At 44.7% G+C, this 144,179-nt stretch overlaps 2 protein-coding genes and 1 long non-coding RNA gene across 5 annotated transcripts; 1 reads left to right on the top strand and 2 right to left on the bottom strand.

Annotated features, from left to right (window-relative positions):
- Positions 1 to 27,989: 27,989 nt before the first annotated feature.
- DKK3 (dickkopf WNT signaling pathway inhibitor 3) lies at positions 27,990 to 62,610 on the top strand. Of its 2 annotated transcripts, none has more exons than XM_048485760.1 (8): positions 27,990 to 28,168; positions 29,562 to 29,794; positions 43,597 to 43,734; positions 44,363 to 44,446; positions 59,150 to 59,242; positions 60,302 to 60,446; positions 61,048 to 61,204; positions 61,938 to 62,610. In XM_048485760.1, exons 2-8 carry the CDS (start codon positions 29,585 to 29,587, stop codon positions 62,167 to 62,169), a joined length of 1,059 nt encoding a protein of 352 aa, XP_048341717.1. In that variant the 5' UTR covers positions 27,990 to 28,168; positions 29,562 to 29,584; the 3' UTR covers positions 62,170 to 62,610. The 2 variants fall into 2 exon arrangements, with proteins under 2 accessions (XP_048341717.1, XP_048341716.1); XM_048485759.1 differs by having other exon boundaries at positions 27,990 to 28,249.
- A 1,958-nt stretch (positions 62,611 to 64,568) lies between these two features.
- On the bottom strand, positions 64,569 to 66,512 carry LOC125426908. Its single transcript, XR_007243597.1, has 2 exons — positions 66,154 to 66,512; positions 64,569 to 65,973 (listed from the first exon to the last, which is right to left on the bottom strand). It is a non-coding gene; the product is annotated as an uncharacterized LOC125426908 (long non-coding RNA).
- A 674-nt stretch (positions 66,513 to 67,186) lies between these two features.
- Positions 67,187 to 122,855, bottom strand: USP47 (ubiquitin specific peptidase 47). 2 transcript variants are annotated; one of them, XM_048483702.1, is made up of 28 exons: positions 122,800 to 122,855; positions 117,918 to 118,121; positions 116,536 to 116,649; positions 114,446 to 114,584; positions 112,292 to 112,388; positions 111,249 to 111,394; positions 110,294 to 110,373; positions 109,305 to 109,454; positions 100,972 to 101,067; positions 100,732 to 100,884; positions 99,544 to 99,711; positions 93,794 to 93,925; positions 93,418 to 93,494; positions 92,665 to 92,720; positions 92,245 to 92,357; positions 90,227 to 90,331; positions 89,360 to 89,567; positions 89,008 to 89,123; positions 88,712 to 88,831; positions 87,608 to 88,391; positions 79,792 to 79,967; positions 79,131 to 79,211; positions 76,764 to 76,879; positions 75,719 to 75,837; positions 74,556 to 74,686; positions 71,515 to 71,562; positions 71,136 to 71,266; positions 67,187 to 68,695 (listed from the first exon to the last, which is right to left on the bottom strand). In XM_048483702.1, the coding sequence occupies exons 1-28, from the start codon at positions 122,818 to 122,820 to the stop codon at positions 68,521 to 68,523; spliced, it is 4,056 nt and encodes a 1,351-aa protein (XP_048339659.1). In that variant the 5' UTR covers positions 122,821 to 122,855; the 3' UTR covers positions 67,187 to 68,520. The 2 variants fall into 2 exon arrangements, with proteins under 2 accessions (XP_048339659.1, XP_048339660.1); XM_048483703.1 differs by having other exon boundaries at positions 99,544 to 99,708.
- Between the last annotated feature and the right edge of the window lie 21,324 nt (positions 122,856 to 144,179).

Below are 144,179 nucleotides of genomic sequence, written 5' to 3'. Positions count from 1 at the left end.
ATTAGGATTGGAGAACTGCCAAGTAATAAATGTCTCCAATCTGATTCTAGAAAGAAACAAACAAAAAGAGAGAGGACTAGGAAAGACTGAACAGTTAAAAACCCTAATAATAAACACAAGGTAGAATAACTAAGAGCCTGACAAGCCTTCACTTATTTTAACTGTGCAAGAATATAAGGATTTGGATAGGTATGTGACCTAATCACATTGTAATTAAACCATTCAACAATGCACCTTTTTGTTCAGCATGCCGACTCAAAACCAGGATTTTGGCTGGAAGGGGACAGACTGCATGACAAAGAGGGAAACTGTGCTAAATGTAGAAGTTCATGCACTTTGTTTCAGCTTTAAGACCCAGTTTTGTGGATTAGCACTCTAGAGCTGTGTTTCCAAACCTGTGGCTCCTGAACCCAAAAGTGAGTTGTGAAGCCTGTGAAAGTGGGTCCCCAGCCGTTGAATCTTTATTAATGTTCAGGGTTTTTGAAATGTCACCCTGAAGTTAACAGACAGGCCTCCACCCACCCTCACATTAACAACACCGCTACAGCCAAATACTATCAAAATAGATTAGAAACCACACTATCACCTTGGACTACTAAACATTTGTCAGGTTTTGCATATGGACATCAGATTGATAACTGTGGAGACAAGTTTATTGCTCTCAGCCTCCGATCACCCTGTTCTTGGTGTCGTGCTCTGATGTGGTGGGATGAGCCCCCAGGAATGTGCTGCAGTGGCGGTACAGTCCAGCTCCCTGCCCTTAAACCCTACCCTGAACATCTTCACAGCCTTCTCACTCATCAGCATCCAATGGCAGAACACTTCCTTTCTGCATCCTGAAAATACAACAGCTGCTTTTAAATGACATCTTTTGGAGCCCACCAGGTGAAAGAGAGCAATAACACATTGCATTAGAAAAAGACAACTACAGGAAGCTGCTGCAAAATAATGCGAAAATAAACCCATCAGTCCACAGACAGGCTGTGAAAAAATATGCTGCATGTCACTCCAAAGTTCACAAACAGGCTGTAAAGAAGTATGTTGAATGTCACCCAGAGATTCATAGAGAGCCTGTGATGAAGTATGCGTAGCGAAGCACGGGTGTCCTGCTAGTGCATATATAAAACTGATAACTACAAGCCCCCACCCCCAATATAACATTACTGTATATGCTGAACTGCTCAGGTTGGCACTATCAGCTTTGACACAAGCTTTGGACCTGCACCAACTGACTAAATTCCATACCCCACGTAGAGCAAATGCTTATGGGATTCATTTTACCCTCTCTACCATCATTACCATCATCTTAGTACTGGATTTATAGTATTCCAAAGATGAATTACTCCCTTTTAAACATATTGGCTTCATTGGACTTATAACAGTATAACTATATTTAGTATTGCATTGCTAGGATGCATTATGCTGCACATTTTTTGTGTGCACAAGGAAGGCCATCCTAAAATATGTCTGTGGCATGAATATATAGTCTAACAGGTTCACAGCTTACTGCTAATAATATTTACAAATATGATAATTTGTAATACACTTTGTTCTGAGTGGTCATTTAGGAAGGAACTACAGTTAACCAGTGATGAAAATGAAGGTGTTGTCTAGAGTAAAAATATATTGGAATGGAAAATGCAAACTCCAGCATTATTCCACAAGAGGCAAAAATGCTGCAAAGTTTAAAACATGGCTCTTAAATGATAGACCCAAATAATGCCCTGGTTTTGAATAAACCAGGACATAATTAACTGTCAAAATCCAAATAAAATTAAGTAAATTTAGTTTGATTATATTTAACTGTCTTTACTGGGGCCAATACCTTCCTCTCCCATAATGAGCAATAACCAGGATCTTCTTTCTCTAGATACATATTGTCAAAACAGTTTATTTGTTGCTAATAAGAAACCATAACAAAGAGCCTTTGTATAAAAGCACTTATTATTATGAAAGTTAACAAATTGTTCACACCAAGACATTAAGAAGGGATCCTAATATGGATTTGTCTACATGACTGAAGTTAAGAATTGCCAGTCTTGTGTTCTTCTAAGTGTCCTTCTAACCTTGAACAGTTCACTCTAAGAATACAAAAATTAATCAAGATGAAGTGCTACCTTTAACCTTTTTTTGAAAGGAGACTTAGAGAACCTAGTGGGGTTCTCAGACATCATTTCCATCATCTAATGCCCACCATATTGCTTGTTTCCAAGGAGTTGTGGTTTTCTGGTACTTTCCCATTGCTTGTGTAATATTGTTATCTATTTCTGCTATCCCCACCCCCCAAATTCTTACAACTCTTTCTACCTTAAAGTGATGCTACGTCCTTGAATTCTCAACTGTTGCTTTCTTTTCATCACTTTGCTACTTGTGGCTGTAGGGAAGGTAAGACAGACAAAAGACTAGTAGCACATTCTACATATGCTCCCAGGAAAGCCTTACCTATGGAACAGCTTGGGTAACTGCCTGGGCCCCTGTGCTGGGGCAGCCCCAATGGCCTGTGGAAGTGGTAGAAAACATTGGGGGGGGGGGAAATAGAGTGAAATCAAAATGCAAACTGCAGTGCATTTTGGAAGGAGCATTGTGAAAACTGGGTGCCTTATTCTTGTTCAGAGTGAGTTGGGCAGCAATAAAGAGAATGGAGGGGAGCATCCTTGCCAGAATCACTAAAACTGCCCCTGTGCACACCAGGCACTTCTACATAAACTGTGGTGTTGGTGGACACTAGACATAAAAGGTTGGGGTCCCCATGAAGAATCACTGAAGAATGAAGTGTTACAGTCCATTCTTCCACCTCAGCATTCTGTGTCCTTATACATTCTGCTGCATATGTAGACCATATCTCAAACTGGCAGGATCTTTTCATTTTGTACAGTAATTCATACAGAAACATGGGTGGTGGGGGAAACTTGCATAATTCATATAGTCACTATTCATATAGTCACAGATTCAGATCTTCTCTGAAGTCTGTGACAATTAATGATTGGCATTTTCAAGCATAACTTTACAGTATGCTAATACAAATCTGCTGAGTTCATAACACCTGTTGCAAAATAAATCTTCTTATTTTATTCCTTTCATGCACAAACTGCCTCTGTCCAGGCCCTTTAACAACAAAACAACTTATATAATCCTAGTGATATGAAATGCAGATCTTGTGACTTATTAACTGACAGATTATTCAGCAAGCTTTATTTATTTCTCTGAAATGCTGGCAGAAGTGTGAGACTGTAAATTAAGAGATCCTGGCAAACCAAAATCTAATATAAACTTGGATCAGCCTGACATTAAGCATCCACCGAAATTTCTCATCAGATCAGCATTATGTGTTCAAAAGCCATGCACATTTGTATACAGCTACTGATCTGTGCTCTTGAGCAATTGTAATGAGTGTTTTCTGCTGCATTGTGTCCCCAGACCAAAATGCAGAACTAAGATTTCACAGCAGTGGATGTGTCAGATCCATCTCATGTTGAGTCATCAGGGCTTGAAAGATGGGCTCTGGCAAATGTCAGCACAGCAGCAAGCAGTTGAGTTTGTCTGTTGGTTAGAACAAAGAAGGACACACCTTGAAGTTTTCATAAGAAACAGATCTTCTCATATTGACTGCTCTATCCCATAAAATGATACTGAAGCCCTTTTACTGACAAAAAATTACACTTCTTTGGTTGTAGCTAAGAGCCCACCTAGAAGAGAAGAAGAAGAGTTTGGATTTATATCCCCCCTTTCTCTCCTGTAGGAGACTCAAAGGGGCTTACAATCTCCTTGCCCTTCCCCACTCACAACAAACACCCTGTGAGGTAGGTGGGGCTGAGAGAGCTCTGAGAAGCTGTGACTTGCCCAAGGTCACCCAGCTGGCGTGCGTGGGAGTGTACAGGCTAATCTGAATTCCCCAGATAAGCCTCCACAGCTCAAGTGGCAGAGCGGGGAATCAAACCCGGTTCCTCCAGATTAGATACATGAGCTCTTAACCTCCTACGCCATTGCTGCTCCTAGATGTGATGGCCTTCCTGAGTCTGCCCCAGAGAAGTGCAGCCATTTTAAAAAGTGTGTTCCCAGGCAGGAACTTTTAAAAACTTCACCTTAGGGACCCAGTTCTGGCAGGGGCAACCACAGTGTGAAGGGAGAAGGAGAACCTGCCTTCCTCCTGCACTTGTCCACTTTTATTATGTTTTTAAAAACTCTTAAGTTTGTCTTATAATTAAATCATTTAAAATGAATCAGGGGATTGTTTGGTATGTTACATCAAAAATAATTATATAAAAATAACAGAACTACTTGTACTGCTTTTTAAGAAGTAAAATCCTGCTCCTCTGAACAAAAGGACTAGTTATCAGTAGTGAGGTTTTTTTTAAAAATATACATAGTACCTTTTAAATTTACAAATGCAAGCACAGTACATAAGCTACTACATAATTTATTCCACTAAACTTAGAATAGGCTAAAAGAAATCATTTGCTGCATCTCATAGAACCTATAAAAATGGGAGAGTCTAATTTATTCCCCCAAATTCTGTGAAGCTGCAAAGATAGCTCATAAATGTTGCAGAACTAGGCAGCAAGCAATGTGGTGCTTGTAAACCTGAGGTTGTGAAATGTACACTATTTCACAGCAGCAAGTGCTTGCTATCGGAAAGTCGCTTCAGCAGCAAATTCCCATCTTAAAATGTCATCTGGATTTCCATATATTGATTTCACTGCTGCTACATAAGCAAACTTCTTGCTCGTCACAGCATGTCTGTTTAAGCCAAACTTAGCCTCAAGTTATTCCTTGTGGGAAAAGAATTCTACTGATACTGATAAACCAGGGCTAAAATATAGAGTAATAGGAATAATAGAAAAAAACTTTTTGCTATGAAGTTTGTATTTAACTCCTTTCTTGATTGTTAGGTTCTGTACACCTCACTTGCTGTATACATAACAGCTTATTAGTCAAATTTCTTAATGTCACTATTTTCCACAGAAATCAGTGTCAAAAACAGAGTTGCTATGATTTTAGTTAACTAATGTGGCATAACCATATGTTATGCACATTTTTCAATGTGAAATCTGGCACAAACTCTTACAAGTAACATTTTACATCGATCAGTCTGATCAATGTACACTCTTAAGTATTGCTTAAAATACAGAGTCCATTAACCCTCATTTAAACATGATGCTAAGCATGAAAATAAACATACCCACTGGGGGTTATATACGGTCAGCATTCCTTCCAATTCATGCAATGTTAGCATAGCAGACACCTAAGCTTGCTCTCCTAGCATGTTGACTGTGCACATTTAGGGCTGACAACCCAAGTGAATGGTGACATAACACATATCTAATTCTATTTTCTATACTTTTATTCAATTATATTTATAATAAAAGCTTTTAAGCTGGACACATGTGCAGAGAGCCATGCAGCCGGCATGTTATCCAACCAGTTAAGAAACATATTGTCCCAGCCAAGGTGCTGAAGGATGATTTGTTACACAATTCTTTCATTGCACTTATAGCAGCCAACATTTGCCCAGGTGCCTAACAAGTCAAGCTAGCTGGTTTACCTGATGATTAATAGCAACCAGCCTGCCTGCAATAACCTGCACTCAAAGACCAAAATCACACCCCGTTGTAATGCACAGGAAGGGTAAACTGCAATTGTGAATCAATCTTCCTTCATGGCCATCAATCAGCTCAGAAACCCTGTATATGCACACTTAAAACACCGATGTCTCTGTCTTTCATCACATCAGAAACCTGATACACATTTAGAATTGTCTGTTTTTCTAAATGTGCATGCTAGTGGTGATAAAAAGTGCTTTAAGTGGCATGTGTCCAATTTTCTTGTGTCTTCTTCAATTGGTCAAATTTATCTTGGTGAACATCTGGAAGTCCTACAGGGTCCAATCTAAACACTCAAATAGTAAGTTTTGTAATTTGAAGGATTTCCATGAATATTTGAGGATACATGGACAAACTATTCTGTTTTTTCATCTATGTGTGAATGAGTGGGTTTTAGCCCAGTATAAACTGTATGCCCTTGATTAATATTCAGAACTGTGGGGCAGGTACAAACATAACTTGCTTCCTGATCAAGAAGTGGTTCACCAAGAAAGCGTGACACGTCTCTTTCAGTATTGATGGCTGCAACCACTATGGTGCCTCCATCTCTGGGTGGGATGCAAACTTATATAACTGTAAATAGAAGTCACTAGGCAATTAACAAATTAAGTGAATATGCACATCCATAAAAGGTGAATGTAGATATTACATCTCCATGTGGTAACTTATCAAAGTCTGCCTATTACCATTTGATAAGCATATTTGATACATTTGTTTGCTGCCCTAAGGACAGAAGAGGTTTGGCCACCTGGAAGCAGAGCTGGCCGACCACCTCTTGCCATGCATGCTGCTGCAGGGCTTGATCCCAAGTCCCCTTAAAAGGGTACTCATCCAGGGAAGGTGAGCACACAGACATAGTCTCCCCCCAAAATGGATCCAGCCCAATGTCTGTGACAAGAAACAAAGCAGCAAATAACTGGCTGTGCTAATCAGCATGCAAGTGAGGGAGAGAAGGGGTGCTGAAGCTGACTGAGTAGTTGGACCACTCTGAATTTAAAAAGAGGGGAAATGGACCAGAATGAAGCCAGCATTTCTTAGGTCCCCTCCAGACCTTGCCTATGAGAAGAGTTCCAGGCAGCCACCATTTGGCTGGCGCACATAGAAAGTTGCTCCCTGCCCAAAAGTCCTCCCAACTGCTGTGCCACGGTGAAAGGAACTACTTTTTCTTATTGGGTCATCTTGCTTGGATAAGTCTGTGGCTATGATTTGCCTGACAAAATGGTGAATGGGATATCATCGATTCCCTGCTGCTCTAGATTTCTGCTCTTGTACATAAATGTTGTAACATTTGCCTAAATTTTCTAAATGGTTATATTACTACATTTCCACTTGGCAAGTACTCATCCATGTTCACCCATACATGATAATGATCTGCAGCACAGGACTATTTTTGCCTTGGTTTATTTGCTATTATTTTCTGAACAGCAGTGAAATTGAAAACAAAGCAGGCAATATACTGCGAGGGTGAGACAGCATGAAAAGGAGGGAAGGAACCTGATCATGTTGAATTTTTATTGACAAAAAAATAACTCGGTATATTTAAAGTGTTCTAAATAAGCATGTTTTACCAGCTATCTATCTCTTGACCAGTTAATGTTCCAGTACTCTCCCACAAATGCCTGGAAAAGAAACATAGCCATCTTTGAAAAGATAAAGGGTAAAGTAAGTCCTAAGTAAAGCAAGAAAAGCAACTTCATTGAAATTGTTAAAAGATTTTCTGTTTCTTGGCTCAGTCATCAACCAAAAGGAAGACTGCAACCAAGAAATCAGATTGAGACTGGGAAGGGCAGCCAGGAAGGAGCTAGAAAAGACTCTTAAGTGAAAGAATGTGTTGCTGGCAACCAAGATCAAGATAATTCACACCACAGTGTTTCTCGTTACTAAGTAAGGAGGTAAAAGTTGGGCAATGAAGAAAGCTGACAGGAAGTGTAGTCTTTTGGTGATGACTATTTGCCCTTTGACTGTGGCAATAGTTTGTAGAGAGATCACCTGTAACATCCTAGGATAAGCATGTCCAAAAACATGGTAAGAAAGTTTGTGATAGTAATGACAGTAATCAACTTATCTTTCTGCAAATTGTTAGCACTGAATGGGATTGCTTGCCCAGGAAATGGACAAGCCGAATATCCTTCCATCCATTCATTTTACTTACTGTGATCAGATCTTTAATTTATTGGACATTTCCAAGGATTGATGTATTCGAAGGCTCAGCAATATGATTATTAAGGTTTGTGAAAGGAACCTACTCATTATTTAACTCTCTGCTTACTAAAACTCTGATTAAAAGTTGCTATTACTCTCTTTGATGGCCCTCTGTTCACAAGTCAGGCTGTTCTTGATATTAGCTTATTTATCCTGCATGATCAAGTTAGGATATACTCTTCATGTGAGTGTCAGTCTTCGCATTCCAGTGTTAGCCCATTGTGTTTTAAGTGCCATCAAGTTCCTTTCGAATCATGGCGACCCCCAGAAATTAGTCATTGTATGTCTTTTTTCATGCAAACTGAAAAGTCAAAAGAAACCACACCTTATTTTGATGCTCCACCCTAGCCTCTCCATCTGGTTTACTTTTTTGCTATGCTGCAAACACATAATCTCTGTTCCTTCTGACCTCTTTTCATCATCGCAGAGGACAAATGTTGCACAACTTGCAATGTGCTGTAATCATACTGTGGAAAACATGAAGTCAGTGGCCAGCCACTTACCCGGAGAAGGGACTGAAATGACCTTTATAAAATTAGTGCACCTGTGATCAAGCACCGTTTGAAAGACATAACACATTTGTAGAGCCAAAGTTGATCTCCGACAGAGACAGACAGCCCTTGACACCAGTTATAGGCTTGTCCTCTACAAATAACTTTGCTGGAAGTGAGTAGAGGAAAAAGAGCAAAGGCTTTATAATCATATATCAAAAGAGCTCTTACATTTTAGTAACTAAATACAGTCCAGTTGTAAGCAGTGGACTAGTTCACTGAACTTAATGTGTATTGAACACTGACACATGACAGTGCATTTTTCTCTTTCTTCCTTTTTTTCCTCATTTGAAGGACAAACATGTTTTCCCTCAACATGAATACCGCAATTTTCCTGAAATGGAAGTTGCCAAGTGAGTATTCATTAGCCCCAACACTTCGACCGTTTCTGTAAAGTGGCAGAAAATGGCTCTCCGCTGGCATAATTCATGCTGGTGGAGCTTCAGGACCGCTTGCCTGGTAACATGCGGGTGGCCCCGAAGTTGCTGCGATCTACTGAGGTGGCTCCACATGGAGCCACCCATGGGTCATCCAGTTTACTTACCTCTCCTCCCTGTGCAGCTCTGGACAACTGGAGGGAAACACCCACATTGCCTTCCGACCTCCAGGGGTCAGAGGGCAGTGTGGGAGTGTCCTTCCAGCCATCCAGAGCTGCACAGGGAGGAGAGGTAAGTAAACGGGAAACCGGAGGGGCCAAAAGCGGCACTCTCACACCAGTGTGCTTTGCACCGTGCCAGTGGGAAGACGTCACTTTTCAAAAGCGGCGTCTTCGCACTGGTTGGGAGGAGGGGCAAGCACGCCAGCTGTGCGAATAGCGCCCCAAGGACGGTATTTATACCATCCCTAGGGTGCTGTTTTCTGCCCATGTGGAACCAGCCTTCAAGTACAAGTCCCAGGTAGAACATAGATTGTTCCCAGGTAGAACATAGATCAAGAATGCAAAGTAGGCATGTACATATTTTTGCAGTTCCTTGAAAACATGGAAATCAACAATCACAGTGTCTCAAGAACATAAGAAACCACCTTTCTGTAGCATATCCCTAACCAACAGACAGACAGTCTCCTCTGGGTGCTTTAGGAATGAAAACAACCACCACCTCTGGTTATTCCTCAGCAACATCTGTCAGGCTGCTCATAACCTTAGATAACCTAGCCTACAACTATGCTAGCTATCACAGCTCATGTCAGTGAGTTCCATTAGTTACGAAGATGTGTGAATTCATTCCTTTTCCTAGCATTGGCCGAATTCCCACTAAAAATTTAATCTAGATACAACCAAGTATCAAAAGAATCAGCACCTTTTCATCCAGGTTCCAACATCCTCACTGCAGCATGTTTCTAGTGAAGACATCTAGCTTTGCCCCTTGTGAGGGTGCCTGCTGTCAGGGATGCAGCTATTAAGCTAGCAGCACCAAAATTTCAGAGTATCTTTAGGAGACCCTCCTGATGATACCTCCCAGGGTTGGTGAACTTTGGTTCATGAGGGCCAAAGTTATGGACTCTCAAATGTATAGCCCCCATCTCCTATTAACTCCCCTTGGAAACAATGGGGGATAGTGGAACCCCCTTTGGGAGTCCATAGCTTTGGACCCCCTTGACCAAACTTCACAAAACCTGGATGGTATCAGTAGGAGACTCTCCTGATGATACCACCCAGGTTTGGTGAAGTTTGGTTCATGGGAGCCAAAGTTATGGACCCTCAAATGTGTAGCCCCCATCCCCTATTAGCTCCAATTGGAGAGTTTTTTTCAAAAAGGTGCATATACAAGCAGGAAAATCCCATGATAAGGGCGGGGGGGGGGGGAGTGCCAGAAAAAGGACTGATCTGTTTTCCATGGTTCGGCTTTGAGGAGATCTTGAGGGAACCTGGATATTTCGGGTGACTATCCCAGGATTAATCGCCAGTGAGGAAATCACCAGCCTTCAACAAGGGCTTGCCAGTTCTAGTATACTTTTAAATGTATAAACCTCTCATACTACTCCTCAGTCATTTTTTTCAGTTAAGGTTCAGACTCAGTTGTATAAAACTGGAATGATAATATTCATCCAAGTTGTTGAGAAAGCATGGCAAATGAAAATTGTACAGTACTTTAAAGGAACAACAGTCTTATAGCAACAACGTTATTTCACACTTTGTGTCAAGTGCTATACAATATCCAAACATCAGTTGCTGTTCAAATAAAGTGCATTATTACATTGACACAAAGGCAATGTAAAATGTAATGTGCTACATCCATCAAATAAAAGCTGGTAAATGGTTGCAGTTGTACGGGGGAAAAAACAGAATGCAAAATCCACGAATCTATTTCAAAGGCACAAAAATGCCATTTTCCTGTTACTATTTGGCACCACCAACTGGATACTCTGAGAACTAATGCCTAGAATTTTGCTATTTAAAACTTGGAATGATAGCAAAGGGTCCATCTCATGTTTTACAGAGCAGTATGTTGGTATCCTATGGAGTTAGTGTTGAAGTGTCAGCTGTAAACACCAAAAAAGCACATGCATACAGTCAGATTACTTACTCGCAAGTCATTCATTGTGCTGAATTCTATAGTTGAGTGAAATCTTGCAAATTGTTAAGGGGATTATTACCTACATATGTTCCATGTGCCAGATGAGACATCAGTTTTCACTGTAAGCTCTAGTAATATGCAAAATATTTCCTCTGTTGACTCTTTGACATGTAACACTCAGTGGCAACACAGATCACACCGCAGATTATTTCTCGCACCAAAAATGTTTGTGAGACACAATAAAAATTCAGGTTTTGTAGCTTCTATTTCTTAAAAAATATTTTCTTCTTGCTCTCCTGGTAGGAAAGCACACATGCTGCTGAAAAAATCCACTAATTTAACTTTTCCAATACACAATGGCATTGAAATTTGACTGGTATGGTTTCCAAGATCAAAGTTAACTCACATTAGCATGCTATGCAGAGGTGTTCGGCACTGAAGCAGTCCATGGGACATATCTATCTATTGCTAGAGGTGGTAACTCCTACGTACATCACTTTTGTATAGTGCTTTCATGTCTTCAAAGGGTCTAAAGCAGGTCTAAATTTTGATCTGGGCATGACACTGAGACTGTACTGGGGCAAAACTGCAACCTGTGCTTAAAGACGGATGGAAAGAAATTTTACTGTTGATCTTATTACATCCATCAGCTGCATTTGATATCCTTTAATTATGAGCTCTCCATGATATGACTTCAAGACCCAACAGGTGTTTGTGGAAGCATCCTTAGAAAAACATCACTCCAATCTGGCAGGAAGTGTTCCCAAAAGCAATAAGCGGCAGCTCATATACCCTAGAAATGTCTTTTCTTAGAGCTTTAGGAACCCCTTTTATTACACATCATTATAGTCATCTATATGTGGATAAGAGCAAATGAGAAATTTGTGTTCTGAATAATGGCTGTAATGTTGACCAACATTCATACTAAACATGCTCTGTAGAAACCTGATCATTGGCCAATGAGGTGCCAGCAACAGCAATTTACAAAACACATTGTAGTTTTATTTCATTAAATATGACATTTTTGCCATGTGTATGATTGTGTGCCAGGCACAGTTATTCATTCTACCACTGCCTTGTTCAACATGTATTTGGATTATGCACTAATTGATATATGAAAATCCTTAAGAACTTTCATTGATTAAAACCTCATTTATCAAAAATCTAACCAAACAGGTTAGACCTGAAATTGAAACACCATTTGAGCCATTATAATAACAAGAATATTAAATATGATTGAAAATATCAGTCATTTTATTGAAATCCTAAAAATCTGAATCCTATTTGTACACATAAACATGCTAATAATTTGGCATAACAGAGTATAATATTGGATTGGATGGGGAAGCCCCATGCTCAAATCAAACTCACCAGACCGAGAGTTTTGATCATAGGCAAACCTCTCTCAGTTTTTTGAACAGCATTTAGACATTTCTTAGATGTGCTAGCATAATGAATGTTACTTATTTTTTTACTTATCAACACACCGTTTTTGGATATGTTGGCTTTGCTGCAAGCTGCTGCTGATATTGCCATTCAAGTATATATGTATAAAGCACCAGCAGTTGTAGTTACCGGTATTTCTGATCACTCTTAGCAGCATCCTTGAGTACTGGAAGAAACACCATTTAGCACAAGAGGGGCCAAGACAGCAGACAAAGATTGATGTGCTTTGGCAGAACTGAGGGGAGCCATTGGCCCTGCACCTGTGTCTGTCTGCTGTATGTGAATCAGCTGCTTTAGCATATAGCAATTCACAAAATTCTTAAGCAGCAACTTGCAAAGCTTTTCTGTGGAGCTTTACTTGCTCTCTCATGTAGTCTTGGACAAATATATATCACTGATTTATCTGCATGAGAGTGCTAGCTGAGAGTACAAAGGGGCATACTAGATTCCAAGACTTGTGTGGATACAACAGCCAGGCTGTGTTGTATTTCTTAGAACCCTTAAATAACCAGGAATGGAATTTCAATCTGAGGTTAATTTTAAAACCATTAATGAATTAGATATTGCATTTAGGGCCCTCAAATTATTGACTACATAATGACTTAAAGTCAGTTTCCCAAAACTAGCAAACAAAAAAACCCTATTCACCAACATTTCACAGTAATAGTACCTTCTTTCATACAGTCCATATCAAAATAGCATGTTTATATTTTTTAGTCAAATTTTCTCTTGGGGAAAAATCTATTTTAATCTGATGCTGAACTTTAATTGATGATACTCCTGAGACCAACTGTGCTATCTTCTGCTTAAGCAGTAGATTGGTCCAAAAATAATTATGATATGCAATGCTCTGAAATCAATAAACCTTCTCAGGATACTTTAGCATTAGCAATGCAGTGTCTGCTGCAGAAAATAAAACATGAATTTTAAAGAAAAGTCGTGACTTAGCAGTAAAGCATCTGTTTTGTATACAGAAAGTTCCTGGTTTAATCCACGGGTAGTGGGTAATGTGAATGGCCTCTACTTGAGATCATGGAAAGTTGCTGCTTGTCAGAATAAACAATACTGGTCCGACTCCACTGAAGGGTAGCTTCAAGTGTTCAATAGAAGTAATTGTTTTTGTGACCACCAGCTTTGAAAGAAACATTATGAACTGAGTATTCATGAAAGCTGCAAATGCTTAGGAATCCGCACTACTTTTTCTCTTACTTTACCATTCATATTCTCAGTCACGCCGTCCTTAAAAGTAAGAATACTATGGTAAACAGTACTATGGTAAGCATGATAAACAGCAAGTCAGTGTTAAAGTGTGTGTGTGTGTTCCAACTGGTAGCTACAGTCTGAATTAATGAGCTCCAAAAAATCCTTCACTAACTGCCTTGCTCAGGTTTTGCAAATTGAGGATCATGACTTCCTTGACTGAGTCAATCCATCTCACATTGGGTCTTCTTTTCTTGCTGCCTTCAACTTTTCACAAAGTTATTGTCGTTTCTAGTGATTCTTGTCTTTTCATAATGGGACAAAAGTAGCCTCAGCAGTCATTTTGAGTTCATTTAAACCTATCACATTCCTATTCCACCAGATGGCACTGCAGACAGAATGCAGTCTTAAAATAAGAAAAAGCAGCCTATTTTATTTCCTTAGCACGGTATGAACTGATGTCTCCATGATAGCATAGATGGACATGTCTTAGAGCACATTGACTATTCTTCTCTGGAAAAAAAAACTTGATCTTTCTCAATATTTTACCTTGCTGCCAGAGAGGGAAACTGAAAAATTAATTTGTTCTCTGAACTTGTGTGCTGCTCAAGATCAATGGGCAAAAACACAAACCTTATTGTATTAAACAACTTTTGTTTTTAGAATTTTTCCTGGTCACTTACATTTTTTATCAATTTTGGGAAACAGTGAATTTAACCATGAAACAGAATCACACTTCAGTGATAGAAGTACTGGTCTTCAAATGAGACTCTGCTTATGGGTCCTAATTAATCTTATCCAGTAAACTTTCACTGACTCCTTACATAATGAAATGCCCTACATTAATCTCCAATTTGGTTAATATAAAGACTCATCTCTTCATTTTTGTATTTCTGTCCGCCTTACAAGGAACCTGCGGGTCTCATTTAGCACCAAAGAGACATTTGAATAACAGCTACCACTTATTTTCTCTCATTTGCCCCAGCAGTTGGAAACCTGTTTTCCCTCTGTGCCATCTAAATTGTTCCAGTCTAGTCTGCAGCATGTCCTCAAGCCTGCTTTTACAGACCTTGGGCTTTGGCTCAACACTTTGAAGGCAATCATTTTGTCCTCCACTTTTCTTTGCATTTTGAACTGAACATTAAGTTGGATTACGAATTCTAGAGCGCCAAACAGCTTGGATGCTGTTTGTGTGCTACACCCAGTTTCAGATAATTTTATTTCTCTCTCTCTCTCTCTCTCTCTCTCTCAATCTCTCTCTCTCTCTCTCTCCCTCCCTCCCTTTTGTGTACTGACTCTTACAGCTGATGGTCAAGTCTTCCTTCACATGCATGACTTTGGAGAGCTGCCATTTTTCTTTTGTTGATAACAGGGCAGGTTAGATTTGAGAACTCCTTATTCAGGAGGCAAAGGAAGATTCATTTTTACTGTTTTGTAATCTATGAAACTGACTCCTTTATAATTAAACTCCAGGTAACAATAAATTAAATATATACATTTAAGAACAAGCTCCAAAACAAATCTGTAAGTGGATTTTCTCAGTTTTTTGAGAAAGTGGCAGCTATATCGTAAGTAGCCTCCATTTTGCAATCATCGCCCCATAAAGGCATTCACTTTGGCATTCACTTTGGCAATATAGGATCTGTGTGGACATTCTCTGCGCACCATCCACCCTTTACCACCCCCATCAGCCACCAATTTTCTTGCAACCATTTCCCTGCTGTAAAACTGAAGAGCTTTTTTGGATAGGGCAAGATGGTGCTCTGAGCAGTCACCTCAAAACTACTCTCTTGCTTATATCATGTTTTCAGATATTTATTCTATCATGGACAGCAAGCATTCCTGGAACAGATGACCAAACATTCAGAAAGGAGAGAAATAGTAGTAATGAGAAATTTCAATTATTCTGATATTTGTTGGAAGTCAAACTCTACCAAGACTATAAGATCCAACAAATTCCTCACTTGCCTTGCAGACAATTTCATGGTCCAGAAAGTGGAAGAGGCAACAAGGGGATCGTCTATTTTAGATCTGCTCCTAACCAACAATGATTACCTGGTTAATGAGGTGGAAGTGGTAGGATCCTTAGGATCCTTAGGTGGGAGCAATCATGTTGTCCTGGAGTTTGTTAAACAGTGGATAGGAGTGCCAAGCATAGTCAGACACACATTCTAGACTTTAAGAAAACTGAAAACTTTTGAAAGGCTAGTGATGTACCATTTGAAAACCATCACGGATCCACTGTTGGACCCCTTGCAATTTGCATACCGAGCAAATAGATCGACAGATGATGCTGTTAATATGGCTTTGCACTATATCCTACAGCATCTTGAATCGCCAAAGACCTATGCAGGTAAAGGGGTCCCTCTTTGTTGACTTTTCTGAGTCTCGTAGCATTCCAAACACTATTATCAGACTGTGGGACATCTCTTTTTTCCTAACCAAACTAAATTGAAGCTAGCAGTACCTGAGCATATTTGTAAGTGGATCACAAGCTTCCTAACAGATAGGAAACAGCAGGTGAAGCTAGGAAAAATTACATCAGACACCTGTAAAATGAGCACAGGGGCCCCCCAAGGCTGTGTACTTTCACCACTTCTCTTCTCTCTGTATACCAATGACTGCATCTGCAAATGATCCATCTGTTAAAATACTGAAATTCTGCAGATGATACAACAGTGATTGGTCTCATTAGTATTCGAGACAACGATGAAACCGCGATACATGGACGCGGGAGGTTGAACAACTAGCCTCGTGGTGCCACTGGAACAATCTAGGAACTCGAACACACTTAAAACCCATGTGAGAAATGGTGGTAGATTCTCAGGAGAAACCCTCCCATCCTACCTCCTCTCACAATAATACTAAGACAACACAGTGAGAGACCTTTAAATTACCCTCTAGGCTCCATCATATCTCATGACCTAAAAAATGGACACCCTAATATCAAAAAAATGTCATTAAAAAAAAGCACAAGCAAAGAATGTTGCTTTTCTATACCTAACTCAGGAAGTCTCAAACTGCCCAAGGAGCTTTCTCAAGCATGATACAGTCTCCTACAGAGGAATCTCATTTTCGAGTCTGGTTATTCATGCACCTCTATAACTGTGTGTGGTTTGGTTCTGCAACCCAACAAGATCGCATACACAGACTTCAGAAGGGAATAATCAGAACTGCAAGAAAAAAACAATTGCTGCTAACCTGCCTTCCATTGGAGGACCTGTATACTGCACGTGAAGTCAAAAAAAGGGCTGTGTAGAAAATATTTATTTGCACCCCTCAAGCATCCTGGACACATAAACTGTTTCCCTAACTCTTACCCTCAGCTAAACGTCGCTACAGAGCACTTGCACACCAAGACAACTAGACATAAGAACAGTTTTTTTCCCGAGGTATGCCATCACTCTATATAAAATAAAATCAATTCCCTCGATAATGTCATCAAACTATTTATTATATATATTTATAATATATAATTACTGCACTACTTTTTTTCATCATTGCCCTATTTTCACCCATCTCCTCCCAATTATGACTGTATGACTATAGCCTGTGCTGACATTTCATTTTATTTTATGATTTTACATTTTATGTTTTTATTACTATTGATTGTTTCCTGATTGCTTACTAGACCTATATGACAATCATTAAGTGCTGTACCTTATGATTCTTGACAAATGTATTTTCTTTTATGTACACTGAGAGCATATGCACCGGAGACAAATTCCTTGTGTGTCCAATCACACTTGGCCAATAAAGATTCTATTCTATTCTATTCTATTCTATTCTATTCTATTCTATTCTATTCTATTCTATTTCTGTAAACTTAGGAAACTACTGGATGTGATCCCATGGTTATGCATATTAAAAGAGAAGGGAGTTCATGATGTTTCTTTAAATGGCTACTTTAAATGAATTCAGATCTCCAGGGCCTGATAAACTACATCCCTGGGTATTAAAAAGAACTGGTAGAATAATCTCAGAACCACCAGCTAAAATCTTTAAGAATTCCTAGAAAACAGGACAAGTCCCAGCAGATGGACGGAGGGCTAATGTTGTCTGTATCATCGGGGGGGGGGGGGGGGGGTCCAAACAATTACCACCCAGACAGCTTGACATCAATATCAGGAAAAATTCTAGAGTAGATCATTAAACCAACAGTCTGTAAGGACTTAGACGGGAATGCCATGATTACTAAAAGTCAACATGGTTTTCTCAAAAACAACCCATGACAGACTAATCTTATCTCTTTTTTTTTTTATAGAATGAGTAGCTTGGTAGACAAAGGGAACGCTGTGAATGTAGCATACCTTGACTTCAGTAAGGCCTCTGGCCAGGTCCCCCATGATATTCTTGCAAGCAAGTGAGCAAAATGTGAGCTAGACAATGCTGCTGTTAGATAGATTTGTAATTTGTTGACTGACCCAAAAGGAATCCAAAAGGTGCCCCCCCAATGACTCATCTTCATCCTGGAAAGAAGTTGCTCATGGGGTGCCACAGGGTTCTGTCCTTGACTCAGTGCTATTCAATATTTTTATCAATTACTTGGATGATGCAGTAGATGGCATGCTAATCAAATTTGCAGAATGCACCAAATTAGGAGAGGCAGCTAATACCCTAGAGAACAGAATCAGAATTCAAAATGACATAAACAGATTAGAGAGCTGGACCAAAACTAACAAAATGAATTTCAACAGAAATAAATGGAAGATACTACACTTAGGCTGAAAAAAATGAAATGCACAGATATAAGATGGATGACCCCTGGCTTGACAACAGTATGTGTGAAAAGGACAATGGGGGTCTTAGTAGACCACAAACTGAACATGAGTCACCAGTGCGATGCAGCAGCCAAGAAAGCCAATGCAATTCTGGGCTACATCAACAGAAGAATAGTGTTCAGATCAAGGAATGTAACAGTATCTCTCTATTCTGCATTTGTTGGACCCCACCTGGAATACTGTGTCTAGTTCTGGGCACCACAATTCAAGAAGGATATTGACAAGCTGGAATGGGTTCAGAGGAGGGTGACCAAAATGGTCAAAAGTCTGGATTTCATGCCCTATGAGGAGTGGCTTACAGACCTATATATGTTTAGTCTGGAGAAGAGAAGGTTAAGGATGACATGATATCCCTGTTTAAATATTTGAAGGGATGTCATGTTGGAGAGGGAGCAAGCTTGTTTTCTGCTGCTCCAGAGACTTGGACAATGAGTAATGGATTCAAGATGCAGGAAAAGAGATCCCACCAAAACATTAGGAAGAACTTCCTGACAGTAAGGGCTGTTTGCAGAGGGTGGTGGAGTCTTCTTCTTTGGAGGTATTCAGAAACTGGATGATCATCTGTCAGGAGTGCTTTGATTGTATATTCCTGCATGGCAGGGGGTTTGACAATGGCCCTTGTGGTCTCTTCCAGCTCTATGATTCTATGGGCACAGTGCAGCTTGTTTTGAACAATGTTTTTCTTATATTTCTTCTGTTTTGTTTTTTGTTACTTAATCAGACTCAAATTTAAAGATTGCAATACTACAAACTCCTTTTCCAAGACCAAGTTTGGCTAAGAAGTGTCACATTAAGGAACTTGGACTTGACAAACCAGATCTACACACTGAATAAACTTTGTATGAAAGGAAAGTATTGGATGCAGAGATTCAGCAGAGCCTGGTATAATGAGAAGCAGAAATGAGGGAGTACTTAAAAAAATCATTCTGCATTCTTTGTGAGTGAGAAGACCTGGGCCAAGACAGGAGTGAATGACATGAAGCATCTCGATTTTTTTTAAAAAAGGACACCTTTCTGAAGCTGGCAATGTTAAGCTGTGTCAACACTGCTAAGCAAATAGACACAGGCTATTGCATACATGTCAGATCCCATAACCAGGATGTAGAGAGTAATAGGTAAATACATTTACATCAAGGAATAGTGGTATTTAGGTGTAACAATCATTTTGTACTTTGCCCCTTTTTGTGATTTAGGACCCATTTACATGCAAGCTGAAATGTATTCATCACCACCTGCATACTACCAGAAACAAGTACTATGTAAGGGTCTTGTACTCCAGTCAGTAATAAGGCTCAACATAGATTCAAGAGTTTTATTCAGAACTGTGTCAGCCCAACGGCCAGATAGCCGAAACTGAGGTTTCGCTCTCTGGCCCCCAGTATATACCTGTTACAGTTTGACTCATCCCAGAATCCCCCCTCCCTCGCATTCCCCTAATATCAGCATGTGAAAGGACAGTGAGAAAGAGATATTGTTTTTGGGATAGGCAGGCTACTCCTTCAGGATGGCAGATAAGAAGTAGCCATTAAGCACTATTGCTAGTTTCATTGCAAACGAATGAAAGAGGCCCCATGGCCTTGGGCAATGATAATAGTTGGGCCATCTTCTCCAAGGCTGTGTATGTGCGAGCTGCCAGGCCAAGTATGGTGCAGGCCTGACATACTACCAGTCACATTTTGCAATGCACCAAAACACTGAAGGATTGTGTTGCAAAAAGACAATTCATAAAATGGAACAAGGAAGCAAAAAACAGTTGTCATTTCTTTTAACTATCTGTAAGGATTGCCCTATTAGGTCTTCATTTTGGAGATGTCTGTTCTGGACTACAGTGTAATCTGTAAACAATGTTCATTTCTATTTTTGACTTCAAAGATGCCACTGAAAAGAACTGAGATGCCTGGCATAGCCAACCTTCCACGAACTACAGTGAAAAGAGATTAACATAGCTGTTGTCAGACAAGTCTTGGCTGACCAGCTGAATCATTTTCTGATATTGATGTCAGTGACATCGCTTGATTGTCATATTTCTTACCTGGTTAGTTGGTGGTAATCTAGGGAAATTAAGCATGGATTTATAAGTAATACATGTTCTTATCCTTCCACAATGTAATAAAAGGACATAAAGGCTTTGTGAGTCTCTTTCTCCATCTATTAATTCAATTTATTTTATTCATTTTGGATCCACTGACAAACTTCACAGACACCAGTGGTTTCTTAACCATAGGGAAAATGATTTATGAGGTAATAAAACCTTCCAGTATTTCTCTTGGTTCTACCACAATCTGAACCATTTTATGCATATGGACAATTGTCCACTGTTACACTGGGTGGAATTTTTTTTTGTTTAAAGATATGCCTTTCCATAATTTCATTGTAGACCATATAAATTTTGTATGCCATCTATGTTTTGTGTTCATGGTCAAATTAGGCAGGTAAAACAATATACCTCCCAAGGTTCTCTTTGAATTACAGTGGTGTGGGAGTCACTTCACCATATAAAAACCCATATAATTATATGGGAAATATCAGTCACACCAAATCTTTCCACCCTCAGTCTCAAGAAGGATTTTGCTGTTCCATTAGTCACCCCCAGATCTTTAAATATCACAGCAGTTCAATGGAATGCATTTATGGAAAAGAGATCATCATGTTCGTTTTACAAAAATGGGGCCACCTAGTAAATGTGCTTGATTATAGACGTAGACTAATGCAAGAGTTTCCAAGGGCTAGGTAACATAGAGAACTTTTCTCAGCAGCAGTCAGCCAGATGCCTTTGGAATTTCATAAGCAGGCTAAGTTGCTTTTTCAGTATGTTATTGTGGTTACAGTGGTTCGATTTAGCAGACAAGAGATGCTGCAGTTTAGAAATGAACTTATTTGAAGACTTATTTTTCTATTACACTTATTTGTCACTTTTTATAACCTCAGAGTTGCTGAATTGTTATGTTTCTCTCTTCATCTGAATTGTTATGTTTCTCTTTTCATCTTAGTTCCAAACCTGGACGCTGGTCCTTCACAAACTGAGTCTTATGCTCTTGCTCTCTAAGACCCAAATGCAAGGAATTCAGAGCATAGCAACTACACTGGAGTCCATAAAGATGAACACACTCACCTATAATGGAGCAGCATCCCAGCAATATCTTGTCACATAGCAATGCCAAAACATGTTGATGCCAGCATGCCTCCCCAACAGTTGCATAGCTGCCATGGGGTGGGGGGGGAGGCACTGCAACCCAGGTACATGCCATTGGGGTCACGTGGGGAGCAGAAAATCACCTCCACACCCCTCCCCCTTTCCCTCTCGCCCCAGCTTGCCAGGCCTGGCAGAGGCCGCTGCTGGGTGTCCCTGCTGGACCGATCCACCAGCCAGGCCCCGCAAAAAGGAAAACTTACATTTATTTCAAGTAACTTTGGATCATAGGCATTGTTCCAGGTGCAAAGTAGATAGAAACCCTCTAAAGAGATAGCTTCCTTATAACAAGTGGGCATTCTAACATGCTGTCATGTATGTGTGAGTGTGATATGCTTCTGTGGGAAAGCCCCACCAGGAGCAGGTAGCCATTACCATTGTGCTTGGTACAAAGGAACAGAACAAAGAAAATGGCTGCAAGGTGAAGAAGGAGGAGTTGGTGGGCGGAGCCTAGACATGGAAAGTAAATAATAGAACAGCTTAAAGATACATAGCAACCCCCCCCCTTTGTCCAGGCATGCAGAAGTCACTTATTCCAACAGAAATGTTCCCTAAATTCTTGCAGTATTTGATGCTTCTCACCTTCACACTGGTCAGCTTTATTATATATAACCTTTTTTTTTGGGGGGGGGGGTGTATTATTCAACTGTCCCACCCTGTAAAGTGAATGTATAAGCTTGAGGAACTGAGGTGATTCCTCTCCACTCCCTTATCTCTCTGCTGAGTTTGATCTCAGAGATTATCACACTTTTCAAAGTTCAACCCATAAATCATCAGAATTAGGGATGAGAATTCTTCTCCCATATGAAGTTTAAATTTCCCTCCTAGCTAAAAATTGGTCCCTCTCTGACACCATCTCTCTCTCAGCCTGCTCCCTCTGTTTTACAAACCCAGTTTAGGAAATGAACTAGCCCTGCTTTGGCTAGAGTAGGGTAATTCCCTGCCAACACCACTGGTCTATTCACAGACGTCTGAACCCTTGGTTCCAAAAGCTCCAACCTAAATTCCTGTCAGCAGCTCTCACTCAGTTCTAAATTCCACTCACTCCCAGCATGTCACTCACATAACACATACTTTGTGAGAAATTAACCTTCATAGTCAGTCCCCCCTGCTTCTTCATGCTCCTAGCTTTCAAATAGCATTATATGGAATGCGGGGGGGGGGGGTGTTACAGTATTTTCCTTAGTTCTGTCACAGTTGGCTTTTTAAATGATCATATTTTTAAAAAATGTTTTCTTGCTTACACACAGTTTACCTACAGTTATGCAATGAAGAACACTGTGCTGTAGTAGCAACTGCTGCCAAAGCAATATTGTTTTGAATCTGTACAGCCAATCAGATCTCCAATGACCAGTCAGAAGCCCTGGTTGGCAAAAGCCCCACCTGAACCTACCCAATATCTAAAAACACTTGGTGGGCTGGGCAATAGGAAAAGTGCTGGGAGGCACTATGGCACCCATGGGCACTGCACAGGGGAACCCTAATAGACATTGGAGGACCCTCGTAGCCCTTCCTCAGAACATGTCCCATGCCAGAGATAGCTGCAGCTATTAAACATCAGAGAATCTGCATACCAAACATGTGAAACAACTAAAATATTGATTGACTAGCACCAGGAACGGACTTCTTTATACAATGGGTTTGTGAGTTTCCTTGTCTAGCTAGGTTCCTGTGCATTTGCAAGCTGCATTGGCAGATTACAGAACCATGTGTAGAGCTGCCTCAATCAGTGCACCACCCTGTAGGTTCAGCTGTGCTAGTGATACAACTGTCAGTCAGATAGAAATGGTGCAGAAGCCAGGATAAAACAAGGTATTTAGAAATCCCACAAAGAACTGCTAAATGCCAATTGGTAACTGCAGCTGTTGATTGTTTCATTGGTTCAATAGATGGTTAGCACCGCACTGTGCATAGAACCCATGCTTGTCTCTACTCCTGTTGGAGGGTTACCTATGAAAAACAAAGAGACACGAAGACAGGTATGAGTGATGTCCAGCAGCAGCAAATGAAATGTGTATATGCCAAGTTATGCCAGCATGGTGTAGTGGTTAAGAGCAGGTGCATTCTAATCTGGAGAACCAGGTTTGATTCGCCACTCCTCCACATGAGCAGTGAACTCTAATTTGGTGAACTGGATTTGTTTCCCCACTCCTACACATGAAGCCTGCTGGGTGACTTTGGGCTAGACACAGTTCTTTGGAACTCTCTTAGGTCGATTCCCCACTGAGGATTAGATGTGTGCTCGTCACGCAAATATCCAGGTTTCACTTAAACCGTGATCAAAAGATGCCGAATCTTTCCAAACCTGGATGTATCTAGATTCATTTTTTCAGACACCTTAGTCTCATTTACCTCACAAGGTGTCCGCTGTGGAGAGAGGAAGGGAAAAGGAGTTTGTAAGCCCCTTTGAGTCTCCTTACAGGAGAGAAAGGTAGGGTGCCAATCCAAACTCTTCAAACTCTTCTTCTTCAGACATGAAGAAGCAGAACCACCTAGGTGCTTTCCCAGTTGTTGTTTCTTTCCTCACCCCCACAGAGTTCCTTCACTTCAGCATTCAGCTGTTGGACACATGGTCATTTGGTTAATATTTAGTGATTCCTGCCAGGGAACTGGAATTATCTTTGTTTCTCTTTGGGATCTGATCCTACTTGGCAGAAATGTGTGTCCATCAGCAGAATCAGGAGTTGCTGTGTGGTAGGTAGTCATGTGGAAATGTGGCTGTACTCATTTCCCCGCTAGTATGTAGGATTACAGCAACATGATGTACTGTAATGCTGTCTGATCTTACGTCACCTCTTCCTGAGCATGCTAAAGTCAGTCTCCTCCTCTCTTCTCCCCGCTCTGTAATACAGAATAATTAATGATCTGCCTCACATACAGCCATGAAGATGAAGAAATAATTAGTGTATAGTACTCAAAATATGCCAGTTGGAATGTTCTACTTGCAGTTTAGTCTGCATGGGCTCTTTTATACTAACATGATAAAAGTTAGTTAAAAACGATAAAAATTGACTTCTATAGCTCTTTTGGTGGCTCAAAACCAGCCAGTGTCAAATTTCTCCCTATCCAAAATTCACATGTAGAGAGAAATGCTCTATTATGTCTAAACTTGAAATGCCAGATTTCCATGGTCTGGCAGACAGAAAATGATTCAGGGGTTTAATATTTCCTTGTAGTTAACTGCATAGTTCTTGCAGTACATAATAGGTGACTCACTGCCCTGTCTCCCCATTTCGCTTTTATGCATACAAACAAAATTGTGTTTTAAAAGTTTTTTTAAAAAAGTGTTAAGCCATGGAAGTTAAGGAAATCTTCGAGAAAGCTATGGTTCCAGGAAGAATAAGAAAATGATGTTGGACTCCTATGAGGACATGTTGGTCACAATGTGAGACAAAAAAAATGTTGGACTAGATGGATCACTGGTCTGATCCAGATGGCTTCTTCTTATGTTCTTAACTGGAACATTCATTTTTCCAAGCACCTTACAGATGGGATATGGATACATGGTACTTATGACACTTCATATCTTCAGAGACAGAGGGTAGCACCAGGAGAGAGGATGTCACCTTAGCACCCTTTGGTGTGAGGGGACCCACAAGGAGCAATCCTCTGTCCAATGCTATTTAGCATCTACATGTACTCTCTTGCCCAGTTGGTCTAGAGATTTGGCCTGGGTTGTCACCAGTATGCTGACGACACCCAGCTGTATCTGTTGATGAGTGGCCAGCCAGGAACCACCCTGGATACCAGTTTGGAAGTCATAGTGAGATGGATGAAACAGAGTCAATTAAAACTAAATTTGTCAAAGTTACAGGTTCTGTGACTGGGTAGGGAGGATTTGGGTTTAGAATGAAAGCTTCTGGCTCTTGACAGTGTGCAATTGACATCTATGGTGACCATCAGGAACCTGAGTGTTATTCTGGACACCTTTCTTAGTATAGAGACGCAGGTCACACATGAAGCTAGACTGGCATTTTCCCATCTATGACAGGCTAAGTAGCTGATGCCCTATCTGCCTTGCCCTGACCTAGCCACAGTGATCCATGCAATGGTCAGCTCCAGATTAGACTACTGTTACTGAATATACATAGGGCTACCTTTCAGAAACTTCAGCTGGTTCAGAATGCAGCTGCATGGGTCCTCATGGGGGCACAGTGGAAAGTGCATACACAGCCAGTGGTCCATCAGCTGCACTGACTCCAGGTGGCGTACTGAATTAGGTTCAATGTTTTGGTATCAACATTTAAAGCTCCAAACAATCTGGGACCAGTGAACCTGTGACACTCTGCCAGTACGTCCCCCAAAGAACATTGCACTCGGCAGGTAACAACTATTGGTGATCCCTAACCTGAAATCTGTCTGGCTGTCCTCAACCAGAGCCAAAGCCTTTTCAGCTACAGCACCAGTCTGGTAGAACACTCTGTCCTGTGGGATTTATCTCAGTTCTGCAAGGCCTGTAAGAAAGACATATTCTGCCAGGGATATGGTTGAGGGCAGCAAATGGTGTTAATCTAGCTGGCCTCTCTTTTTCCTTTCCTCACTTTGTTTCTTTTCTTTGTTTTCCTTCGCATTCTTTTCTTTCTGTTTTTTGTTTAGTTAAGTTCTGAAATTAGATATTTCCCTCACTGGGTTCATGTACAAGAAAAGGCTACCATGAGATTGAACAAGAAGTGGTGGGATTCAAATAATTTAACAACCGGTTCCGGTGGTGGGATTCAAATAATTTAACAATTGGTTGTTTACAAACACCATTTTAACAACCGGTTCTGCCAAAGTGGTGCGAACCTGATGAATCCCACCACTGTATGTAATGTATGATGTTGTTTTATTGTATATTATATGTATGCAAATTGCTGAGCCCATTTGATGGGGAAGAGTGATCAACAAATCTAACAACAATAACAACAGCAACTATATCTTATTCTTCATTCATAATACACAATAACACCACTACAATTTGTTATTAACTTGTTTCTTCTGAACTGGAAAAAACTGTAAAGAAAGACTGAGTTCAGTTAGTGCAAATAATAAAAAATAACAATAAATTTTAATATGCAAGTTTTTGTATATTCTGAGTTCTTCTGACAGCCATTCTGATGGTTCTGTACAGTGATTATGACAACTCTTGTAAATTCAAATCTGGCTACTTAAACTGAAAGCAGAGCAACAATTCCGTTCACAGCCTTGTTTATAGTATATTGTTTTACCCACTATACTATTATTTGCAAATGTAGGCTTATGCCTTATTTTATTACCAGTGCTGCTCTTTATCACAGAAGGACGGGAGGGCACATGACACAATGAAAGAAATCAAACTTTCTTTTCTTATCAGAAGAGGTGAAGGAGTGAATCTTCTAACGGCCAAAACACAGGGTCAAAGCCAGAAAAAAATAATGATGCCATCAATCTACTCCTCTACCAAGTGAAAAACAGAGTCATTACCAATAACAAATGAACCAGTCTAAAATCATGCCTTATCCCTAGCTATCCAGCAGTTATACTGTACATGCTTAGATCTTCATGAGCTCCATACTTCATCCTCTACATTACACAGAGATCCTAGAACTAATTTACAGTGAAATCCATCCTTACATTCAGCCATGGTTGCCAACCTCAGAATGTGGCCTCCATTTCTCCCCAAATTACAACTGCTCTCTAAATAAGGTTGCCAGTTCTGGTTGGGGAACTATGTGGAGATTTTGGACATAGAGCTGAGGAGGGGAGGGCTTGGGTAAGGGAGGGACTACAATGCAGTATAATGACATAAACTCCCCCTTTCAAAGTGATTATTTTCTCCTGGTGAACTGACTTCTGCCACCTGGAGGACAATTGTAATAGTGGGAGATCTCCAGCCACTGCCTGGAGGTTGGCAACTTGTGGAAGAAATGACAGTTTTGAAGAACAGGGTTGGTCTACAGAATCACATCACCAGTTAGCACTCTTCCTAGACAACACCCTCAAATCTCCAGGAGTTTCTTAAGATGGAGTTGGAAAAGGCAACCCTCATGAGTCAATCAAAATATTGTCGAAGGCTTTCACCGCCGGAATCACTTGGAAACCACACAGCACCCAAGTCAATCAAAACTTCCAACATTCAATCCCATGAACACTTAGTCCCTTTGAAATCCTTCATTCTGAGTACGGACGAACAGCACCGGTTGGACCAGACTGAAACATACATTATAGAGAGCTGCCTTCGCCAGAGATGAATCTGCAAGCATCCCCGCGGTCAATAGGACTTATTTCTGAGTAAACAGGTCAAAAGCATTGACCATCTCGGTTAAAAAAGATGACCCTTATAAGCGCAGACCGCCTATTGTGGGATGCGAAGACGCCTGTTTTCGGTGACACTGCCACCCAGCCTTTACTACACGCTTTGCTGCGCTTTTGTGGTCCAAGCCACCCCCAAATCACGTGACCTCAGGGCAGGCGAAATCTCGACGCCTAATTGTTGCCCCCCCCCCTCTCCATCACCTGGCCCCGCCTCCCTTCCGTAGCTCCCGCAGCGCTTTCAGCCAATAGTGGAACCGGGTCCGCGGGAGCTGCGGCTGCTGCCTGCTTTGGCTGGGCTGGAAGTGCACGGAAGGAAAGGAGGCTCCTTGCCCGGCCATCGGAGGGCGGGTCGTGCCAGCAGCAAAGAGGCGGCGGAGCATCCTTTGCCGGAAAGCCAGCCAGGGAACAGGTACGGTCGGCAGACAAGAGGAGGAAGAGAGGTCCGTTTCTTCTCTGAGCTCCTGGCTTGGAGGAACATAGGAAGACGCAGGTATTTGGGCAACAAACCGGTGGGAGGGTTGGAGGAGGTGCCCGAGGCTTGCATTTTGAGTTGGCTGACACGAGAGTAGGCCACATTCAGCTCTGTAAGGCTTGCTTCCGAACAGGATCCTTGCGGCTGGCACTCTGAGCCTATCAGGCGCTGGTTAGGGGTTGGGGGAAAAGATTTCCCTCTCAGCAGGAGGACTGGGTGGGGAGGCCAGTGGTTCTGTCTGTCCCATCCCCCATCTGCCTGCACAGTTTTAATGTGGGATGGGTGGATGTCTCTCTGTCGACTGCGTGCACACTGGTTTTTTTCTACTCTGGAATGATGTTCCACTGCAATATGTATTTTTTAGTAACCACTTAGCAATTGACTTTTCTGTTCCAGAGGCTAACTTGGGAGGAATCTCTTTCAGGTTCTACTATAGATATTCCAATAGCTACACTTTTTCTCTCACTTGTACTCCTGACTCTATTTCTCTTTGGCTGCTATCCTTACTTGAAGCCATATGTCTTTGACCTCTATAGAGTTTTATGGTTTTATTTTGGGGAGGGGGATACACCAATGCTCAACTGAAAAGTTTTCTGATAGGAAATTCTAATAGGAAAGTTTTCCTTAGCAGATAAGCAGTGAGATTTTATTCCAAATACACACAGTGGTAACCTGGAATTTAACAATCCAGTGCAAATTAAGACCTGTTTTCCCCTCCAAGCAAATGTGTTTTGAATGGTAATGTTGGTTGGTTCACCCATGTGATGATGTCAGATTGCCTAGATGTGAACAGTTTTAAGGGTCCTGCTTGCCCACATTCATGAGGAAATTGTTCATGTATTGGAAGTATCTCTTACATACTACAATTGTTGTAACTAAAACATCTGTGTTGGAAGTTACCACAATTGTATGTAACTTGGGTGCAGTTATGCACCCACATACATACAAATGGAGCCAGGTATGAGTTAAAAATCACTGATGTATAAGTAATCTGCTTATGTTACATATATGGAATTGTCACTTAGGTTTTAAGCTTTTGGGTGCAAACTTAGTATTTCAGACTAATCCTTTTGCTAAATAAAATATAAAACACGAATGCCGTGAACAATAGGGAGTGGTGATAGATACTCTTGATCTGGAGTAAGAGATTGGGCTAGAAGGCATCTAGGAACGCTGAAATTCTACAATTCTTTTCAACTATTTACCTGATTTTCAATAGCAGAATTTCTGGACCAGTAGTAGGGTCATGCCAGTCTTAAGGAAGGGGTGTTTGCATTCCTTTTATAAAAATTTGAATGAGCCTTTCTTTGTGTGTGGCTTATGCTTCCAGGGACTCAGCAGACATCACTAAGAATGCTACTGCTTTGGCCAAGGTTCCTGTTTCTGCCCACTCTTCTGGGAATGGTGTATGCAGCTCCCACCTTAGATGGAGGTAGAACACAGCAGCATGAGGAGATAGTTCTAAGTTTTCCCAGGGATAAAGTCAGCCTGAACGAGATGTTCCGTGAAGTGGAAGACTTGATGGAGGATACTCAGTACAAACTGAGGAATGCAGTTGAAGAGGTAAGACTGGCTTTCCAAACCAGAACATTTGACTTTGGGTGGGAGCTTTGAGAGGAGATATCTACTTTCTACCATTGGCTGGGAAGGAATGCCACTTGGGGTTTCTCAACAGCTGAGCTCAGAGTTGTTCAGAGTTCTCATAGCATGACAAACTGAATAAAATTTTGTGAGACATGTGATTTAGATCTAGCCCAAGCGGGGTTGTTCTTCAGTTGGTTCAGATATTAGAAGCATGACAAAAAGTGAGGGAGAACTCTAATTAGAATTCTGGTAAGAAACATTGATGGAATAGCCAGTGTGGTGTCATGGTTGTTACGGCCTTAACAGGAGTAAGGATTTTATTAAAGGGATTCTCCACCAGCTGCTAAAAGTGTAACAGCACACATATAGTTTTTAAAAGTAGATCAATGGGGAATGAACGCTCACGTTGGCAGCGAGAGGGGCCGAGAGGAGATCTTTTAGACTGTATGATACGGGGAAGGAATTCTGGCAATGGATATTCCACAGAGTAATGCAAGAGTCCAAATTGAATTTAAAAGTTTTATATAAATTTGTTTAAAAATACAAACACACAGTGAGACATAAGAGTACATACATTCAAGTTCCTAAGATATAAAAAAAGGTTTTAAAAGATAGATTGGATGATAGAAATGGAGGGGGGTTTTCAGGGAAATACGTTATTTAAATTCAGCTGAAGAAGATCTTGTAGAAGGCAAGAATTCAAATGACCAGCATCTGAATCCAGGCGAAGGACGATATCGTGTCTCAAACTGACCAGACCAAGGAAGGTACAGGCTAGTAAGAGCACATGTGTTGGGAGTGAACTGAACTTTTATACCCTTTTGCCCGGGTAAGGGAAATGCCGGGAACAAGTGAGTTTTTAAGTTTCATTTTTCTACAAATTCTCTGGAACTTCCCATGCTGCATGTTTAGGGTGCTGAGGTAATTAGTCTAAACTCGTCTACCGCTAAGCCCGGGACAAAGGGGCCAATGAGCTGCTTTGTTAAGCTAAGCGAGGAAATGCTGAAAGACTTCCATCTGCCAGATTAACTCTTGAGAGTCACTGCCCAGGATTGCCTGATTTAGCTGAGAGATGTAGATCAGGATAAGATTGAATGGTTTAGGAGTCATAACAATGGGGAAGAGGGAGATGCAGAGAAGCAACCATCTGTTGATGACTTGGTTTCCAGAAGAGATAGGGAAATGACAGTATCTGATGCTAAAGTGGCTTTCCATATTCTTTGTCTTTAACAGTCTCTATAGCAAGGTGAGGTAATCAAGCATTCTCGTGACTCAAATGAGACCTCCAGGTTATGCTGGAGTAACTCATTATCTTAGCTTTTGTTAAAGTAGTTTTGACCTTTTGGCTGTGGTCAGGTGATCATGCGGCTACCTACACCCATAGGAGTGCTTTTGGCAACTGGCTTTTGCCAATATTATTTTAAAGCAGAAATATATATATCAATAATATTCTGGGGGTCCTTTGGGTCGTTACATGGTTAGAGTATGGGACTAGGGCAGTGATGGGCAACCTTTTGAGCTTGGTGTGTCAAAATTCGCCAAAAAACCAAGCATAACTCAGGTGGTGTGTCACTTCGAGAAAAAAAACTATAATTTCACGATATTTATAGTTTAAATAACAAAAATGTATAATTGTAATATATAACTGTATTTAATAAACCAAAAACTAATTATTTAACACTGCCTCCTTCTCAGCTTGTTCTTTCTCTGCTGCTTTCCCCCAGCTATTTGCCTCCTTCTCTGCTCTTTCCCTCTCTGCTGTCCTTCTCCAGCTCTCTGTCTCCTTCTCTGCTATTTCACTCTCCGCTGCTTTCCTCCGGCTCTGTCTCCTTCTCTGCTCTTTCCCTCTCTGCTGTTGTTCTCCAGCTCTCTGTCTTCTTCTCTGTTTTTTCACTCTCTGCTGCTTTCCTCCAGCTCTCTGTCTCCTTCTCTGCTCTTTACCTCTCTGCTGTTGTTCTTCAGCTCCTTCCCTCCCTTCTGACTCCCCCACATCCTCTCCCACCCTTCTCTTCCCTCGCTCTTTCCACCCTCCACCGTTCCCAGCTCCTCCCCTCTGGCCGCCTCCTCGCTCGCCTGCCACGCCCCTCTTAAAATCCTCCCCTGCAGCCTTCTGGGGCATCCATCTTGCCCCCCTCCAGCCTCACTTCCATGCCACAGCCAGCCAGCTGTGGCGTGTTTTCTCCCCCTTCCCCCATCTCGATGCCCCGCCCCTGTTGCGCCTGGCCTCCTACCAAAGAGGCTGGGACCGAAACGAGCCCTGCCACCGTCAAAGTGGCTTGCTCTGCCCCCCACCCCCACAATGTCCGACCGGCCTCTGCAGAGGTCGGGACCACGATGGGCGCCACTGCCTCCCCCTGAGCTTGCGGCTGTGCTGCTGCTGCCTCCAGGGCCTGCAATGGGGTGGTTGGGCCAGCCCAGGGCCCACAATGGGGTGGTTGGGTGTCTCTTTTCTTTTGCTGCCCAAGGAGGGGGGAGAGAGATTTAGGGCCTACAGTGAGATAGAAAAACTGGCCACAGCCTGTTTATTGGTATTACTGACAAAAAAGTGAAGGCACAGCATAGGAGATGGATCCAATCCCTTGGCAGCACCCTTCCTGTCCTCCAGAGACAACATTCTTCCAGGCCTGAGTGCTGGGGGAACCAGGAACAGCAAGATCAGAGGTGGGATCCAACCAGTTCTCACCACTTCTCTAGAAGTGGTTACTATTTTTTTCTGAGTGCCGAGAAGGGGTTACTAAAGCAACCTCCTTGCCCAATAGGGACTGGAGGTGTGTGTGTGTGGCGCCGCCACTGTTTGAATCCCACCACCATCGGAACCTGTTATTAAAATTTTTGGATCCCACCACTTAGCAAGATGGTTTACAAGTTGCTCTCTTCCCAAGTAAATCTCTGACCATAGTAATTTATAACAGCAGATGTCTGAGTTGTTCCTGATTGATGTCCCCTAGTGCTGATCTGGGGTAACGAGCTTGCTGTGGGCTCACCAGCAGAAGCAGCCACACCATCTCTGATGCTGACCACTTCTCTCAGTGCCGTTCTGGGCTAGTGAGCCTGCTGCAGGCTCAACAGCCAAAGGAGCCACATCCCCCACCCTGGCTTAGCCAAGTCATATTTATGTCATATTCAGTTCTCATAACAAATGAGTTTGATGACCCTGGTATAGAATATGTACACCCTTTCCTGGATGGAGGAATAATTTGATATAATTTTACGGAAAGTGTCATGAAAAGTAAGTCTGTTCTTGAATGCCTTGTGCTGGTGGTCAGCAGCAGTGGAGGACTATTGCCTCTCTGTCCTTGTTGAGCGCTTCTCAGAGGTTTCTGGATGGTTGCTGTGGGAAACAAATGCTGAATTTGATGAATATTCTGTTTTATCCAGCAGCACTGCTCTTATTCCTTTTGCATGGTCAAGTTTGACTATAATTTTCTTCCTCTTCATTCTCACAACACTTCTTGGTACATGGCATACAAGAGAAATGTTAATGTAACATATGGTATGTCTTTGTAGGTATGGCTTGTGGGTTTTAGATCCTGTAATGTTTTACTTTTAATAGTCCAAATCTATGGCAATATTAATTTAATAGTCTAAATCTATATGTCACATTTCCCTAAAAAATGTATCAGAGATGGTACCCTAGGAGAAGGGTGGATCAGTTTCACCAACTTTTCAGCCACTTTAGTGTTTGCCACAGTTATTTGTTTGTTCATTAGATTTATAGCCCACCCTTTCTTGACTACAGTAGGGCTCAAGGTGGGTCACATCATTGTTAAAACAGTGTGTATAGATCAGGAACAGCAAAAACGATAACTAAAATTCTAACTATAAATCCCCATGACATCCTTAATAAAATTTAAACTCTAATAGGAAACAGCCTTGGAAGGAGAGGAAGTAAAAAAGAAGCACAATTTTTAAGATATCCAAAATTAGCAAACAAATTAACAAATAAATGAAAACAACAAGCAAAAGGGGGGCAGGAGGAGGAAGGCTAACAAGATGGAATCATTGCTACCTCAGCTATATACTTGGTGGAACATCTCTGTCTTGCAGGCCCTGTGGAAATGGGCTAGATCCTGAGAGACATGGGACTCAATTGACAGACAGTTCCACCAGGCCAAGGTCAGAGCTGAAAAAGCTCTGGCTCTGGTTGAGGACAGCCAGTTACCTCCAGGGCCAGGGACTACCTGCAGATTATTACCAGCAGAACGTAATATTCGGAGGAGGGGGGATTGTATCAGGAGAGGCAGTCCCACAGTTATAAAAGTATTTAAAGGTTAATACCAAAACACATGGCAGCAGCTGCCTAGCCTGGTGAAGAAACTATTGGCTGGCAGTTGTTAAGACTTCTGGATTTAATTTAGTTTGCTTACATAATGATGCCTGTCTAGAAGCCACTGTTGTATAAACCCTCTGGCTTCTCTACCTAATAGATGCTGTAAAGATTCTGAATAAACATGTTTCAGATCACAATGTAAATAAAAAGTCCTGTGTGTTGGTTGCAGGGCTGCATGAGTTCTGTGCTTGAGTAGAAGAGCAGGGAAGGGAACAGCTCTTGTAATTGTATAAAAAGGTATAAGCCACATGAGCATGGTATCATTTCTCTCTAGTCACTCTTTATCTCTAGTGCAAAAGTATCATTTATGCATGTGCCACATTATCTTGGATATGATTGATGCATTCATTAAAAAGCAGTAAAACATATTTTCCCTATGATAAAATGTGATGTTTGAATGATGGGAAAGATTCAATCATCTTATAATGCCACCACTTTGGTAATGGAAGATACTGGGATCTCCTCAAGACTGACCATTTTGACCAGTCAAAACTTGTTAATTGACTGATTCAATATTGTAAAATATTAATCAAATATTTTTAAATCATAATCTTGTCATCACAAAAGACACAGAGCTGAAAAGCTTAGAGGTGTGATAATGTATTTAAAATAAAGAAATTGACCGTCATGAAGAGTTAACTTTTAAAAGGGTATATTGAAGTTATAAGTGGTAACAATGTTATGAAAGAGTTTTGTAGAAGATAATGACAGGTTCAAGTGAACAGGTTTAGCTTTAGGTTTTGCAAAATTGATGCTAACAGAGTCTACCTAAACAACCAACTAATTGTTTCTTAACTTGGCTTCTAAAAAAAGGAATGTCTGTTCTTCTAATGAAAGAAGTATCCTGTAGTCTGTTTTTTGAACTTGTTAAGGAATAGACTTGCACTGTTCTTTTGTTCTGAATTCAAATAAGTACGCTTGGGCTGTAGTACCTGCTTTTTTGAATTCTAGTAAAGGAAGTCAGCCTACCTGTCTATCACCACCTGGCCTGGCAAAGATGAGAGGAACTGGGTTGAGTCCTGGGATTTGTTTCTCATGTTCAGGCCTGGAATATGGGCAGTGACCATTTGAAGTGTGCACTTCTCCTGGGTGAGCTAATGGCTGCTTATCTATATATATATAAAGCTAACAGTGTTTTTGTTGATGATAGTATAACTCAGTAGTGACTGCTGGAGGCCAGAAGTTCTCTGAGAAACTCCCAACCACTATAATTAAACCAGATTAGGAATTGTTTTGAGATATTTCCTTGCACAAATTTCACACCTGGCCCCGGGAGTAAGCCTTTTTCCTGGCAAGCTCCATGAGAAGGTGAAGGGACATGCAGCTTCCAAACACAATGGCCATGGCTGTCAATGCTTACATGGGAGTGTTTTGTGCAGCTTGGGAATGATTTCAATTCCAGGAATTATTGGCCAGATCCTAGGCAGTGGAAACAGTACATTGGCAGTAACTCGAGTGGAAGTGAAACACATACACACACATACACACGAGGGAGAAGGGAGGGAGGTAGAGGTGGGGTGGCATGCAAGGGAAGAGAGGGAGGGAGAGGAAAGGGACGGAGGGGGAGGCATGCAAGGGAAGAGAAGTGAGAGAGGGGAGAGAGTGAGGGGTGGCATGCAAGGGAGGGGAGGCAGGGGGCCCAGCATCCGATGTGGAAGCCCCACTTACACTATTGGAGGAAAAGAGAAAGGAGGGGGAGGAGGGAATTTGGCATGCAAGGGAAGAGAAGTGAGGGAGGGAAGAGAGTGAAGGCGACATGCTACAGGGGCGAGGGAAGGAGGGGCCAACCCAAGCCTGAATTTACAGAATACTGCAGATTACAGTTAAAAGAAAGAATAACCCCGGCACACATTACTAAGGGGTAAGCTCAAATTACAACAATCACGACATACTAAGATAGGCTGCATTTAAATCCCTCAGAGGTTTCCCCTCAGAAGTGACACCCATTTACCACAAGCCGAGCTTACTCCCAGATGAAGGTCCACAACCAGGCAACCGATATAGATGTGTGGGAGGGGTGCCTTTCCATTCCACCCCCACCCCCCCTGAAGGAATGCGGGCACACACATCAATGACATCGCACAGTAATAAAGCTCGCGTGTTTGCATGCCAGGCACTGCCTGCAACTCTACAGGTGGTTGCTGCTACTATTCCCTTTCCCCGCCTGCCCACCAGCTAAGCCACTGTAGCACCTGAAATGGCCGGGCCCTGCTAGTCTGAGATAAGAGGAGAACAGTTCCAAGTTGCAGGATATGACCTTCAGGCAACCTTGAGCTTTGACATCTCATTTTAGATGTTGAACCTGAGTATGTGCCTAAGGCACAAGATGAATTTTTGAAAATATTTAGTTCTCTAAACTGCCTCTGTGTAACTCTGCTTGGGTACTTGTACACCATTCTTTAATAGTACTATGATGACAAGTCTCCTAAGTGCCCAGTTGTTTCCTGTCACTGGCACTCTTTTCCTAAGCACGCTACTTGGAAATAAACAGCCATGATTTCCTGAGGGGGTTTAGAATTAGATCATCAGCTCTTCATAGGACTTTTGCCTAGTTTAGGGGCTCTATTGCTTTCCCCCTCTTCCCCATCCAAGGTACGTGAGGAAAGGCAAATAATGAGTCTTTCATTGTCCAAGCTCCATTATAAAATAACAGGATTCGCCTGGCGCAAAGTCAAACAATGTTGATTGACATGTTAAAATAGCACTATAAAAGACTACTGGGGTCTTTTTATTTTTCTATAATGCTTCGTGTTTCTATTTTTAAAAATTTCTAGTTAGTGTATATTGATTTGATTACTTCTGTTTCTACATAGCCTTGGATTCATCCCTGTTTAAATTTGCTAGATGAACAAGTACACAGTAATTGTAATGTGTAATCAAATTAGTTTTGGGTATTACAATTGAAATACCCAACTCTTACATTAAAACTATATTTTATTTACTGGTTAGCTAGATTTTACATTTAGTTTTGGTACCGTTTTGTTTTGGCACATTTGTTTTTGATTTGTAAATAACCGTATTTATTTCGAAACTGCGAAATGGTTTTTGCAACACTGAGTTGGCTTCATGGCGCACTCCGCGTGGGCCAAATAGAATTTCCTGGGGACGTAACGCCGTCCCCGGGGCGACTCATTCGCATGGGAAGTGCGACTGCTTAAAGCTGTGGCGCTGTCGCGCTTCTCCAGCGGCGCGAAGCCGCCATTTTCCCACCTCACTCCCTGAGCGAGGTTGTTGGAAAACGGCGGCTTCCAGCCACTGCCGTGCGAATGGCAGCGGCTGGAAGGCGCCATCCCTCCTCCCTTTGCTCGATCGACCTACCTTCTCTGTGACCGTCCAGCGCGTCGCCGAGGCCTGAGGACACCCCCCCTGCCTGCGACTCCAGAGTGATCGCGCAGGGCAGGAGTGGCGTGTCCCCTGGCCTCAGAAACGCACTGGATGGTCGCAGAGAAGGTAGGTTGATCGGACGACGGCGCTCCGCAGCGCTGTCTTCCCGTTCGTTACCGGGACCGTTTGTGCGAACGGTCCCGGGGGGTTCGGTCAGCGTCATGTACGCCGACCCAACCCCCAGTATGGCCGTGCGGAAATGGCCTATGTGTCTTTTAATAATGAGCCAATAAAGAAAAATGTTTTAGAAATAAAGACATGAAAATGTTTTTGCATGGTATAAGCTTAAAAACCATTTGACTTTAATTCAGCCTTGGCTTACAAATGTGGAGAATGAAGCAGCAGAATGCTGAAATGGTACAGAGGATTATACCGTTGTGAATGGAAGACTTCATTTTGTATATTCCCTATGTTAAAAACTCCCTGCAGATAAGAAACTATCACAGCCAGCGAAGAACTTTTCTTTCTGCTATAAAAACTTTTTATATTGTTTATATTGTTTATATTGTTACTATGAGAGATTGTTACTATGAGTACACATTCCTACTGAACAGTCCTTCATTTCCAAGAAAAAAAATGTTTATGCTTTCATAACCAGAGTTCAGGGAAATTTTTTTCTGTAATTGCTAATGTTTGTATAGGGTATTACTACTTTGGAATTTATATCTGTACTAGCAGTAAAGCCCGCTGTATGGTAAGAAATATAGCAGGCCTAGACAAGGTGGAAAGGGGTTAATGGGGGTGGGCGGGGGCGACTGGTCTTGCTTGGCTTATATTTGGAAGGTGGAAGAGGGTGGGCAGGGGATGGGGAGACTGATTAGCACAGGCTCAACAGGGCAGCAAGGTGACCATGTGCCGCTGCTCGCCACCGGAACTGACTCTGCCGCTTCATAGCAACTGGAAGTGGAGGTCCATCCTAATGGTTGAATGTGAATTGTCGACTCATGTTCCATTCCTTAGACAGTTATGTCTAATAACTGTCCTCCCCCTAATTTAAAGACGCTTTTCAAGTTTCAAGCAAATTGGACCATGAGGTTCTACATTACAGACCCACGAAACAGGAGCAGGCACAGTTCTTTCCACTGATTCTTCTTGGGGGGAAAATGGCAGCAGCCATTGGCATTTTTAAAAAGCAAAACTATCTGCAGTCAATTCATTTTTCTAATCTTAAAATTATCTTTCTACTAAAAATTGTGTTTGCCATCCTCTGTTGTTGTGGTCTATTCTTTGAATCCTTTCACAAGTGAGGAAAGAGGGGCTTTTGGGTTGGGCAGGTCCACTGGCAGGGGTGGATCTGCCAGAGAGACATGAGGTGTTGCATGTCCCTGGGCGTCACCCATCTCATCACGTGGGGGCCCCACAAAATCACCCTCACACACCAAAGCCACGGGCTGGGCCAGGAGTCTGCTGTGGGCCCACCAGGCACCCCTCAGCTTGGCACCGCCAGAGGAAGAGACAGGGAGGCGGCCACCTGCCCATGCAGGTTGAGCCGGGGGCGGCAGTAGCCAGCGGGTCATAGCATGCTGCTTCTGAGAGGCCATAAGTGGGGTCAGGCAGGGGGCATGAGGGGGTGCAGAAGCATGCAAAAATAAGATCTTGTAACCGGCACCATTTTCTGCCAGTATGCCTCTGTCTGCTGGCAAGGGTGTTTTTCAACCAAGTGACACCAAAATTGCAGCAGAGCTACATCTATCTGTCCACTAAAGAACCATCAGGTTTCAAGCAAATTAGACCAAGAGTTCCAGTGTAACGAGTAGAATTGAGCAATATTGAAAATATTCGGTAAAATTTGGACTCAACTTTATTTGGGTGTAAAATCATCTGTATACCCGAATATGGTGAATATCATAGTCAGTATACCCGAATATATATGGATTTGCTGAATGATTCAGATCTATTTAATTTATTTTGGTTTTTTTGGTGTATTTTCAGTTTTTGGCCTTAAAGCCAGCTGCACCAAAATTTCAGGGTATCTTCTGGAGAATCTCCTAGTGATAGCACCCATGTTTAGTGAAGTTTGGTTTGAGGGGTGCAAATTTTGTGGGCACCAGCTTCACCTTCAATTGGGTTCCCCTCCCACACAAACTTCAGCAAAGTTGGCTGGTTCCTTTCAGAAGGCTCACCAGCAGCCCTGCAGGAAATAAGTAGTCCTACCCCCAAAAAACCCACCCATTGAAATCTCTACCACAGAGACAGCTGGGCATAACAGCAAGCTTCACCCCATCCCATACCTCCCATTGATTCAAATGGAGGGGGAAAGCGGCATTTTTCCCTCCAGAAGAACAGCAGTAGCACTCTCTCCCTTCCCTAATGCCTTCCACACCCTCAGCAAGACCTCCACCTCTTAAAAGGAAACCACTGTACAACAACAAAACCTAATGAACTGGGCACACCACAGCAACCTCAAACTACCCAGAGACACTGTCCAGCAGAACAGGCAGAACACATCAAGCCAGGGGGAACAGTTCCCAGCCCTGAGTCTTTTACCAAACCATCCACGTCACCATACAACAGCAACTGAAAGTCAACCCTCCAAAACACCCTCTAAACAGCAAGACCTATCAAGCAAACCAACAGAAACCACTTCTAAGGAAAATATACAACTACAATATAAACTCCTACATTCTTGCTGGATGACCTTGTGCTAGTCACAGTTGTCACAGGACTCTCTCAACCCCACCTAGCTCGCAAGGTGTCTGTTGTGGGGAGAGGAAGGGAAGGGAGCTTGTAAGCCACCTCGAGTCTCCTTACAGGAGAGAAAGGTGGGGTATAAAATAAATCCAAACTCCTCTGCTTCTAAACAGCTTGGAGTGAAAACTATTTAACAACATTTACACCAGAAGAAATCAGAAAACCACAGACTTTGTTTAAGTAATGCAGGCATGTGTGGCATTGACATAAGGCCTAAACACAAACCTCACACAGACACACACACGCCCCAAAATCCAGAAACCTGAAGTAAAATACAGAAAATGCTACTAACAGCAAACTCACAAAAGTAAAACAATTCAACAAATCACAGGTTAAACTCCAAGAACCCTGGGTCTTTGGGTCCTTAACCCCACCCCACCCCCAATACCAAACAGCATCAAGAAAGCTATACACTTTCAACTGTTAGTAAAAGTTTTTAGAAGTAAAACTTGGTCAGTTAAACTTAAATCAAACCCTTAAGCGTCTTCTCCTCTCCGGGCAGGTCTCCTCTGCAGGGCTGGTGTGTCCCACAAAGGCAGGTTCTCAATGACCAGTTACCAGATAGAGGCAGGACAAGTTTGCTGCTTGCTACTGAATCCATGGGTGGTGGGATTCTCTGGTTTTTTTTATTTTTTTGTTTAAACAAAGTCGCTTGCTGCCAAATCCGGGGGGGGGGGGGGGGCCTCTGGATTTTTTTTAAAAAAGTGTTGTTTAAACAAAGCTGCTTGCTGCTGCATCCCGAATATATACAACCCAATTCGAATACTTTGCATTCGGCTCGCATTTGGGCATATTGTATTTGGGGCTGAATGTGGTCCGAAGAGGCTGCAATTCGGCCATTTTCAGTGATTTGGGATATCTGAATTACCAAGCCTAGTAACGCCAGTGAACAAGGTGCCCTCAGTGAGCCTACTTATAGGGGGAGAAGTACCACTTCTACAAAGGTGGGAGCAAAGGAGAACAGTATCTCTGCTTGACTTTTGACTTGGAAATGGTGTCATCACACAGAGTCTTAATTTTATGTTTAGTCTATGCTGTTTGTGGCCTTTTGGGTGTTTAATCAATATTATTTAAGTAAGTTGCATTTATTTCCAATTTCAAAGAGAATTTCTATAAAATGATGTCTCATTGGTTTTTGTCACTGGAGAGATTGGCAAAAATGTATTAAAATGTTTTGAACATGTGTTGAAAACATGAACATCATGAAGGATTGTTTTATCATTTAGTGGGGACCTGTAATCAAGCTAAAAATTCTGGATGCAAATACATTCAATAATCTGGAAGATTTTTAAGACTAATATACAAATGAAACCAAAAGTTTACCTTTTGGGTCTTTTGGACAATCATCTTCCACCAATGATGCCTCCTTCCTGGCCAACATTTTAATTGCTGTTTTATGTCTTTGTACTTATTTTAGAGCTATTTTAAATTTGATTTAGTGATGTGTGTTGGGGAGGTTGATTTCAATGTTTCTTAAATTTGATTTGCTCATGTACATTTTAAATGGTTAGCTGCCTTGGTGGCCCTTGAAGGCAGAAAAATGGGATATAAACTTTATTTAATAAGTAAGCATTGTGATTTATATACATTAAGACGGGCCATGTTTTAGATTAAATGACTGAAGGATTGTGATAAAACTAGGCAGTCTCATCAAGCTAGTCTTCAGTTAGCAATATTACCACTTTTCCATAAGCTTTGGCTCACATTGCTAGAGCTTTTTCTTATTGGCAGACAGAACTGAAGGAACTGAGTCTTGGCAGACTGAGTTGTATCTTTTAATATCTGCTTTGCAAGTTAGTTTGTTGTTGATGTTTAGAAGTGTGTCCATTATGGAGACAGTAGTCTGTTGCTGAACAGACTGTAGTGTCCTTTATACTGAAAGAAAAAACATAGAGAGGAGGAGAAAATAGAACTGGGACTGTAAGAGGGACAGAAAGATATCATGTGATTTTAAAAATCCTGCCTTGTTTCATTGGCCATTTTCCCACTGATAAATTAAAAGCAGATACAACCAGGTTTCTAAAGACACAGCACCTTTTCAACATGATTTCTCCCTCCCCACTGCAGCGTGTGTCTAGTGAAGAGACTGTCTAGTGAAGACCTCTATGTCTATCGCGGTTTCAAGCAATACAACAATCCCCATGATTGCGTGATCAAACGCACGATCTGCTCAGCGACTCTGTTCTTCCTCATCCTGATTGGCTGTTGCACTGTGTTGGGATGATAATTTTTTAAAACTTTCTTTTTGCATAGCTACGTCACCATGCACATGTGCAGATAGAACAATAGCGGTTTTTCATGCTAAGCTACGTTTATGTGCGACTTCGACATTTTCGGCACTCTTTAGCTGCGCTGGCACGAAAGTCTAATTTTAGTTTACAGTTGGCACAGAAATCATGTTCCACACAGCCACGTTTCAACGTAGCCACCACTGGCACGAAACAAAAAAACATTGCGCACAGTCCATTGCACTCTGATTGGCTGGAGGGCTCCACATCACTCCCTACGGTGGGAAAATAAACCTAGATTCTGTCCCCTGATCCTCCCTGCCAATCTGGCTTCGGCACATGTTTTTGAAAAAGGTGCACTTCCATGCAGGTTCTTTAAAAACGTGTGATAAGGGGGAGAGGGAGTGCCAGAACCAGGATGAATCTGTGTCCGGCATTTCAGCAGTGGGGAGTTCTTGCTGAAACCTTGATATTTTGCGTGAGTATCACATGATTAATTGACCGTGAGGAATCGACCATTGCCTGTATTGAGCAACAAAAAAGGCTAGTGGGAAAAATGTTCTTAAGCTTGCAGATTCACTGGCTGCATCCTATCTCTTTAATCAGACCTATTTATCAAAGTACAGAGATTGGGGAAGTCATGACAGATAAAGGATAAAAAAGAATGGGAAATTTTGTACCTACAAAGGTATTGTTCATTATACCGTGTTTCCCCGAAAATAAGACAGTGTCTTATATTAATTTTTGCTCCCAAAGATGCGCTATGTCTTATTTTCAGGGGATGTCTTATTTTTCTGTGTTCTGTTTGTCGGGCATGCTTCCAAACAAAAACTTTGCTACGTCTTACTTTCGGGGGATGCCTTATATTTCGCACTTCAGCAAAACCTCTACTATGTCTTATTTTCAGGGGATGTCTTATATTCGGGGAAACAGGGTAGAGGTGTATTTTCCATGTCTATTGTTTGAGGCATCTTGACAGAATTATACCACAGGTGGTGCACCAAGGTAAATGTTTGAATGGGAGCATGAATTTGTGTATTAACTTGATAGCTTTGTACTGGAACTGGTTCTTCCTAATGAATCTAACATTTTATTGGTCAGTACTTTATATAAAGATACTAACTTGTTTTAAATCATGATTTTGCTAGATGGAAGCAGAAGAAGGTGGTTCTAAACAAGTAACAAGAGTTGTTTTTGACCAGCTGCCACCCAACTATCACAATGAATCTTACACAGATACAAAAATTGGAAATAAAACTATGCATATTCACCATGAAATCAATAAGGTAGGAGCTGCAGTTTTTATATCATATGTGATAGATCCAACTAGATTTTTGTAATGCTCTTTACATAAACCTGTTGCCAGAATTGTTCAAAAAGTTACATTAAGGAATTGTGCTATCCATGTCCTGACAGCATATTGAAATCTTCCCAGAAGTGGTCCCTCAGTTAGGAAATACCTGCCCCAACCAAGCTACATTTTCTGTGTACTTTAGAAGGGCAGTGGAGTCCATTGAATTTGCTCAGATACTTTAGGTGCCATGCATCATTTATTTTGCCCAATACAAATTTGTAACACAGACACTACCACTATGATTCCATTCCATATATATAATATCATTTAGGGGGAAAAACTTTCATTTTTGAATAAATGGTAATGGGCTGGCACTGAACTCAGCCCCTGATAGTGTATCCTTTCCTCTTCTGTGCTTCAGTTCTAAGTGTTTTGTGGCTTGTTGGCCTTTAGGAAGTTTATACTCTTGCTGTTTAACTGTTAACTTTTGTTATTTATTTAGTGGGACGGAACTGTATGTAGAATGGTTCAGCTGAAATGTGCAGCCTTTTAATCCCCCTATGAAATTAAAACTCCTATGAGGACTTTCTATAACATACTATATTTCTTTGTACTATTAGGCAACTGATAATAAAACTGGATCTGCTCACTATTCTGAAACTGTTATCACATCAATACAAGAAGGAGAGAGTAAGAGGAATCATGTAAGTAGTCTGCTTTTTGAAATGAGATACTGGCAACTTATTCTGCAAAACTGTTAGTGTACTTATCCTAGATAAAGGTTATCTATTATATTCAAAATATACTCATTTTATGTGATGGTTTATATTATGAACTTCCTGTGCTATTATATACCTTATGCTGGGGGCACTGTTCAGGCCCCCTTTTTTCCAGTAATGTTGATCATGACTGCAAGGCAGCATTTCAGATGATTTCATTCTTCAGGCAGTGATGCTTAACAGTTTGAAAGTTTATAAGTAGTAGAATGTGTCCAAACTCTCAAACTTTATTAAACAGATATTCTTATTGAGATCTATTATGTGGACTATTTCTCTAGTGTGTTCTCTAATGCATCTAATGGCCTGTTTGATGTATGACTTTGTCTTCATAGTACCAGACTTGTTATAGCTTTAGCCCAGTAAAGGGGAAAAACTAGTAAGCAAACTTTGTAAATATTGCTGTTTAAAATAAAGTAGTGGAAACAAAACTTTGTGTCAGCTTAGCGTTGTGAAAGAATATACTTCACACTGCAGTCTTGATGGCAGTTCAAATGATGTCCTGCAAGCCTCTAAATAAAAATATCTGTTTTAAGACCCTAGAACAGGAACTGGGCTTTTTGCCAGTACTGACACTGGAGTCCAGTTCTTGGAAGGTGCTGCATTGTTGAGAGGCGCCATTTACATACTCAGATTAGCTTTTCCTTTCTCAGATTTCAGCTAGGTTGGGAAACTAACATAGATGTCTGGCTTTCATCCAAAAGGTTTGCGTCAGTTCACATCTCAAGTTCAGATCCGGGATAAATGATTCATGTCCAGTTATATATGCCTTGCTTTTTCTCTGACTCCTGGTTGGACTTGTGTTTTATATATATCTATATATATAGACAGAGATAGAAATATAGAGATATATAAAACATTATACATGTATACATTCAAATGACATGGCTTGGTTTCCTGTAGATTCTATCTCTTACCCATTTTTGTATTTTTATTTATGAATGTTTGTTATTTATATATCCTAATCATGTTTCAGATGTAATGATGAACGTTGACTTGCTGCAAACCTGAAGTATTTAGCTGCCTCTGTTGAAGCAGAAAAAGTGGGATTCTTTCACATAATAGCATCCCTTTGCTTGCCATTACTTTTTCCAAATCTTAAAGTTGATTAATTAAAATGTAATACAGCCAGGGTGTGAGGGCGATCTGGCTGTGACATCTGTTAGCCTCACCAGGGTTCATTTGGCTGCTCTAGCTGGCTAGGTCCCCCACAGTTCCATATGTGTCCCTCCTGAAGCTGCACAGTTGGGAGAAGAGAACAACCATCCCAGATAGGGGGAGTGTACTGTTCTTTGTTCATGGGTGTAGCTGTGCTCCTCTGCTAGAACCTCCAAATACGCTCAAGGTCCATTTATAGGAGAACCTTGGGTAGTTAGACTTCTAAGACTCCAGACGCATCCAAGCATGGTATTGCATGTGACAGTATAACGTTCTTTTTTTTAAAAAAAAAAACCCCACCAAATACATTTTTAATTCTGGATTTCATTTTGATTTTAATTTAGAGGCAGGTCCATGTGTTCAGTTTATTGAAATTAACTGTTCAACCATCTAGAACTCTGTGTGTGTGGATGTGTGCATGCATACACTTGAATCCACTGAACCGACACAATTATAGCCATGCAGAATGTTAAGATGTGTCCAAGGACTCTGTTATGGAATAATGGTGTGCATACAACCATCCTGGCAGCTTTCCCACATTCATCAGTGCCCCTCCCTTCCATCTCCCAGAAATATTATTCCTGGGGTTATAGGATCAATGTTGAGGAACTGCCATAGAGGCTGGAGTGACGATAGCCAAGAAGGAGAAATTAGCCTGTTACTTGAGGAAGAGCAAAGAAAAGTGATTTCGCCCCCTTTTCCTTCCTTACTTCAGCCTTCTAACCATTTGGGTCTGATGAACCTGGGGGTGATCTTTTTGTGGGCTGGAATGGGTTTCTGGTACAGAGAAGAATGCAGGAAAGTTCCAAGTTCTCTGCATAGTATGATAGCATATACATCACTGTCTATCAAGATAATGGTGCTTTGTCAGAAATTTATAAATTTGGGTTGGGCTTTGGTATCCAGGCAAAATCTTACCTGTCACAGACCTTCCCAGAGAGCCTGTGTAAGGCTTTGTAAGAGGAGGATTTCCAGCTCATGACTTTCTCATAACTTGTTGTCATTGGCTTGGAAAGCAAAATACAGTACTCCAAGTGGAGTACTCCAAGTACTCCAACCTGGTTCCTGGAAGTAGGGGTGGGTAGCATGGTGGCCAAGTTTGCAGATGATACCAAATTATGTAGGGTGGTGAGAACCACAAAGGATTGCGAAGAGCTCCAAGCAGACCTTGATAAATTAGGTGAATGGGCTAAGAAATGGCAAATGCAGTTCAATGTAGCAAAATGTAAAGTGATGCACATGGGGCAAAAAATTCAAACTTCACATACACGCTACAGGGGTCAGTGCTATCAGTCACAGACCAGGAAAGGGATTTGAGCGTCTTAGTTGATAGTTCCATAGGAATGTCAACTCAATGCATGGCAGCTGTGAAAAAGGAAAACTCTATGCTGGGGATCATTAGAAAAGGAATTGATAATAAAACTGCAAAGATTGTCGTGCCCTTATATAAAAGCAGGTAGATGCGCATCCATACTTGGAGCACTAATATTTCAGTTCTGAATTAAATACATCTCAAAAAGGATATCAAAGCGATAGAAAAAGTGCAGAGAAGGGCAACGAGGATGATTGAGGGATTGGAGCACCTTCCTTATGAGGAGAGGCTGCAGCGTTTAGGACTCTTTACGTCTGAGGGGGGATATGATTAAGTCTATAAAATTATGCATGGGGTAGAAAATGTTGACAGAGAAATTTTTCTCTCTTTCTCACAATACTAGAACCAGGGGGCATACATTGAAAATGCTTGGGGGAAGAATTAGGACTTATAAAAGGAAACATTTCTTCACGCACCGTGTGATTGGTGATTGGAATATGCTGCCACAAGAGGTGGTGATGGCCACTAACCTGGATAGCTTTAAAAAGGGCTTGGACAGATTTATGGAGGAGAAGTCGATCTCTGGCTCCCAATCTTGATCCTCTTTGATCTGAGATTGCAAATGCCTTAGCAGACCAGGTGCTCGGGAGCAACAGCCGCAGAAGGCCATTGCTTTCACATCCTGCATGTGAGCTCCCAAAGGCACCTGGTGGGCCACTGCGAGTAGTACAGTGCTGGACTAGATGGATTCTGGTCTGATCCAGCAGGCTTGTTCTTATGTTCTTAAAAGTATTATATATACATCCTTTCAAATTTGAGGCTCACAGTTGTTAGTTTTTGATTGGACAGAACAAGCAGGAGGGTGCAGTTGAAGAATTTCCGAAAACTGGATCATCCCCAATTGCTACTAGTTGTCTTGGAAGTACCAACTTCCACTGTTGTGTACTAGTGAATATATTAATCAGAAAGATGCAAGTAATATTTTTGTAGCATTCACTTTCTTTCTGTTGAAAGGTAGTTTTTTTGAAGGGAGATTTGATTTTTCTCTCACACTTTTTACAACACTGATTTTGATTTCTCAGTTTTTCGGTTGTATGTTATCACGACCGGGCTGGCTCTCAAAATGCTGTCACCAAAAGTATTATTTTATTTTTCAACCCTTCACTGGTCATTGGTCATTGCCGAGCCTTGGGCCATGAATCTTATGTATTGGTCACTGGCCCACCAAACACCCCCTCTTCTACATCCCCCTTTGACTGAAGGAGTGAAATCAACAGAGCCTCTGACAAAGATGGAGGTAAACTCTGTGAGAGAGAGTTTTGGCTTATATGTAGACAGACACTACCCTTTGTAGGCACACAGAAATTAGACTGGAACTTATGGTAACGTGAAATAGAACTTTAAAGTTTATTTGACTAGAAATGTAGGCTTCTCGGTTATTAAGAGAAGTTTGATCGCTTGTTAGTTACAGAAGGTAAAGAGCTTATTTCTTGACAGATTTATCAAACAGTTTCACTGACACACACTTGGTCACACACAGGTGCCCACTGAGAGTACTCTTCCCTCTCACTAAAGTCTTCAGCTTTTTAGCTTCTAGCACACCCACTGTCCCACACTACCAGCTGGAGCTTGGAGGACTCTTGGCTTCCTAGCCTTCCTCTCTCACTAGTCCCTATTTGGGTTTCACTACCCCTCTGGACTTCATTCCCAGACTGGTTGGAAGTGTGCACTGACAGACACACTCTGTCTGGATGCTAAGCTGCGGGTCACCTTCCACAGACTTAAAGTTACCTCAGCTTAACAAAGCTTTTCACTGCTTAAAGAGCTCTTGCTGACAAAGTCAGACTTCTCTTCAGATCAAGATCCAAACGGTTCAGATTTCAAGTGTGTCTCTCTGACAGGCTTTCTCCTGTTTATATATAACCAGCACTTCTAGCTCCCCCTACCTGAGGCTATAGGCGAACTGCGCCTCTCCCAGCCAATCAGGTGGTATCTCCATATAAGGAGCATGCTTACACATTTCTGGCTGTTGCTAAGGCCAGCTAATCTGCACCTTAACACACACCAACCCTTCAATGTGGGCTAGTCCATCACATATGTAGGTATGATGGCATCTAGATCCCAATCTTCACATTATTCTGAGCAGTATTACTTCTTTTAGTATCTGGGAGACAAGTCACTGTGATCTCTTTTGGAAAACAAAGCTTTTGCATCAACAGAAGTCACTGCTGACAGCAGTAATTGTACCATCTTCCTTCTTCAAATCTGCTGCTACATACTAAGCAAAATAAATATCATAGTTCATGTTCTTGTTCTAAGAGTTAAAATGGATCCTCATGTTATTTAAACAAAACTAATCTACTGCTTATCCATTCATATTGGGATTTATTCTCATTTGGAAATGTGAAGAATTAACACAAAATTGTTGGAAGCCAGAATTCTAGAATTAGCATTCAAGGCCTTGGTGCCAGAAGTCTCTGAAGACAATTCACCTTCTAACAAAGACTTAACTTGGATGTAATTTATGTGAATCTTTATGCAATTTATATGAATAATTTACCTTAATTATGACCAACAGCCAGTGATGTACCTATCCATATAAGTTTGTCCTGTCTAAATCTATTCAACCTGGAAGCTACTGCCACAGTTTATGATAATTGGTTCCTCAAGTTAGCTGCTAGTTGTTGTCACAAATACTTTGGAGGCAGCAGGGGAGGATCAAAGCTGAATGCTCAAACAAGCCCAGTATTCTGCTCTGCAGTTTGGAATGTTTTGAGATCAGGTTAAAAGACCAGTAAAATGTCAACATCCCCCACCCACCCCAGTCCCACACACAAAAAAAGCCAGGAAAAATCCCCATACAGACTTCCTGGTCTTTTAAGCCCAACTTTGAAAAATACCCACAAAAAATGATGCTCAGTTTATTGTGCTCCTCTTTCCTTGTGCCCCAAGTGACTGAAGTGCAAAATGACATTCGAAGTTTTAAAAAGTGGAAATGTTTTCTATGAATGCAGCATGACATTGGCTTCAGGGGCCCTTGAACTGACCCCTAAATTTTCTCTCTCAGTGGCTTTGGACCCCCCCCCCCTCTCCTGGTGACATTTTTCTGGGTCCCTTGTTTCCTAGAAGCAGTATTTTGTGGGAATTAGTAAGCTTTACTTTGAGACAGTAAAGTCACTGGTAAATGTAGACTTGAAACCCTGGTGCCAAATACTTGTTAAATAGGACCTCTGCTGAGCTTTGCCTCTTAACACTGCTGTTAGCATAATGTTAAATTAACCTAAAGTGGATCCTAAGAATTCTAGCAAGAAAGAGTGGTGGGAGGGAGTGAGCATGTGATTGATTTAAAAACTTATAAGTGTCAATGTTTGTATTGTCTCAGTCTCCCAATTCAATTATCAGATGTGGTCCTGTCACACTTGCCGTTCCTGGTGTTGTCAGACTCTTTACTGCTGTATAGTTGCATCATCATTTGCACTGGCCAGTGTGCTAGATGGGAATAAACTGGGCTGAGTTTCTTCTTTTTCTTATCTTCTTGTTTCAGCCAAGTCCCAACAGATTTATGGAAATGAAACATTGCAGAGTTCATCCTCTTGAAAGAGGTTATGGTTTTATATAAACTTTCTGAAACTGTCTTTGTTCCTTTTTCTGCTGAAGGCTTCCAAGAGAGTTTTCAGCATCTTTCGCTAATGAGTATTTTGTTTGATCTTTCTGGGTGGCTGGCTGGCTGTTACTAGGAATGCCATCCAAGAGGATACAGCAGCCATGAAACTAATGTTCCTTGCTGAAATAAGCAACACAGCTCTTAACATTTCCCATATGGCACTGCTGCTATATTTTGCAATTACTGTTTCCAAGACTGTAGTGGCAAGGCTGGTAGATTACAGGCCAGGTGTACAGTAAATTTATCTTGTAATCTTAGCTGAATACAGAAGTTCATGTGCATTGGAGTGCTTTCCCATTCACTGTAGAGGCAGTTCTGTTCATATGCATCTCTGTGTATCAAGATTATTGCCATTGTTTACATCAGAAGTTTGACTGCATAGCAGAACATGCATAGAGCCAATTCTAATTACTTAAGCAATTGTTTGTTTCTCCAAAATCTTTTCTGTAGAATGATGAAATGGGGATGTGCTCCAAACTGGAAATCCCTTGTCCATTTACTGGAACAGAATCAAATGATTGTAAATTCTGATTTTTGTCTCAAAATAGATAAGCTTTTGTTGACCACTGAAAATCAAGTGTGTGTTCTTTTCATTGGGACTGGACTAAAACTTGTTTTAAGTTAGGGAACTTCTCTGAGCTTGTTGTGATAGACTTTGTGATCACACAGTTGTCTTGCTTCTATGGTTTGGGAGCTTTTGTTAGTACACATTGGCCATTTTTCATGGTCAAAATATCCTGGAGTGAGCATGAAAAATATTACTGTGCACCCAGGAATTCCACACGGTTCCCGAAGCTGCACATGGTCTGCCCCAGAGTTGCCTTGCGATATTTACCTTAGCCCAGAATTTTTAAAAATCACCAGTTTGGCGGTTCTTTTAAAAAGTCCTGGTGTGACGCTGCTTGTGCCTATACCTTGCAAAAACCAATCAGGAGCAGGATCGGTTTATTTTTCCCACCCAGCCACCTCATCTCCCCACCTGATGTTCATTCAAACTGCCACTCAAAAATAACAGCCAATCAGAATGTGGGACACTGGGCAAACTCACAAGTGCTTGCAGCTGCCTCTCAAAAGCCAATCATAACAATCACTTGGCCTATTTCCTCAGTACAAGTTTTATTTTAAATCAGTTAGCAGACCTATTCACTAGTTTTCTCCCTCTGATAGCAAAATCTTGTTTTGAACCATTAAAAACACAGATCAATTTCTTCTATTCCCACAGCACATACACAAAAACACTAATTGGGAGTAGACCAAGTTTATTTTTCTGCCCAGCTGCCTGATCTCCCCACCTGATGTGCGTTCAAGCTGCCACTCAAAAACAACAGCCAATCAGAACACAGTACACTGGGCATGCTCAGACATGCTTCCAAAGTAAATACAAAAGTTCGGCTTGTGCGGAGTAAACTGGAGCATTTCCTGCTGGTCCTAGATCTGCTCCTGGAAAAGATAGCCCCTGTATATATAATCCCGGTTCAACCCCTGTGTAATTGTGCCATGCAAAAATGGCCATTGTGGGCCAATATATCAGGGACTGTATAATTCCTTGGAGACTTTTCAGGCTTCTATCTAGTGTTCAGGACTTGGTAAAATATACAAAAATGCGAGGACAGTTGAAAGCAGACTGAACTTGGAAGTGTGTGTGCATCTCCCTCCCCTCCCACCTTAATATACACCAAATGGCGTATGTTGTTCCCTGGTGCCATATACACATAAATTAGATAATAAATGGTGGGCAAGTTTGCTCCTGGTAACAAGAGCAGATGTCAGTGGATATCTTTGTTCCTAAGACTTTGCCTCTTGCTGAGACTTTGTCCCTCTTGCTGAGACTATCCTGAGTGTATCTTTTTGCCCTTAATTCTAACTTGCTCCATCCGCGTGAGTATTGCTGCTGGGCCAAGGGTCTGTCCTGCCTTGCCAGGCAGTTTGTTTCTGGATAGCTTGCCACAGGGAAATAATACAAACAAGACACAAAATGAGCCTGTCTCTGATTCTCTTCTCTTGTTGGTGGCAGAGATGTTGGATTCAACCCTTTCCCCAAATAAAGAATAAAGGTGGTGTGACCAGGCAGAAACCAGGGGTGGCCACAGATCTTTTCTGAGCTTCCTTCAGGTTCTGAGCTGAGCTGGAACCTGAAGGAAAGGGATTTGTGAGTCCATTCCTTCAGTGTCTGTTGCAAAATATATACAACATGGGGAACTGTGTCTTACAGTAATTTCATATAAATAAAACAGGAGCTATTTTGCATAGATAGCTTTCCTGTACAGTCAAAAGCCAACAAGGCAAAGGGTTCATTGTATATTCCATTCTGCTTAATTGCTAACTCTTTGACTGGAATGATGTTGCAATGGACCTTTGATATACAGTAAGATCAAAGCTTTGATTATGGTATGAGGATGAACATGTAGAATATTGGTGGGCTTTATGTGTGTGGGAGAGAGAGAACCATCCTGTATCCAGGAATACTTTGGAAGGTGTTTGACAGATGGAAATAACCATTTGTCTTTGGCTCGCTTTTGATTCCATTCTGCTGGTCAGTTTTTAGAGCAGTTGGAAAAATGGAGGAAACACTCCTCTCAGTGGTCAAAGAAGGACATTCATCTGGTGCTCTTGTCTTCTCCTTTACATACTTTAGGCAGGCAATGGTTTTCACAGATCTCAAAGAGGCATATTATGGTGTGTGTTTTCTTTTGCTCACTATTTCTTGTCTTTCTTTGTGCAGACAAGTTTGCTGCATTTTAAGAGTCTGGATTCTCTGAGATGAGTTTAATTATCACTGGCAATGATTCCTCTATTCTATCAGTCTTCTTTAAGAGGAGATACTAAGTCTTTTATTCCCTTTCCTGATTCAGGAAAAACCAGATTAATTGATGACTACCAGCCATGGTGACTGAAGAGAGCATCCATATCCAGAGGCAGCAAACCTCTGATTACCAGTGGTAGGGGGCAGCAGCAGGCAAAGGCCTCTGCCTCTTTGCCCTCCTGGGCAACTGGTTGGTTGCTGTATAAAACAGGATGCTGGACTAGTTGGATCACTGGCCTGATTCAGCAGGCTGTTATGCTAAACAATTGATATGAAGGCCCAGTAGTTCCTTTTTTGTGTGTGCTTTTTATTTAGGATCAGCTTGTTTTGTTTACTAAAAAATTTGTTCAGATTCTTTAATGAATCAGTATGAATGCTCCTACCTGTAACTTCTGTTTCTCAACCTATTGGGCTGGATTTTAGGGATTGTACCTTTTTAGGGATTGTACCTTTCACCCAAGGAATCCTTCCTTTCCTTTAGGCAAGTAGGAGGAAGTAATCCAATTCTAGAGGTAATTAAAATGAACTCTTGAGGGTTAGTCTGGGAGTAGGAGAATACTTCAAATAGCCAAGCACCCTGTTCAGCAAGAGAAGGGAAGGTTTGTTTCGCCATTCTAAATACTCTGCTTTTGTAAACAAACAAAGCCATTCTTTGCTATCTTGGATTGCTAATTATCTGTCCACGGGTCTATTTTTCTGTTGTGGTGAAAGCTAATGTACAGCAGTAGCTTTTTCAAAGCAATATTCATTTAATGTAACTAATTCAAAGCATAGCTAAAGAAGTTTTTTAAAAAAAACAAAAGAGGAGCTATATTGGAAGATATGAATATTGCAGGTCACTTTAAGTTACTTCTGAGGGTTTAACTTCCATTCTTTTTTCCCCCTTTGGTCATTGAAGCCATCACAGTAGCTGGTCTTTCACAAGATGGCAGGATCACTGTACAGAGTATCTCTTCATGCATCCTATTAATTTTGATTCAGTACAACAGTTTGCATAAACTTGAGCAACCAGTTGGCCACTGTCTGAAACTTGGAACTGGTTCAAATAGACGTGAGACCAGTGGTGGGATTCATCAGGTTTGCACCACTTCGGCAGAGCCGGTTGTTAAAATGGTGCTTGTAAACAACCAGTTGTTAAATTATTTGAATCCCACCACTGGAACTGGTTGTTAAATTACTTGAATCCCACCACTGCGTGAGACCATTTTGTACTGCCCTAATTAAGTGAGCAAGCTGTGGTACTCTAACTGCCATCCAAGTAGGAAAACTACTGGGGGTTTTTTGGGAGATGGAGGAGACAATAAAGGCAACTCCACTGTTTTTGATACAAAGCTGGAAGCATCAGGCAAAGTGAAATCATTCACATATGCGGGACTAGAAGCACTTGTGTGAAATGATCCAGGTTCATACTGAAGCAGTAGAAAGCAATTCTTACCGTATCTGATTGCAATTTATACTTGCACAAGGTAACCAAGCAAGTAGGCAACTTTCTCTAAGGCCACCCAGTGAGCTTTATGGCTGAATGGGTCCCACATTTGGTTGCTTATATTAATATTAACTTTTAAAAATTTGTTTTGTAGAATTAGTTCTGTAAAAGTAGCGCTCCTTTTCAGCAGTTGAGATATATTCATAATTCCACTTACCACAAAACCCTTATTATCTATTTTGACGGTGGTAACTAGGGCTGTATATAGCTATATAGCTGAGCTGACACCCCCCCCCCCTCAACCCCCAAAAATCCATTTTGGCTTTTTGGGAGTTTATTTTGGACCAAACATAAAAACTGGCCATCTGCATTATGCTTATTAGGTAAAGCCAAAAATGGTTTCAGCTTTATTTGGCTATCAGATTTTACTGTAGGCCAGTTCCCACAGCCCAGGGGTCGACAACCCGTGGCTCCGGAGCGCATGTGGCTCTTTCGTTCTTGTACTGAGGCTCCCTTGTCTGGCGCTTGGGAAGGAGGGGAAAGGACACCGGAGGGAGGGAGGGAGGAGGGGGCAGGGAAGGAGCGTGCTCGCAGTGTCCCAAGTGCAACTTGCCATCGTTGTTGTTGCTGCCACTGTCTATCTGATGGCGAGCGCACCTCCTTCCCTGCCCCCTCCTTCCTTCCTCCAGCGTCCGTTCCCCTCCTTCCCTCGTCTGGTGTCTTCTGTCACCTGCCCAGATGGGGGCGTCCTCCATAAGTGCAGCCACCCCTGCAACTTACTCTGTTCATCAGCTTGCATGGCTGGCTTGCAGGCTGAAGGCAGGGCTTGGGGAGGTGGGTGGGGGCGGGGCTTGGGGAGGTGGGGCCACGCACCCATGGCTCTATGTGTGTTAAAGGTTGCTGACCCCTGCCAAAGCCCATAAGAGGACATAGCCAACAGAACTGAGTGCTGGGGGTGGCTCAGCCAATCCCTGCACTCAGCTTTCCCCCACCACCTGTGATGAAGTATGCGTAGCAAAGCACGGGTGCCCTGTTAGTTGAATATAAAACTGAAGATAGTTGGCGAAGGTAACTGGAAACAGAGTTTAATGTTAGTTTTTTATTGAAGTTTTTCTTATTAGTAATGTTGGATAGCAGTATCGTCATGTAATATGTTATATATGTTTCATCATTTGTATTGAAACTGTATGAAAAACGTATTATGTTAATAAAGGAGACATTCAGCCAGTTCTAATATTCAGAGGCTTGATATTCTCCGGATTGTAAAAGTTTTTCATATTACTTAAATGTACATCCTTTTGAGCTAAGTGTGAAATGGTAGTTCTGAAGCTTTTAGATTTCTTTTCTCTAAGATTAAAGGTTTTCTTTCTTTAAAAAAACACTGCACACCTGTCCACTGATGTAAAGAAACTGAGGCAGAACAGCCAGCATTGGATTTGATTAGACCAGTTTGCTTTTTACACATTGTAGTGCTGCTATAAGTTTCAGCGTGCTTCTTTGGATACTGCTTACTATGTGTAATATGTTATTAAATGAGGCCTATGTTTTGTCTCCCATTTCTTACTCTGTTTGACATTTACAGGGGACAAAGCTGTGTGCTACGTTTTATTACTAAAACCATGTGTGAGCTTTTGAGTTCTTTAAATTTTTCAACAGGATGGGAGTTAACCAGAAAGAAATGGGTGGGGAGAGAAAATATTTTTTGCTATGATATGCTTTTGTATGGCTCTTGGATAGAATACGTTCACTGACCGTAGTGGATGCAGAATGGTTAGCTTCTTCCTGAAAACTTAGTTTAAAAATACTTCCTGGTAACAGAGACTGTAGAGATCTACAACATTCTAAGTTCAAGAATTGTCTTATATTCTAACATTTGATAGGGCATTTTCTATTAAGGGGGCAGAGGAATGTCATTTCTCATTTATTTTGTATCCCTTCTTCAGTCTGGTGTTGTGCTAAAAGGATACCTATAAACACGTCAAAAATAGTATTTAACTTTGGATGCTGGTAGTAGTTCTCTACACTACATAGACCTCCATCATCTTGGACACGCTGTTTTATCAAGGGGGCATCAGCAGGGGAAAAGCTGGCAGTTGGCAAGCGGCTATTCCTCCAGGGGCACACCAGACATTAAATTGTCCCCATGGTGCTCAGGAGTAGGGATGTGGGAGGCACCAAGGCAAGGCCAGAGTTTAGAAGAGAAGCTGGGGGGTCCTGATCCTCCCAGTGAGCAATTCCTAAAATATCAGGTGGTGGCAGCAGTTACCCAGCATAGACAGACAGCATTGGGAACCACTAAAAGAGTATAAGATATGGAATAGAGCCTGCAGATGGGAGCAGGTCCTTTCCACCACAACTATGCCACAAATTCACTAAAGGGAAATAAGTTGGGAAGTGTGGAGTAATTTGTTGCTGCAAAGCTAAAGAAGCTGGAGATCATGAAGCATGCCCAAATAATAGTGAGTAATATACCCTAAAAGGCAGGTAGCATACAGGCCCACATACAGTAAAATAGCCTTGAGATCTGAAGAAGCTTAAAAGATCCAGAATAAGTTCCTAGATCAGTGGTGGCGAACCTTTTCGAGACCGAGTGCCCAAACTGTCACCCCAAACCCACTTATTTATTGCAAAGTGCCAACACGGCTATTTAACCTGAATACTGAGGTTTTAGTTTTTAAAAAAGGTTGGATCAGAGGCATGTGTTATTCGGGAGCAAACTTGGTGGTTGTTGGTGGCTTTGCTTTGAAGAAACCGTGCAACTCTCCCAACGGGTGAATCACGACCCTAGGAGGGTTTACTCAGAAGCTAGCCCCATTGCCAGCACCTGAGCTTACTCCCAGGTAAAGGATCGAACTTTAGTTCTTCACATGAAAATCTTTGGGGTTTAACAGCACTTAACAGGGTTACCTACACTGTTTCCCCAAAATTAGGTTTTAGGTTTAATGCTAATAATCGAGCCCAGTGGCCCAGGCCAGCCTAGATATGTGTGAGGTGAGGGTGGGGTGACTCTGTTTGTGCGTACCCACAGAGAGGGCTCTGAGTGCCACCGCTGGCACCGTGCCATAGGTTCGCCACCACTGTCCTAGATATTGTTCAGCATGAAAGTACTTGTTGGAGAAGTCCTCTTGTGTTTAAACACAACTTTCAACTGTTAAAAGCAGTGCTTTGGTTAGATGTTTGGGCAGATACAATCCATAGTGTGAGAAAATACCAGAAAAAAATGCGTGTAAAAATACTAGAACATTCAGTGGAATTTTCAGCCAGCAGTGTTGCTGTAGAATTGATCAGTTCAACCTAAACTTCATGTGCCCAAATTTTAAAAAAGGATGCATTTTTGAATGCAGAATTCACTGCCAAGGTATTTGAATGTTGCTATATCACTTTTGCTTCTAGTCACACTTTGCTTTGTTTATATTAATTCTAGCTTCAAAGTAACTGGGTTATCTTTATATGTCATTTACAAATATGTAGCACTGTGAAAAACCCAGAGCTTTCCACAGGGTACTAGTGAAAGGAATGTGCGAATTTGGCCAGCTGTTGAAGGTTTGGGGAGTATTCTCCTTCTCCTTTCAGGTACTGTGAAAAGTCCAGAGCTTGCCAGAGTATCGGCTTTATTTGGCTGCATTGAAAAGTTCTGGTTTTTTAAAACCTAAACCCAAAATTTTCCAAGTAGAAAAAAAATTGCACACCCCTAGCCAGATGTGGCAAGAGCCATGGCCTTTGCCACATAGCCTGTGGCTCTGTCTGAGTCACTTCCGAAGGAAGAACACTGGACCAACTATATGTGCTCTTCTGGGCTATGTTGTTTGGGATGGTCCTACCAAATAAAGAAGTGATTTCAAGTGATATATAAGAATCTGTCACTATGTTACAAATGGCAGCAGGGAAATCTATATATCCATGGATTTCCTGTGCCATATGTGTTTGCTGAAGAAGTGAGTGAAATAGAAAATGATGCAGGATAGGAAATGGAAATTGGGGACAAGTCCTCCAAGTGCTGGCCTAAAGCCATTTTGATTGCAATAGAATATTGATTTTATAACAAGATATGCAAATAATTTAAAAAGATCTCCACTTTCCAACAATAGGATGACAATGTAGGTTGTATAAAGGGTCAGACTATAGGTGCTTTCTAACAGCTGTTATATATATGTACATCAAATACTTTTATACGAAATGTTCAAGATTTACTGTCAAGAATGAAGCCTTAGTGCCATTGGGAGAAAAGTGAACTGGCAACCTCATATTATTTTAATTTTTTTTATCAGGAGTGCATTATTGATGAGGACTGTGAGACTGGCAAATATTGTGAGTTCTCTGGCTTTGAGTATAAGTGTTATGTTTGCAAAATCCAACACACAGTGAGTATTGAATGCTGTCTTGCTCTCTTTACTGTTATCTAGTGATTATTAACATGATATGCTAAAGTTATTTTATGGCTGACCGTTGAGTTACTTTTTCATCTGAAGGCAGGAAACATTTACACTTGCTTATTTTGTTATCTAAGCAGTATTGGTATTGCGCTGTTAAGAGCTCCTTGCATTCAGGAGCTAAAGGATGCAACATTACAGAATTGTAGTGAAGGGTTGCCCTTGACTGTGTTATATTAGTGTGCACTATAGACAGATGCCCTGTTGTTAGAAATCTATCTTGTAGTTTTGATGTTCAAGACACTTGTACAATAAAGTTAATACAGAAAGCACAATACCAAAACAATTACATCTAAGTCACATCAAAATACAAATCTATAAAATATAATATGAAAGATGAAAGTTGTCAGATATAATAATACTAACTGTCAAGGTAGTAGTCCTTTTTTGGCATCTTTTGTAGCAAAATATATTTTACAATTTTCAGACTTCTATTCTGCATTTTTAAGATTTTTAAATGTAATATTTACATGACATCTTTCTGTAGTTTGAGCCCATAGCAGTCCATGGTGATCTCAGGAACTTGTTTTGAAATCGGAAAGTAGCTTTGACTGTGACACTTCAGAACAGAAATGTGGAGGCAGCATGTGACTGTCGTTTGTGTGCTAAGGCAAACATTAGTGTTAAAGTCTCTGTTTGTGATCTAGATTGAAAATCAAACTGCATTTGGATTAGTGGCAAGACACTCACTGTATCAGCTTTGCCATCTTCAGTCAAACATGCTGCCCCTTCATGCTCTGTGTCAGCTTGCAAGGCAGCATGACACATTTTCTTTTCAGCTGTTATAGCATTCATTTTTGATGTGCAGTGGTGTGAAAGTGTGATGTCACACATGAGGTATACCCTATGGAGTAACAGGATTACATATCCCCAGCTCTTTAGAGGCTCCAGTTATGGATTATTTTCATTGTCTTCACTTATTGTCTTGATAATCAAATGGCAGTTGTACATATGCATTCTTTCTTCTCTCTCTACTCCTGTGTCCCCTAGCGTTGCTCTCGAGATAGTGAGTGCTGTAGAAATCAGCTCTGTGTCTGGGGTGAATGCTTGAAAGCTGCCTCAAAAGGAGCTAATGGAACAATCTGTGAAAACCAGCGTGACTGTAATCCTGGAATGTGCTGTGCCTTTACAAAAGGTCAGTTACTTCACCATTTCTATGTGTGTCCTGCTATCTCTTCTACTCTTTCCTATGGATGAAAGGTCAAACAAGTAACTACATCAATGTGGGTTGTTTATATTTCTGCTCTGTTCTACTGTGTGTATTAATCCAGGACTGAGAAAAATAGTTTTGTACAGGAAGAACATTGCAATGTAAAATACACATCTTGTCCTATGCCAAAGATTGAGCAAACAGGAAAGCAGGGCACTTGGCAATTGAGCATTATTCTGTCAAGCGGAACACTTCTGTTGATTCTTAAGTTACTGCTTGCTGATGAACAGCAATTCCTTCAGCCAGAAATTACCATTTATTGACTTTGAAAATTGTCAATATGGGTGTGTTTGGGTAGGTGAGAACTCTATTGTACAGCAATCAAATAAAATAAAAAAATAAATTAATAAAATTTGCCATGAGATGTTTAATATGTAAACTTGAGGTAGACTTACTTACTTATTTGGGTTTCATCTTAAGAAGTCCTGTAGGGCAAAATTCCACTTGAATTTCATATCCTTACGCGGCCTTGATATGGCATTAGGTATTAGAAACATAACTGAATCCTTCACATTTCTGTTGACAGACCTTCTGTTCCCTGTGTGTACCCCATTATCTGGTGAAGGAGAATCTTGCCATGACCCTTCAAATAGGTTCCTCAACTTAATTACATGGGAGCTGGAACCAGATGGAGCCCTGGATCGCTGCCCCTGTGCACATGGATTGACTTGTAAGATGCCGAGGTAACATTTTAAGAGCTAGCCAAATTGATGACCAAAGACTGTACATGTGACAGTTTACCATTCTGCTTGCTTGTACAGCCCAAATAGATGTACATTACTGGTAGTTCTGTAATTATTTTTACTGACTTGGTTCAGCTATTTCTCACATTTTTATTCCATTGTCATGTCAGTGGATTCCAGTCTACGAAATCTATCCCACAATAAATCTGGGAAGAGACTTGCCCATGTTCAATACATTATACTAGTGTAACTTCTCTGGGTACACAATCCACCAGCTCAGGAACAGGGTTTATATAACTCCAGTAGTGAATCATTCTCTGAAGCTTTCACATACTTATTAATACTATTATTGTGTAGGGTTATTGCTTCCCAGTATGTTTCAACCACAGTCATGCAGTAAAATAGTTAATTATGACTTACTGATTCAGTAAAATATGAGTTGGAGCCATAGTTTGTATGGACTTCTCTTTTAATGCCAAGTTGTATTGACTCACTAAGGGATAGAAGAGATTATAGAGACCGAGGAAAGATTCAAATGTGCATTCTTGGGCACATAATAATAAACTGGAGTGGTTAAGTACATGTGTTAGGATTTTAATACACACAAACTGGATTCCCTGGGGGCTTATGGCCCATTACGTCTACATTCATATGCTTGAGCACAAACTCTTATTCAGTTGACTTATTAGAAATTTATGATTATACTAATAGACAAAACATGATTTTTCAACAGCTACAGCAGCGATTCTCTCTGTGAGCTATCTGTCAATGAGACTGAAATCAAGGACACAGAGAAACGTTTGCTAGTAGATGAAATATCTCTACTGGATTTTATAACACAAGATATTCCTGGTGACTATGAAGAGGCACTGATTGACAAAATGCAGGAAGATTTGGAGAAAGAAGTGTCTGTTACCAAAGAATTGGACATAGCCAGCGATATGTTTTTTGCAGACAAAATGTAATTAATTGGTCACAAATCTTTTTTAGACAATAGTGGCATATATAGTACAATTAAACTATTTTTGCTCAATAGAAGTGCAATAATTAAAAATATAATTTACTTGTATCTTTGCCTTGTACAAACAAGTATTTTCTAAGTCTTAAACAGTCTTCATTGAAACATTTAAATATGGGCAGAAGCTTCATTTAAGGATGGCTCCTCAGAGTTTCAAGCAAGATATGCCTTGTATTTATTATGGGATAACTATTTAACATTGGCGGTTGGCTTGAGTCCATCTTTTCTATATATATTGTTCTTTTTCAAAGAAATCTCTCAGATGATGAATCTGTTTCTTGAGTCAAGACTTATGTATGATTTTTGTGGTAAAAATAATCAGTGTGTTGTAAATTTCAATTATATTCAATAAAAATGTTGCCTAATAGGCCTTAAAGTTTCAAATAAACTGCAGTCAGGTTTTATAAAAAAGTTTCTATACCCAAGCCTGTTAAGGAAGCAATGCTGGTTTGTCTGTGCCTTGTGAACTCAAACATCCCAATGAGTATTTAACCTGGTTTCAAGTTCTGGTTTGCTAAGGAACTCTGGTAGTTGAATATTTGTATTCTGCAGATTGATCAAACGACATAGTGTGTACACTATTTTGTCTACAGTTTTAATGCAGCAGTGGCGTAGGAGGTTAAGAGCTTGTGTATCTAATCTGGAGGAACCAAGTTTGATTCTCCGCTCTGCCGCCTGAGCAGTGGAGGCTTATCTGGGGAATTCAGATTAGCCTGTACACTCCAACACATGCCAGCTGGGTGACCTTGGGCTAGTCACAGCTTCTCGGAGCTCTCTCAGCCCCACCCACCTCACAGGGTGTTTGTTGTGAGGGGGGAAGGGCAAGGAGATTGTAAGCCCCTTTGAGCCTCCTGCAGGAGAGAAAGGGGGGATATAAATCCAAACTCCTCTTCTTCTTACAGTAGCTTATACTGTATTTTACTTGAATTTTAAAAATAAAATCCTTTTGAGTTTGTCCACAGAGGAAGAAACATTGTAGTATTTAATTAGGACTAAAAGCACCCCTGGCTTCTAGTACACTTGTGGTATAACCATAAGAAGAAGAAAAGAGTTTGGATTTATATCCCCACTTTCTCTCCTGCAGGAGACTCATAGGGGCTTACAATCTCCTTGCCCTTCCCCCCTCACAACAAACACCCTGTGAGGTGGGTGGGGCTGAGAGAGCTCCAAAAAGCTGTGACTAGCCCAAGGTCACCCAGCTGGCGGGTGTGGGAGTGCACAGGCTAACACTGAAGAATGGTAATGTAAACATCTATGTATAGTTATATTGTCTTCATTCTTCCTCTTGTGCTTTAAAGAATCTAGTGCCATGGAATAATGGCTGTAACCAAGCACTTACAGTATAGTAATAAAATTTAATCAGCCATGGATCATGTTTTGCCATTTTCTGCCTCCTGCCATTTTTTTTGTTTTGCCATTAAGTCACATCTACCCCCTGGTGGGGGTTTCAAGGCAAGAGACATTCAGAGGTGGTTTGCCATTGCCTGCTTCATGATCCTGGTATTCCTTGGAGGTCTCCTATTCAAATACTTGCCATGGTCAATCTAGTTTAGCTTCTGAGATTGATGAAATCTGGCTAGCATGGGGCTCTCCCGGTCAGGGCTCTCTCCCAAACAGGATATACTAATTCTTCCATCCAATACACAAAGTACTCTAAACTTCAGCAACAAAACAGCTCTTTTTACAGATACATTTAAGCTATGCAGCATGCTCAGTTTTATGCCAAATTTTCAAATTATGTTATGTGAAACATCTAACAATCTGTAATTCTCTGGAATACTGGTTTGGCATCAAACAGGTGTTGTTTCTTTAAAAAGCATATTATTATATCTTTTTGGTAGCATATAACCTTTTTATCATGTAGTTTTGTCAAAGTTTTATCCATATACACATAGCTGGCTACATCCTCTTGCCCTTTCATAGTCACTCTGCCCCTCAAGGCTGGAAAGAACAGGCACCAATCCTTCTAAGATGTCATTTAGGCATATTTGCCTCTAAGATTAAGGGAAAATTTTCTTATGTGACACTGAAAGGAGCTCTACTATCGGCTACCTTTACACATGTAGCCCCAAAGCATTGTTTACAGATATAACCAGCACCCCCTTTCCACTAGAAGCAGTTCCTCTACATATTTTTCAGTCACTTAATGAAGTATTATCCTGAGCCTTAAAGGCTTACACAGCATATCCCCCCCCCCCAAAAAAAGCCCAAACTTCCAACAGTTCAATAACTGTAAATGAGAAATCTTTCATAAATACTAGTTTTGAGCAAGCCAATGACAGGATCACCAAAATAACTGCAAAAAGGAACCTGTGTTAGTCTGCTGTAGTAAATAAAATCCAGTGGAACTTTCAAGATTAACATTTATTTCAATACAAGGTTTTGGAGGCGCAACTTCTTCAGATATGAGATCAAACTGGAAAATTAATTTTCTGCCTTAACCCCTTCCTCAGTAATCTCCCCCATAAAAAGAATCCTGTTTGATGACTACATAATTGATGTGAGCTGTGACTCACAAATGCTGCCATTAAAATGAATGTTAATGTTTAAGGCGCCACTTGGACTTTTATACTAGCCTGTAACTGGAAATTGGATACAGGTTCCCAAATGTGCTGTGTTTTTTTTAAAATAATTCTTTCTAGACTAGTAGAAATGTAAAAGGCAAGATGATAAAATTAACTAACTACAGAAATAGCTGAAAGGAAGCTGCTGTAGCAGTCAACAAAGAACTGAGTAGTAGACTAGTGATTTACATGCGCCCCCTGGCTGGATTGGTCCAGAGTTTTGGGTTGCGGTGTCACCAATATGCAGATGACACCCAGCTTGTGTTCACAATGGCAGGTCACCTGACCTCTGCCCCTGGGGCTCTCCAGCATTGTTTGGAGGCCGTGGCTGGTTGGTTGAGAGCAAGCCGACTGAAGCTGAATCCAGCAAAGATGGAGGTTCTGTGGGTGGTTCGGGGGGAGAGGCAGGTTGACTTCTGCCTGTCTATGCTAGACAGCAAGGTCTTGCATTTGGCCTCATCAGTCAAAAGCCTGGGTTTTTTGGATTCAGCTTGGTCACTAGAAGCCCAGGTTGCCAAGACCACTCAGGTGGCCTTCTACCATCTGTGACAGGCATGGCAACTGGCTCCGTAGCTCTCCCGTTCTGACCTAGTCACAGTAATCCGTGCAACTGTTACCTCCAGATTGGATTATTATAACTTGCTATACGCTTGCTTCCTTTGTCTGTGACCTGGAAATTAAAGCTTATACAATATGTGGAAGCCAGACTCCTTTCTGGAGCATCAAGTGGAGACCGGATCACACCAGTCCTGTACCAACTACATTGGCTGCTGATCGAGTACCAGATCATATTCAAAGTGTTAGGTGTTAACCTTTAAGGCTGTGAGCGCTCTTGGACCAGCATACCTACAGGACCACCTCTCCCCATCAGGTCCCGCCGCTTGTTTGAGGGAAACCTGCTGGAGATCCCTGGCCCAAAGGATGTCTTGGTGGCTTCTATGAGGGCCAGGGACTTCTCAGCCCTGGCCTCTACGTGGTGGAATAAACTCCCCAGTGAGATCAGGGCCCTGCAGGACTTGAATTAGGCTTTTCTGCCAGGCATTCCCATCTAGCCACCTGGCTTGACCATTATCATCATTGGCCTCCCATGGGTGCAGCAGGGGGGTGGGCTTCTTGCCATATGTGGTTGCTTTTTATGGTTTGTTGTTGTTGTCTGATGGTAACTGTGTTGTTCGCCATTCCGAGCCCTGTTGGAGAGGATGGGATACAAATGGAAATATAAAATAAACAGCAGCTCTGCTTATTTATAGCACACCTGGTGAACAAGAACTGGAGGAGGGGGATCTTACACTAGGAATTTTTAACTTTTAGAGGTTCTAGATGGACTGTGTGCATTCAGTGGGGTATACAGACCATGAAGGCCTTACCTAAAAGGAATGAACACCCAAGCATACATCCTTTTCATGCTTCCAAGTCCTATACGTCATTCAAGAAAAAGAAAGACATCTGAATTAATACCTGATATTAAGCACAAGTGGCAATCTTCCAAGTACTTGGGAATAACCACTCTAACAGAAGCTAGGGCCCAGAGATACCAAACATCTGCTCAATATGATAGCACAGGGAGATGTCTCTGCTACTTTGCAAAATCTCAGAAAACCAACCATCAATCTAAGGACCAGATATAGTCTAAGGAAAAACAGTTGCTAGATACAAGATTGCAAAATCTTGGGAACTGTGGAGTTTTCACAAGCAAGCAAAGTAGACCTGCTCAGTCTCATTAGAGTCAAGGTAAAAATCCATTCTTACCATGAAAGTCACCATGAAAGTCACTGAATGAAGTCACTGGGCTAATAATCTTCTCAACACAACCTACATCATGGTCTTTAGTGGCTTTCCCATAACGTGATGAGAAAAAAGAAGGTGTATTTTTTTTAGGCATAGCTCAGCTGTGCTTTGACAAGAAGTATGTTAAACACGCGTGTGATATAAGAACTGGCACTATAGATTCATCTGCAATCTGGATAGCTTTAAAAAGGGCTTGGACAGATTTATGGAGGAGAATTCGATCTCTGGCTACCAATCTTGATCCTCCTTGATCTCAGATTACAAATGCCTTAGCAGACCAGGTGCTCAGGAGAATCAGCATCAGAAGGCCACCGCTTTCACATCCTGCATGTGAGCTCCCAAAGGCACCTGGTGGGCCACTGCGAGTAGCAGAGTGCTGGACTAGATGGACTCTGGTCTGATCCAGCAAGCTAGTTCTTATGTTCTAATTGATACAGACCCTCTATGGTGCCCATACATTGCTGCCTCTGCCCTTCAAGTAGTCTTTTATGCTAATTAGGGTGGCAAAACTTTCCTTTTGGTATGCTACCACAGAGGATAAATTTGCTTCTGTCAAGTTAACTCTCATTAAGACAATGCTGGTAATTTCATGTTAAAATAAGAGAAGTATGATTAAAATAACAACAGAATGAACAAATGTTTTATTGGCATGTTCATTGTTGTAAACAGCATCTGGCATGGAAAAGTTTACCAAAACCTTTTATTGATTGATATAAATTAGATGGTATTTAACCCCCCCCCCCCCCCCGAAAACTTAGATAGAAGTTTGCAGTTGATTTTACAGTGTACCAAACCCAAACCTTATTGTGTCTGGAGCTTTGCAATGAAGTAATGTTTACTTCATCTGTCTTGCACCAAATCCTGAACTACTGGAAAGTTTGCAGTTGGAAGTGTTAAAGGATGTCCACTTAAAAACCAACAACAACCTTACATATAAAACTATGAATCAAACTTCAGGAAAAAAATAATAATAATGATTTGCAATGGTACTAGAAGATGCAAACTTGTAAGAATCCAAAACCAAAATGTACAAAAATAAGTAGCCGAACAAAACCCCCTGAAACTCATTAACAAGGGAGAATTACGAACTAAGTACCCAGCATTGCCAAACATAAAATGAATACAAATTTAAATAGGCAGCTATACTTTTAAATGTACACAGTGAATATTGATATGTGAAGAGAAATACCATAGTAAGCAGCTGAAATGCAGTTCTGCTAACTCAGAAAAACAGAGTTGTATTTACACACTAAATGAAACAGTGGAATTGCTTGTATCCACAACCTAATTAAAAAATTAGTTACCTTACAATACTTCTTGAAGACAAAACAACAACTGCTGGTAATGGTAACTTTTTCTAAAAATACTTTTCAGATGTTCTGTTTTATGGAAGAGGGAAGAGAACCCTAACGAGATTCACTTAAAAAGCTAACTTTATAAGGTTTGGAGTCTGCCAATTCAATCACATTTTCCATTTATTTCCACTCTCCAGCTTCTAAAAAGCCACTGTTGCATTTACTTCAGAAAACTTCAATGAGGTAATGTGTGTATCAGTGAAACAAACAGAAAAAGAATTCATTCATGGCCTTTACACAGCTTTTTATTATCAAGCTATGAATATCCTTTTTGAGGCTAGTTAACTAGCTACTGCTATGTGCACATTGTCCTCAATTTTTGCTCATTACCCACCCCACCCTGTTTTTGTGTTTTTTTATTTGCACATCCCTTTTATCTTTACAGTACATTTGACTATAGTGCACACAACATGATTCCAAGTCAAACAGTGGCCTGATTGGGCACTGTGCTTCTGACTGGTAAAACTGCAGCCCAATCAGTGCTGGTGTCTCTCCTTAACACCCAGAGTCCTGCCATAACAGCACTACACAATAGTAGTGAACCTCTCACTTGAACAAAAGACATTCCCAGGGACGATGATGAAATAAGTATCAGTCTTGAGTCAAATCTTTATTTGGTGCTCCATCCAGATATATTTTTAGTGCTTTTTCTTTACGAGGGGAGTAGGTCACACGATGTCCAGTTTTCTGAAGTCGGCTGCTTTCTTTTTTCATTAATTCGTTTCTCTGTTCTTCAGTCAGTTCTACCATTTCTTCAGTTTTATCCCTTATATATAAAATAACAGTTTCAAATTCCATAGCATTACATTAAACAAAATTATTTAAGGCTAGGTTTGTTTTTATCTGATAGAGACCAAGTTTTAAAGTAGCATTTCTTCTGCAAAATGCTGAGCATATATTCATCATCATCATCAACAACTTTATTGTAGAGCCATAGGCTGTCACAGTATCAAAACATAAAGATCAGCATAATACACAAGCAAAAAGATTTAACAGCTAAAATTCAAATATATGGACACTCAGTCCCTCTCAATTTCCCCTTCCAGTGTATCTAAATTAGAGTCAAACATATCTTGTGCAACTTTTGGTTTGACTATTTACTTCCATGAGTTTTTAGATCAGATCTTTGAGGCTGCCAAAGCAAAGAGGCCAACCCTATAGGATATGTAAGGATTCGAATCTGAAAGGAGAAAGTATATTTTATCTGGATCAGAGTATACCTGGGGCATAGATATAAAACTGTGAAGGAACTTGGACCTAAGCTCAGCATACAGAGGGCAGTTCAATACATAATGCGGTAGATCCTCTACTTCACGTCAGCAAATACAGATTCATTGCTCTGCTGGTATTTGAGCATATCTGCCTTCTAGATAGTTTGTTGGCACTGACTGAAATTGTAGCACAGTCAGAACATTCCTCATATTATACTGGATTATGCCAAAAAGATAGGGGGATCTATAATGGTCCTTTTTTGATGCGGCTATACTAAGGAGCAAACTTGGAATGTAAAATTATATCTCTGCCCATAGAATTATCGCCTTTAAATATCCACTCCCGAAGGTCAAGATTAGAAGATGACGAAAGCAGTAAATCATCTGGTACTGAGAAACTATGCCATATATTGTTTAAAGAGGTGTTATGTAACTTCGAAACCTTTAATAGTATCTGCAGACTTTGGTTACCAAACGAAGTAGGTTTTAAAGAGCTCTTTTTGATATATTTCAGAATTGCCAGTTGAGCGTGGGCTTTAATGAAGGGCAAACTAAGTTCTGCCCTGAAAAGTGCCGCTGGTGTTCCTTTGGGGAGTAACAGAATTTGTCTAAGGAAAGTGTTTTGGATGGTTTCCATTTTATGCAAAACTTGTGCATTCCATCCCCAAATCTCAGTGGCATAGAATAGCATAGATATAACTCTAGTTTTAAAAAATTTTTAGGGCTGGATCTACTACATGACCTCTTCTTGTATGGTAAAATCTCAGAATTGCCCCCACAGATTTTTGAGCGGCTGCTTTGACTTCTGCTATATGGGCATTCCAGTTTAATGAGGGACTAAATGTTACACCTAAATATTTAAAATTACTTCATTGCTCAATGGGAATATTATGAATATTCCATCTGTGTTTTCCTGGTCTTTTCTTAAACACCATTACTTTGGTTTTGGAATAATTTATGGAGAGGGCCTCCTCTCTACAGTACTCACCTAAGCTATAAAAAGTCTCTTTAAACCATTCCTTGTAAGTGGGGTATGTCATCTGCATAAAGGAGAATTTAAATTTTCTGTTTTCCTAACGAGAGGGCAATAAATTCAGGGCCAGACTGAGCATATATTAATGAAGGAGCTACAAGTGCTGGACAAGATAAAAAGTTTTTTTAATATGGTCACCATGTGATCAAAAGACAACCCCCCTATTTTTGATGGCATACCTAGAAAAAAAAATACTGTACTCCACGCAGATGTACATAGAATGCTAAAACAGGAGATGGATTAGTATTATTAAGAATACTTTTGTCCAGCTTTACAGCCATGCTGAGAACTCAAAACTGCTGACAAAATGAAACTGCTGACCTAATTTATAGTTCACCTAGCAACTCTAAGAGATTAACAGGTCAATTCTGATCAGGTGGATAGGCAGGGAAGCCCGAAAACAAAAAGTGAACAAGCAGCCGGCACAAATCCCCTATAGGGGATAATAGAGATACCACATGAAAAATGTGACGTTATCTCCAAGGCTTGCGCTGTCAGTGCATGGGGGCTGGATGGGCAGTGGAAGTCAACTAAGGTCAGTTCCACCTTCTGGACCACCCAGGATTGCTTCCAGCCATGCTAGTGCAGCTTTCTGTGCTGGCGGGCCTAGAGTGCCAGTGCAGGGCTGTGCCAGTTCCAGTGGTGGGTCTGGCCCAGCTCCTCTGGATTTGAGTTATTTTAATGTAAGTCAACATTAGCTTTGTTTTTATGAACGCCCATAATGATACCAAGATCTTCTAATCACAAGTTCAAGTTCACAGCACAGATGAGGTTATTCTAATTAGGATTAGCAATACCACACAAAATATTTTTAAAAATTATGGCCTATGCTACCTCATAACTTTTCTGCCAATCCCCACTTCCCAAGCCAATAGACATTTCCAGCTTCAGCTTTAGTTTCATTCTGAGAACTTGCACTCATGTTTCCTAACAAGACGGCTAAATGCAATAAAAAGGTATACCTGTAAAATATCACTGCTCCGTCATCACATATGTACAGAGGCCATACATTCAGTGTAGAAACTTTAGGATTCCAATCCAAATCCTGATGTATCTCGAGAACTGAAATTTCACAAGGAAATGTTCCTCTGCCCTGAAATGAAGTACCACAACAAAAGATAATATGCACCAAGAACATACAATATTCCCCAAAGTATAGATATAAAAACATAGTCTAGGTAATACCATGAGCAGCATGATGCATCAGACTTTCTTAGTGGTCACCCATGGAAGTACTAACCAGGGCTGACCTGCTTAGTTTCCAAGATGATACGAGGTTGGGTTAGCCTGAACTATCCAGGTCAGGCAATATTACATAGCCTGAAGAAATAAACAACTCACCTTGGCAAACTCAATATTTTCTACAAGGAGTCCACTTATTTCACTAAGCTGTAAAAAAAGAAAGTTTGGAGTTAATTTGATTAAATAAACATCTCCTAGTTTTTCTGAGTTTATGCCAGTTCAAAGGTCTATACAAAACTGGGCTTCCAACCACTGGTACAGAAATCTGAGATCCTCAGTTTTCATTTAAGAAAACTACTAAATTACATTTTTCTATGCAAGGTAGCACAGATATGCTTGGAACCACATAGGCAAAGCCTGTGAGTACAAACTATTCTGATGATCTGTTATCTTGCTGTTCTGTGAGGAAGGAGGGAAGATGTTAAGATGTACTTAAGAATAAGACTGAACCTAGAGCAACTCCCACCTTCCTCCCTAAAGGCAGCCAGGTGTGGAGTGGAGCTTTAGATGGGTGGTGGGGCCTGGAGCCATGGAGGAGGTGGGAGTCTTGTGGCGTCTCACTGATTTCAGACTCGGTTCTCACAATAAAAGGTAGTGGGAGAAGGCAGGGCCTGTTCCAGGGCTGATCTGTCTTTTGAGCGAGGTCTCACTGGGGCCAGAACTAGTGTTGCCAACTGTATGTTGAGCAATTCCTAGTGATTTTGGGGAGTGGCTTCACTCACATTTAATAATCCTCCAAAGCAGCTTTTTTCTCTAGTAGAACAGATCTTTGTTGTTGTATAATTCTGGGAGATCTTCAAGTCCCACCTGGAGGTTGGCAACCCTAGGCTTGGAAATAATCTATGGGGAACTTCATACCACCTGACTTGCATGACTCAACTAAGCCTGGCTGTTTGCTACTGCTCAACAGCAGCCTCCTTATTAAAGCCAGTGCAGTACAGCAGTTAGAGCTTCATGGAAGCTCAGCTAACTGACCTAACAAGGAGGAGATGGGAATAATGTAAGCTACTTTGGTCCCCACTGTGAAAAAAGGTAAGTATAAATGAAGAAAATAAATCATAAGTTCAGAGGAAGATGTTAAAGGAGATAAAATGGGGTGCTAGAAGAAGGAAAAGTGAAAAAATGAGGGGTGGGGATACACAGGAAAATTATGTCCCCTCCCTCCCACTCCCAATCCTTGAGAGCTTTCTATCATGCAAATAAGCCCTGCCCAGTGGCTGGCATCATGCAACTATGCCATTGTTTTCCTAGGTAAGGGCAGCTGGTAGGGAGGGAAAACTGAAGATAGAGGGACAGTTGAAGGTAGGTTTGCTGTTTAGTGGGAAAGGGAGAAGGCAGCAGGAAAAGGGAAGAGGTTATGGGGCTTTTAGGGAAGGAAATGAAGAAACAGTGGGGGAGCGGGAAATAAAATGTCCTTGCAAATCCTTATAGGTTTCCATTTCTCTGTATTTTTTGTATTCGTATCCTAGAGCAATATTTTAAAACAGATACTCATGATTTACACATAAATATTTCTATATAAAAATACAAATTACAGACAGCTACACAGATTCATAATGTGACTTTAGCACAACTTTGTTACATAATACAATTTCTGCTACAAAGCAATCGTATTTTGGATCAGTAAACAAGATCCTATGCAATGTGCAGTGCCAGAGAATGACAGTGGGGCAGGACCAAGTGCTCCCTCCACTGCAGAAAGACAGCGTCCCACTTTCTTTCCAGGCTGTAGCAAGAAAGCACTGCCCAGCCTCCTTGTTCCTCAGGAGTGGGATGAGGTTAGGTGGTAACAGCTTCCTCCTCCCAAACGAACCTAGGGAGGTTAGTTACTGCCCCCGTCTCACTCCTAGGCAGATGAGGAAAGGCAGTGAGTCATGGCAAAGGGAGGGAGAAAGAAGGCCAAGCCTTTCTTGAGAGGAAGCAGAGGAAAAGGAGGAGGGAGAAGGTTCCTGTCCACTTTCTCACTGGGACTGGGATGTCTCATGGGGAAATTCCCGATGCTGCTGGTGGCCAGGCAGGAGATGGAACAGGCTATTTGGTTCCCCTCCACCTCTGCTGGTCTAGGTGATCACATCAGGGCTACCTCTGAGTAGGGGAAATTGATCTTTTCCACATTCCCTTTGTTCAGATGCTGCATATGTCAACAGAAAAGATGATGCTGTGGGGTTAAAAGCTATGGAAGAGGAACAGGAAGAAGTTAAAATTTCCCCTCTTTTTCTCTACTGCTAGCTTTTTGCACCAGAAAGAAGAATACATAGATTCAAACTGAATATAGTCTTGAGATGAACATACCAAACTGTATAACAAGCTTCTCAAATTGTGGAAGGAGATATACATTTATTATGCCTAGCAAATAATTTATTTGAGATAAGCAACAGTTTGCCCCGTTGCACCTAAAGTGACACTTTATTTTTTGCCATTTATTGGTAAATATCTGCATTGTAGACTATTCCGCTGATCCAGTGCCTAGATTTCAGAGTAGCCCACAGGATGCAACCAAGAGCCAAAACAAGAAAGTCAATTCCCTTTCTCTGCCCTGTAATATGTCAAAGCTGGATTTGGTATGGTGAGGAGAAAAGGAAAGAATAAATGCAGCAGCCACCTGCAGACAGAATGGACTGGATTCCATCAGTTTCACAAGTTGAGTCCATCTACCATGAATTGAAATCACACAGCAGACCAACACATCAATGAGCTCACATCAACCAATTACACACAAATGTTTGAGGAAGATTATAAAGAGATTTCTTCAGCCATATTTCACAGCTAATTCAGTTCAATTCAACAACTCCTTTCACAACTGTAAACTAAAACAGCTGCAAAATATCTGAATCAGACAGTGGCTTCCTGAGAAGTATAAGAATTGACACTTCAATCTTGAAGTATCCAGTGAACCCCTAAGGCTTGTTTGTTAAAAAACAACACATTCACTTAAAGCATATACATTTGTTGTGAACTGGTTTGAACTCACTACAGCTTTAAATAATTTAGAATGCTTAGTAAGATGGTGAAATTAATTTAACCTGAGAATGGGTTCTTAGAGTCACTACTTGTGTTGAAATATCCTCTCCCCCCCACCCCTCCGGTTAATCCCTACTGTGTCTCTCTCCAGAAGTAAGGAACAAGTGGAACTTATTCACCTTTTCTTTTAATTCATCAACACTGCTGCTTTCCAAAACTACTTCCTGAAAAGGATCCAGCTTCATTTCTGATGGCCTCCACCGTCTTGACAGAACAGCAAGTTGTGACATAGATTTCATCTTTTCTGCTCCTGCAAAATTGATTGTAGGCACTATAAGCACTTTCAGTAAGGCTTTAAAAGAGCTATACATGCACAGAATTACTCTCTGCTGAAGTAGAAAAGGAGGGATTAAGTTGACTTTAGAAAGAGGTAGAAGGGTTGGAGGGGAATGGAAGTCACCTTTTAGGCAGCTGTCTTTTAACCACTTCTAACCATTTGTTTGACGGATTTACCTTTAACTTTCACTTTTTGAAGGAAGGAAAAAGCAAATATCATACAATGGGAAAGGAGGTTTTTTTAAAAGAAGAGGGTGAAGTGGAAGCAGCCTGAGTGTTCCAGTAATCAGATTTGCATTTTTAGCCACACCTCAATGAACCAAGCCTGCTTAATTACATAATCAGTTACATTAACAAATAAGCATCTTTCTTAATTAAAAAGCTGTAGACCACAAGTCCCCAACATTACTGAGCCTGACCTTTGGAAATCTAACACTGGAAGATGGGTGCAACCATACAATGGCTGTCACAAGAGGTAGAGTCAACCACAACATCTCTGGGAGTGAAGTCATGAATAATACTAATAGTAATAGTTCAACATTTCTGGTAGAAGCTCTTTTAAAATAAACATTGTTCAAAAATATTTTCTTGTATACAGACATCTTCAGTCATACAGTGAAGATGTTTGTGTTGTGGCACAGCAGGTACCAAAGCACAGACCCACTTTATAAAAACACTTGGTGGGAGCTAGGAAAGTTATCTGCAGGTGCCATGGCACCCATAGGTACCATAATGGGGAACCCTACTGTAAACACACACACATACTCTAGACCAGGCTTAATACAATTTTAATAAATTAACTGCATGTCATTTGAGCTTTCAGAAACCATGAAAACTCATATGGATGGGGAAAAACCCGACACTGCAAGTTAGCAGGACATTTTCATAACTTATACAGTTTTTTGTATACAAATTATTTTTGACAATCCAATTTATGACGTTTTTAATAGTGACACTAAAATAATCACTGCACTGCTTGAACATTTTAACTATAAAACGTTATTACCGTTCAGTATTTCTAGGAAGACTTCCCAGTTACTTGAAATACTTATATCTTCTTCATAGACATGATAATCCAGAAACACAGTTCCTGGATTTTTCCAGGTCTTCTTTCTTAGGCGGAATCTATAAAAAACATTTGCAGAATAGGTAATAGTTTAGTAATTAACATCCACTTGTAATGTTAATCTCTCCACTTTTTTAATTTTATAATGAGGTTAAATACAAAAATGTATGTTTATGCTGAAGCTGCTTAATAAGTCTGAGCAGAAAGCAGCAACAAACACATCCATGTTTAGATCCTTTGTTTAGAGCACTAGCGTTGAGCATCATAGAAATAATTTCTGCAGTACTTGGTCTCCATTAATTATGAAATATTTTCCTCTTGTGGCACAATGTAAAATAGCAAAATGTCAAGAACGCTGTGGGCGCTGCCTGGGGCTTCAGCTATTCCACAGGGGTTCTCACTCTTCCCTGGGCCACTGCTCCCTGCAGCCCTTGAAGAAAGGCCCTCTCATTCCTCCCTGGTCTGTTATGGGACTAGGCTTTACATGGGTTGGGTTTGTCCCCTCTTCGTCACCAGTTTTCCCTAATCCCCTGACTTCTGGATGTCCTAGCATGTCAGAGCGGGCCTAGGGCAGTTCCTTCCTCCATGCTCTCCTCATAACAGCCTGCTGGTTCTGCTGGTTCTTCCTCCTCTCCAATGGCTGCCTGCTTCTCCTAGTGAGGCAGTGCTGCCAAGCCCACCACTATCTCCTCTGCTGTTGGTCCAGTCCTTTGGGGCCACTGCAACCTGCAGTGAGTTCAAGGCTCTTGTGGCCCCTGTTGGTTACTTTCCCCTTGGACACAGCTCCAGAGGCTGAGGGTGGCTCAGTGGTAAGTCCAAGGGGCCAGGTCCATCCCCGGAAAGTTATGTCTACAAAAGAACATTTAAAGCTAGAATCAACCAGCAGCAGTCCAAACTGCTGCAGCGCATTCAAGTCCTTGCCACATAACTTCCATGCATCTGTGAACAGCACCAAAGATCCAAACAGTACTACAATGCTCTTTACCTGTCAACAGTCAGATTTAGCCCACATTGCTCCCTGAGCTGGGGCATTAGTTCCTCTTTTGACTGACGTACTGTCATTCCTTTAGCAAACACAGAATCTAGAAGGAACTTGCAGGGCTGTGAATACAACAGATTTAAAATAGTATTCATACCTGGAATCAGATCTTTTTAAAAAACAAAAGGATTATTTCATTTTTCATACACAGAAGAATGAAATCTGCGATCAAGAAACAGAGCTCCAAAACCAGTTCTGTAACATGTAATAAAGTTAATTTACAGTGTAGTCGTGCTAAGACAATTTATACTCTTCTAAGCTACTGACTTCAATACACTTAGAACGGTATCTCTTCTTATTACAGTACTATTACTGCCTCAGCAATTCTAAATCTCTTAAGCTTCAGCAAAAGCATGTGGAATGAGGAAATGCAGAATTTTGGGTTTGTTTTACTATATATTGATACGGAGGGGGGTGGGGAGACTCAACAAAGAGCTTCTTGCATGTCTGTAGCATAATCTGGATTCATTTCTGGATTTTCCTGAGATGCAGCCAGAGATGAATATCTCTGATGAATATCTCAGAGATGAATATCTCTGACTGCCTTTCAGGAAAATCCAGAAATGAATCCAAGACTATGGTGATTTCCTCACTGGCGAGGAAATGTTTCAGAAAAATATTCTTTCATTAATAATTGGAATCAAACATACAGTTCTCATATTCAGCACGGCATTCTACTTTATGTTTAAGATAGCTTGTAGGTGTGATAGTCAATACCACACGGTAAATATATTTCAATTTCCCCCAAATTTCTATTTTGAGTTTTCTTTCTAAAATGAGGAAAAAATCCTGGTCTTTGCCAGAGATCCAAAGATCAGAAATGTTACATTTTTAAAAGTTACACCTCTGGTTTCATTTGTATATTAAAATTGTTTGTATATTTAAAATCTTCAGGATTATTGCATGAATATATATCCAAATTTTTAAAACTTGCTTACAAGTACGTCATAGATTATATAAGCCTTCATAATATTTACATTTCCAATGCTGATTCAAAACATTTACATTTCCAAAGCTGATTCAAAACAATGCTGATTCAAAACAACATCATCAAAGTGATAATTACTATTTGTAAGTCATTCTACAGAAGTTCTCTTTAAGGCTAAAACTTAAAGTAAATTTGAGACTTTTTAACCACACATTCTTCTGCTGTTCCATTTGTACGATATACCAAAAGTTCATAGCCCTTTTTGTTATACATTCTTTCACTTGAAATCTTCTTCTGTTTCATATCTCAAGAAAAGTTTATACAGCTTAACCATAACATGGTCATCTTTTGTATATATAAATCCTGTTCAAATTCAGATTTGTTGTAAAAACCATGAAATCTTTTGCCTGTTTTGTGGGCCTAGAAAAATCAATGACAATTACTTTCTTCTTATTAACTGTTTGCCCAATTTCAATTTAAATTCCTTTTGTGAAAAATCTGATAATTTATCTACATGTTCTCAAGTACCACTTTTGGTCCAAAGTCTTCCTAGTTGGTGAGAGCCACAAAGGCATTTTTTGTCATAGTCCAGGTTTAAGTTTATTCCTTATTCTCAGACTGGCATGTCTAATATAATGATTATTAAAATCCTTGTTTACCTTAACTTTTATCATCATAGGCATGCCATCTATATCTCAAATATGATCCTCCAGTTACAGCAGCCTTCTTTTTTTACAGCATAACCCATTCTTTCTTTTTATGGATGTTTGGGGAAAAAAGTTTTTATTTATGTGACAATCCTATTTAAAGGAATATACATCAAAGTATCAGCAGCGAGACTATTATATGTGCAAAATTGGAAAACTTCATCTATATGAACAATAGAAGATTGGATTGTGAAATTGTTAGAACTGGTGGGGATGGCAAAACATACTTCTTCGGTTAGAGAAAAGACCTTATCTAAATTCACAGATAATTGAAAACCATTGATGAACTCTGTGCAAAACAAAAAAAAATAATTGATGATTTGTGGGTTTGAGACATAAAATATCAAGGAGAAGGATATAAAAGAGAAAAGTGTGAATTGTTTTAATGTGTGACTATATTCAGTGCAGATGAAATAGGCAGCCCTTGTGTGTTTTTCTTTTTTTTGTATTGTGACTTTCTTTTGCTCTTTAGGAAATTGGTTTTTATGTCATTAAATGAGTCTTAATAAAATTATTCTTAAAAAAGAAATATTATATCTCTAAGTGGTCCTCAGGAGTCCTTGGGGGTGGGGGGGGGGAGGTGAACATGACACATAACATGGTATCCAAATAAAGTGTTGAAAATTGACTTATTGGTATTGGGATAAACTATGAATTAATCCTAGGAGCTTTGCTTACCTCTGGATCATTTACCAAGAGCTGATAAACCTTGACTCTGTATTCCCCCTTCTTTAGTGCTCTTCCAAGCCTAATTGTTATCTGTAAAGTAGGAAGAAAGTTTACTAAAAATTATAAAACAAATAAATTCTTATGTCTGTTGTTAGATATGCTTGCAGCACTGACAATCTTAGTTGCTCCATTCTAACACACACACACACACATTTTACCACAAATGAATGAATGGCTTCAGTAGAGGCTAAATACTTTAGAGAAAATAAATATTTTAGGCAAGAAATGTTTCAGAAAAATATCCTTTCGTTAATAACTGGAATCAAACATACAGTTCTCATATTCAGCAAGGCATTCTACTTTATGTTTAAGATAGCTTTTAGGTGTAATAGTCAATAGCCCACGGTAAATGTTTGTCTCAACTTTTTAACAGACTATGTAGATAATATTGCCTATAATTCCTGTATACTGCAGTCTTACATATTTATTTGCATCTTTTGTACATATTTATAAAATAAAATAATTTTTAAATGCATTAATTATTCCAAATGTAGAAGAGAAATGTTTAATAAACACCTTTAATTTGACTACACTGCAGAATCTCTGACTAAATTTCCCTGTACTGGAACTTACAGTGCGTTTTTGGTATCCAGTGGCATGCTTCACAAACCTTATTGTCATCTGAGAAGGACGAAAGTGTCTCGTTGAGCCGCACGCTTTCAAACTCTTGATTGCTGGCATAAACTCGAAAGACCTTGAACTGAGAGGATGGAACACCAACAAATGGCTCCAAGTGTTGTTTGAAGGCAGAGAGTGTAATTCTTTTATCAACATGAATGAACAGCCCTAAGACAGAAAGAAAGGACAAATTGTCAGCATGAAAACTAACAATAAGAACATAAGAACAAGCCAGCTGGATCAGACCAAAGTCCATCTAGTCCAGCTCTCTGCTACTCGCAGTGGCCCACCAGGTGCCTTTGGGAGCTCACATGTAGGATGTGAACGCAATGGCCTTCTGCGGCTGTTGCTCCCGATCACCTGGTCTGTTAAGGCATTTGCAATCTCAGATCAAAGAGGATCAAGATTGGTAGCCATAAATCGACTTCTCCTCCATAAATCTGTCCAAGCCCCTTTTAAAGCTATCCAGGTTAGTGGCCATCACCACCTCCTGTGGCAGCATATTCCAAACACCAATCACACGTTTAGTGAAGAAGTGTTTCCTTTTATTAGTCCTAATTCTTCCCCTCACCATTTTCAATGAATGCCCCTGGTTCTAGTATTGTGAGAAAGAGAGAAAAACTTCTCTCTGTCAACCTTTTCTACCCCATGCATAATTTTTGTAGACTTCAATCATAATATCCCCTTAGCCTCCTCTCCAAACTAAAAGAGTCCCAAACGCTGCAGCCTCCTCCTCATAGGGAAGGTTAAGCTTCAGTCCGTCAATCATCCCTTGTTGCCCTTCTCTTGCACTTTTCTATCTCCCTCAATATCCTTTTTGAGGATGTATGTGACCAGAACTGGACACGAGTACTCCAAGTCGCGGTCAGCACGCTGCTTTATATAAGGGCATGACAATCTTTGCAGTTTTCATTATCAATTCCTTTCCTAATTATCCCCAGCATAGAGTTTGCCTTTTTCACAGCTTTGTCATGCATTGAGTTGACATTCCCATGGAACTATCAACTAAGACAGCTCAAATCCCTTTCCCTGGTTCTGTGACTGATAGCACTGACCCCTGTAGCGGTGTATGTGAAGTTTAGACTTTGCCCCTATGTACATCACTTTACATTTTGCTACATTGAACTGTATTTGCCATTTCTGAGCCCACTCTCACCCTAATTTATCCAAGGTCCGCTTGGAGCTCTTCTATGATCCTTTGTGGTTCCTCACCACCTCTACATAATTTGGTATCATCTGCAAACTTGGCCACCACGCTTACCCACCCCTACTTCCAGGTCATTTATGAATAGGTTAAAGAGCACTGGTCCCAAAACGGATCAGCTTTTGGGGACACCACTCCGACATCTCTCCATTGTGAGAACTTCCCATTTTACACTCCACTCTTTTGTTTCCTGTTTCTCAAACCAGTTTTTAATCCCATAGGAGGACTTCCCCTCTTATTCCTTCATTGCTGAGTTTTTCTCAACAGTCTCTGGTGAGGAACTTTTGTCAAAAGCTCCTTTTTGGAAATCCAAGTAGACAATGTCCACCGGTTCACCCCTGTCCACATGCCTGTTTACACCCTCAAAGAACTCTAGTAAGTTTGTAAGACAGGATTTGCCTCTGCAAAAGCCATGCTGACTCTTTCTCAGCAGGTCTTGCTTTTCTACATGTTTTATAATTTTATCTTTAATGATAGATTCTACTAATTTACCAGGAACAGATGTCAAACTGACTGGCCTGTAATTTCCCGGGTCCCCCCTAGATCCTTCCTTCCTTCCTTCCTTTCTTTCTTTCTTTCTTTCTTTCTTTCTTTCTTTCTTTCTTTCTTTCTTTCTTTCTTTCTTTCTTTCTTTCTTTCTTTCTTTCTTTCTTTCTTTCTTTCTTTCTTTCTTTCTTTCTTTCTTTCTTTCAATACCCAATTCCCAATACCCAATTCTTTCAATACCCAATACCCAATACCCAACAATACCCAATTCCTGTATGTTGAATACATATTTGACAATATTTACGCCACTTGGTCACCTGTTTAGAAACCATCACTGCCACAGATGCATGCAGTCACCACAGTGCCATGCAAGTCTCACTCACTCCTATAGCCTTACAGAGTTTCTGACTAAGGTGATGAATGAATTAAGATCCCTGTCTGTTGGTATACTTTCTTGCTTAACAGAGTTGCCCTATGGAGGCTGTGCATGTTGTTTTTTCGTGACTGCTGGGTAGGAAAAGCTCCACAGCCAAAGAAAAAAGGATCTAATGCACAACTTTTTTAGAACGCTGCAGCATTTTAGAATGCTGCACAACTAGTGAAGAGGTCCATATACTACTTTTCCCAAGATCAATTCAATTTACATAGAAAGGAATATTTAAAATTATATACAAGACGAGTTAGAAAGCGATCGTCTGAGTTTCCTGGAATGCATTTCCACTCCAGCCTTTTCTTCAAGGCACAGACCTTGAAACAGGGGTGGGGGCTTTCCTAACCAAATTATATCAACTGTTGTTGGTAATCTAACTATGTAGGGCACCCTGAAGCACTAAAAAAATCTCATGCAAATATTTGCATAGATACAATAGTAAAATATAAGTATTGGGATGGATTTAAGGTCTTTATGCATATTAGAAAACAAACAATACTGAAAGTCCAGGATTTGTAACACTAACCAATTAGAGAAGGGGGGGAAAGAGAGTTGCTGTATTGTTTCCTTATCCTGAGAGAGAAACCAATCAAGTAGTAAGAAGAATGTAGCAATCCTATTGGTTCCCTTTAGAACACTTTAGTTAGATTTTTCAATTCACCTTCAAACTATAGTTAGGACTGGCGTAGTCAGCACAAGAGACAGAAGAGTTCCAAAGGACTCCAGTAAACAGAGACATAGCTGAAGTCTAGATATTTGCAGCAGAGAATTCTGTTGGGAGGTGGAAGGCACCTGCCAGCTGAGAAAGCATGGCCTGGGACTTACGAAGAGTTGCCAGTGCTGCCCTCGAGTGGGGGAGAGGTTGAGGTTCAGTCTCTGCCCCAGCTGCATGGCGTCTGGAGAGGCAGGGCTGCTAGAGGCCTGGTTGATGTGAGGTAGCTGGGGAACTGTGGCAGCTTGGGCACTTAAGGCTGGGTGAGGCAGACTTCTGCCTCTTCAGCTCTCATGCTGCTCTGCCTCTTTCCACCCACTCCCTCTTTTTTCTGCATGTTATGCATTTTGCTTGTTATGGGTTTACTTGTTTGCTGTTTGTTTAATTTGTCACATATTCGTGGGTTGCACACAGGGACTGATCCATTTCGAGGAGGAGCCTGTGTGCCAGCCCTCCCCAGTAGTGGGGGCCCCCATAAGGGGGCCTGGGGGTGGGGTGAGCCTCAGTGCCACATGCCCAGGCAGGGGCTGCGAGTGGCTTGCACCCCCAGGCAGCAAGGGGAGTCTCATTTAGAGGCCAGCGCCCAGATGGCCCCCACTGTCTTGCTGCTCCTGGTTCCCCCAGCACTCAGACCTGGGAGAAGGGTACCTCTGGGGGACAGCAAGGGTGCTGTCCAAGGGTTGGGTCTGTCCTCTATGCTGTGCCTCTGTTACCTTAGTCCACAAAACCAATATACAGGCTGTGGCCTGATTCCTTTCACAAAACTAGTTGTCCCGTGTCTTACTATGGGCCCTTGGTCACACTCTCCCTTCCTCAGGTGGCAAAACTATAGACCAGAAAGGGTTGAATAGCTGTGGCGAGACTAACCCCCAGCAGCCTGATTACAGTCAGTCTCAAGGCAGTCCACGAAAGGACCTGTTATACTGAAGTTCTGGGAAGAACAGATTCTCCTCCCCATAAGAATGCTGGCAGAAAAGGCCTTAGAATATTGTAAGTTGGAAATGATATGGAATAAGGACGAAGACAATTCTCCTGTACCCAGTTCTGCATTTTTCTATTGTTCTTACCAAGTTGCTATTAAATATTGATTGATTGATTGATTGATTGATTGATTGATTGATTGATTGATTGGGCTTCTATACCGCCCCATCCCCGAAGGGCTCTGGGCGGTGTACAACATGACATATAAATAAACAAATTATAAAATCATTAAAACAGCGATATCAATAACAATAGTAGTAATAATGGAGGCGTCCGACCAACCCCATTTTTAAAATTCTCCCCAAAAGAGAGGGGAGGAGGGCGGCGAGTCACATTTGATGATGGCCAAGATGAAAGAATACATTTGTTTGGATCTGAGAAGAATCGAGTTCTTTTACTTGGGAAGCACGCGCCTAAGGCCTAACTATGTTAACCAACCTTGAGTAACCTGACAGCCACACATTTAGCTTAGTAAGAACCCACAAAAACCTGTGAGGGGTATCTCATTTCCTCCTCTTCTATTTCTTCCTTTCCAGAAAGCCCCCATAGCCTCCCCCTTTTCTGGCTTCCTTCTCTCCTTCTAGGGTTGCCAACCTCCAGGTGGCACCTGGAGAACTACTGGATTCACAAAAGATCCCAACTACAGAGATCAGTTCCCATTAGGGTTGGAGATTCCAAGTCTGGAAATTCCTGGAGATTTGGGGGTACAGCCTTGGAAGAATGAGGTTTGGGGAGAGAAACAAATTCAGCAAAGTATAATGCCTTAGTGTCCACCCTCCAAATGAGCTGTTTTCTCCAGAACCAAACTGTGTTATCTGGAGGTCATCAGGCTCTACCTGGAGGTTGACAACCCTAGTTCTCATGGAAAAATGGCTTCTTTGGTGTGTGGAGTCTGTGGTATTATACCTTTCTGAGATCCTTCCCTTCCTCAAGCCCTACCTTCCCCAGGTTCTATCTCACAAATCTCCAGGAATTTTCTAACCTGAAGTTGACAACCCTGTCTCCGCATCTATCTCCTTTATATGCCTATCTGTCCTAAGCTTTACATCTCCCTGCCCTAGAAGCCTCTACCAAGGAAAACTGACACAGTTGCATGGCCACTGGGCAAGGTCTACTTGCATTATAGGGAATCCTCAAAGACTTGCTGGGTGGCACCTCACTTTCCCTTCTATTCCCTCCCCACACAATCTTTTTCTCCTCCAGACAACTCCCATAGCCTCCCCCATTACCCTGCCTCATTCTTTCCTTCTCAGCTATTCCCAAACCTATTTTTATCTGCCTCTCATCTCCAATTATATTGATTACTAAGTTAGTTCATTTATATTTAACCTTTTCCCATAGTGGAACCAAGGCAGCTTACATTATTTTTCTCTTGTCATTTTTATCCACACAACAACCCTGAGAAGCAGATTAGGCTAAAAGTATATGACTGATCCAATAATCACCCAGTGAGTTTCCACAGCAAATGGGGATATGAGCATGGTCTCCTAGACCCTATTCTGAAGCTCTAACCGTTACATTACACAGGCTTTCATAGGGTGGCTACTGTTGAACAGTAGAGCAAACAGCCAGGCCTAGTTGAGACATGCCACTTGAGAAGCATGGTATCAAGGTCACCCAGTGGTTGCTGACGGACCTAGGGTTGCTAATCTCTAGGTGGGACCTGGAGACCTCCCAGAATTACAATTGAATTTCAGATGCCACAGGTCTGTCCCCAATGGAGAAAATGGCTGCTTTGGAGACTGGACTGTATGACATTATACCCACATAGCCCTTTCCTGTCCTCCTCTGATTCTAGCACACAATCTCCAGGAATTTCCTAAATCAGAGCTGGAAATCCTAGTCAGGCCTGGCCCCAATAAGCTCCCTGTAAAAGCCAATACAACTTGGGAGAAAAGGGACTCCCTGCAGCTCAATACCTCTGATGACAAAGGGAGAGGGAGAGGAGAATCAAACCCAGAATGCTTTCACTGCATTGCAATGGCCACTGAGGGGCTTCTGTTTCTTATAGCAACAGTGCTCTTTTTATCATTTTGGGTTTAAAAAGAAAAAAAAGAAAAAAGTTTTTTTTTCTCTGATTTCAGATTTTTCTGCAAGCCTTGGGAGTTTTTCAGCTTTGTAAAAAGATGTACACTCACAGCTCCAGTCATCAGACTTATGTACCCTCCGAACTGGCAGATTTTATTATTAGAATATACAATTGGGGGCACCAAAGGTTCTTTGTATGGGAAGGGGAACATCCCATTCTCCTGCTTTTCCTTCCTTTCCTCTCCCCACCCTCTTTCACTCATGCCCTTTCATTCTGTCTCCCTCATCCCTTCTGCTCTATCACTCATGTCCCCTTGGTTCAGTCTTCCTCCAACTTCCTGGGCCATCTCCCCATCCTTCCCCCTTCTAATCCAAATTCCGACCAACCATCTAGCTCCTGACCTTCTTTTCTTCTTCTCGCCCTCCCTCACTTGCCTTGAACCAGCATAGGAACATTGTATGCTATGAAGCTACGGGGTGGGAATTTTTTGTTGGATCAATGGAAGGGGGCAGTTGGAGGCAGAAGCATTCTTCTCCACTTGCATGAGCCTGGCAATGACAGAGTGCTACTGTGGTGGGCCTGCTGCAGCTGTGTTGTTGTCACCCGAGGGAAGGCAAGCCTCCAGGCCTGCTCCTCTCCCACTTCCCCAGATGGGCAGGTCAAGACTCTTCTTCTCTGCCTGCCTGAAACTTGACCGAGGAGGTGGGGAAGCAACAGTTGCTGCTGGCGTTTTCCTTCATGTTGTCTGCCGTAGCCTGGCAGTGTCTGATCATCTCTCTACCCATCCTGCCCTACTCTTCACATGGCTGCCTGCATTCAGAGAGTGATTTCTGCACCTATGTAATCAACTGTTCCTCATTTGGGGGTTTTTTTTTGTAAACCTCCCCCTTTTTAGTAGCGTCAAGATTTTTCTGCAAGCCTGGGGGTTACCCCAAGTTTGGAGAAACATTTACAGTGGAACCTCGGTTTTCATTGCCTTCGGTTTTCATCAGTTTTGGTTTTCATCAATTTTTTCAGTGAAAAGTTTGTCTCAGTTTTCATCGATTTGCCTCGGTTTTCATCAATTTGCAGTAAGGTGCAGGGGTTTGTGGAGAAAAATCACCCAGACAAAGGCCGTGTCTGCAACTTGTTTAATGACAATGTCTTGCCCCATTTCAGACAAATCTTAAAGAGGCGTCAGAAACAGACCTCTTTGGACAGCTTTCTGGTATGACACTGGTCCACTGGCTCTGAAGCTGGTCCTAGTGTTATTGTTTGTTACTGTTTTCAGCATTAAACACTATGTTTATTCACCAAAAAATGTGTTTTTGGTATGTTTTTTGGAGTGCCTAGAATGGATTAATTGGATTTACATTGATTCCTATGGAAAAGTTTGCCTCGGTTTTCATCAGTTTCTTTATTCATTGATTCTTTTCAGATGGATTACCAACGAAAACCGAGGTCCCACTGTATTTCTGTTAATGTGGCCCTGATCCACAGATTTAGATACTTGCAGATGGAGGTCCCAATGGGCTATTGATTGTTAACACTAGCTTGGATCTGATGATTGTTAACACTAGCTTGGATCTGATGATTGTTAACACTAGCTTGGATCTGATGGAATGTAGTTATTTCCTACTGTATACCACTTGTGCCAAGATCTGCAAAACACTGATGGTAGAGCTTTTGCAGAAAGTAGATGAACAAAATGTCACACAGTCTGAAGCAAGGAGGAGACACTAGGTGAATTACTCTCACCAGCATGAAGGTCAGTCCAGCAGCCTTCAAAAATTATTTTGGCTGGCAAACAAATCATCCTCTATTGTTATTCAAAGACAACATATATGTTTTGCACATCTAGAAACACCTTTCAAGATTCAGAAACAAATGGTTTCTTTGTATATGCAGATTCTTATGAAAGCAGTAAAGCGTTAGGTAAGTGCAATTCTATGTTTGAAATTATACAACTTTCTTCCTTTATACGCACATTTTTGTCCATCTCCAGAACCTTCTTCTGAAACATGAGGCTCTGCCTTGAAGTACATATACTGTGTTTCGCCTCTGCTCTTGCCACTTTCATCATATTCACTGTCAGTACCAGAATCCTCTTCAGCTGTATCCCATGTTTCTTTTTTTCCTTCATTGGCTTTAGATCTCCTACTGCTTGTTATACTGTGTGAGTCAAGACCATTGGCCAAGGGGATAGGAGCATTGTCCACATTGCATAAGGTGTCACTACTGTGACTGGAACTTAGAATATCACTGTCCACAGAACTTGTACTCCTATCATTATTCACCTCAGAATCTGACCGTTCCTCTGACTGGAAATTTTCTGGATCAGAAACTTGAATTTGATTTTCAAGCTCACGGTTTTCTGCTGAAGCTGATGAATCCATTTCATTGGAAGGTGATTCAATATTTTCAAAGTCACTTGCCTCTGTGCTCTTGCTGCTGTCTCCATTATCCACATCCTGCTGCTGCTGCTGCTGTAGAGACAAAGTTTTAAGTTTTTCTGTACTCTCCTCTAGAATAGCTTCTACTGATTTCATATTACCTAAAGGTCCTTTTATTCTTTGACAGAGTTCATCTACATTGCTGGAATCTCCACTGGCCTTCTGGAAAACTGTCCTCCTAAATTGTGATCCAGGAGACTGTTCTGGTAACGAAACATACAGTCTGATTGTGTTTGCATGGCGATCCAGAATTTTCCATAAATGGGAATCTGTAAATGCCAACTGTCGATCCTGAGACTCTGAACTTTCAATGAATACCTAAATAAATACATAAAACAGGCTTTTCACTATTTTCTATCACACATGCAACCCCCCCACAAACTTCTGAATTTAAGAAACTTATCCAAACTATGGAAATATAAACTTCATGTACGTAAATTAAAAATATTGCCCGACAAGTTTGATATCTTAGCCCTAAAAGATGCTAATAACCATATTTCTAAACTATTTAACTTTATTATTTCAATAATAATACACATGGTGAGATTAAAAGAAGTTTTTAAACATGCACTCTTCTTACAATATTAGAATTTATGAAGAATTTCAATATGAAGTAACTGGAAGCCAAAATAACTTACTTTATTGCTTCTAAAAAAGCCCTCAGCTTTCAGTGTTTTGTTAGCCACGCTGAGAAGGCGCAAATCATTGTAGCAACGTTCCAGCACAACGCGCATAGTTTCAGCAGGCAAATTTACAGTCTAAAATGAAACAAGAACAAATAAAGATAAACTATAAGAAATAGTTTTTTCACACTAATAAGACAGGTCAAGATTATTACACGAGTACAAACAAGAAAAGGGGGAGGGGAAAGGAAAGATATCATAGTAAGTCTCACTGGGCAAAATGCACGTGGCAAGTGAAGATAGTACTTTACCTTTGAAATAAGATACTTGAACTCTGTTACAGTCTGATTCAGATAAGCACGAACACTAACAGGAGGAGTCACAATTTCTTGCTTCAAGTCAACAACATGAACTTTTACCATGACTTCTGTCAGAGTATAAAAAAGAACAGATACTATACATCAACATAAATCAAACACAAACAGAAGCACAGGTTAGCATAAGGTAGAAGCAATTTATCTCACAAGACATAAACTGGTTTGAAAATGTAAACTGCTTCAACAGCATAGCTTAGAGGTCTCTTAGAATCAATTAAGCACGTTTATTACAGGAATTTATTATATTCATTCCAAAAGCAGAATTTTTAAAATAAAAATTAATTACCACCAGGTTTATAACACTGGAAAGCCTGCTCAGGTCGTCTAGTTTCCAGAAGGAGATCAAACATATAAGTTGATTTGACACCTCCAAGCAAGATTCCCATTGGAGTATCCTCCTCCCCTTCATAAGATCGCTCCAAATAATCATGGAACTCATCATACTTCACAAGACGGCAGCAATCTAAAGGAATGGCTTCTTCCAAATCCATTATCTAAAACAAATGCAATGATGAAGTCCAGCTGAAGTCCAATAAAATCAAAAATTCAATTGAATGTGGAGAAAATAGAGCTGCTTCAAATACTATAACTTGAACAAAAGGTTGTAGTCACTTTATATTATCTTGTAAAGCTAAGCGTATTATCTTGTAAAGCTGAGCATATGAAAAGCAAATAAAATTTAATATTTCAGTAGAGGGTGTGCATACCACTTAACACACCCAACTTCAAGTAGTCTACAATAGTTCTAAGGTTGCCAATACTGAAATAAAGAATTCTTTAGTTCTTCCTGATTAAGAATCACTGGTGCAAGAAGCTGAGGCTATACTGGTAGTGATAAAGTTTGCATTAAAAAATACAGGATAATTTCTTAAATGGGACCAACTTTTTCTGGTTTAATATAAAAAAATCATTCCACCTACTATGCACATCAACACAAAAGGTGATACACAAAATAATATTAGGATCCAAAGATGAAAAGTGCAGAGAGACTGAATGTCCCTTTCCCCCCAAGTCACTCCAGTGATCTGAGGAGGTGAGCCTACAAAAGGGAAGGTGTCTGGAAAAGTCTCTGTGTATGCACATAAACACTACTTATGGCATTCTTGGTCCCAACTCAGAGCAACTGATATTTCTGGTATACATGATATAGTACCTTATAAGCTATCTCTACAGCTTCCTTCAGAGTCTTGTCTTTATGAACTTCTAGTTTATTCTCCATCATTATTTGTTTCACAGGATGCATGCAGAATAATTTTATCTGTACAGTTAGAAACAAAAGGAGCAATATATTTTCAAATATGTGAGAGAGTTTTTATCCAACAACAGCAGAGAAAACAATGACAATTAAAACTTCATTATACAGCACTCATAGGGAATGAAAGTTGCTGGTTAATCAAGAGCATCGGATACTCAAACGGACTGCTTTGTTCTGCTGTGAGGATCTTGCAGTCACCAAACTCCACCCATTGGAATACCACAGTTATGGTGGCTGAGGGAAATATCTTGCCTACTGGACAATGCTGGTCTACCAAAAATTCTGGATAATCAAGAGACAAATAACAAAGCTTTTACTGTATGTGTTATGGAAATATAGTATATTTAGAAACAATTTAGGAAGGCCAAGATCAACCCAAATGCAACTGTAAAACACATCACATCCTACCAACATAGGAATTTTAAAATCATATTAATCAGTGACTATTCTGAAAGAGAAATGCCATCCAAAAATTGGATGGGGGATCCATCTTGCCACTTACAGTGGTATCCGTTAAGATCTATGTTGATATTACACATGCCACCATCCAAAGACCAAAAAAACAGCAGCACAATGCTTTCCTTTAGGTTTTCAAAATACCACTATATATTCTAAAATTAGCACATTAAACATCCAAATTACAGTTTTGAAGAAAAAGTTGCTTTAAATTTCTAACAATTCTAAATTTTGCATACTCATGGATTGACAAGCATTGCAATGGAAGAGATTACATCCTTCTCCTGAGACACTTTTCCTGATGCACTAGTGCCTTGGAAGTTAGAGGAAAGTTTCAGGGAAAGGTTCAGTCTTCTAAGCTTGGGAAAATGTGGGAACTTTCCCTGACTTCAGACATACTCAGAAGTACAAATTCACTGGGAACCTGGGAACCTAGTACAAATTCACTAGGAACCTACACAGAGGCTGTGTCACCAGAAGCACTGATAAAGCTGGCTACCAAGGCCAGCTAATGTCTGTAAACCAGTAAATGTGCTTATATGCTCCTGGATATGCTATTATAAGGGCTTCATCACAGGTGTTACTACAAATATTAACCTAGTCATCTACTTTCCATCTTAGGACACTCTATCACTTAAGAGTGCTATCACTGCAGTGCACGTATAGAAAAGCTCCTATGATGCAAAAGGTACTTATTCACTTCAATGACAAAGACCACTCTGAGGCAATTCAAAGAAATGAGCAACACTGCTAACATGGAGAACTGTGTGAGTATATTGGGATTGGAACACCAGTCTTGCAATCGTCAATATTTTATGGAGGATATTCCCTACCCAAGGACACATGGAGAGTTATTGTATATTTGAAGATATAAAGCAGTAACTCCAACTACACTTAGCTGCAAAAAAAACCCTGAGGTGCCAAGGCTCTGCTTTAGTTTTCTGTAGTTTGTACAAGAATATCTGAAGTGGCAACATCAACAAATAAGTCAATGTTGTCTATTTTTAATGTGTGGAAAATTTTCAGTTAAAAAAATCCAGAGTAAATTAATTTGCTAAAGAACAAATGATATTAAAATCAGACTGCACAGAGATAATAAAAAGCAAACTGGTATCTATCAGAGAACACAAGGGAAGGTACATAAAAGCAAGCCTTCTTTCAAGTTAGAGAATGCTATAGTGCTGAAAAGCATGCTAATATTAATGTTTCTGAACTACATAATCAATAAAAATGTAGAATTATTCTACTTAGAAACCTACTGGACAGTGATCATTTACTAGCCAATGCCAAGTGATAATTTAGGCACAATGCAAACATCAGTCAGTCTTGATGAGGCTAATTCATCTAAATGGATTATGTCCACATACTGAACCAGATTAATATTGCAGTACACTCAAAGCATCTCTTCGTTTTACTGTTACTGAAATTCTATTGAACTGACAACATATGCTAAGACATACCTTGCAAGTATTGCGCTCTATTTCACGCTGTTTCTTTTCCTGTTCTTCTAACTCTTTTTCTTTTTGTACCAGCTTTTTAATGTGGTCTGGATAATCATCCACTTCTAGGAACTCTATTGAAGCAAAGATACAAAACCTAAAGATCAACAGACTTTGAACTTTTCTCAATGCACTGTAATCTCTTTAGGTGTTACTGTTGTACCTTACTGTTCCTCTTAAAAAACACTTTAAGCATCACAGATTCTGATCTATAACTGGCACTACAGACTTGAATCACGTACCTCAGTCTCTGGGCTCAGATTTTTCCCTGTTAATAATTTTAAATGTAATTTATTTTATTTATATTTCAATATCTGCTTAAAACAAAAATAGTTACATAGAAAATTTTGAGTTGAAAAATATAGTGTTGTGCATACTTACTTGCATTTCTTGATGGATCTTTCAGTCTATATATAAGCATATATGCATTCGTAGAGCTATTAGGGAGATTAAAAAAGACAAAATTAACCTCTGTCATAATTGTTAAAACTATACATCTGCATAAAATATCCCTCCTTAGTGTGCATAATGTTGGTCAAATAATACAAGCACTTTTTTAAAAAATGAAAGGTTACAACAGGTCTGTAGGTTACAACAGATGAACCAGTTATATTTACTTGTCTTTAAAGATTTTGAAAGTTTTTAGAACACAAGCATTCAGATGGAACAGGTGTGGCTTATTAAAAGCAGCTCGGTGCACTAGACATACTTTGGTAAATCTCCAAACTAGATTATTGAGCGATGAAATCGAGACCTATGAGGGCATTCAAATATCCAAGCTAAATAAACATACGGATTAAACTTTTATCCACCAATAAGAACATAATTATATTAATTCAGTAAAGCAGTAAAGTAAGGGCTAGAAAGTGCCATCAACTCACAGCTGACTTAAAATAACCCCATACAATTTTCAGGGCAAGAAATGTTTGAAGATGGTTTGCTATTGCCTGCTTCCATGCGGGCTGAGAGAACAGTTAATGGCCCAATATCACACAGCAGGCCTCATGTGGGGAACTGAACCCAAATTACAGTCCACTGGTCTTAGCCATTATATCACACTGGGTCTCAAAGTAAAGCTAGTACAACATAATATTAGAAGGTTAATTCAATATAATGTTAGTAAAATTTCCTAACCTTGCGAAAGCACTGGAATAATATCCTCTAGTTCCAGATGTTCCGCCATAGGTCTTCTTAATGTCTTCATGAGTTATCTGGTAAGAAAGTTGAATAAGATCCATTTCTTACAGACAGTTTCTAAGTAAACCATTTTATTGGCTTATTTATGTCACTGAAAATTTAACTTTACATAGATACAATTAGAGCATACATTACAAGTCTAGAGAAGCAATCTGTGCAGAAAACTGTGCTTGTTTTCATTTGGTTCTGGGCTAATTTCTACACATATTCTCCCTAAAAACACATTCCATTCCAGAGGTCAGCATACCAACTGTGCAATGAGTAATGATGGTCCTCATACATTCATAAACGTGCAATGCTAGAAATGGCTAACCTTGCTAACATGTTGATCATTGAAGCTGTACCACTGGTCATCATTAAAAGATTTTATACAGGCATAGTAGTGACCTCCAGCTGCACTTCCTGAATGGACCATAACAGAAAATAGTTCATATAATAAAGAATTCTGCAAAAAGCAAAAACAATGTATTGTTAGTATCATTTTTTAAAGCAAAATATTTCTATAGCAACTTTATTGAACTACATAAGCCAATTCCAACTAATTTTCTGTATGATCCACTCCAAGTTTAAAACCATGTAAATCTGTTCAAGCAGTACTAAACAGCCATCTTGTGGCACCTTAAAGACTAATTAAAGTAATTCTAACATCAGCTTTATAGACTAGAGCAGCTTAATCAGATGCAACAAACAAACATATATCTCTAAAGTAACAAAGGAAAAATTGTGAACAGCAGGGTTAAATGACCATGAAATGAAGAAAGGCATAATTAGATAAAAATCAAATTTAATCAAGAAATGTACAGGGACAATTCATAACAGCAGAGGTTGGCAGTAACACAATCATTCTAATTTTGTTGTTAGATAACTCTATAATAGCTCATGAATCTCAGGTCTTTGTAAATCATTAGATGGTAGCAAACTTCTTAATAAATTCTACTTCAGCAAACTTGTACTGCTGTCTCAATTTCAGTTTCTTTTGAAGGAGAATGGTGACATTTAGAGCCAAAACAGTGTGTCCTAGGAGACTGAAATGTTCTCTATCGGTTTCCGAATGCCATTTTTAACGTCAGCTTTGCATCTTGTAATTCTTGTAATTCAGGGATTGATCTGTTTGCCTGTCAGAAAACCACAGGATATTGCTGACATATGATGGCATACATCTTACAGAGAGATGATCTGGAGACAGTATAAAACATGACTGCCCTAAGCTGTGATGTTCATTAAATGGTGGGCAGTACAGTATAGTATCCCATGGGAGCCCTTCATGTGCAGGCCAGCCAGGGAGAGTAAAAAGGCTAAAAAAACCCTCTTCATAAGAACATAAGAACAAGCCAGCTGGATCAGACCAAAGTCCATCTAGTCCAGCTCTCTGCTACTCGCAGTGGCCCACCAGGTGCCTTTGGGAGCTCACATGTAGGATGTGAACGCAATGGCCTTCTGCGGCTGTTGCTCCCAATCACCTGGTCTGTTAAGGCATTTGCAATCTCAGATCAAAGAGGATCAAGATTGGTAACCATAAATCGACTTCTCCTCCATAAATCTGTCCAAGCCCCTTTTAAAGCTATCCAGGTTAGTGGCCATCACCACCTCCTGTGGCAGCATATTCCAAACACCAATCACACGTTGTGTGAAGAAGTGTTTCCTTTTATTAGTCCTAATTCTTCCCCCCAGCATTTTCAATGAATGCCCCCTGGTTCTAGTATTGTGAGAAAGAGAGAAAAATTTCTCTCTGTCAACATTTTCTACCCCATGCATAATTTTATAGACTTCAATCATATCCCCCCTTAGCCGCCTCCTCTCCAAACTAAAGAGTCCCAAACGCTGCAGCCTCTCCTCATAGGGAAGGTGCTCTAGTCCCTCAATCATCCTTGTTGCTCTTCTCTGCACTTTTTCTATCTCCTCAATATCCTTTTTGAGATGCGGCGACCAGAACTGGACACAGTACTCCAAGTGCGGTCGCACCACTGCTTTATATAAGGGCATGACAATCTTTGCAGTTTTATTATCAATTCCTTTCCTAATGATCCCCAGCATAGAGTTTGCCTTTTTCACAGCTGCCATGCATTGAGTTGACATTCCCATGGAACTATCAACTAAGACGCCTAAATCCCTTTCCTGGTCTGTGATTGATACCACTGACCCCTGTAGCGTGTATGTGAAGTTTGGATTTTTTGCCCCTATGTGCATCACTTTACATTTTGCTACATTGAACTGCATTTGCCATTTCTGAGCCCACTCACCTAATTTATCAAGGTCCGCTTGGAGCTCTTCGCAATCCTTTGTGGTTCTCACCACCCTACATAATTTGGTATCATCTGCAAACTTGGCCCTGCACGCTACCCACCCCTACTTCCAGGTCATTTATGAATAGGTTAAAGAGCACTGGTCCCAAAACGGATCCTTGGGGGACACCACTCCCGACATCTCTCCATTGTGAGAACTTCCCATTTACACCCACTCTTTGTTTCCTGTTTCTCAACCAGGTTTTAATCCATAGGAGGACTTCCCCTCTTATTCCTTCATTGCTGAGTTTTCTCAACAGTCTCTGGTGAGGAACTTTGTCAAAAGCCTTTTGGAAATCCAAGTAGACAATGTCCACCGGTTCACCCCTGTCCACATGCCTGTTTACACCCTCAAAGAACTCTAGTAAGTTTGTAAGACAGGATTTGCCTCTGCAAAAGCCATGCTGACTCTTTCTCAGCAGGTCTTGCTTTTCTACATGTTTTATAATTTTATCTTTAATGATAGATTCTACTAATTTACCAGGAACAGATGTCAAACTGACTGGCCTGTAATTTCGCGGGTCCCCCCTAGATCCTTTCTTAAAGATTGGTGTGACATTGGCCATCTTCCAGTCTTCAGGGATGGAGCCTGATTCCAGGGATAAGTTGCATATTAAAGTGAGAAGATCAGCAAGTTCATGCTTGAGCTCTTTAAGAACTCTTGGGTGAATGCAATCTGGGCCAGGGGATTTGGTAACATTTAGTTTATCAATGGCTGCCAGAACTTCTTCCTTGTCTACCACTATCTTCGCTAGTTCCTCGGATTCGCCTCCTAAGAAGCTTGGTTCAGGTGCAGGAATGTTCCTCACCTCCCCTTGGGTGAAGACAGATGCAAAGAATTCATTCAGCTTCTCTGCAATCTCCCTGCCATCTTTTAGCACACCCTTTGTTCCTTTGTCATCTAACGGGCCTACCGCTTCCCTTGTTGGCTTCCTGCTTTTGATGTACTTGAAGAACTGTTTGTTTCTGTTTGGTCTTGATGTTCGCAGCCATGCGTTCCTCATAATCCTTTTTTGCCTCCCTTACAGCTAACTTGCTTCTCTTTTGCCACCATTTGTGTTCCCTCTCATATTCTTCATCAGCCAAACTGGACTTCCATTTTCTAAAAGACATTTTCTTTTTTCTGATAATTTCCTCAACCTCTCTTGTTAACCATGGTGGCTTTCTTTTGGACTGGGTGCTGCCTTTTCTAACCTGTGGAACACATTCCAGCTGAGCTTTTATTACTGTGTTTTTAAATAACCTCCAAGCATCCTGGACAGTTTTGACTCTCTTGATTTTCCCTTTCAGCTTCCTGCGCACTATCCCCCTCATCTTTGAGAAATTTCCCTTTCTGAAGGCGAATGTAACTATATTAGTAGTTGCCACTTGTTCGCATGCTGAGATACTGAATCTGACAGCATTGTGGTCGCTGTTCCCTATCGGCTCAACAACACTGGCTTCCCGCACCAGGTCCTGGGTCCCACATAGAATTAGATCTAGGATCACCTCTCCCCTGGTTGGTTCCACAACCATCTGCTCTAAGCCACAGTCATTTAGCATATCCAGGAATGCTCTCTCCTTACTATGACCTGAACATGCATTTTTCCAGTTTATATGGGGATAGTTAAAATCACCCATTACCACTACATTTTTCTTTTTGTTGGCCTCTCTAATTTCTTTTTCCATCTCAGAATCCTCTTGTGCACTTTGGTCAGGGGGACGATAATATATTCCTAATATTAAACTGTCCTTCACACCTGGTATTGATATCCACAGTGATTCTGTAGGGGAACCAGTTCCCCTTGCATTGTCTATTTTATGTGATACTATGCTCTCTTTGATGTAAAGGGCACCTCCACCCCCAATGCGCCCTATCCTATCCTTCCTATAGAGCCTGTAGCCTGGTATAACAGCATCCCACTGGTTCTCCTCATTCCACCATGTCTCTGTAATGCCCACTATATCAAAGTCCTCCTTCAAAACTCTGTACTCTAGTTCCCCCATTTTAGGTCGAATGCTTCTACTATTAGCATAGAGACACCTGTATACCCTGTCTCTGTCCTTAACCTGGGATTTATGTGCTTCCAGCATGAGCCACTCCCCTGCCTCTTCCTCTGGCACATTTTCCTGCCTTTTAAGTGCTATGAGAAGGGAAATGCCTTCCCTCAATTCCTTGAGCTGTCATCAACACATTGCAGCTGGGCAGCAAGGGAGAGATATGTAACTCCATGAACATCATTTACACATAAGTGCAACCATGGTTTCATCTTTATGGTGGATGTGCAATCCCACATGGGAAGCTAGAAAGCTGTGGATGCCCTCAATCAAACAAGGACTGTTAACACAGCTCATTCCACCCATGCCTCTTGTTTCTTATGCAGATCAATAGAATAATGTTTAATGAAGACAGAAGAGAAGAACCAAGTTGCCTCTAATGAAAGACTTCTTGAAAAAGATGCTGAGACCTAGCAGTCTGTGCAGACATATTAAACGGTCATGAAACCCTCGTCTCACTGTAACTTAGTCTTATGAGGAAGACCAAGCACCTACATATAGATTGCATAGATCAAGAGCCCATACACTTTTTACACCATGAACCCCTTCATGGAATCCTTGATCCTTCATCAACCCGCCAGCATGCAAAATAAACAAATAAATATTACCAATAATAAATTTCTTTATTTGTATAACAACAATGTGAAAGGCCCAATTGGGCCTATGGACCAGCTGTGCATCAATAACTTGTAATTTAAATTCATGATATAATTTTATGCATTTTAATTTCTTATACAAATGTTAGCTTTTGACCCCAAAAGTTCATAATTGACCCCGGTGTTTATCAATTCCCTTCTGACTCCAAGGCATTTACTGACTCCTTGGATAGTCCCACTGACCCCTAGGGATTGACATCGACCACTTTGGAGACCCCTGGCACAGATGTTTTTCATTCATTCCTAAAATTTGCATCCTTTGAAGATAAAAGGATAGAGTTCCATGACCACCTAAGGTATCCAGTGATCACAGTTTATCATCCGAAGGAAAAAGAAATAAAACAACCTGTACTACGTCTTATTTTCAGAGGATGTCTTATTTTTGGGGAAATAGGGTTGCAATCCCTGATCTTGGAGGAACAAGGACAGCCAGTCCAAGGCTGAACCTTGTTCAGCCTCAAGGCTGAACCATGACAGCAACCAACACTCGTACTCCAATCTCGGCGAGGTGATGGACCAGAAGGTCGTGATCTACTACATCGAACGCTGCAGTGAGATCTAATAACACCAGCAGAGCCAAGCCACCTCTGTCCAAGTGGAGCCGAAGTCCATCCATGACAGCAACCAACACTGTCTCTGTCCCATGGCCAGCGTGGAAGCTGGTCGGGAAGGGATCCAATGCGTTTGTATCTTGTTTACATGATGCGACTGAGCTCTCCTGGAGCCTTCTGATTTCCACTCATAGCACTGCAAGTTACCTTCTTTAAATGCTGAATGTAAGTATTTTATAGTCCTATTTTGTTCAGTTTTTTGTTGATCTGTAAGGTAAGTTTTAACTGAGATTCTAAATTATCTTAGTCATCCAAAGCTCACTTAGTCATCCAAAGACCGACTTAGTCATCCAAAGCTCACTATATATTAAAACTGATTTATATTACGTCACTCATCCATCAGAAAGGATGGATTTAAACATGAACAATAAACATGGTTCCTGAAAACAAACATATAATCATTCTTACTCCAACACATATTTATTTATTTGTTAGTTTTGATATGTTGCCCCATCCCCTAAGTCATGTAAAAGGTACCTTTTCATTGCCAATTTTTGAAATCCTTTCAGCAGTACTATTACTTTCAAGACATATTCCTTCATCCACTCCATCATCATTGGAGAAATCATTGCTCATTTGATCACTGTGACAACTGCCTTCATTCTCTGCTCCACTGTCAGTGCAGCTCTCTGTTTGAGGAGACTTCTTAAACAAGTCAAAAATATTAGTTTTTTTTAAACTGCATTAGCACACACAGTGTAATGAAATGCATGAAATTTCGAGTGCACAAAGAACACTACATGCTCCTGTACTATGTAGTCATAGAGTACTTTTATTAAAAATGCCTTACCTTCCAACAATAAATACTAAGAACACAATGAACCTCAAGTATAGGTTCAACAGAGTCCTATTTCCCCATTTGGAGCAGAGAGGCCTATGCACAGCCTTTTCAAGGCCCCATGACAGAGAATGTACATGTGTACTTCCCACTCCCTGAAACAGCCACTCGCACTAACAGTACATATGGCCATGAATTTGTGCAGTGAGGCAGCAAGGCTATAGGAATCCTTTTAACATCATTTGGGTTGAATCCAACCCGCTACTGGTTCAACTGGAACATAATACTTTGAATGCCAGGAGCAGCAGTGGCATAGGAGGTTAAGAGCTCATGTATCTAATCTGGAGGAACTGGGTTTGATTCCCAGCTCTGCCGCCTGAGCTGTGGAGGCTTATCTGGGGAATTCAGATTAGCCTGTACACTCCCACACACGCCAGCTGGGTGACCTTGGGCTAGTCACAGCTTCTCGGAGTTCTCTCAGCCCCACCCACCTCACAGGGTGTTTGTTGTGAGGGGGGGAAGGGCAAGGAGATTGTAAGTCCCTTTGAGTCTCCTGCAGGAGAGAAAGGGGGGATATAAATCCAAACTCTTCTTCTTCTTCAACTTAAATATGCACATATTTTAATAATCTGAAGGTAAAAGACTACACACAATTGTTGATGTCATATCTGTTCCCTCGGAACATGACCTTTGCTTTGAGTTTCTCCAAGCAAAAAGAGCAATGATAAGATCCAAGACCAGGAATTTTTGAACTAGTATTTTGCACCCAACAACACTTTTTTTAAAAAAAATTAGGAAATAGAAATTGATAATAGGAAAATTAGGAAATTAGGAAATAGAAATTAAATGGATGATTGTTAAACACAGCCTTGCACATTGATTATTACCTCATCTTCAATATCAATGAATGAGCCCATGTCCAGCTCTTCTGGAAATGTCATTCGATCATTAAGTTTTATTCTGTGCATGGTGGTATAATCAAAATCAAATCTCTTTAGCTGCAAGGTCAGCAGATAAGGAAAATGCAAAAAACGCAAGCCCTGTAAAACAAAGATCAAATAGGCTGTAATGCATTTCCGCGATATAAATTCAAACACATTCTATTTCTGTCAAAGTCCTGCATTCACCTTTCTTGCATCACATTTCTTCTTACAGCGTTCACAGAAATACTGATTGGGGCCATCAAGGATCTCAGGTTGAATGAATGCATGTAGAGCTTCCTCCTAATTTAAACAAAATAAAACAGATTTTAGTACCTTAAAAAGTCAGATTATGTATGTAATCTGGAACTGCTTGACAAGCAAGTGTTCATTACAAGTGATCAAGATCTCATGAAACCAAAGAATCTTGGGTTCTGTAACAGAGAAAAAAAATCACAGAATAGTCGGGGCGAAAAAAATCAATATCAAGTGAAATCAATATTCTGTTTTAGGTAAGCAGTCAAATCATAACTAATACATCACTTTTTACTAAGTGCTCAGGATCACTTTTAAAGTGAGTTTTCTTATTGATCTGGTTTTGCGAAACATCTTATGTGAAAGAAGCCTGTTATCTTGCACATCACATTAAGTCACAGTGGCACATTCAGCGTTTTTTTTTTTAAAACTGTTGACGGGAAAGCAAATCTCTTTCATGTTCTTACCCTCTCAGTTTAAAGATGGCTTTGTTCCTTCAGGAACAAATGTAACATTAAACATAGTATATATAAAAATATATAATCCGTCCTCTATCTCTCCTGAAGGGTAACTATCACAGCCAGAGATCTCAAGTTTCACTCCTGTATGTTCCAGTGTCTGTGAAAGTCCTATTATATATACAGATGCACGTTCAGCATATAATGAAACTCACTGTTGAACTGTATTCTTCAGAGGTTGTAAGCACTGCTTTATGTTTTATATTTTTCCTGCGTAGGTAAATATGTGAAGTTGGCATACTGTTTAAAGTGTTGGACTAAGAACGATAATCCAAATTTCCTCCACCATGAAGTTCACCTGGTGACCTTTGACCAGATGCTCTCTCTCAGCCTAGTTGATATCATAGGGTGGCTGTGAGGATAAAACGGAGGAGAACTACCTGAGCTTCTGGAGGAAAAACAGGAAAAAATGTAACAGATCTTTACAAGGAAACTGTTTGCATTAGCAGGTATGAAATAGAGCATAGGAATTTCACTAGTGAGTCCAAAGAAGGCTACCAATTGTGTCTCTGCACAATGTGCTGCTCTGGGTTCATCTCCTCCATTTAGCCTCCACTAGGAAAGAATCTGACAGCATTTATCAATTCGGCATGATAGGATCATTCAACATTCCTGATGTATCCACTACAGAACTATGCATGCTCATATGAGTCGGTGTCAACTGCTTTTCTGTAAGAGTCACTGCCCTGGATTACTTTTTATCTAACTGGGAACATATCCAGATTATTAACACCATGCAAAAATATAGGCTATGACTGGTTTGAGTATTTAACTGTTATTTTTTCTAAACATAAATTTCTTGGGATGCAAGAAGTAAAGTGTGAGTTTACAGAAGTTCAGAAAACTACCCTTTAAAGTGAGTTTTCTTATTGAAACTGATAAGGTACTTTTCTGAATTTTGAAGAGTCACTTTCTGGTATACTCGTGGAAGCTGTGTACTGCCTTTAAGCACTGGAGTACATCCTCTAGTTTTGTTGGTTTTTTTCTGAAAAAGATGGGGAGGGAATGAGATACTGATTCCCTCTTTGCCATGTAGCTAAGTTAAATCTGTCCATAATTTTTGTTCATTTCTTTATTTAGCAGCATTTACACAGCCTGCCATTCTCAAGAAAACGTTTTAACTGGATTATATATTCATTGGATACTGCACTTTTGCCTTTTGATTTGGAATTATGGGATGACATAAAGACTAAAATGTAGCAAAATTGAGCTCATAACATGAATAATCTTTCAGTGAGCCCTGACATAAAGAGTGAGAGACTTCTGCCGATTTCTCAGACAATTGTCTTTTTACGGCTTTTGACCAGTACTTTTCAATTTTATATTACATATAATATATACATGAAAGAACAGTTAAGTAAAATAATGAAAAAAATTGGCAGGGAAAAAAGAGGATTGTTCATTTATATTTCTAAACAGTCAGCTGAAACTTAATTAAAATCTTTTTGGTAACTTTCCACCCAATTAGCTTGAATGCTGTATGGATTCCTAAACTCAGCACAGCACTAGAAGCAATATGTTTACCTATAAAGGTTAAAACAGAAACATAACTGGTATTTTATTAAATGTGTAATTTGAAAAGAAAATAAGGTTGTTGTTTTTTAAAAAGGGGGGGCTCCTGAAAGTAATGAACAACAATTGTTCCCTAAAATCTAAATAGAGGGGGCTTCACTAGGCAGAAAACTCACCAATTGCAAAATGCTGGTACACAACTTATAAGATTACTATCTAAAGCATGTTGTTTGATGGATCCCACTTTGGGAGGAAATCAAGGATATGGGAAGGTCTTCAAAAAGCCTCCAATTCATCCCTTCTCCCTCCATTTCTGAGAACTCAGGGAAGCACTAAGAACAAACAGAACAAAGATTTTACAGCCCTTGCTTTTCCACATGACCAAAAATTCTATTCCTTACCCCTCAGCACTGACTCTTTATAAAAGGATTTTTCTCTAGACCACAATAGCTCACTTAAAAATTGTTTTACAGAACTTCAAGAGTCTGAAGAGAGAGATGCACTTAATTTGTTCCTTTTAAAAGAATATAAAGGCTGAAAATGATGCAGGATCTGAATTAATTTTATAATTAAAATTGTAACAAAATTTCCATCAGGACAGTTACTAAAATTCTGCAGATAGATTCCATACAAAACAATTAACAATCATTCATGTCATCTGTAAAATACAGAATTCTAGACATCAGGTGAGACCTGCAAATATGCCTCTCATGTAATAATCGCTGCCTAAAGTTTTTGAAAAATTGTTGAACACCAATCTATTCCAAAACAATAGAGTGATGTATAATTTTATCAGAATAGTCTAGTCGTTGCGTGGGAAGCAATTACATATATAATATATGGGCAATACAACATAAAAATGTTACATCTTTCATCAAATAAATGGCAGGTGAATGACTGACAAAGTGGTTATGCAAAATTTATGCAGACTCCATGTGATGTGCAAGTCAACAAGGAACCATACTATTCTATATTTATGTGAACAAAACAAGTGATATTCCTATGGATCTTAAAAAACTGAACAAAAATTATGAATGGTAATGTATTATTTCATGACTTCATTGCTTACCAAGGGAGTGTTACTGAAAATTATTCTGAAGTGACTTTTTGGCAGCTCAGTTTTAGAAAACATTTCACATTATTGGACCTCTATTTTTTTTTTTGTATACTAGGTGTGATTCTGATTATCCTTACAAATTTTAAATACACATGAACACATTTTCTGGCGGAATTAATATGATTTGATCCGAAACACCTCTCTCTCAAATGGCACATGATTTGGGTTCTCAGCACACTGCTAATGACCACATTACCACAACTTATGTTTCAATAAAGTAAGTGGTGAATGGAAAAATGTTGCAAACATTTTGAATGGTTTAAAATTTTAGCTGACCTAATAATTACATCTCACTTGACTAGCCCAAGAAAAGGTTATTAAAGTGAGATAACAGCCTCGAATGGACCAACATAATATACTGATATAAGTGAAGTAGAACTTTCACACTTATATCATTAAGTTCATCTGGTTACAATTTTTCAATGCTTTGCTACTGTCAATATCTCTGTAAGTTTACAGATAGTCCCTTAAGATTACTATTGCAAATTGTAGTATTTATAACATGCATTCAAGGGATTTGAAGAATCAGCCTCTAAACTACAATACCAATCAATTACGGTAGGAAAATCAAGTGTTCTAATAAATTTTTCATGGAGTGTACTTCTGGAAGCAAATCTTCCCTTCTTTACCTTCCCACAGAAGTCCTCTGAACCTAGAACAGGGGTCCCCAAACTACGGCCCGGGGGCCAAATGTGGCCCCCTGAAGGCATTTATCCGGCCCGCCAGGCATGGCGGCGACGGCTCTATTCATGTGCAGTGGGGGCTCAAGGGAGAGGAGGAACTGGCCCCAACAGCTGTTGATTGCAATTACATGATGGCACCCCCAAATCTCCATGAATTTTCTGACCCAGAGTTGGAAACCTTACATGTGGCGACTCCTGCTCCGCCCTTCCCTCTCGGCTACTCCATGTGTTGCTCTCAGGCTTTCTGTTCCACCTCACTCCCATTGGCATCAGCCAGGCTGGTGAATCGCTCGCTGGCTGCTAGGGAGGAAGAACCCAGGAAGATACCTAATCCTGGGTTAGATGGAATGCTTCATTGGGAAAGTTCTGCTTTTTTTTTACAGGGGAAGGTATTCCACAGCCTTCCCAACAATATTTGGAGCCCACCCTGTACTTGACATACTTTGGTCACTGTTCTAAAAATAGACCATGACAGAAAGGCTGAAAGGTGAAATCAAACATTTTACAATCATTTGTACATAGGAATTTGCTCATAGTTTTTTTTAGTCCGGCCCTCCAACAGTCTGGGGGACAGTGAACTGGCTCCCTGTTTAAAAAGTTTGGGGTCCCCTGACCTAGAAGGTCAGAACAGCTATAGGACAGAACAGCCTTGTAAATAAAATGTTATATGACACAAGATGTGTCATCCTGGAGGGTGACATGGCTGAAATTCTCTGATGACAGAGTGAGATTTCTTCACAAACATGAGTGAGGGGGTAATTTAACCCATTTCCTATCCATGCGGCATTATACTGTTACCCCGTTTTTTTGCTCTAATAATTCCAATGCAGTTCTCTCACCTCTTCCATTTTAACTTCACAACAGTTTGAGAGTTAGATTAAGATTAGAGAGAATAACCAGCCCAAGATCACCCAGTGACTTTCATGGCAAGTGGGGAGTTTAGCCTGGGTCTCCCAGGTCTTAGTCCAATACTCTAATCATTATTCCACACTGGTATATCTTCCCTTCTGCTTTTTAAAGATCACAGGGGCTGCCATGAGAAAAGGAAGGTGGGGAAGATCTCCACCCATAAGTGCATTCCAGATCTCCATGCATGTTAATGGTCTGTAAAGTCTAATCCCAGGTGTTTCAGCAAGTATGGTTCCAAAGGCTTATTGTAAAATCCCATTAGTATTGTTCAATTTTCCTTTCATAATTTGTCATACTTATCCTTAAATTGTCATAATTTGTCATACTTATCCTTAAATTGTGATTACTTCAGCTTTAAAACACACTTGAGGGCAGTAAAGGACGTGGGCAGAAAAGAACTTTTGTCAAATTTAATCAGAGTTCAAAATGAAGCTGGCTCTCCTAATAGCAACTTATTTTGAATAACATAACTAGCTTTCTTTCAGATACCTGTGCTACATAATTTCCAGGCTTAATCAAAGCTGATTTCCAGGCTTAATCAAAGCTGATGGGGCCTTAGGAAGCTGGAATGAGAGCACAGAACTAAAATATGGCATCTAACTCTAAAGCAAGCCTAAACAACTTTTGACTCAATAAGTCAGTGTAGTCTGTGATCTACACACACCATCCTGCTAGGACAACAAATGTGTCCTTGCTGCCTGCCAGCTGAAATGCTGAAAACTTACTGTCAATTATCCGACAGGTTTGCAAGAGGTGTGCGTTTTGTTTCCTGGGTTGCAAGATTTGCAGCCCTAAACTATAGCCCTTTGACCTTTAATAGTTAAAAATATTCTGCTTTCCTGCTTTTTCAGCACAGCAGTTCACAGCATTTAGAAAGTGTAACAAATTCAATGTTTAAAAATAAAAAAATGTATTTCAATTTAAAGAGGAGTAAATCCAGCTGAACCAAAAGCAGGTATGTGATGGCGACTTGACCCACCTTCTTTCCCATCTGCCTGAGAGCAACTGGACTTTCAAAGCCACTTAGGTGATGGAATGGGTTTAATACAGAGATATTAACTTAAATGCCTGTCACACATTAGCAGCAGTCTCACGTCTTTCTGCACAGACCTATTGTTAAATCGAACTCTGGGACCAGTTAAATATATTTTCTCTTGCCCATGAATAAACAGATATCAGATATCGTCATACTCTCTCAACTTTTCAAAAAGAATTTATATAAGACTCAAGTAGCCATTTTGTTAAGAATGGTATGGTATATGTCCTTATTTTAATTAAAGACTGCAAAGATACTGAGGTAATGTAAAGCTATTGCCATCTCAGCAACTGCTAATGATGGTTCAGCTAGACTATGATGTGAACAAAATGGAGACAAATCTGAATGCTGAAAGGAAATATAAGTATAAAATCCTAACACTTACCACTAAAGAAATTTAAACTCTATTTTGATTTGCAAAGTCAATAATGAGCAACTGGACATATCCTTCAGCACAGAAGGGACTCCAAAATTCCCACTGAATGCTAGCAGAAATTTCATACATACATACATTTTTGCAAATATTAAACTATTTACTAGTAATTATTTAAAGATCTGTTACCTATCATGTTAAAAAGAAGGGAAACCACTTACCTCTAACTAGAGTTCTTTGAAGGTAGTATCCTCAGAATCCCTATCTTGGGAAGTGCCATCTGTGGCAAGTTATCTCAGAAGGAGACTAGCAAGATCTAAAGAATTTTGCATTACCTTCCATGAAACCTATTAGCGCATGTGTTGATCCCTTCTTATGACCTCTGAGTCCATACCTCCTTACCTACTCATATCTGTGGATCAATGGAGGATATTACCTTCAGAGAATTCCATTTAGAAACAGGTAATTTTTCCCTTCTCCAAAAGAAATTATCCTCCATAGTTCCCATCTGTTGAAAACTAGACAGCTAAACTATTTCCTTTGATGAGGAACCACCTTTGCAATTTAATGTAAAAGAAAGTATGAGATAGTTCAGATAGCTAGAGCATCAACACAATTTCCAGTAAATTGGCACAATGCTCAAGGAGAACAGAAATAATGCTTTTTGAGCTACAATTTATTTAAGAGATCTGATATCTATGCACATTTTCCATATTTAAGTATATGTGAAACACATACTATTTAGCAGAATGTTTACTCCTTGAATCTTAGGTTAAGTTCTGTGGATAGATCTTTCTTATGCCAATTTTAAAAAGGAAGAGAATTTAATCAGCCATTCTCCATTACTTATGGGTTTCTCCATCAAAACGCAGAGCTGCCATTAAAAACTAGTTAAAACCACAGCAGAAAATAGAAAGGGAAAAAGTAGAACTATGCAACCAATGAATTATGATCCAATTGAAATTAAAATGAATTAGTCTGGTACCAAAAGATACAAAACAATGGCACCAAACACAAGAGCAGATGGAGGGAATTCCAAAATTGGAGGAAAGCTTCTGAGAAGACTCCATCTCTTGAGCTCTCCTGCCTCACCCAAGGCGGCAGAGGGCACAGATGGCTGACATCAAGACTGTCATAGTGGATGGCAATTCTTTCAGTAAACTGCTCATAAGTCATATAGATTTTCACGGCTCAAAACCAGCCCTTGAATTGAGACCAAAAGTGAACAAGCAGCCAGTGAAGATTTTTCAATAATGGAATGATGTGCCGCCTGTAGTCCAACTAGCAATCTTGTCACTGAATTTTGGCTAAGTATTTGAACTGTTTTCAAGAGCAGATCCACATAAAACACATTACAGTGATCAAGCCTAAGAGGTAACAAGAGTCTGGGTTTCTGTGGTCAGAATCATGCTTTTCAAGGAAGAGTCTCCAATAATGAACCAGTCAAGCTGGATGCAAATATTTCACATTATATGAAATCTGAACATTTATCTGAACATTCATCTGTAGACAGGGATCTAACTGTACTCCCAAGTTGCAAATATACTTCTTCGGTGCGTGCTAACATCAACCAACAGTACTTCAGCATTATCTGGTTTCAGTTCCAGAATACAAGCCCTCACCCAATACGTGTTTGTGATAGTAGACATTTAGGACCATGTTCTGGTCTCATCTGGATCTTACAGTAAAACAGAATAATGTGATATTTATATTCTGGTTGATGTATCAATCTATTAAATCAGAGGAAGAAAATTTTCAGCACCATTTTCTTTAGTAACCTTCTTTTATTACAACTATCAGCATCATCAAAATTATTCAAGATGTTATTTATAAGCACCTAACAGCATATCAATGCAAAATAAATACTGAACTCTACCCACTATCAGGAAGAACATAATGGAACATTATTACCATGAAATTATTTAAGTCAAACTTGTGTCCCTTAAACATGCACTAGTAGGACTCACTGAAGGGTCAAAAACTTCTAGAACCTGCTAGTTGGTTTACTGCACAAAGACGGAAAACCCAAGATGAAGGATGTAGGAGGATACCTACCTTTTAAGAAAATTATATTACTGTTGCATTATTGTGTAATTTGTATCTAGATGCACTAGCATTCAGTTTAATAAGTACACACCACGCTTGCAAAAGCTTGGCTGGAGCCATAAGGCCGAATGACCAATGGAATATCAAGGTATGTGTCTATTCTCCAACTCTCATATCCACACTCCAGACATCTTACGTAGTCCTTCAGCTTGCCTTGATAGAGCTGATTTATGAGATCAGCCTAAAATTGAAAGAAATAATGTTATTTTAACATGGCAATTTTTGCTATTTTATTTGGCTTTATGTAATATACTTTTCTACAACATAAAACTGTAGCTAATTTAATTATTCTGAATTGTTATAAAAATATTTCACAAGGACAAGAGAAGTTCAGGACGTCTTAGTGGAATCTACCAATAACTAATAGCAATCCATTATAGGACAGAAAGACATTAACTAATCAAAACCCAAATTAAATACATCCCCACTTTTAAAAGTATTGTAACTAACCACAATAGAAAAAATAACAGTTGGTAATATTTCCAAATTCCTCAGATCTGGACCATTATTTTGGGTCACATCTTAAAATTTAAGCAACCCAGAGGATAAAGAATAATATCCCAAAGTGTGTGTATCCAGCACAGATATCAACCAAGCAGCATAATTATACACAGATATAGCTATCAATGAGGAATGATCTTAAAAGATTTGTCTTTCAAAGTGGTATTCATACCGGTCCCATTGCTAGTTTGCCTGCATATAGGTGCAGTGGGTCCTTCCAGGGGCAAACGTTTAAGTTTCAAAAAGTGGCATATAAGGAGACAGTGTTGCAAAGTAGGAGGGGATGGAAACAAATGCAACACTTGCTGTCCCTTGTCCAGAAACATACAGTCTGTTATTTAAATGGATTGATCCTTGGCACAAGCCCAAATAGGTAAGGCATTTGATGTAAAACAAACTTTTCTATTTATTAGATAAATGAAAGTATTTAATAATTTATTCCTAAAATCAATTAGCCCAGGTGACAGCTGTTACTCCTCTTTAATCTACTTAATATTACATTTACAAAATGTTCTATACCTGTTCTGTTTGTTTCCATTTTTGTTCCAAAGCATCAAACATGACTCTGCAAAGCTCCTGTACATCATGCTGCTGCCATGCTGTTGTAAAATAGAATTGGTTATCATTTAGTGAACTAAGAACATTCTTCTTACAGGATTTTGATAGCATAATTCCAAAAGAGTATGATGAAAATACTGTTTCTTTAGTTTACTTTTGTTTAGGATCCTTTTGATTTCAGAATAAATCTTCCATGTCTTTTGCTTGGCTAAAGCTTCTTTTCATACATGCTCATTAATTGTTTAGGCTTTCGAAGTACTGAGTATTTACAACTGTAAAAACTACATTGTGGACAATAAATATTAAAAGCAGCAGCTATATATTCTATTGCTAACACAGTTTTTATTTGGGCTTTAATAATGTACTTTAGCTCACATTTTAAAGGTAATCGTAAGGCCTCACAAAAAGTTACAAGTGGCACTGAATTTGATACCAACAACATTTGTTGTAAAGTATAAAATTCATCGTAACCTATACAGATTGGGATATAAAGATAGGGCATATGCTGAGAGAACAGCCCAAACGGAAATACGTAATTAACAATCCTATGGACTCCAATGTCCTTCAAGCACTGCAAACAGTAAAAATCAAGTAGCCACTGATCCTTGCTGCCCAGTGAATGAGAACATATCATCTCAAACCAGCAACTACAAAACTGCAGGTAGCTGTTGCGCGTTGCTTGGAAAGAAAACATTTTTAAACTAGTACCAAGAATTACACAAAGAGCTTGCAACACCCAACACTTTTTAGAACTTGATTTCCCAATTATGTTAAGCTACTTTTCAGTAAACAAACAACATACCAATTGGCTGATCTGGGTTCTTTATTGTGCACATATTCAATAAACAACATCAGCTTACATTTAGCCCAGTATGATTATAAGCTTAACCAAGCATTTAATTATACATATACACACCTTCACTACTATCCCATCCAAAGCTTCGTGTAACATCTGTAGTTTCAATTGCTCTCTTTTTGCTTGTCTGTAGTAAAACAAACAGCCTTTGAAGCTGGAAAGGGATGCTTGTTACTGGATCTTCTTCAGATTCCTCAAATTCCCATCTATTAAAACAGTAGGAATTTTAGTATCAGATGGACTGACAGTATATTGTTCTAAAAAACCTCTCAGCACACATTAATTAAATTTTAGGAAATAAAGATATTTACTGTCAGTCTGAAGTTCTCAAGCACTGTTCCAGGGAATGCTACTTAGCAGCTTTTCCGTGAAAATATTAATAATGCACAAAAATCTTCCAGAAATCTTACATAACACCTCTACCAACTGTTCCTTGAAGTGTGCACCAGTGAGTGAAGTTTGGTATGCTCTAGGGTGTTGTCTTGTTCAGGGAGAAAGACAACAAGGTCCAATAGGCCTGGAAAGCATTATGTACCTGTGCACAGATATTCCAGCATACAACTGTCTGCTTTCTAACCCACCCACCCCACCCCCCACCCCCCAAAAAAGCATCCACCTGACCCTCTAAAACTGAAGTGGCTCTCTTCATTGTCTTAATGAACTTTGGGAAGAAAACTGCTTAAAGGATTTGTTTGAAAACTTTCCTAAATTGCAACCTTCACTTGTAAACTACAGCTTCAGGAAAATTCTGACTATCTCCAGGGCATACTTTTGGAGCCAGATGGTTACCCAATATATCTTTGCAATATGGATTGCCAAATTAGAAGAGACATTCAGATATCTGTAAAAATGTCTGTTGCTTTTGTAAATAGTAAACTTCAGAGGATTTCAATCAGGTGAGTAGAGCCCTGCAGACATTTTGAACAAAAAAACCCTTATACCCATGAAGGTTTCCAACAAGGTTTCTTTTACAATCATTAATACGGTTTTCAAGCTTTTCTAAAACCCTCAGATGTGTATACTTTTAACAAATATGTCAGAAGTGAAGTGTTCAAAAATATTTACGACATGATCAAAAAATGTGTTGTCTGTAATATACTTACTTATACAATGCATTTCTAAATTCTGGTGTCATGAAAAGGGTTTGTAAAAGGCTGTTCAAATAGCAGGTCATTGCTTGATTTACTAGACCCACATATCCTAAAAAAAAGAAGTTTAATTTTTGATTAGTCCTTGATCATGTTCTGCAAAGTGAACTAAAAATGGATTGGGGTGGGGAGAGGGCGGGAGGGCGGGAGGGAGGGAGGGAGAGACAGACAGACAGACAGACAGAGAGATATGTGTGTGTGTGTGTGATTGTGTGTGTGTGTGTGTGTGCTAGGCAGCCTGATAAGGATGCATCCAGAATATAATGTGCAGAACTCCACTTGAAACTGAACTTTCCCACCTGTCTCCTTGGCTGTTGCAATCTCCCTGTCCCAGGGATCAGGAACCTCCCCATTAATGGAGTTAGGTACAATGATTTTTTAGTGGAAGGAAATAATCAGCAAACCCCTCTACTCCAACTCTAACCTGCTTCCAAACACATCAAAGTTTATAAGTATCCCAGTCATTCACAAAAGACATGAGATGGATCCAACCCCTAGTGTTAAGGATGAAAACCTGGATCACAATTCTCATATCTAAAAGTTATGGACCTCTTCCACACAGGCCAATAAACACGGGTGTAGGATGCTAAAAAACCTGTTGAGGGAGGGGGACTTTGCACAGATCCCATCCCTAAAACAAGTCTGCCCCATGTTATTTTCCCCAACCCAGGTTTTTTGAAAACAGGTGTTTTATATGCTTCCCCTTTCCTTTTTTTTTTTTTAAAAAAAATCTATGTAGCTTTGCAGGTGCAGAACATTGTATCGTGGGACACTGGCATGACTGTGGGAGTTCATTTGTGTATGCCTGCACAGCTACACATGTGTGGGAAATAATTTTTAAAAAGAGATGCGTCTCCGTGCAAAGGCGCAACAGCAACCTGGATTGTTTCCGTGGCCTCCAATCGCTGCCTGACAGATGCATGTGAACACAAAAACAGGAAAATGGGTTCCTTTATCCCAACTGCAACTGCAATTCCCCTAATCTAATTTTAACTATTATTTGCTCTCTATTCAGAGCAAATTCCAATGGTCCCCTGGACTCAAAACATACAAAAAAACCACACATCACCCTATGTTCTTGAAGTTTCTGAACTGGGAAAATTTGACTATTTATCTTGAATTTTATACAGCCCACTTCAAACTTCCTTCTACTATGTAAGTTCTAGAATAGCAAAGATCTGAATGAACTGTATTTTATTTGCATACAGATAAAAGTCAGTGGGACAACTTAAACAGGTCCTCAGTATCTGATAATAATACATTTTAGGGGAGAGAAATAACACATACACACTTTTCCTACCCACCCTTTTAGGTTGACAACCATTAATGGGATTACAGCTATTAACTTATAAAAGACTAGTATATTTCCAACATCCCAAAATTACAGTTGCAAAGAAGGATAATCAATATAATATTCCTTCCATTCAGGTAGAAGTGGCTGTCTAAAGCAGTAATTCACTGCTATTATTACAAGTAATTATATTTCCATAGAGGAATTTCATGCATATGTTATTGGAATAATAAGCTGAATAATAAACCCCTCACTCTTGAATGCCTGTCTTTACGAGATTTCAACTTGGTAAAGCTATGGTTTTTTACATTTGCATGGACCTTATAAGCACAAGAATTACACATTATAATAAAGTGACAGCCATTTGTATATATGGCAAACACTCAAGAGGCAAAGAAGAAGCACATCTTTAATACTACAGTATTCTATTAAACCGTGTTATTCATCTTCTGTAATAACTGGCATAGATCTGAGAAGGATTATCACAGATAATATACTGTATTGGAAAGATAAACATAAGGATGTAGAACTTCTATTTTAAAAGGGACAATATGAAGATACTACATAGTCCTTACAAGAGCTCACTAATCTACACACCTTTGGTAAGTAATTGAATGCAAAGGCACTAATCCATCAATTTTTCACACCTCTCTTAACAGTATCACTGCCAGTTTGTTTGCAAACACATAATTGCAGCAGCTGTTCTGGATGCACTTTCTCCTACCAATATGCAATTTCTTTTTAACAAGGATCAAGTTAAAACATTTATATTTGTTATACCTTTCATACAGTGAAAAATAATAAACAAGTCATCATACCTGTTTCGGATTTACTGAGAACTGATGAGTAGGAATAGTTCTGACTGACATAATCATTGGAACAACCAACTGAACCTTCTCGTGGTAGGGGACCTATAAATCGGTCTTGATTACGATCATGTTCTCCACTGGACTCTTCCTAAAAAAATTAGTCAAGATTAGTTAGTGCACCTTTAAAGACAGAGATAATGCACATCCTTCAATCCACCTATTTTAAACATTAAAACTGTACAGGCAAAAGTCAAATGGATAAGCTCCTTCAGACAGCAACAATAAAACTATTACACAGATTAGTACCCTGACTTTGTTTACTAAGTGAGAAATGCTTAAAGGGAAGTGCTGAAAAATGAGATGTGTCACCTCGGATCTTCAATTAGAAGAAACATTCCATTGTGGACACTAGAACCTCAACACTGCTAAGTCCACTGCCTTATACAGTTTATTATTTATTTTACAAAACTTATATCCCACCTTTTTGCCCTCACAAGGACCACCAAGATGTCTAACAATTTAAAACATGCATGATAAAATCATATTCTAAAAACATAACCCCCCCCTTTCCAGCACACATCAATGAACCATTAAAAGCAGAGTTAAAATACATACATAACAAACAGCAGTTTAAACACTGGTCAGGAAGGAAGGATCACTGAGGGAATGCCAAATGAACCAAAAACAGTCTTCACCAGCTGGTGGAAGATGGTAATAGAAGAGGACAGAGCTGATGAGAGACTTCTAGAACTTTGATGCCATGACAGAGAATGCTCTCTCTTGGGCTGTCACCTACCTAATTTCAGAAAGTGGGAACAACTGAATCAGGGCCTCCAAAGATGACTGTAGTGGTCAGGTGGATTCATATGGAAGTAGGCAGTCCTTCAGATACACTGGTCCCAAACAATATAGGGTTTTGAAGGTCAACACCAACACCTTGAACTGTGTCCAGAAACTATCAGAAGCCAGCACAGATGGGCCCAGTGATATGGTCCCTATGGCCCACTTCAGTCAACATCCTGGCTGCAGTGTCCTATACCAGTGCTGGCAAACCTTTGGCACTCCAGATGTTATGGACTACAATTCCCATCAGCCCCTGCCAGCATGGCCAATTGATCATGCTGGCAGGGGCTGATGGGAATTGTAGTCCATAACATCCGGAGTGCCAAAGGTTCGCCACCACGGTCCTATACCAACTGAAGTTTCCAAACTCTTCAAGGGCAGCCCAGGTGAACTAAAGTACTCTAATCTTCTTATAAGCAGGGCACTCACCATAGCAGCCATTCTGCCCAGAAAAGGTCACAGAAAGCTAACTAGCTGAAGCTGGTAAAAGGCATTACTGGCTACAGCTGCTACCTGCTTATCCAACAGGTCAGGGTCCAAGAGCCCCCCCAGACTACAGACCTGGTTTCATGTTGATATTAAATACCACAGGGAACAAGATGGAACCTTGAACAACATCACAGGTTAAGGCCAAGGGCCTGTGGTTCTTCCTTAGCACTACTTACTGAAACCCACCCTCCAAATAGAACCAGAACCACCACTTAATGGTTGTGGCTCCCAATCCCACCCTAGACTGGCGTTCAGAAGGATAATTGATGAGTCATCCACCATACAGTTACATGAGAGTAAAATGGCTGGCTGGTCCACAGCAGAAAATTGAAAACAGGCTACAGGCTACTCACAGATTAGATACAGAGTTTCTACATACTTGGAACACTCTATACACATGCATAAAATATGACTTTGTAAATCAACTGAAGAGGGGAGGCGAACAGCCTGATGAAGACTAAATAAGCGTCAAGATCACAATATATTAGGAACAGAGATAAGTTAAAGGGGAAAAAGGAAGGTGGGTATTAGTCACTGCAATCTACTAAGAACTTAGAAAATCTAAAAGCAAAAAATTCAGGGTAAGTTTCCATATTGTGCCTCCAGTTGTTAATATTTTTATCTATATATTACACACAGGTACCTCTGATCCCTTTTACCTTCCTTGTTAAGAAGCATTTGTTTGCTATTTACGAGCACTGCAACACTGTATGGCAAATAACAGAACAAAATAAAAACAAGATAATGATAACTTCTAAAATTCTTACCAATACTATCTGAGGTTGTTCTCCATCTTTATCAGTCAGATGCAAAAAATTCTTTTTCCCAGGCTCAAAACCAGAATCCACAACAGATTTATCACTAGACTGATTCAATGGTGTCTATAACGAAATACATTTCATTTTTATGTTAACAATTTTAATCTTAGAAAAAGTGGCATAAAACATGTTTAATAAATACCAAGTCTGCATCCCATTCTATTTGTTGTGTCCTATCAGAAAGAAGACTTTTTACTTTCTGGATATTTTATGGTTCATATTTAATGCTCAAAAATACATTAGAAATCTGTTTAAGAAATTCAGTCCAGAGAAATCCTTGCATGAGCAGAAGAACTTTTGCTTATGTAAAGGAGACCTGCAATTTCTACAAACGTCCCACTCAAGTTGCAATTCCCAATCCCATGCTGTTCAATTTTTAGATGACATAAGGACCACTGGAAACAGCTGGAAAGAGGAAAGATTGTTTCATGCATGTGATTTGCTTAAGGGTCTTTGATAATTACAAATCCCACCTCAACTGAAGCACTTTTATAATCCCATGAAAATGTTATGTCAAAAACAGTGGAACTGTTGACAATGGAACTACGAAATAGATTAAATGCTTCAGTGCTAATGAACAGCCCAGGCTATTAAACCCAAGATTCTCAAAACTTCTTGAGTTTGCACATATTTCCAAGATGTTGAGAAAAAGTTGTAGGCCTCATCATAAAACAGCTGTCATAAGGGGGCACTTCACTATTTTTTCTGAAAGTGAGACGAATCCAACGTTTACTTATATTTGAGCTTACATTCCGAGGAGCATAGGTATTAATTTTTTCCTAATCCTCTCCTTGATTCATTCTTTTCACATAAAGCTTCAGAAAGGAAAATTGAAATTTACAGTGTGAACAAGATCAAGAAGTGGGAAAGCAGGCCCCAGGGAGTACACTGATGGGAACCATGTTGTGCCTGATTAAGCTAAAAGGTATACTGATGAGTTTAAGATATAAAAAAAATACAAGATTTCACCACAATGGCACTTCTATACTGCTCATGTTTGTGTGTGTTAATTCCCACTTCACACTACAGATCTTAATATCACACCTCATTCCTATGCTTTTCACGAAGATGTTTTGATTCCCATAATTTTTTTTTTGGTAGAGGCAGGATCGATCTACTGGATCTAACCCTACAGTTTAGGTAATCATTTCATAACTCACCTGATGATACCTAAACTTGTACACATGCACACGAAGCATAATATTCAAGAAGCATAAGAAAAATGGATTTAATACATTTCCAAACTATAAATATCTTAAAGGGGTACACAGGAAGCCCTCTAGTCCAAAATATTTTTAATCTAATCCTAAAAGTAAAACAATTGTTTTTACCTTTTCAGCAACACTGACTCCATTTCCCCAAATTAAATCAAATGTTCCATTAACATAGCCCACTTTGGAGGCTACATCCTCAAACAATCTTTTTACAGGAGTGGAAGCTGGCAAGTTCAAAGTGATGCATTCATTCACTGTCTTAGAATTAGTAGTATCATGTATTATACAAAGAACCCTAGGTTCATCAGCAGCACTTTCAATCTGTAATAAAACAGAAAAATAAATTTTAATTGTTTCTATTCTGGAGCTGATTTTAATTTCTGTTCAGTTACTCAATATTTTCACTGTGATAAATATTTTAAAAAGTAATAAAAGCAACACATGCAACTACTATCCAGCTTTCAAGTCTGGATTTTTTATTGTTTTGTCAAAGGCAGACCAATGAAAACACAGAACAATAAGCATTGCAGTTCCATCAAATCCGTTGATTAACAACCTGATTAGTCAAATATTATTGCTGCTTAATTGTTCTTACTGACCCTCATTTTGACCAGAGGAGGCTTCATTCCATCAATAATAAACTTAACAATTGTTTTGCTAGAAGAGTAAATAGAGTTCTATGGGTAGCTAAAATTCATATAATCGCAATAATAAAATCAGCATGCTTCTTTCTAAAAACACTTTTGGCCCACTCATCAGACTTTCTACTGTTCTACTAGACAAAGTTTGTCAGGACATCACAATTAGCAAACCTGCACTCCAACCCATAATCTCTTCATCATTAATTACAAGCTGCATCTCCCTTCTCAGGAATTTACAAAAACTGGATTGTTACCTTTCAAGCATCTCTTAAGCTAGTAAAAAGCTTTTAAGCTCCAGAGAAATGTACAAAATTTCCCCAACTTTTTATCACTGAACTAAGACAAAGGAGAGGTGGTAAGAAAACACTCCCAGTGTCATAAATCTCCCCAAGCATCAATCACTGCAACAGGGATGACCCACTCAGAAGTCTGGCCCTGCAGTTTCATTGGATGGAGTTCTTCTGAAGCTCATCAAGAAATGACAGATAAGACTACATCTTAACTCCCCAACAGCGCCACAATACAAATATATAGAGCAGTCATGATGGAAATACTGAGTTCCATTCTGGGGTGCATTCTCAACGTCAATAAAAAAATTAGGTGCTTGGAAAAATAACTAAGGAAGGGAACAGAGAAGGAAAGTGAACTGAGAATGTTCATTATGGTGCCAAGTGTATCAGTTCCAAGAGTGGGTGCTTCAGCCTAATGCAAATCAGTACCCACCTAGCAAAGCTGAACTGTTGTGGTCACCACAGCATCTCAGCAACCATAGTGGGAAATGCCTTGCAGGAGAAACTGTAAAATTTCCCTGCAACTGACTAAGATGCTAGGACTGACGTTATGAATTCAACATTAGGGAGTGATTTGTCCCTGGAATCACAGCACCTCCAGCTCAAGCCAGGATGAAGGGGCACATTACAGGTGAACCAAAGTTGGAGAGAGCCAAGGTAACTGAACAAGAAATACAGAAAGTGGGGTATGTGGTGCTTTGACCACATGGTGACTTGCCTGCCTAGTACTAAAGTTGTAGACACTGCATGCTATCGAAATACTTTGACAGATAGAGCTGGGGGTGAGTCAAGAGTTGTGTATGTTGGCACCAAAGTCACTGAGCAATGTAGTTCTGCTGTTCAGGAAGTAAAGTTTAGATAGCCAGGCAGAAAGTTAAAGACCAGGGCCTCAAACGTAGTATTTTCAGAATTTCTACTAGTTCCACATGCAGGACCAACTAGACAGGCACAGATTAGGGCTTTATGCATGAGTGAAAAAAATGCTGCCAGTTTAGATTTAATTAGCACTGGAGAACTTTCTGGGACATGCCAAACTTGTACAAAAGAGATAGGCCTCACTTGAACCAAATGGAACCACACTACTGGCATATCAAAATAGTAGCAGAGCAGCTTTTAAACTAACTTGGGAGTGGGGCTTGGGAGCCTCTGGTTCAGAATAACTCAGTCCAACTTATAAGAGAAGTCTGGACACAGCGTATAACAGACTTCTCTCTGTGATACACCTCTGAAGAGGCCAGCTACAGATGCAGGCGAAACATTAGGAACAAGATCCAGCAGACCACAGCCACGCAGCCCGGAAAACCCACCAGAACCAGTTGAATCTAGCCGTGAAAGCCTTCGACAATACATGGCTTTGTTTTCCTGATATTTTGGATTGTCAGGATGAAGGTTTCAACTGCCCTCTTGACATCTAGCACATGCCAGGTTCTTTCCCTGGGATATTTTGAGTTGAGACAAAAGGAAGGTAGGTATATCTCCAGCTGTTGATGGAATATGGAATCAACCTTTGGTCTACAACGGATTGGTATGTAGCAGGAGTTTGTCCTTGTGGAAGATGCAAAGTGAAGTCTCCACTCAGCTTGGAGACTTGTTGAGCTGATGTAATTGCTAGTAAAAAGATGATCGTCATCCAGAAGAACTTCAGGGGAATTTCCTTAATAGATTCAAAGGGAGGTTTTGTCAGACTGCTCAAAACTGTGTTTAATTTCCATGTGGGAAAATGATGGCACACCAGGATGTCTTTGACTATCACTCCCTTCAGTAACTTTTTAATATAAGGATAACTTGTTGTTGGCCATCGATCCAGTGATATAACTGTAGCAATTGCTGCAACATGTCTCCATGTTGAGGCCTGAAGAGGTGGCTGTCCTGAAGGAACATGAATAACTCTGCTGTCTTAGGGTGTATGTGGCCAGCAGACTTAAATCTGCACCATCTGACAAAGGCTTTCCAAGATAAACTGTAAACTGTATTGGTTGAGCATTTCCTGAAAGCTAGAATGGTGTCCGCTCTGCTTTGCTGTATTCTAGTCTTTAAAAGGCAACTCTTTTCAATCTCCAAGTGTAACAAGGATAGCAAACTGGTCACAGAAAATAGAAAGTAAAGCCACTACCATCACCACAGCAGCCATCCAAAGAACAACCAGTGGGGTGTTGGCTATTTTATGCCCTTTCTCTACAGTTTATTTGCTTTCACCCTCTCTTGTGCTGCTGTGCATTACGCTGAGAAGAGAAAGACAGGTAAGTCCTTCCCTTCATTGCAGATACCGAAGGACTGCCCAACAATGGTGGGAAGGGACACTGGTGGGAAGAGACAATCCTACATGCTTACATACCTTGGTAATTTAAAACACTGTTACACATTTACTATTAGTAGCTATATATTTTTTTCAGGTGGGTGATTAAGTTAGTCTGCAATATTAGAACAAAATGTGAGTCCATAAAGACCCACACAATTTTACAGTGAATAAACTTTCATGAGATAAAGACTCACTTTGTCACATAAAATTACATCCTTGTCCAGGGGCATCTGCAGAACTGGGTGCCAAAGCTGCCCCCCCCCTTTTCAGGCCTTTCTGCAGCACTCCTTGTTGCCCCCAACATCACAGCACTATGCTACACTGAGTGCAAATAAAAACTTTTGTGGCAGCACGTTCTCTCCTGATCAGCTGCCTCCTTTCAAATACGGTACAGGGAAGATGAAATAAAAACAGCCTTTACTGTGTTGTATCATGCACACTGGTAAGTGACTTTCTCCCCACCTATTCCCAAAGGAATGGAACAGGAACCTACTCAGTTATCCCAATACACAGCATTACTGTGTGAGCTGCTGGGTAAAAAAAGAAGCCCCCGATTTATACATTATCTAAGGACCAATGACTGGTCAAAAATATTTGGTCAATAAGCTGATTAAGTGCGACCAAGCAATACTAATTATTAATTTAATAAACTATAGCAAAAAGAAATATTACAAAAACCTTCAATAGTTTGACAGGAAATGGAATATAATGTAATCAACTATTTTTTACAGCCAGCAATTTTATGCAAATAAAGGTACATGTAAATAGTTGTTCACAATTTTTATCCTGGATATTCAAAGATAACATCATTTCTTCAGCTGAAAGGATATTTAATACAACATACAAAACACAGAGTGCACATTTATAGATTTAAAATACAATTTAAAAGTATGTAAGAGCATCAACTATAGAAGGTGAAAGTCAACCTTAAATATAGTTGCGCAGAGCAACCAGTGATTGCTCCTTAAAAAGAGGCTGCTCACACTTGTGCAAGCTCTTGAACAGCTGGGAAACCAGAGCTTTCCAATGACAGTGTTAAGGTATTAAAAGAGCCAGACAACCACCAACATAATAGCTATCAAATAATAAATGGTCAACTGATAATCTGACGGGGATGTCACCTACTCTAAAGTGAATATGGCACAGTACACTGCTTGCAAGACATCAATCCAACACGTAGTATGCATAGTATCAATATCAATATTATTAATAGTATTTTAAAAACACATTAGCTACATTTTTTGTGAAGAGGCTATATGTTCAGCAAGATAATTCAGATTGTTGTGTAGAAAAATACAATGTTAGCAGTCAAGCTTTTTAAACCATAGTTGTTTATAGGAAATTATGCAGTCACAAGAACGAAGCACAAGTGTACAATATCAGACAACACAGAAACTGTAAACCGGTATTATGAATAGCAGAGAATCAGACTATGTTTACTTAAGTGCAGAGCACAAGCAGCACAAACACATCTTGACTGCTAACTTGGTACTTTAAACATTTTATTCCGTAAACTAAGCAGGAACTATTGAAACCTAGCTTCTAGTTCTTGTGGACAGAGATTGGGTAAGACTAGAGCAAGCAAATGTACTATTTTGAAAAACATATAGATACAAAGTATCAAAGCTTCACTTGTTAGAGCTATGTTAAAAATTAAAACCCAAAACACATGCTTAGAGCATTTTACTTACTCATGCTCATGTTAAGCATTACTCATGCCATTACTGAAGTTGGGCTACAATTTTTAAACATTTACTTCAGTCATCTACCTGTGAAAATTTCTTCTTCATTTCATCAAAGATGCTTTGTCTGCACCTCCAAAGAATATCCTATGGTATATAAAAACAAAACAGTAAAAATAGTACTACCTTAAATATAGAGAAATCCAATTTTATAATTGGACCTAAGCCAGGCCCCAATATGAAGTAAAATTTCCTTTAAATACTGTAATGTACACCTAAAACATATGCCAGAATGGTCTATGCACAGGTGTCAAACTCACAGCCCTCCAGGTGTTCATGAACTACAATTCCCACCAGCCCTTGCCAGTATAGCCAATGCTCATGTTGGGAGGGGCTGATGGGAATTTTAGTTCATGAACATCTGGAGGGCCATGAGTTTGACACCTCTACTGATTGGATACTCACCATGAAAGGGCCTTCTCTTGATAGGCAGGAGAACATGGTGGGTGATTTCCACCACAATTCAGGGAGGTAGGAAAATAATTCCATCACTTCCTGTCAAGACTGAAGCTCCTTTTTAAATAGTATTCATCTGACCGAGCAGTTGAAATAACAGTAAAGAGTGCAAAAAACAAACATGTAACCATAGAAATTATAAAGCTCAACGTCAGCTGTAATAAGAACAGTGGGAAAAAGCAGTGACAGGTACATATAGCCCTTAAAAAGGAGACATTTCCTATAAGAATTGTTGGACCCATAAAAAGGAGGAATTTCCTATAGGAGTTGTTGAACCCATATAAGACACTAACAATGCACAGGAAAGGCCAAGATGTCCTCCTGCCTACCAAGAGAAGGCCTCTTCATGGTGAGTATCATGGACCATTCTCTTGGAGGCAGAGGCCATCTTGGTGGGACTTCCCAAAGCACTGTCCCTAATTAGGGTGGGTTATCGTTAAATGTCTATGATGTGTTCAAGGACCCGTCGATCAAAGACGATCTCAGCAGCCCCCCAAGATTGTAGCTTGTAGTGCTTAACAAACCAGTACCAGTACTATGCTGGCAGATGGCCTCTGCACTCTGTCCTCCATTTCCCTAGCCCTAGACTCCAAGGGACTCCCTAGTTTGTTCTGTCTTGGAGTTGACTTGGGAAGAAGCCTTGGGTCTAATGCCTCAACAGAGGAAAGCAAGTCATCTGACGTACTCTGCTTTCTGAATGGTCATTGCCTTGGCTTGAGCAGGAGACTATGGCCCTTTCCGCACGAGCAGAATAGATCACCCCAGGGACGGCAAAAATGCTGTCCCTGGGGAAGCGTTCGCACAGCCGCCCCAGAGCGGCGTGAAGCCGCCACTTTAAACCTCACAAAACTAGTGAGGTTTTTGCAAAGCAGCAGCTTCCCGCTGGAGCAGTGCGAACTGCACCACCGGGATGCCGCCGCTTTTCCTGTCACCTCCACTGACCTGCCTGTCCAGCATTGCTCTGGAGGACTGCAGAGACCCGCCCATGCTGCCCTCCAACCACTGGAGGTCAGAGGGCAGCGTGGGCGAGTCCCTGCAGCTCTCCAGAGCAACACTGGAAGACGAGGTCAGTGGAGGGGATCGGAGGAGAGGCGGCTCTGTGCGGAGCCACCTCTCCGGCTGGGGGGAAGTCAGGGGCTGCTCGCATGCTGCAGTGCGAACAACCTCGGAGCCTCCACTGGCATAATTCATGCCAGTGGAGGTGCTTTTCTGCACGTGTGCAGAAAGGGCCTGTGAGATGAACTTTTAAAATTGCTTCTTCTGAAAGTCCAAACTACATGGAATGGTAACAGATCAATGTCTTCAAAAACAGCCCTGCTCCAATCATATATGTAGTGATAAAAGGTAATATAAAGCTCCAAAACGGCACAATGTGGGTACAAAATCTTCTGATGTGCTATTATCCCACAATCACTCACCATTACAAAAAGGAAAATCACCTTTTTTACTTTTTTTGCTTTCTAAAAGGGGAGAGGTCATCTACTCGCATATACATATCTGCTGACTGTGACAGGAGATTCATTGCACATATGGGGAAATATACCAACTCATTCACCAGAAGAGGGATGTTAATGAAAGGAACACTTTCAAGCTGCTTGCAGTTTCAAGGGGAGACAGGAAGGGTCAAGTAGACTAGGCTAGCTATAGAAACTGCAAGTCTTAACCTGGCAAATGATAAGAAACAGTAAGAATGGGGAGGAAGTGGATATGCGCCTCTACTAATCATGTTTCTGACTCAGATTATAGTACTTCCACACCAACTTTTCTTCTCCTATACTTCAGGCCAGAGTTGCCTAGTAGCTGCACTGTTGTTTCTCTCAGGAGAGATAAATTTAAAGCTGGTTTACAGCAGTTTAGCACATTAGTTATACCTGTTATGATTTTTTCTGTAAATTTTAGATGGGAAAGTATAAGACAGGTAGATTTTAAATATGCTGTTGGAATGGAAAGAACACATTCAGTTGATGAATGTGATTTCTTGTAAAGGGGGAGGGGTTAATAGTACCTTCCTAAGGACAGTTACAGTCTTCTAAGCTTATCGATTTCAATGGATTTAGAAGGAGATCATTTTTCTTATGTCTGCACTATACCAGTTGGTCAATTTATCTGAGCCTTCGTCTAGTAGTCTGCCTTTTCACTGCCACCCCCACTCCCCAAAGTTGATCTCTCTTATTTATAAATCTGACAAAAGATGATCCAACAGTACTTGAGAACAATTACAGCGCAAAGACATGCAAAAACTGAAAGTAACTATTTTCTTGTGTAATCTGTCACTTATTGTATATTTATTACTAACTAGAGGGCCCAGCCACGCGTTGCTGTGGCAATTGTCCTTCTCATCACAGTCCGCAACCCACACAGATGTCCATGCAGGTCCAATGATCCACAGTATAGCCTTTTGGGGTGGTCAAATGGAATCCCTCTTTTCCTTTTCAATTCACATCGTTATATGGTGGTGCCTTGTGTTTTTAGTATAAGGTAACCCTTTCCATTCCACAACGGAACTGTCCAGAGTGCGAATCCCGCTGTCCATGAGGCTGGTTGACACGCACAGTCCTGGCTTGGGTAAGGCAGAACTGGGGCAAGGAGGCTATCCCAGTCAGGCAGCAGAGGCAGGGTGGTGAGGCGCTCAGATCGAGGCCAGCTCCCTGGGTTCTTAAAGGGCCACGTGAAAAGAAGCAGAGGCAGTAGTGTTGGTTCGCCCCCATCCCGTGGATTTTCTTAGAAGAAAAAGGCAAACTCCAGCTCGCTTTTAGTAAAACAGAGCTGTGAATATGGGTGAGGAAGTGGGTAAGTGGTGGTTGAATGTGAGGGAGGGCAGAGTGAGGTGTGTGAGGATGAGCTGGATGTGAGTTGTGTGGTAGCAGTGGGTGAGGCACAGAGAGTAAAAGTTACCGGCGTGTGAGGGGGGGACCCCACCTGACGTCTCACACGGCAAAGTGTGTATGTGTTTCACTTCCACTCGTATTACCTAACAGTGTTACCTATTTACTGTTTTCACTGCTCATCTCTGCCCATCTGCATGAACATTCTAAGCCCTCAGGCCACAGACAGACAGGCTGCACGAACATTCTAAGGGTGACAGTTAAACACAGCCAGCTTCAGGGCCTGGTACGCCAGGAAAAAGACGTTTTACCTGGCTCAGGTATGGACTTTCGGCGATTTGAAGGTCCCATTACCTGCCTGCAACAGGGAGGAACGTCATGTGAAAATTTGGGGGCAATCCGTCCAGCCGTTTCGGCGTTAGGGAGTGACTAACAAAGTCACTGTTTGCTTTTTATATATATAGATTAAAAATGTTGATCTCTCAAAAAAAGCTGCAGCATAAATTCAGTTGTCTGCCTTCATGCATAACAATCCTTTTTAGGGGGAGGGATCACCTTCCCCTTAGGGCCATCTTCCTTTCAAGTAAATAAGATAATTGTCAGTACACACCACCCTTGCCAGACTCTAATCTACATCTATAAACACGAAATACCAACTCGACTGGACCTCACTGGACTGGACCTATATCATCATTAAGAACTCAAAAAAACCAACCTAATCCTACAAAGTTGAAATTTGGCATACCTGTTCATTATGTGGTTTAGGCGCTTACTAAGAAATGATTTTTCAAAATATTCAGTTTTACTCAAGTTATTACACATTTACTGTTTTAACTGCTCTGGCCATCTGTGCAAACATTCTAAGGGCAAACCAGCCCCTCAGTCCGCAGACATGCTGCACGAACATTCTAAGGGTGATAGTTAAACACCACCAGCTTCATGTTCTTCACCATGGTGCACCACTCTAACACCGCCTTCCACAACGCATGTGAACCTACTTGAAAACAAACCCATCAGTCCACAGACAGGCGGTGAGGAAATATGCTGCATGTCACCAACCCCAAAGTTCACAAATAGGCTGCAAAAAAGTATGCTGAATGTCACCCTGAAGTTAACAGACAGGCTGTGAAAAAGTACTCCTCCACCCACCCTCACGTTAACAACACCGCTACAGCCAAATACTTTCAAAATAGATTACAAACCACACTATCACCTTGGACTACTAAATATTTGTCGGGTTCTGCATATGGACATCAGATTGATTACTGTGGGGTTTATTGCTCTCGGCCTCTGATCACCCTGTGTTTGGTGTCGTGCTCTGAAGTGGCGGGATGAGTCCCCAGGAATGTGCTGCAGTGGCGGTACAGTCCAGCTCCCTGCCCTTCAACCCTACCCTGAACCTCTTCACAGCCTTCTCACTCATCAGCATCCAATGGCAGAACACTTTCTGCATCCCAAAAATACAGCTGCTTCTAAATGACGTCTTTTGGAGCCCACCAGGTGAAAGAGAGCAATAACACATTGTATTAGAAAAAGAAAACTACAGGAAGCTTCTGCAAAATAATGTGAAAATAACCCCATCAGTCCACAGACAGGCTGTGAGAAAATATGCTGCATGTCACCCCAAAGTTCATAAAAAGGCTGTAAAGAAGTATGTTGAATGTCACCCCGAAATTCATAGAGAGCCTGTGATGACGTATGCGTAGCAAAGCACGGGTGCCCTGCTAGTACTAGATATGAGTTCAGATAGAATAGCAGAGGGACAGCCAAATAGCAAGATAAGGCTCAATTCCTTTGACCATTCTTCTTTTAAACATAACTTCAACAGAGATAAATTTGAAGACATTACCACAATCACATACACCTTAGGTACTCTTCCTACAAAGGATATATTAAATGCTCAGCTATTAAGCAGATCAATATGTATAATCCCAAAGGAAAAACAAAATGTGGAATATGCAACCGTACTAGCCCTTCTGAGGCTTCAGCACGATAAATGCCAGGAAAGGCAGGGAAAAAAATTGTAACAGAGGTAGCTTATGTACCACATTTCCACCGCTAGAAAACATTGTAAAAGAAGACAACATGACTTGCATGTGCAAGGCATCATTCTGTTACCCATCAGACCTACAAAGCGGACAATTCAGAAAAAAAAACTGGGGTGGGAGACTGAAAACCATTAAGGCATTTCCCATAGACTTGGAGGGGACTTACAGGACAGGGAAAAACTTCAACGAAATATTTTTTAAGAATGAAAGACAAGGCTTTGTTCACTCAAAATGTTTAGTATGAAGATCTTCATATAAGCCCATCAACACATGAACAATCACTCTTGTGCATACCATAATTATTTATTTTAGTTAGTATATTTTCATTTTATCCTTCCTCCAAGGAGCTCAGATCATCCTATATGATGAGGTAAAGGAGTCTGTGAGAGTGGCTGGCTCAAGGTCACCCATGGGTAGGGATTTGAAGCATAGGTCTCCCAAGGCTTAGTCCTCAGACATATGCAACATGAAAGCCAACCTGAAAGCAGACAAGGATCAGGGAGACCTAGATTGAAATCCTCAGTTTGCCAGGAAGCTCGCTGGTTGAACTTGAGCTAGGCACACAATGTCAGCCTAACTTATTTAACAGGCTTGTTGTGATGATATTTATTTATTTCATTTACACATCACCTTTCTCCTCAATGGGGACCTAAAAATGCTTACAACATTCTCTTCTCCTTTATTTTATCCTCAAACAACCCAGTCAGGTTGGAGGTGTGTGATCAGCCCAAGTAGTACAGTTTTAAATGCTAAGTTATACATGACATATTTTGTGTTGTTAAATAAATATATAGATATGGCATATTTCAGCCCCCCACCCCCACCCATCCAAAAAAAATTCGGCATTTTCACATGGATCCAAAATTTCCAAACATGCTACATCTCCAATTGGCCTACAAAAATAAAATAAAAGCCAACTTTTAATACTGAAAACTGAATATAATGGATGCATCCTATCACTCCAATGAAGAAAGTTGGAAATATTCCTCCAAGAAGAGGAGTAGCAGTGGCGTAGTGATTAAAAGCAGGTGGATTCTAATCTGGAGGAACCGAGTTTGATTCCCTGCTCTGCCGCTTGAACTGTGGAAGTTTATCTGGGGAATTCAGATTAGCCTGTACACTCCAACACATGGCAGCTGGGTGACCTTGGGCTAGTCACAGTTCTTCTGAGCTCTCTCAGCCCCACCTACTTCACAGGGTGTTTGTTGTGAGGGGGAAAGGGAAAGGAGTTTGTAAGCCCCTTTGAATCTCCTTGCAGGAAAGAAAGGGGGGATATAAATGCAACTCTACTTCTTCTTCTTCTTCAAGAAGAGGCAGCATCCCTTAAAAGCTGAAGAATTTCTTCCAGCCTATGATAGGATATATCCCACTTTTGTTCCAGTGTTGGGTAGGGTGACTCATCTCAGATCCATCACGGATCATTCTTACTTCCTGTGAGACAACAGTGTAGAGCCATGATAATACCATACTACTAGCAGTATGCTATTTTTCAGCTACAATAATTAAATGCTTCAAAATTTTGGATCTTTATATCTTTGCTTAAAAACTCCCAAATCTTTAGAATAGCCTCAAGTTTTTAAATGCTAAGTTAGATATCAGAATTTAACAGGACTGAAAAAACAAGTACCATTTCTGGAATCCCTAGGCACCAGGTACTCAGACTTTTGAGCCCCATTAATCAACTAACATCTCAAAATTAACAACTAAATGGAGACCTATATATAGAATTCCAACACAGATGCATTAATCAAGAAAAAATCAGTACAGTTAGATCTTTATTTCTTTTTTAAAGCATATGCAGCACATCAGAAATTATTTCTGATATTTAGAAGGCTATATGCAGTATGAACAAAGTGTGGACGAGCTGACTCCTTTACAAAGCTTCGAAAATATTTTATAATTGACACCAAAGAATAGGGGAAGATGCCAAGTTCTAAATGCAAACCCACTCTTCAAGACATTTCTGGAAAGAAACTGACTGGACTGTTTACCAACTTGAACTGTGCCATGCAGTGATAATACTGCTAAGAAAGAACAACAGGTATTGATCAGAACATTAATAATCTACACAGTGAAATTTCAAGAGCACAACCCTCAATATGAGCCCACTGAGTTTACTTTCCCCTTTTTCTATTCTAACTGGAGTCTTAGCAAGATCAAAATACTTGGAAGTCAGATATTATCATGCTGCCCCATTCCTGGTCAGGGTTTTTTGACAGGATATTTAGTGACAAGCATGCTACTAGGAGCCATGACCAAAGTACAGACTGCTACTGACATCACTCTAATTAGTCATTTTGTTTCAAGGTCAGGTTCCAGTTTTCTGCCCAGACAAACAACCCAAGCAGACCTTAGGCACTTCCTGTGCCCCTCCCCCAGTCTCCCTGTTCCTGCATCTTGCCAAACCTTACAGCTGAAACTTGAACTCCATCTCCAGTTCTCCTGTTCTTGGCCAGTATTTCCTGCTAATTCTGAAAATAATTATTTGTTTACAATTTCCCAGTCAAAACATCTTAATTAACAACTTCACTTGCCAACAGGCCTGGAGTCTCTACTAGAGGCTTAATGTACAGAAATGGAAAGTGAAAGGTTTTTGTGGCATGAAGATAAAGAACATATCCTGGTATTTGGTGCAGACCACACTGACGTTAAAGGGACAGCTAGAAGGATCATGAACAATATTCTGACTGCTCTCAAATCTTTTCAACACAACTTGAATAAAACTTGCTTGATTTGAATACCTTCCCCTGCACTCATGCAAGCCATAGTGAATTTTGAGTCTGTTAATATTTTTTAAAAACCCAACAATTTGTTTTAATTTACCATATGGAGAAGTAGCTGCTCAATACAAGAACTACTGCACAGGGATTAATTGCCAAGGAACTACTAAATAAAAGCGTTTTTAGATGTTACAAGCTGTTCTAGGTTGCTTTTAGCAAGAGTCTGACTGCAATAACAACGGTTGCATCAGACTGCAAGTTCTTTTGTGCAAAAAGATCATAACTTTATGTACCATGTATACTGCCACAAAAATAAATGCACTAGAAATAAGGTATTTACAGATCATTACTTAGCTAACACATAACTAAACTATCCTGCCTATAAAGGGCTCATAAAATCCCAGATATGAGGTCACCATTGCAGCTGCGCATTTCATTGTGATACCTAATATTATCAGCAATTCTTCTATTGTAGTATTCCTTCTGTACCATTTTTCCGCAGTATTTTTTGGATTGGGGTTTAACGGACCCAAAAACTTTCATAAAAACTGGGGAAAAAACCCTAAAAAGCTGTGTGACCTTGGGCTAGTCACAGCTTCTCGGAGCTCTCTCAGCCCCACCTACCTCACAGCTTTTGAGTCTCTTGCAGGAGAGAAAGGGGGGATATAAATCCAAACTCCTCCTCCTCCTCCGTCATCAAACTTGAGGGTTCTTCTGAGAACAGTTGCCTGCACCTATGCTGCAAATATGCCCCCCTTACCTTGAAAAACAGCCCCACCTCAAAATTTCTTTATCAGTTTCTTTATGGACAAGTATCACACCTAAGCTTCAGGTTTGCTGATGTTGCCACTGCCCTGATATTTGTGCCACCACTGGTCACCATAAAAACCATGGTTATGTCCCTGCCAACCCAGTCCATTATTTGTCCTGTTGATGGTGGCAGCAATCTTGGCATGCTATAACAGGCCTGTTGACCCTCACCCTGCCTAGTGTTGGTCTCTCCAACCTCACCCACAAGGTTGCCAAGTTGCCTCCAGTGTGTCGTCAGCTCAGTACACTGAGGGCAGGTCCAAAGGTCAGATATGAAGTGCACAGTTCTGCCATGAGTGTGGAACTACTGCGCCTTCACATGGTTCCGGCAGACCTGCACATCAAGGGCATCACAGTCCTGCTCGCTGTGGTACAAGAAGTGTGTGTGTAACAGGGATAAGCATCTTGGAGCAGCCTGCAAAAGCCAACATCTTCTACACCTTGCTGATGAGATGAGTAACCGTTCTCTCTGACATCTGCTTCCCACCTCCTGGCAACTTAGTGTTGCCTTCACCAAGCATCTCCATCAGAGATCCTTGCTGTCCCTTGCCTACTGGAGACTGTACACTGTGTGCAGCAAGGAGAACATGCACTGAGGTTGTTGGTCCACTCACTTCTTTGTTGGCTAGTGGCCATTTGGCCATCTCACTAGCCTCTCTCTCCCCTAAAGAACATTGTCTGATAGTGCTTTCTCATATAGTTCCCAAATCTGGATATCTAGACATGATAAATATCTTTCCCATGTCTGATCTGGGCCCTATACATTTAAAAAATGGGGATCTTCCATCACCTGGAAGTACTTCCAGACTGAAAATGTGAGGAGATACCCATTCTGACCAGCAGACATCCTTGGAGTCACCTCCTGTGAGGAGCTCAGACAGACATGTTGTGTCCTGGGGGCACAGAAAGAGATGGTCAAAAAGGAAAGGGGTTGAGAAGGAGTACTTCAAGGTGCCTTTCCATCTCTTCCTCTTGGACCACCTCTGGCCTCTCCTCCGATTTCACCTTGGATGGCCTGCTGGGTTCTGGAGGAACTAAAGAAAGAGATGGTGCATGCAGTATTTCGTCTAGCTCAGGGGTAGGGAACCTGCGGCTCTCAAGATGTTCAGGAACTACAATTCCCATCAGCCTCTCCCCCCCCCCCCCCCACCCCCCCCCCCCCCCCCCCCCCCCCCCCCCCCCCCCCCCCCCCCCCCACCCCCCCCCCCCCCCACCCCCCCCCCCCCCCACCCCCCCCCCCCCCCACCCCCCCCCCCCCCCACCCCCCCCCCCCCCCACCCCCCCCCCCCCCCACCCCCCCCCCCCCCCACCCCCCCCCCCCCCCACCCCCCCCCCCCCCCACCCCCCCCCCCCCCCACCCCCCCCCCCCCCCACCCCCCCCCCCCCCCACCCCCCCCCCCCCCCACCCCCCCCCCCCCCCACCCCCCCCCCCCCCCACCCCCCCCCCCCCCCACCCCCCCCCCCCCCCACCCCCCCCCCCCCCCACCCCCCCCCCCCCCCACCCCCCCCCCCCCCCACCCCCCCCCCCCCCCACCCCCCCCCCCCCCCACCCCCCCCCCCCCCCACCCCCCCCCCCCCCCACCCCCCCCCCCCCCCACCCCCCCCCCCCCCCACCCCCCCCCCCCCCCACCCCCCCCCCCCCCCACCCCCCCCCCCCCCCACCCCCCCCCCCCCCCACCCCCCCCCCCCCCCACCCCCCCCCCCCCCCACCCCCCCCCCCCCCCACCCCCCCCCCCCCCCACCCCCCCCCCCCCCCACCCCCCCCCCCCCCCACCCCCCCCCCCCCCCACCCCCCCCCCCCCCCACCCCCCCCCCCCCCCACCCCCCCCCCCCCCCACCCCCCCCCCCCCCCACCCCCCCCCCCCCCCACCCCCCCCCCCCCCCACCCCCCCCCCCCCCCACCCCCCCCCCCCCCCACCCCCCCCCCCCCCCACCCCCCCCCCCCCCCACCCCCCCCCCCCCCCACCCCCCCCCCCCCCCACCCCCCCCCCCCCCCACCCCCCCCCCCCCCCACCCCCCCCCCCCCCCACCCCCCCCCCCCCCCACCCCCCCCCCCCCCCACCCCCCCCCCCCCCCACCCCCCCCCCCCCCCACCCCCCCCCCCCCCCACCCCCCCCCCCCCCCACCCCCCCCCCCCCCCACCCCCCCCCCCCCCCACCCCCCCCCCCCCCCACCCCCCCCCCCCCCCACCCCCCCCCCCCCCCACCCCCCCCCCCCCCCACCCCCCCCCCCCCCCACCCCCCCCCCCCCCCACCCCCCCCCCCCCCCACCCCCCCCCCCCCCCACCCCCCCCCCCCCCCACCCCCCCCCCCCCCCACCCCCCCCCCCCCCCACCCCCCCCCCCCCCCACCCCCCCCCCCCCCCACCCCCCCCCCCCCCCACCCCCCCCCCCCCCCACCCCCCCCCCCCCCCACCCCCCCCCCCCCCCACCCCCCCCCCCCCCCACCCCCCCCCCCCCCCACCCCCCCCCCCCCCCACCCCCCCCCCCCCCCACCCCCCCCCCCCCCCACCCCCCCCCCCCCCCACCCCCCCCCCCCCCCACCCCCCCCCCCCCCCACCCCCCCCCCCCCCCACCCCCCCCCCCCCCCACCCCCCCCCCCCCCCACCCCCCCCCCCCCCCACCCCCCCCCCCCCCCACCCCCCCCCCCCCCCACCCCCCCCCCCCCCCACCCCCCCCCCCCCCCACCCCCCCCCCCCCCCACCCCCCCCCCCCCCCACCCCCCCCCCCCCCCACCCCCCCCCCCCCCCACCCCCCCCCCCCCCCACCCCCCCCCCCCCCCACCCCCCCCCCCCCCCACCCCCCCCCCCCCCCACCCCCCCCCCCCCCCACCCCCCCCCCCCCCCACCCCCCCCCCCCCCCACCCCCCCCCCCCCCCACCCCCCCCCCCCCCCACCCCCCCCCCCCCCCACCCCCCCCCCCCCCCACCCCCCCCCCCCCCCACCCCCCCCCCCCCCCACCCCCCCCCCCCCCCACCCCCCCCCCCCCCCACCCCCCCCCCCCCCCACCCCCCCCCCCCCCCACCCCCCCCCCCCCCCACCCCCCCCCCCCCCCACCCCCCCCCCCCCCCACCCCCCCCCCCCCCCACCCCCCCCCCCCCCCACCCCCCCCCCCCCCCACCCCCCCCCCCCCCCACCCCCCCCCCCCCCCACCCCCCCCCCCCCCCACCCCCCCCCCCCCCCACCCCCCCCCCCCCCCACCCCCCCCCCCCCCCACCCCCCCCCCCCCCCACCCCCCCCCCCCCCCACCCCCCCCCCCCCCCACCCCCCCCCCCCCCCACCCCCCCCCCCCCCCACCCCCCCCCCCCCCCACCCCCCCCCCCCCCCACCCCCCCCCCCCCCCACCCCCCCCCCCCCCCACCCCCCCCCCCCCCCACCCCCCCCCCCCCCCACCCCCCCCCCCCCCCACCCCCCCCCCCCCCCACCCCCCCCCCCCCCCACCCCCCCCCCCCCCCACCCCCCCCCCCCCCCACCCCCCCCCCCCCCCACCCCCCCCCCCCCCCACCCCCCCCCCCCCCCACCCCCCCCCCCCCCCACCCCCCCCCCCCCCCACCCCCCCCCCCCCCCACCCCCCCCCCCCCCCACCCCCCCCCCCCCCCACCCCCCCCCCCCCCCACCCCCCCCCCCCCCCACCCCCCCCCCCCCCCACCCCCCCCCCCCCCCACCCCCCCCCCCCCCCACCCCCCCCCCCCCCCACCCCCCCCCCCCCCCACCCCCCCCCCCCCCCACCCCCCCCCCCCCCCACCCCCCCCCCCCCCCACCCCCCCCCCCCCCCACCCCCCCCCCCCCCCACCCCCCCCCCCCCCCACCCCCCCCCCCCCCCACCCCCCCCCCCCCCCACCCCCCCCCCCCCCCACCCCCCCCCCCCCCCACCCCCCCCCCCCCCCACCCCCCCCCCCCCCCACCCCCCCCCCCCCCCACCCCCCCCCCCCCCCACCCCCCCCCCCCCCCACCCCCCCCCCCCCCCACCCCCCCCCCCCCCCACCCCCCCCCCCCCCCACCCCCCCCCCCCCCCACCCCCCCCCCCCCCCACCCCCCCCCCCCCCCACCCCCCCCCCCCCCCACCCCCCCCCCCCCCCACCCCCCCCCCCCCCCACCCCCCCCCCCCCCCACCCCCCCCCCCCCCCACCCCCCCCCCCCCCCACCCCCCCCCCCCCCCACCCCCCCCCCCCCCCACCCCCCCCCCCCCCCACCCCCCCCCCCCCCCACCCCCCCCCCCCCCCACCCCCCCCCCCCCCCACCCCCCCCCCCCCCCACCCCCCCCCCCCCCCACCCCCCCCCCCCCCCACCCCCCCCCCCCCCCACCCCCCCCCCCCCCCACCCCCCCCCCCCCCCACCCCCCCCCCCCCCCACCCCCCCCCCCCCCCACCCCCCCCCCCCCCCACCCCCCCCCCCCCCCACCCCCCCCCCCCCCCACCCCCCCCCCCCCCCACCCCCCCCCCCCCCCACCCCCCCCCCCCCCCACCCCCCCCCCCCCCCACCCCCCCCCCCCCCCACCCCCCCCCCCCCCCACCCCCCCCCCCCCCCACCCCCCCCCCCCCCCACCCCCCCCCCCCCCCACCCCCCCCCCCCCCCACCCCCCCCCCCCCCCACCCCCCCCCCCCCCCACCCCCCCCCCCCCCCACCCCCCCCCCCCCCCACCCCCCCCCCCCCCCACCCCCCCCCCCCCCCACCCCCCCCCCCCCCCACCCCCCCCCCCCCCCACCCCCCCCCCCCCCCACCCCCCCCCCCCCCCACCCCCCCCCCCCCCCACCCCCCCCCCCCCCCACCCCCCCCCCCCCCCACCCCCCCCCCCCCCCACCCCCCCCCCCCCCCACCCCCCCCCCCCCCCACCCCCCCCCCCCCCCACCCCCCCCCCCCCCCACCCCCCCCCCCCCCCACCCCCCCCCCCCCCCACCCCCCCCCCCCCCCACCCCCCCCCCCCCCCACCCCCCCCCCCCCCCACCCCCCCCCCCCCCCACCCCCCCCCCCCCCCACCCCCCCCCCCCCCCACCCCCCCCCCCCCCCACCCCCCCCCCCCCCCACCCCCCCCCCCCCCCACCCCCCCCCCCCCCCACCCCCCCCCCCCCCCACCCCCCCCCCCCCCCACCCCCCCCCCCCCCCACCCCCCCCCCCCCCCACCCCCCCCCCCCCCCACCCCCCCCCCCCCCCACCCCCCCCCCCCCCCACCCCCCCCCCCCCCCACCCCCCCCCCCCCCCACCCCCCCCCCCCCCCACCCCCCCCCCCCCCCACCCCCCCCCCCCCCCACCCCCCCCCCCCCCCACCCCCCCCCCCCCCCACCCCCCCCCCCCCCCACCCCCCCCCCCCCCCACCCCCCCCCCCCCCCACCCCCCCCCCCCCCCACCCCCCCCCCCCCCCACCCCCCCCCCCCCCCACCCCCCCCCCCCCCCACCCCCCCCCCCCCCCACCCCCCCCCCCCCCCACCCCCCCCCCCCCCCACCCCCCCCCCCCCCCACCCCCCCCCCCCCCCACCCCCCCCCCCCCCCACCCCCCCCCCCCCCCACCCCCCCCCCCCCCCACCCCCCCCCCCCCCCACCCCCCCCCCCCCCCACCCCCCCCCCCCCCCACCCCCCCCCCCCCCCACCCCCCCCCCCCCCCACCCCCCCCCCCCCCCACCCCCCCCCCCCCCCACCCCCCCCCCCCCCCACCCCCCCCCCCCCCCACCCCCCCCCCCCCCCACCCCCCCCCCCCCCCACCCCCCCCCCCCCCCACCCCCCCCCCCCCCCACCCCCCCCCCCCCCCACCCCCCCCCCCCCCCACCCCCCCCCCCCCCCACCCCCCCCCCCCCCCACCCCCCCCCCCCCCCACCCCCCCCCCCCCCCACCCCCCCCCCCCCCCACCCCCCCCCCCCCCCACCCCCCCCCCCCCCCACCCCCCCCCCCCCCCACCCCCCCCCCCCCCCACCCCCCCCCCCCCCCACCCCCCCCCCCCCCCACCCCCCCCCCCCCCCACCCCCCCCCCCCCCCACCCCCCCCCCCCCCCACCCCCCCCCCCCCCCACCCCCCCCCCCCCCCACCCCCCCCCCCCCCCACCCCCCCCCCCCCCCACCCCCCCCCCCCCCCACCCCCCCCCCCCCCCACCCCCCCCCCCCCCCACCCCCCCCCCCCCCCACCCCCCCCCCCCCCCACCCCCCCCCCCCCCCACCCCCCCCCCCCCCCACCCCCCCCCCCCCCCACCCCCCCCCCCCCCCACCCCCCCCCCCCCCCACCCCCCCCCCCCCCCACCCCCCCCCCCCCCCACCCCCCCCCCCCCCCACCCCCCCCCCCCCCCACCCCCCCCCCCCCCCACCCCCCCCCCCCCCCACCCCCCCCCCCCCCCACCCCCCCCCCCCCCCACCCCCCCCCCCCCCCACCCCCCCCCCCCCCCACCCCCCCCCCCCCCCACCCCCCCCCCCCCCCACCCCCCCCCCCCCCCACCCCCCCCCCCCCCCACCCCCCCCCCCCCCCACCCCCCCCCCCCCCCACCCCCCCCCCCCCCCACCCCCCCCCCCCCCCACCCCCCCCCCCCCCCACCCCCCCCCCCCCCCACCCCCCCCCCCCCCCACCCCCCCCCCCCCCCACCCCCCCCCCCCCCCACCCCCCCCCCCCCCCACCCCCCCCCCCCCCCACCCCCCCCCCCCCCCACCCCCCCCCCCCCCCACCCCCCCCCCCCCCCACCCCCCCCCCCCCCCACCCCCCCCCCCCCCCACCCCCCCCCCCCCCCACCCCCCCCCCCCCCCACCCCCCCCCCCCCCCACCCCCCCCCCCCCCCACCCCCCCCCCCCCCCACCCCCCCCCCCCCCCACCCCCCCCCCCCCCCACCCCCCCCCCCCCCCACCCCCCCCCCCCCCCACCCCCCCCCCCCCCCACCCCCCCCCCCCCCCACCCCCCCCCCCCCCCACCCCCCCCCCCCCCCACCCCCCCCCCCCCCCACCCCCCCCCCCCCCCACCCCCCCCCCCCCCCACCCCCCCCCCCCCCCACCCCCCCCCCCCCCCACCCCCCCCCCCCCCCACCCCCCCCCCCCCCCACCCCCCCCCCCCCCCACCCCCCCCCCCCCCCACCCCCCCCCCCCCCCACCCCCCCCCCCCCCCACCCCCCCCCCCCCCCACCCCCCCCCCCCCCCACCCCCCCCCCCCCCCACCCCCCCCCCCCCCCACCCCCCCCCCCCCCCACCCCCCCCCCCCCCCACCCCCCCCCCCCCCCACCCCCCCCCCCCCCCACCCCCCCCCCCCCCCACCCCCCCCCCCCCCCACCCCCCCCCCCCCCCACCCCCCCCCCCCCCCACCCCCCCCCCCCCCCACCCCCCCCCCCCCCCACCCCCCCCCCCCCCCACCCCCCCCCCCCCCCACCCCCCCCCCCCCCCACCCCCCCCCCCCCCCACCCCCCCCCCCCCCCACCCCCCCCCCCCCCCACCCCCCCCCCCCCCCACCCCCCCCCCCCCCCACCCCCCCCCCCCCCCACCCCCCCCCCCCCCCACCCCCCCCCCCCCCCACCCCCCCCCCCCCCCACCCCCCCCCCCCCCCACCCCCCCCCCCCCCCACCCCCCCCCCCCCCCACCCCCCCCCCCCCCCACCCCCCCCCCCCCCCACCCCCCCCCCCCCCCACCCCCCCCCCCCCCCACCCCCCCCCCCCCCCACCCCCCCCCCCCCCCACCCCCCCCCCCCCCCACCCCCCCCCCCCCCCACCCCCCCCCCCCCCCACCCCCCCCCCCCCCCACCCCCCCCCCCCCCCACCCCCCCCCCCCCCCACCCCCCCCCCCCCCCACCCCCCCCCCCCCCCACCCCCCCCCCCCCCCACCCCCCCCCCCCCCCACCCCCCCCCCCCCCCACCCCCCCCCCCCCCCACCCCCCCCCCCCCCCACCCCCCCCCCCCCCCACCCCCCCCCCCCCCCACCCCCCCCCCCCCCCACCCCCCCCCCCCCCCACCCCCCCCCCCCCCCACCCCCCCCCCCCCCCACCCCCCCCCCCCCCCACCCCCCCCCCCCCCCACCCCCCCCCCCCCCCACCCCCCCCCCCCCCCACCCCCCCCCCCCCCCACCCCCCCCCCCCCCCACCCCCCCCCCCCCCCACCCCCCCCCCCCCCCACCCCCCCCCCCCCCCACCCCCCCCCCCCCCCACCCCCCCCCCCCCCCACCCCCCCCCCCCCCCACCCCCCCCCCCCCCCACCCCCCCCCCCCCCCACCCCCCCCCCCCCCCACCCCCCCCCCCCCCCACCCCCCCCCCCCCCCACCCCCCCCCCCCCCCACCCCCCCCCCCCCCCACCCCCCCCCCCCCCCACCCCCCCCCCCCCCCACCCCCCCCCCCCCCCACCCCCCCCCCCCCCCACCCCCCCCCCCCCCCACCCCCCCCCCCCCCCACCCCCCCCCCCCCCCACCCCCCCCCCCCCCCACCCCCCCCCCCCCCCACCCCCCCCCCCCCCCACCCCCCCCCCCCCCCACCCCCCCCCCCCCCCACCCCCCCCCCCCCCCACCCCCCCCCCCCCCCACCCCCCCCCCCCCCCACCCCCCCCCCCCCCCACCCCCCCCCCCCCCCACCCCCCCCCCCCCCCACCCCCCCCCCCCCCCACCCCCCCCCCCCCCCACCCCCCCCCCCCCCCACCCCCCCCCCCCCCCACCCCCCCCCCCCCCCACCCCCCCCCCCCCCCACCCCCCCCCCCCCCCACCCCCCCCCCCCCCCACCCCCCCCCCCCCCCACCCCCCCCCCCCCCCACCCCCCCCCCCCCCCACCCCCCCCCCCCCCCACCCCCCCCCCCCCCCACCCCCCCCCCCCCCCACCCCCCCCCCCCCCCACCCCCCCCCCCCCCCACCCCCCCCCCCCCCCACCCCCCCCCCCCCCCACCCCCCCCCCCCCCCACCCCCCCCCCCCCCCACCCCCCCCCCCCCCCACCCCCCCCCCCCCCCACCCCCCCCCCCCCCCACCCCCCCCCCCCCCCACCCCCCCCCCCCCCCACCCCCCCCCCCCCCCACCCCCCCCCCCCCCCACCCCCCCCCCCCCCCACCCCCCCCCCCCCCCACCCCCCCCCCCCCCCACCCCCCCCCCCCCCCACCCCCCCCCCCCCCCACCCCCCCCCCCCCCCACCCCCCCCCCCCCCCACCCCCCCCCCCCCCCACCCCCCCCCCCCCCCACCCCCCCCCCCCCCCACCCCCCCCCCCCCCCACCCCCCCCCCCCCCCACCCCCCCCCCCCCCCACCCCCCCCCCCCCCCACCCCCCCCCCCCCCCACCCCCCCCCCCCCCCACCCCCCCCCCCCCCCACCCCCCCCCCCCCCCACCCCCCCCCCCCCCCACCCCCCCCCCCCCCCACCCCCCCCCCCCCCCACCCCCCCCCCCCCCCACCCCCCCCCCCCCCCACCCCCCCCCCCCCCCACCCCCCCCCCCCCCCACCCCCCCCCCCCCCCACCCCCCCCCCCCCCCACCCCCCCCCCCCCCCACCCCCCCCCCCCCCCACCCCCCCCCCCCCCCACCCCCCCCCCCCCCCACCCCCCCCCCCCCCCACCCCCCCCCCCCCCCACCCCCCCCCCCCCCCACCCCCCCCCCCCCCCACCCCCCCCCCCCCCCACCCCCCCCCCCCCCCACCCCCCCCCCCCCCCACCCCCCCCCCCCCCCACCCCCCCCCCCCCCCACCCCCCCCCCCCCCCACCCCCCCCCCCCCCCACCCCCCCCCCCCCCCACCCCCCCCCCCCCCCACCCCCCCCCCCCCCCACCCCCCCCCCCCCCCACCCCCCCCCCCCCCCACCCCCCCCCCCCCCCACCCCCCCCCCCCCCCACCCCCCCCCCCCCCCACCCCCCCCCCCCCCCACCCCCCCCCCCCCCCACCCCCCCCCCCCCCCACCCCCCCCCCCCCCCACCCCCCCCCCCCCCCACCCCCCCCCCCCCCCACCCCCCCCCCCCCCCACCCCCCCCCCCCCCCACCCCCCCCCCCCCCCACCCCCCCCCCCCCCCACCCCCCCCCCCCCCCACCCCCCCCCCCCCCCACCCCCCCCCCCCCCCACCCCCCCCCCCCCCCACCCCCCCCCCCCCCCACCCCCCCCCCCCCCCACCCCCCCCCCCCCCCACCCCCCCCCCCCCCCACCCCCCCCCCCCCCCACCCCCCCCCCCCCCCACCCCCCCCCCCCCCCACCCCCCCCCCCCCCCACCCCCCCCCCCCCCCACCCCCCCCCCCCCCCACCCCCCCCCCCCCCCACCCCCCCCCCCCCCCACCCCCCCCCCCCCCCACCCCCCCCCCCCCCCACCCCCCCCCCCCCCCACCCCCCCCCCCCCCCACCCCCCCCCCCCCCCACCCCCCCCCCCCCCCACCCCCCCCCCCCCCCACCCCCCCCCCCCCCCACCCCCCCCCCCCCCCACCCCCCCCCCCCCCCACCCCCCCCCCCCCCCACCCCCCCCCCCCCCCACCCCCCCCCCCCCCCACCCCCCCCCCCCCCCACCCCCCCCCCCCCCCACCCCCCCCCCCCCCCACCCCCCCCCCCCCCCACCCCCCCCCCCCCCCACCCCCCCCCCCCCCCACCCCCCCCCCCCCCCACCCCCCCCCCCCCCCACCCCCCCCCCCCCCCACCCCCCCCCCCCCCCACCCCCCCCCCCCCCCACCCCCCCCCCCCCCCACCCCCCCCCCCCCCCACCCCCCCCCCCCCCCACCCCCCCCCCCCCCCACCCCCCCCCCCCCCCACCCCCCCCCCCCCCCACCCCCCCCCCCCCCCACCCCCCCCCCCCCCCACCCCCCCCCCCCCCCACCCCCCCCCCCCCCCACCCCCCCCCCCCCCCACCCCCCCCCCCCCCCACCCCCCCCCCCCCCCACCCCCCCCCCCCCCCACCCCCCCCCCCCCCCACCCCCCCCCCCCCCCACCCCCCCCCCCCCCCACCCCCCCCCCCCCCCACCCCCCCCCCCCCCCACCCCCCCCCCCCCCCACCCCCCCCCCCCCCCACCCCCCCCCCCCCCCACCCCCCCCCCCCCCCACCCCCCCCCCCCCCCACCCCCCCCCCCCCCCACCCCCCCCCCCCCCCACCCCCCCCCCCCCCCACCCCCCCCCCCCCCCACCCCCCCCCCCCCCCACCCCCCCCCCCCCCCACCCCCCCCCCCCCCCACCCCCCCCCCCCCCCACCCCCCCCCCCCCCCACCCCCCCCCCCCCCCACCCCCCCCCCCCCCCACCCCCCCCCCCCCCCACCCCCCCCCCCCCCCACCCCCCCCCCCCCCCACCCCCCCCCCCCCCCACCCCCCCCCCCCCCCACCCCCCCCCCCCCCCACCCCCCCCCCCCCCCACCCCCCCCCCCCCCCACCCCCCCCCCCCCCCACCCCCCCCCCCCCCCACCCCCCCCCCCCCCCACCCCCCCCCCCCCCCACCCCCCCCCCCCCCCACCCCCCCCCCCCCCCACCCCCCCCCCCCCCCACCCCCCCCCCCCCCCACCCCCCCCCCCCCCCACCCCCCCCCCCCCCCACCCCCCCCCCCCCCCACCCCCCCCCCCCCCCACCCCCCCCCCCCCCCACCCCCCCCCCCCCCCACCCCCCCCCCCCCCCACCCCCCCCCCCCCCCACCCCCCCCCCCCCCCACCCCCCCCCCCCCCCACCCCCCCCCCCCCCCACCCCCCCCCCCCCCCACCCCCCCCCCCCCCCACCCCCCCCCCCCCCCACCCCCCCCCCCCCCCACCCCCCCCCCCCCCCACCCCCCCCCCCCCCCACCCCCCCCCCCCCCCACCCCCCCCCCCCCCCACCCCCCCCCCCCCCCACCCCCCCCCCCCCCCACCCCCCCCCCCCCCCACCCCCCCCCCCCCCCACCCCCCCCCCCCCCCACCCCCCCCCCCCCCCACCCCCCCCCCCCCCCACCCCCCCCCCCCCCCACCCCCCCCCCCCCCCACCCCCCCCCCCCCCCACCCCCCCCCCCCCCCACCCCCCCCCCCCCCCACCCCCCCCCCCCCCCACCCCCCCCCCCCCCCACCCCCCCCCCCCCCCACCCCCCCCCCCCCCCACCCCCCCCCCCCCCCACCCCCCCCCCCCCCCACCCCCCCCCCCCCCCACCCCCCCCCCCCCCCACCCCCCCCCCCCCCCACCCCCCCCCCCCCCCACCCCCCCCCCCCCCCACCCCCCCCCCCCCCCACCCCCCCCCCCCCCCACCCCCCCCCCCCCCCACCCCCCCCCCCCCCCACCCCCCCCCCCCCCCACCCCCCCCCCCCCCCACCCCCCCCCCCCCCCACCCCCCCCCCCCCCCACCCCCCCCCCCCCCCACCCCCCCCCCCCCCCACCCCCCCCCCCCCCCACCCCCCCCCCCCCCCACCCCCCCCCCCCCCCACCCCCCCCCCCCCCCACCCCCCCCCCCCCCCACCCCCCCCCCCCCCCACCCCCCCCCCCCCCCACCCCCCCCCCCCCCCACCCCCCCCCCCCCCCACCCCCCCCCCCCCCCACCCCCCCCCCCCCCCACCCCCCCCCCCCCCCACCCCCCCCCCCCCCCACCCCCCCCCCCCCCCACCCCCCCCCCCCCCCACCCCCCCCCCCCCCCACCCCCCCCCCCCCCCACCCCCCCCCCCCCCCACCCCCCCCCCCCCCCACCCCCCCCCCCCCCCACCCCCCCCCCCCCCCACCCCCCC

The sequence above is a fragment of the Sphaerodactylus townsendi genome, linkage group LG02 (genome assembly GCF_021028975.2).
Source record: "Sphaerodactylus townsendi isolate TG3544 linkage group LG02, MPM_Stown_v2.3, whole genome shotgun sequence".
NCBI classification, from domain to species: domain Eukaryota; kingdom Metazoa; phylum Chordata; class Lepidosauria; order Squamata; family Sphaerodactylidae; genus Sphaerodactylus; species Sphaerodactylus townsendi.
Note: the sequence above shows the minus strand (reverse complement) of the source record. Positions and strands in the feature narration are given on the sequence as shown.

Bases quoted from the DNA above. Each gene is read 5' to 3' on its own strand.
- DKK3 (XM_048485760.1), top strand. From the start codon at position 29,585: ATGCTACTGCTTTGGCCAAGGTTCCTGTTTCTGCCCACTCTTCTGGGA. The intron at 29,795-43,596 runs GTAAGACTGGCT...TGATTTTGCTAG, and splicing joins TGAGGAATGCAGTTGAAGAG to ATGGAAGCAGAAGAAGGTGG. The intron at 43,735-44,362 runs GTAGGAGCTGCA...TTGTACTATTAG, and splicing joins TTCACCATGAAATCAATAAG to GCAACTGATAATAAAACTGG.
- USP47 (XM_048483702.1), bottom strand. From the start codon at position 122,820: ATGAAGAAGAAATTTTCACAG. The intron at 111,395-112,291 runs GTAAGTATATTA...CTGTTTTAATAG, and splicing joins TTTAGAAATGCATTGTATAA to ATGGGAATTTGAGGAATCTG. The intron at 74,687-75,718 runs GTAATAACGTTT...TCAATTTTGCAG, and splicing joins CTTCCTAGAAATACTGAACG to GAGCAGAAAAGATGAAATCT.